The 135,213-nt window shown below is 42.4% G+C and overlaps 1 protein-coding gene across 6 annotated transcripts; it reads left to right on the top strand.

The window, feature by feature from the left end:
- The first annotated feature begins 24,904 nt into the window (after window positions 1-24,904).
- Window positions 24,905-117,282, top strand: LOC110535018 (semaphorin-6A). Of its 6 annotated transcripts, none has more exons than XM_036935458.1 (20): window positions 24,905-25,130; window positions 60,838-60,981; window positions 61,428-61,545; window positions 72,500-72,560; window positions 73,200-73,262; window positions 73,727-73,828; window positions 76,574-76,664; window positions 89,000-89,119; window positions 89,550-89,638; window positions 91,352-91,569; window positions 92,278-92,409; window positions 93,150-93,305; window positions 94,414-94,587; window positions 95,461-95,601; window positions 95,768-95,845; window positions 97,641-97,699; window positions 98,245-98,265; window positions 98,439-98,480; window positions 100,513-100,668; window positions 113,764-117,282. In XM_036935458.1, the coding sequence occupies exons 2-20, from the start codon at window positions 60,882-60,884 to the stop codon at window positions 114,879-114,881; spliced, it is 3,039 nt and encodes a 1,012-aa protein (XP_036791353.1). In that variant the 5' UTR covers window positions 24,905-25,130; window positions 60,838-60,881; the 3' UTR covers window positions 114,882-117,282. The 6 variants fall into 6 exon arrangements, with proteins under 6 accessions (XP_036791353.1, XP_036791352.1, XP_036791356.1 ...); XM_036935457.1 differs by having other exon boundaries at window positions 24,906-25,315; XM_036935459.1 differs by having other exon boundaries at window positions 24,925-25,045.
- Window positions 117,283-135,213: the final 17,931 nt, after the last annotated feature.

Here is a 135,213-nt window from a genome sequence, read left to right on the forward strand (position 1 = left end):
CAGGGGTCAACGTCGGATTTATGTTTATCATCGAAGGATGGGGCATTAGTCAGTCAGTATCTGGCCACACCAGATACTGACGGTTACTTTTGATTTTGGATCCCCCCTCCATTTGTTCAGGGACATATATGTCTGTGGAACTTGTTCAGTTCATGTCCCAGTTGTTGAATCTTGTTATGTTCATACAAATATTTACACATGTTAAGTTTGCTGAAAATAAATGCAGTTGACAGTGAGAGGTCGTTTCTTTTTTTACTGAGTTTGCAAAGAGAAAAATCAAGGCTACACAAATGTGATATATCAACGAACTCGGAGAATAACAGGCAATGAAAGTCTGTTCTATGCACCAGTGACTGTGCAATTATCAGTAGAACTAATAATGGTTCAATGGCCTGTATGTTAAGTTAATTGCTTCGAAAACATCTCTTAACTGAAAGCTCGAAAATGTCCTGTCCTGTAGGACTCGTTGGATGTGGAGGTCAACATTGGGTGGAAACTGCCTATTCAGCACAATGGATCTGACATCGGGATTTTACAATATTCCCATATACGATGAAGATCGTAAATACACAGCCGTTTCCACACCAGTTGGCCTTTTCGAATATAACAGAATGGCTCAGGGCCTCTGCAACAGCCCAGCTATGTTTTCCAGGATGATGATGTCAATCTTTGGGGTTCAGAACTATCTAGATGACTTACTAGTCTTTGGTAAAAGTGAACAAGAAGCACTTGAATGGTTGGAGTTGGTTTTCAGTGGACTCTCAAACAACAACTTGAAGCTTGCCCAAAAGAAGTGCCACTTCCTTAGGTGTTCTGTGAAATTCTTAGGCCATGTGATATCTCAAAAGGGGATCCAGACTGACGAGGGAAAAGTGACGGCCATCAGTGAAATGACATCCACTTATCTCATGGAGATGGATGGGAAAAATCCTGGACTGAAGAGGGTCCAGTCATTTCTTGGAATGATGAACTATTACTCCTATTTTATCAACATGTTTTCAAAAATTGTCAAGCCACTGTGCTGTTTAACAGCGGGACATAAAACCAAACGAAAAGATAAAAATGGCAAGACTGAGTAGGCCGTCCGGTAGGCTGACACCCGAAGACTGGACGAGTGTGTGTCAACTTGTATTTGATGAGTTAAAAGCAGCTGTGATAAATGCTGTAGTTTTAGCTCACCCAGACTTTAGTAAACCCTTCATACTTTCGACTGATGCTTCAATTGATGGCCTAGGCGCTATTCTGAGCCAGATCCCAGAGGGCAAGTGTAAAACTAGACCCATTGCGTTTGCTAGTAAATACCTCAAGCAAGATATCCAGCCCGTTGTCAATAGTTTCTTGCATTGAAATGGGCCGTGCGTTTAAAATGTAGTCACTGGCTAAAAGGTGCCCAGTTTACTTTCCTGACAGATAATAACCCACTCACTCACATACTGACAAAGCCTAAACTTGATGCCTGTGAGGAGAGGTGGGTGGTGAAGCTAGCCCCGTATGACTTTGATCTGAAATACATACAGTGGGGCAAAAAAGTATTTAGTCAGCCACCAATTGTGCAAGTTCTCCCACTTAAAAAGATGAGAGAGGCCTGAAATTTTTCCATTTTCCAAACGTACTATCAAACCAATTAGTCAGATAAGTATCCACCCCAGAGTTTTCTGCCAAACCGTGAGCCAGGGTGGTCAATCCAGCTGAGGCTTTGGTCACTGATTCGTCCGGAGCTGTGTCTTTTGGGATGAAAATACAACACATGGTCTCGGAGATCACGCATACTCCTCCCTTTTCAGCCAATAACATATCTAATGCAATTCTATTATGCCAAGCCATCATGCTGATTGCTTCAGTCTGTTCTGCCAAGCCTTTAATAGCATCTCTGGTATAATTGGTAAAGCGCTGTTGATTATAATAAATATAATCAATCCAGTCCATGTTCTTATTGAGAGTAGACCACCAGGAAATGCTTAACTCTAATCCTGTTACGATCTGATTTCTTGCTTTGAACTCGTCTTGTATCCCCAGTAGAACCCCAATGTTATCAATATATACTCTCTCGTCAAAAGACCCAGATGGAGTACTTCTTTTCTCCCGTTTGGCCAACTTCATGTCTTGGTGTTGAATGAGTGTAAAAGGCATTCCCAAATGTACAAGGGAGCATAATCCTGTCCAATCTGCCGGTAAAACCTCGCCCTGACATCATTCCCCCACACAACCTCCAAATGTCAGCCCTGGCCCACTTTACCTTATTGAAATCCCCAGAGTTCAAACCGCCTATCAAATTAGACATGGTCTCGTCAGTGGTAATATTGCAGGTACTAACTTCCCCTACATATTTCCCAAGAGTACTGTACCGGGCCAAACAGTAATAATCTCCTCCGGTCACTGTAAAGGGAGGAAGTCTTGATTTAAAAGGGGAACCTGTGGATATAAATAGTTACTGTAACTGTCATTATCTGGCATTCCTGCTTTCGTCAACAGCTTTACCATACTGGCCTAACCTCCTCTACCCGGAACCGTACTAGGGTGTCGACCGAAAACTGGTCATATCCAACATACAATAACCCTAGATCCTCTTTCATTACTTTTTAAAGGGTAAGACATATCTTTATGCAATAGATCCCTCTCTCCGGATTACAGTCAAAAACTCTTACCTTCACTATACTCAACCTCCTTCCATACTGGGTGAGTAGATTCATATAGCCCTCTCTCTCCGAATGAGCTATGACCTGTCCCCACGACCAACATGGGGACCTGCACCGTTATATACCATAATGGCTCAGAGTCCTAGACTGCCATGTAGTTAAAGACCCCATTTTGTCTACATAAAACTCCATTGAGAGAGTCTTCCCAACCTCTATTCTAACTTCCTGTCTACCCAGATCTAGGGATCTCTTATGCTTGTTTTGGAACAAAATCCTCATTGTCTAAACCATGGGTCAAATTACCACTCTCCGCATACTCAGGTGCGCTCAATTCGCTATCTCCCACATTTAAACGTACCATGTTCTGTGCTAAATTTATCGTATGTCAGTCAATTCGTAAAAAAATATAACATCCTGGTAGCACAAAACTGTATCGTATCTCTCCGTTATTCCCTACATTTAATCAGGATAAGTTGACTTTCTCTTCTATGATACATTTATTTAAATACAACTCCCATCTCAATACATTATTCTAGCAGATCATTTTGGGAAAAATAGCGTATTACATCGAAAGTGTCTCGCCATTATTTACTTATTTTTTCAATTCAATCTAAACAACATATTAAGCGTTCATTTCACATCTTATACAAACACTAGCGATCATATTTTTTCAGGCAAAACATACAAATAGATGAATTGTAATCTAAAATCAATTTTAGTCTATCAGTTTCAAAGCTGAGATACAAAACTTAGTGTCCCGCTATTGAAATGATGGAGTTTCCCCGCCAATAATTAAATTATTATAATTGTCTGTAGTCGCAAACTCCGGCACCGAGAATTCCCAGAAAATAGTCCTAATTTAAACCCTTCCTGTCTATTTTAGTAATATCAGCTTCTATTCAGGTTCTTTGTCTGAGTCAGATTTTGGACGCCGCCCTTCCATTCTCTTTGTTCTCAGCTCCCTTCCTTGCCTAGGCTAACCATATTTTATAAATCCTTGCCGTGTCTAGTAGCTATGTTATTTATCAGTATCTATGTGTATGGATTTCTATTTGTGTTTTCTCCTTTATGGAAACCTTATCAATAGCTTTGACTGTTGAATCAGATATTAGGTCTTACCTATAAACTATAAGTCCAGGGGTCGTAAATCCCTAGTTAATATCTTATTTTCCGGTTGTCAGAGGGCTTTTAAAGAACACTAATAATCGTTATCTCACGCCACTATTTCTTAGGCTTCCCTCTCGCATGGAACCTCTTGTCTATAGATTTGGCTTTTATCCCATTCCTCTAGATGTTGGTTTCCCTCTCCTCCTCATTTGGATATTTCAGTACTATTTGTTGAATCGGAACGATGGGCAATACTCCCACAATTCAAATGACCATTCAAGTTATCTTGTCCGCATAGAATTCCCTTCCTGTCTCCCCACGCCTAGTTAATATCCTACTTGTACAAGATCACCGTCCTATCCCCCAGCACCTATTTAATATCCTGTCTTAATCTCGGGCGAACATGCCTCTCATGATTAAGTTTATTTTATTTACAGTAGTGCACATTACCACAGGTTATTTTCGAACCTGCCCAGTGTATATCGGTTATACAAAACCCAGTGTATGTTGGTCATACAAAACCCTGTGGGAATAGCAAAGCTCCCATTATTGATCAATTCTAAACATTTTAGAATATCAAATCAAAGAACTTAAATCATTCTCCCCAGAAACGACAATATAGGCTACTGACCTTGCCGCCGACTGGGAAAAGCACTGTTCGTTGGATCTAGTCACCGTCCCTGTCGGTCTGGGGTGTACACCGGCCTGGTCTTTTCACCCTCAATTCAGAGGCCAGGTCTTAAATAACGGGACCCAACCCGCTCGTGTACGATTTTCGGCGTACTACCTTCAGATGGCAGGGACGGATATTTAGATCCGGCATTCGAAGGACCAATTGTTACAGGAATTATATTCCTCTATGTTTTAATACCCAGCTGTCTGAATTGTCAAGCCCTGCCAAACAGTGGCATGACAGGGTCTAATCAAGGTGCAAAGGCTGTTGAGGTCTCTGGTGATGAAGTGAAGTGTTACAGGAATTATATTCTTCTATGTTTTAATACCCAATTAAAAGTCAACCAGCAGCGTTTATTCTCGAGAGTACTGCCCAAGATACATTTTACCACAGGTTATAAACTGAAAATGACGTCATTAGTTTTAGTACTAGCCCGTCTCATCTTCGCTCCAGTACAATGGCTGTATGGTTCTCAAGCTTTCCCACATGTCTCTCCCTATTAAGATAATTTATGAACAGAGCCAAGGTCTGCCTGTGTAGATAAGCATTCTCGCCAGTCTGGCTATAAGTTCATTAATTTCTACCAAGGAACAGACAGTCATTGTTCTAATTCTTGATTGTATTTACACACATATTCAGTACTAGGATTATAAAGAAAATTCATACATATACAGTAATATAATAGTATTCTGATTAGTCGGTCCTGATTGAAATGTATACATAGTTAGCCATTATTGATAAAAATTCCCTTAACATGAAGGCACTCATAGACAACAGCTTGTACCAAAAGGGGGTAATATCCATGTGCACTGTCCCTCTGATGCAGCTATCCCAACATCTGCTGCAGGGAGGTTTCCAGCACTCCCCGCTTTTTCACTAGGAGATCTCAAAGAGATGCAACAAGTAGATGAGACATTGGCTCGTGCTACCTATTATGTGGAGAGGAAACGGAGACCATCACATCGTGAAAGAGAACATGAAACAGTGAACGTGCAGACACGTTTAAAACATTGGGAGAAGTTGGAATACAAGGATGGAATACTGTACCGGAAATCAAAGGACAAAACCGCAAAGATGAGATATCAGTTCATTTTACCTTTGTCCCTGAAGGTGGATGTGTTGAAGGGAACACATGATGATGCTGCACACCAAGGTCAAGCAAGAACCTTACACCTCATCAGAAAGAGGTTATTTTGGGTTGACATGGATGAACAGGCGAAAGACTATGTCATGAGATGTAGACGCTGTGTTGTGAGCAATTCAAGAAGACTTGAGGCAAGTGCTCCTTTTCAATTGATTAAGACAAGTGCGCCACTAGAGTTGGTCTGTTTCGATTTCTGGTTGGCTGAAGGAAAGGATGGAGAGAGTATTGACATGCTAGTAGTAACAGACCATTTTACCAAAGTAGCTCATGCCTTCCCTTGTACAAATCAGACAGCAAAACAAGTTGCCCAGAAACTGTGGAACAACTTTTTCTGTCGTTACGGTTTTCCTCAGTGTCTTTTAAGCGACCAATGGGCCAACTTTGAGAGCAAGCTGATATCAGAGCTAATGGACCTGGCAGGAGTGAAGAAAGTTCACACAACTCCGTGTCACCCAATGTGCAATGGACAAACAGAAAGATTTAATAGTACTTTGGGGAATACGATTCGAGCCTTGCCTCCATTGACAAAAGAGAAATGGCCTCAGATGATACAAACTCTCATGTTTGCATGTAACTGTACCGCACATGAGACGACGGGGTTTGCCCCTTTTTACTTAATATTTGGGAGGACCCCACAGCTTCCGGGTTGACGCCATGTTTGGAAGTGTTCTGAGAGACAAGACCGTTTTGGGTAACAGCGAATTTGTAGACTTTCAAAGAGATCTTCAGGAGGCCGTGCGTGTCACACAGAAGAACACATCAAAGGCACAGAAAAAGCAGGCAAGAGAATATGTCAAGAAGGTGAGAGGATGCACCCTGGAGGTCGGTGACAAAGTTCTCTTAACCAACAAGACAGAACGGGGCAAACGGAAATTGGCAGATGTGTGGGAATCTACAGCCTATGTAATCAGCTGAAGCAACCCAGATCTGCACATCTACAGAGTAATCAACCCTTTCACAGACAAGAGCAAGGTTTTACACCGCAACTTCTTACTTCCTGTGAACTTTCTTCTGATTGGAGAGGCTGAAGAGGAAACAACCGTTCCCTCCATCCTTTCAGAGGAGATGCAGATGCCAGAATGTTAGGAAAATTATGATTAAATGACTGAACAAATCATTTTAAATGGAACTGTAACTAAGTAAACTTATACTCTGTTTTATTATATCTGATTAACAATATGAGTTCATAAGAAGGGATTGCGTGACACGAACAAGGAGTAATTCAAGTTAATGAACACCATTCCAACTAGGCAGAAACGAATGGGCTGTGGATTAAGTAAGCAGATAAGGTAGTTAACCTATGGTTGAACCGACGAAACTGGGGTCTGGGGTGTTTTAGATAAGGCTGTGAGTGCATTCCTAGGTTTTCTGTTAGAACTGTCAGCTAAGTGGTGATTCGATAATGTTGAGGGGTCAAAAGTTAATTCAGTTGTGTGTCCTGTGTATGTGCCAGGGGGGTCAAAATGAACTTTTAAAGTTCCCTTTGTCCCGGTCGAGAGGAAGGGATTCTGTTAAACAATGAAATGACGTCATGTTATTGTATATAAACTGTTGCTTGTGGTAACGTGGCAGCGTGCTCCGAGAATAAATTCTGTTACCTATTATTGAAAAGACTGGTCTCCGTCTATTTTATGCAAACAAGAATATTACAAATTCTCATAAAATAGATTAAGGGAATTCAATTAATGAATACATATTGGTATAATTCAATTACAGTAACACAGAACTATGAAACCAAACCCACTACCGGATGTGGATGGGGGCAGTGATGACCAGAGACCTGCAGTCTGGATCCTCTGCAGTTCAAAAAGTAGTCAATGAGGCTATGGTCATCGTTGATAGGACAAGAGTGTAATGGAGATACCGAGTCAATGGGAGATTCTGAAAGCGAGCAGGAATCTAGAACTAGTGACTCCGGTCACATGGACCATTTGAATTTCAGAGCAATAATGACTGAGACCCAGAAGGAGACCCTTGCCACTCTGAGGATGGTAGCTTCAAACCCTTGGCTGTTGAGATAGAAATGTCCTCCAAAAGCATATAAAGGTCAGTGACTTTGCCCCAAATTATCAAATTCAAACAAGCAAATCACCCACCCGGAATAGTATCAGGGTCAGTGAAGTTGGCCCAAGTGAGCAGGCCTGAAGCAGCAGACTATCACCCCTAAAAGACAGTGTTAAGGACAAGTCTGACAATGGCACAGGAGAAGAAGGCTGACGTATTCAAATCAAATCAAATTTATTTGTCACATACACATGGTTAGCAGATGTTAATGCGTGTAGCGAAATGCTTGTGCTTCTAGTTCCGACAATGCAGTAATAACCAACGAGTAATCTAACCTAACAAGTCCAAAACTACTACTTTATACACACACAAGTGTAAACGGATAAAGAATATGTACATAAAGATATATGAATGAGTGATGTTACAGAACGGCATAGGCAAGATGCAGTAGATGGTATCGAGTACAGTATATACATATGAGATGAGTAATGTAGGGTATGTAAACAAAGTGGCATAGTTTAAAGTGGCTAGTGATACATGTATTACATAAAGATGCAGTAGATGATAGAGTACAGTATATACATAAACATATGAGATGAATAATGTAGGGTATGTAAACATTATATTCAGTAGCATTGTTTAAAGTGGCAAGTGATATATTTTACATCAATTTCCATCAATTCCCATTATTAAAGTGGCTGGAGTTGAGTGAGTGTGTTGGCAGCAGCCACTCAATGTTAGTGGTGGCTGTTTAACAGTCTGATGGCCTTGAGATAGAAGCTGTATTTCAGTCTCTCGGTCCCAGCTTTGATGCACCTGTACTGACCTCGCCTTCTGGATGATAGCGGGGTGAACAGGCAGTGGCTCGGGTGGTTGGTGTCCTTGATGATCTTTATGGCCTTCCTGTAACATCGGGTGGTGTAGGTGTCCTGGAGGGCAGGTAGTTTGCCCCCGGTGATGCGTTGTGCAGACCTCACTACCCTCTGGAGAGCCTTACGGTTGAGGGCGGAGCAGTTGCCGTACCAGCCCCAGGATGCTCTCGATTGTGCATCTGTAGAAGTTTGTGAGTGCTTTTGGTGACAAGCCAAATTTCTTCAGCCTCCTGAGGTTGAAGAGGCGCTGCTGCGCCTTCTTCACAATGCTGTCTGTGTGAGTGGACCAATTCAGTTTGTCTGTGATGTGTATGCCGAGGAACTTAAAACTTGCTACCCTCTCCACTACTGTTCCATCGATGTGGATAGGGAGGTGTTCCCTCTGCTGTTTCCTGAAGTCCACAATCATCTCCTTAGTTTTGTTGAAGTTGAGTGTGAGGTTATTTTCCTAACACCACACTCCGAGGGCCCTCACCTCCTCCCTGTAGGCCGTCTCGTCGTTGTTGGTAATCAAGCCTACCACTGTTGTGTCGTCCGCAAACTTGATGATTGAGTTGGAGGCGTGCGTGGCCACGCAGTCGTGGGTGAACAGGGAGTACAGGAGAGGGCTCAGAACGCACCCTTGTGGGGCCCCAGTGTTGAGGATCAGCGGGGAGGAGATGTTGTTGCCTACCCTCACCACCTGGAAGTCCAGTACCCAGTTGCACAGGGCGGGGTCGAGACCCAGGGTCTCGAGCTTGATGACGAGCTTGGAGGGTACTATGGTGTTGAATGCCGAGCTGTAGTCGATGAACAGCATTCTCACCTCTTGTCTGACAGTGTGTCTGCCTCCATTGTCAAGGATGTCACAGTGGAAGTGCAGAGAGGGTTTTTCAAGCTCAATTAAGTGGTGCAGAGATAAGTGGGACAGACAATCTCCTCATGAATAATTAAAAGGCTGACATGTCATTGACATTAAGATGGTTTATTAAACAAAAGTATATGACAGTTGGTGAAACTATTGACTGTGCTGAAGTAGGTCACAACGTTATTAAAGATGCAGTTCAATCCTCCTACTAAATATTACACATACATACACTCACGTACGCACGGACACACAAGTGAGCATGCACACACGGACACACACACACACACAAACGTTGGTTTTACTATCCAAGTGGGGACCAAAAAATGTATTCTCATTCAAAATCCCATTTTCCTTAAAACTAACCCTTAACCCCTAACCAAAATACTAAATGTAACCATAATTCCTAACCCTACCCTAATTCTAACCCTAACTGTAACCTTAACACTACACCTAACCCCTAAGCCTAAAGTAGCATATTTCCTTTTCGGGGGCCAGCGAAATGTACTTGTCAGAATTATCATTTTTTACTATCTTTGTGAGGACTTTTGGAACCAAAAAGGATAGTAAAGTTAGATCACACACGTAGGTTTCTTCTCCCTCAGAATAAACATGTCACACCATCTGATAATATCTGCTTGTTTTTTACACTTTGAATTAGACTTGGAATAGAAACGCACTGACAAGAGAAATGCTAGAGAACGTTTAAAAAGCTTTGCCCCAGGTGTGATATGTTAGATAATCTGAACTTGTTTTTCAGGATAATATTTAATTATCAGAGGCCTCGATGGTGGCTGACTTTGTTAGTGAGTGCACTGATCAAACTTCTGTTTAAATAGATATTCTACACTGTCAAGGCAATTAATTATATGCATTGGCAATAATTAAAAGAAACTAAGAAAAGATAGCATTTTAAAATACACATTTCTATATTTCATTCTATATTTTTATTTCCCCATCCCTAATAATCAATGGTCCAAGGTGCCCCAGTACTGATGAAAACAGAGATGTGTAATTCAATCACTTACCACAGTGGACATGAAACTGGACCCATACCAATTTGCTTAGAGAAATAGCTGCAGCATCTGATCCTCAAACACATAGATCAGTCACAGACCTATGCCAAACTAGATTTCTCCTTCGCTTTCAACACCTTCCAACCGTACATCCTTCTAGCCAAAATGCAACAGCTGGACAGTGGACATTTAATCCATACCCCATTTACTGGTATCACTCCTTACGTGCTTAGAGCTTCCAACAGTTGTTCGCTAGTAAAAGCGAACAACAATTACAAATCCCTCCTGGTTTGTATCCATCAACTCTGTAGCAAAGCAGGGCTGATTGAGCTCTGTTGTCCTTTTCATTTTACACACCAATAACTAAATGGGTTTGACCACCAATCATGATATCATTTTATTTATTTTTTTTTTATTTCACCTTTATTTAACCAGGTAGGCTAGTTGAGAACAAGTTCTCATTTGCAACTGCGACCTGGCCAAGATAAGGCATAGCAGTGTGAACAGACAACACAGAGTTACACATGGAGTAAACAATTAACAAGTCAATAACACAGTAGAAAAAAGGGGAGTCTATATATACATTGTGTGCAAAAGGCATGAGAAGGTAGGCAAATAATTACAATTATGCAGATTAACACTGGAGTGATAAATGATCAGATGGTTATGTACAGGTAGAGATTGGTGTGCAAAAGAGCAGAAAAATAAAAATAAATAAATAAAAACAGTATGGGGATGAGGTAGGTGAAAATGGGTGGGCTATTTACCAATAGACTATGTACAGCTGCAGCGATCGGTTAGCTGCTCGGATAGCAGATGTTTGAAGTTGGTGAGGGAGATAAAAGTCTCCAACTTCAGCGATTTTTGCAATTCGTTCCAGTCACAGGCAGCAGAGAACTGGAACGAAAGGCGGCCAAATGAGGTGTTGGCTTTAGGGATGAATCATGCATGTAGCTCTCAGACGACACCTAAAAGGTGCTTCATGTTCCTCAGGGCCAACCAGTTTTAAAACCTTGTGCTCAATTATCCAACTTAACAGGCATTAAGGAGAACAGTGGGGGTCTATAGGGATGTACGTCTATAGGAAGTGTTGATGAATCATTCTGTATCATAACACAAGCCGAAACCCAAATGCAGACACAGGAGGCAGATGGTTGGTTGGAGTCTTACAATATTTATTAATCCAGTAGGGGAAGGCAAGAGAATGGTCATGGACAGGCAAAAGGGTCAAAACCAGTTCAGAGTTCAAAATGTACCAAATGCCAGGCAGGATGATCAGGCAGACGGGAAAGAAGTCCAGAGTCAGGCAGGGGTCAAAACCAGGAGGATTATCAAAAAGAGAATCGCAAAAGGAGTACATGGGAAACCACACTGGTTCTCTTGACTAACATACAAGACAAGCTGGCACAGAGAGACAGGAAACACAGGGATAAATACACTGGGGAAAACAAGCGACACCTGGAGGGGGTGGAGACAATAACGAGGACAGGTGAAACTGATCAGGGTGTGACATTATGGCGTGTGCAATGTACAGAGAATTGCAATTACTGAACACTGACTATAAGGTGTGTGCAATATACAGAGATCACGTGTGGGTAATGTGTTAATTAAGAACATACATACAAAAATAACTTAAAGTTATAAGTTAAAGTTATTAGTGCAATAACTGAAAGTGATGGACTGTATTTGTAGGGGAGGAGCAATAATGAGCCAGATGTGTTTCTTGTTGTTCTGGCTCTGTTCAGTTTGTCACAATACACTTTTGTACGCAAAGCAAATTTAAATCACTATAAATATCTAATCTAATGTTATGTAAATTAAGGTTCCAACAGTATAATGTCTGATAAAAGTGTTAAATAAAGAGCATGTTGAACCCATTTTTATTGTGTACATTTGTATGTTAAATATCATACACAAGAGGGCAGTGTTGAAACATTAAAGTACTTCAGTGTCAAGAACTTCCTGGCTTTCCAAAACAGTTGAGCCTCAGCCTCTAAACAAATGTTACGCGTAGTGGAATATTCCCTTTGAAACAGGACAATTCTCTCATGGAAAAAGTTTGTTTATGGAAGTTGTTCAAAGGCCATTGGCCTCAATGTCTGTCGTATCATTGTTTGAGATCTCATTGTATTAGAAGTAAAGCAAATTACAACATAAAGTGTTGTTAATCAATGTGGTTCTCTTTCAGGTTCCATACACTGTTCCCGTTAGCATTAGGAGGTTGAACCATTCATAATGCATAATCCAAGGCTTTTATTTCCTCTCCTCTTTGAAGTGTTTTGTGGCGTTATTATATCCAGGCTTGACTAGTAACAACGTTGATGTCTTTTGCGAGCTATAATTACTGGATCAGAGGTAGGAGGGCAAAGCCAAAATGTGCTTGAAGTACCAGTGTGGCCATCCTTTGATGTTTGAGGAACAGAAATGCAACCCTTCCACAAGAGAATTTCCACAGAAATATCTGAGAAGGCCATATGCATCAAACCTTAATGACACATAATGGCAAATAAAACAGTCATTCTTTATAGAGTGAACCATTAGCATTTGGCTCCAGTAATTGTAAAATGGTCAATTATATCATTTTGGTGAATTAGCGTACTTTAAACACCCCTTTAATGGTGAGCTTTGTTCCTGACATGCATGTGTGAAACTGTCCTCACTCAGCAACTACGCCACGTTCAGAGGACTAGGCCAACCGTACCATGATGATGACATTGCTTTTGTTATCGCCATTTTTGTTAGATTGTGTGAGTTTTGAATTCATCTTCTCTGTGTTATGGTTACAGCAGTGTCTGCCGCATGTGTTAATGTCCTAAGTGAAAGCGTCCTTGGCTGCTTTTGTTGTTGAGTCACCTGGTGGTGTCTGTGTGCACTTCAAGTGCAGCATCCTGAAAAGGTGATTGGGGCTGTGGGAACAGTTACTGTATGAGGAAGAAGGGCTGGCAGCAGCAGGATATCCCATCACATTGACTGCACCCAGTTCCTGAAACGCTTCCCAGCAGCAGCGTCCAGGAAGAGGTCGCCAGGGGTCAAGCAGCCTCCTCCCACTGTCATTATCCTTCCATCACCTGCCTGACATCCTTGTGCTGACAACAACAGAACACTAGATGTAGGATCTTTATTTGATCACCCTGTTGTTGCAGGAAATGCAAACATGTAGTGTATTAAAGGTTTAAAAGGCTTCTAAAGTTTGTAATTTCCTCAGAAAAATGTCAGACTTGATTTGCCCTAACAAAAAAATGTATCAACCCCTACAAAAATTGTAAAATTAAGATCCTACACCTGTACTCTTTCACAGAGGATAGCTCAAGTACCGTCTGCTGCTTACTCTTTTTGTTATTCTGGGTAGTTACTTTGTGGCTGTCTATATCTGAGACTTAAATAAATAACACATCAGATGATTTGATTAATTAATTTTGACACTGAAAAGTTCCATTTTAATTCAAATGAATGTTGGTAATTAACAACAATATGGAGTATAATTAAGTACTATAACATATGCATGTTGTATAAGGTTAGCCATCAAGGTGAAATGTTGTTAAATGATAATTTTCAATTATGCAAATGTATGTAAAAATTAATTATTTCAGTCTGCACAGCACTAACATACAGTAGGAGCTGTTACTCCCGTGGCAGATGTCATTCTTTATCTCTAAACCACATTGGGTTTTGTTTTAGCACCAACTTGGTTTCTAACAGGTTAAAATATTTTAGAAATTCAAATGTTTTATGGCTAAATTTCACAGCACTCTTCGCCTATGGTTACACAGTCTGTATACCTTTTGAGTGGAGCTATGACTTTGTTGATTTCCCAGTTCTTCAAATGCCTTTGTGTCATTCGTTGTCTGGCAGCCTCCCTCTTGTCTCTGAAAATGCAAAGTGAACAAGGCTTAATGAGAAGAGGAGAATATTTTTACATGATTTAAAAATAGGAGATAAGCAGATGCTCTGAGCAATTCTTACTCAGATACTGCACTCTCACCAACGTATCTGAAATCTAGTCGAGAATGAAAGACAGATGTGCAGAGAGTATTTCATTCGTGTCCCTTCTCTAGATACTGTAGATATTGTTTGATTCATACATTTATTCATAAATGTATTGCCTCAGCGATAATATGAGGGAGAGAAAAGGTGATTTTGTAAATTAACTTATTCTGATGAAAAGCAGTAATAGGAACATTAACTGAAACGACTTTCTGATATATCAAACCATTGCCAGGGAATATAAATATCTCAAATATAGTGAAGATGAATTGATTTCCTTTGGCACCAAGCTGTTTGTTGTCTGTTTACTGAATATGGAGCCATCACGGTAAATCATTTGATATCAATAGCCCACTACAGCACAAAACGGTGTATACCATAACAGTAGATGTATCATTTACATCTTAAAATGATCACAAATGTTTCTGTCCTAAAGGTAAGTGACTATATAAAGACCGTTTTGTTTTGCATTATGGACCTTGAATGCACCTCAAAATGGTCTAGTGGTCCATTATCTTTAAGGTTAGTTGGTTATTATCCTTGGTGATTTATGCTGTCCATGTAGACCCTCACCCACAATGACCTACCTTGCTTTCATCTGACACATCAATCATTAATCAGTTCAAAGTCAGGTCTGTCAAAAGCCTAATCGTGATGTTTAATCATGGGTGGATATCAGTTTCTGCAGACCTCTACTCTTGATTCCTTTGGTTAATTTAAAACATTGTTGCAGTTAATATACAGTAGAGGTCTGCAGACACAACATGGTGAATGTGCACTGATTTCAGAGCAGAAACCCATGCTTTCCACACGTAGCACCTTCACCTTAGTTTCAACCATGGGCAAAAAGCACAAAGCTGCAGATCATGGAACAAAAACAACAAGCTCCCTAGACCACTGAGAAAGAATAAATGACTCCATAGACAGTTCCTATGATGATAAAATATGCAGTGGCTCTGTTGAATGGGTGGAACACACTAGCCTTACATGCACATTCACATCCACGTTGAGAGAGTGACAGAAATGAATTGGCTGAAAAATGTATGAGCACAATCGTGTGTTTGCACTGGCAGGATTATTTATTCAGCAAGGACTGAGCACTGTTGTCATTTAATCAGCTGGTTTACCCACAGCTAGCCTCCCATGTGGGGCTGAGACTGGAGATGAGGCTACTGGAGACTCCCTAACCCAGGGAGTCAAAGATGCACATGACACACAGAACCAAGGCAGGGCGGGTCCTGGTCCAGTTACCCAGTAACCTGAAGCATATGCTTATTTTCTGCACAAGGTCCATTTTGAGAGTCATGATGGCAGGCAGGTGCCACTGTAGTCCAAAACACTGGCCTCTTTAACTGTCACTCCTCATTATAGGGAGTCAGAGCAGAAACACTGACTTATTCATGCTTCTGCCAGCCTTGGTGCATGCTCTAGCTCAGGCTCAAGGTGCAAGTTTCTGAGTGAATGTCTACCTCAGCTTTAAATTGTTTCACCATTATAGTTCACCAGCATTTCATTCATTTAATATGCTGAGGTAGATGTCTGCAGCTTTGAGTCCGAACTCAGAGTTCATCTCCGAAAGGGCTGTTTTGCAAACTGCAACATTCGTCTAAAATGATGATAGGACAATATATAGTGACTGGAATAGCTGTACATACAGTAAAACCATCGACAGCAGGCATAATTGGAAAAACTAATCCTGGATCATCATCGGCAAGATCCATTATTGACAGATGTGTAAAGTACTTAAGTAAAAATACTTTCAAATACTACTTAAGTCATTTTTGGGGGGTATCTGTACTTCACTATTTCTATTTTTTACAACTTTTACTATACTCTGCTACATTCCCTATGAACATAATGCACTTTTTACTCCCCACACATCCCTGACACCCAGAAGTACTCGTTACATTTTGACTGCTTAGCAGGACAGGAAAATTGTCCAATACACGCACTTATCAAAAGAACATCCCTGGTCATCCCTACTGCCTCTGATCTGTTGGACTCACTAAACGCAAATACTTAATTTGTAAATTATGTCTGAATGTTGGAGTGTGCCCATAGCTATCAGTAAATTACAAAAACAAGAAAATTGTTCTGCCTGGTTTGCTTAAGATAAGGAATTTGAAATGATCTATACTTTTACTTTTGATACTTAGGTATATTCTAGCATTTACATTTACTGTTGATACTATATTATATATTATATTATATGTATACTGTTGACTGTTGATACTATACTATATTTAAAACTAAATACTTTTAGACTTCTACTCAAGTAGTATTTTACTGGCTTTCACTTTTACTTGAGTCATTTTTACTTTTACTCAAGTATGACAATTGGGTACTTTTTCCCCACTGCATATTGGTAACATACTATTTATCACTTTCAACACATCACTTGCACACACAGCGGGTAGCTGTTATGGCTTAGAGGAGAAAATTATCCTATTGGGATTTAGTAGAATATATAAAGATGGTAAATTCTTATTACCTGTGCAGAATATAAATGGATTGATATCTTGATATCCTGTTACTGAGAGTATGGTGGTCTATGTGTTGATGAGAAAACGTTTTCACTGGAATTTTCTCCGAGACCAATTAAATGTTGTGAAGCTGAGAGGGTGTTAAATAATGCCATCGAATGAATATTTTTCCTGTCACAATGAGATGACTGCTCTGATCATCGTCAAGTGCCATTTATACGTGTCTGTCTGTCTGTCTGTCTGTCTGTCTGTCTGTCTGTCTGTCTGTCTGTCTGTCTGTCTGTCTGTCTGTCTGTCTGTCTGTCTGTCTGTCTGTCTGTCTCTGTCTGTGTCTGTCTGTCTGTCTGTCTGTCTGTCTGTCTGTCTGTCTGTCTGTCTGTTTGTCTGTCTGTCTTTCCAGAAGATCCTCCACCTGTAATTCATAACTTCATTTCAACTTGTCATGCATGGTGTGCTCCAATGTTTGTTATACACATAAACTGGAAGCTGACACATCCCCTTGTGAAGTAACACAAGACTATTATTCTAACTATTCCACAGTAGGCAAAAATAAAATATCTAAAAGTCGTAATTGATTGTTTGTTGAACCAATATGTGCTTACTCAGACAACAGTAAGATAATAATGACTGGCTCTTGGAGCATGGGTGAATGTTTTTCTCTTGTCTCTAATACTGCATCTGACAGGGCCCCATACAGTTCCTACATAAACTCAGCAAAAAAAGAAACGTCCTTGTCTTTCAAACATTATTCGTAAAAATCAAAATAACTTCACAGATCTTCATTGTGAAGGGTATAAACACTGTTTCCCATGCTTGTTCAATGAACCATAAACAATTAATGAACATGCATCTATGAAACAGTCGTTAAGACACTAACAGCTTACAGAAGGTATGCAATTAAGGTCACAGTTATGAAAACTTAGGACACCAAAGAGGCCTTTCTACTGACTCTGAAAAACACCAAAAGATACCCAGGATCCCTGCTCATCTGCGTGAATGTGCCTTAGGCATGCTGCAAGGAGGCATGAAGACTGCAGATGTAGCCAGGGCAATAAATTGCAATGTCCGTACTGTGAGATGCCTAAGACAGTGCTACAGGGAGACAGAATGGACTGCTGAACGTCCTCGCAGTGGCAGACCACGTGTAACAACACCTGCACAGGATCAGTACATACGAACATCACACCTGCGGGATAGGTATAGGATGGCAACAACATCTACCCGAGTTACACCAGGAAAGCACAATCCCTCCATCAGTGTTCAGACTGTCCGCAATAGGCTGAGAGAGGCTGGACTGAGGGCTTGTAGGCCTGTTGTAAGGCAGGTCCTCACCAAACATCACCGGCAACAACGTTGCCTATGGGCACAAATCCACCGTCGCTGGACCAGACAGGACTGGCAAAAAGTGCTCTTCACTGACGAGTCACGGTTTTGTCTCACCAGGGGTGATGGTCGAATTCGCGTTTATCGTCGAATGATGAGCGTTACAACCAAGGCCTGTACTCTGGAGCGGGATCCGGTGGAGGTGGAGGGTCCGTCATGGTCTGGGGCGGTGTGTGACAGCCTTGCAGGCAATCTCAACACTGTGCATTACAGGAAAGACATCCTCCTCCCTCATGTGGTACCCTTCCTGTAGGCTCATCCTAACATGACCCCCTAGAGGAAATGTTCCGTGCAACCTCAGAGAATAACATTGATTTATACGCTGAGTTGGCGAGTGAGTTTAGAAGAAGTGCATTGGAGATGTTGCACCAACTGTGACTATTAAAACCTACCCTAACCAGAAACCATGGATAGATAAAACTGAAAGCACCAACCACCGCATTTAACCATGTAAAGATGACTGGGAACATGGCTGAATATAAACAGTGTAGGTATTCCTACCTCAAGGCAATCAAACAAGCAAAGTGTCGGTATAGATACAAAGTGTAGTCACAATTCAACGGCTCTGACACGAGACGTATGTGGCACGGTCTACAGGCAATTACGGACTACAAAAAGAAAACCAGCCCCGTCACAGACACTGACGTCTTGCTTCGAGACAAACTAAACACCTTCTTTGCCCGCTTTGAGGTTAATACAGTGCCACCGACATGGTCCTCTACCAAGGACTGCTCTTCTTCTCCGGGGCCAACATAAGTAAGATATTTAAACGCGTTAACCCTCGCAAGGCTGCTGGCTCAGACGGCATCCTTAGCCGCATCCTCAGAGCATGCACAGACCAGCTGGCTGGTGTGTTTATGGACATATTCAATCGCTCCTGTGCTTCAAGATGGCCACCATTGTTCCTGTACCCAAGAAGGGAAAGATAACTGAACAAAATGACTATCGCCCGGTAGCACTCACTTCTGTCATCATGAAGTGCTTTGAGAGACTAGTCAAGGATCATATCACCTTAACCTTACCTGCCACCCTAGACCCACTTTAGTTTGCATACCGCCCCAATAGGTCCACAGACGATGCAATCACCACCCCACTGCACACCGGTGCCCTATCCCATATGGACAAGAAGAATACCTATGTAAGAATGCTGTTCATTGACTTAAGCTCAGCATTCAACCCCATAGTACCCTCCAAGCTCATCATTAAGCTTGAGACCCTGGGTCTCAACCCCAGGGGTGTCAGGAAAACAACCTCTCACTCAACGTCAACAAAACAAATCAGATGATCGTGGACTTCGGGAAACAGCAGAGGGTGCCCCTATCAACATCGATGGGACAGCAGTGGAGTAAGGTGGAAAGTTTTGGGTTCCTCGGCGTACACATCACAGACAAACTCAGGAGGCTGAAGAAATTTGGCTTGTCCCCTAAAACCCTCACAAACATTTACAGATGCACAATTGAGAGCATCCTGCCTGGTAGGGCAACTGCACCGCCATCAACCACAAGGCCCTCCAGAGGGTGGTAAGGTCTGCACAACACATCACCGGGGGCAAACTACCTGCTCTCCAGGACACCTACAGCTCCCAATGTCACAAGAAGGACAAAAATATAATCAAGGACAAAAACCACCCGAGCCACTGCCTGTTCACCCCGTAGCATTGGATAGAAAACACTCTGAAGTTTCTAAAACTGAGAAAATAATGTCTGTGTGTATAACAGAACTGATATGGCAGGCGAAAACCCGAGGGAAAAAAGTTTTTGAGGTCACAGGCTATTTCAATGCTAGCCTATGGGAAAAAACAAATAGACAGGAACCATATTGCAGTTCCTATGGCTTCCACTAGATGTCAACAGTCTCTAGAAAGGGTTTCAGGCTTGTTTTTTGAAAAATGAGTAGTAGTAGTAGTAGTTTTTCCAAGGTGTCCCTCATTAGAAAAGGAGTCTTGTTGCGCGTGTGAATGCGGTGTGCGCTCTTTGTTATTTATCTTCCCTGTTGAACATACTATTTTCCGTCTTAAATTGTATTGTTTATTTAGATATTAGAGTACCTGAGGATTAATTTGAAACATCGTTTGACTTGTTTGGACAAACTTTACCTGTAACTTTTTTGATTCATTTGTATGCATGTTGAACGAGTGGATTACTGAAATCAATAATGCCAACTAAACAGACTTTTTGGGATATAAAGAGGGACTTTATCGAACACAAGGACCTTTCATTGTGTAGCTGGGACCCCTAGGATTGCAAACAGAGGAAGATCTTCAAAGGTAAGTGATTTATTTTATCGCTATTTGGGATTTTGTGATGCCTGTGCTGGTTTGAAAAGTATTTTGATGTGGGGCGCTGTGCTCAGATAGTCACATGGTATTCTTTCGCCGTAAAGCCTTTTTGAAATCTGACAACGCGGTTGGATTAACAAGAAGTGAAGCTTTTATACGACGTAAGACACTTATATTTTCATGAATGTTTAATATCACAATGTTTGTATTTTGAATTTCATGCTCTGCAATTTCACCGGATGTGGTTGTAGTGGCACTGTCACGCCCTGGTCTTAGTATTTTGTGTTTTCTTTATTATTTTGGTCAGGCCAGGGTGGTGTTTATTATGTGGTGTGTTTTGTCTTGGGGTTTTTTGTAGGTATTGGGATTGTGGTATAGTGGGGTTGTCTAGAATAGTCTATGGCTGTCTGGAGTGGTTCTCAATCAGAGGCAGGTGTTTATCGTTGTCTCGGATTGGGAACCATATTTAGGCAGCCATATTCTTTGAGTGTTTCGTGGGTGATTGTTCCTGTCTCCGTGTTTGTTTGCACCAGAATAGGCTGTTTAGGTTTTCATGTTACGTTTATTGTTTTGTATTGTTCGTGTATCATCTTCATTAAAGATGTATTGAATTAACCATGCTGCATTTTGGTCCTCCTCTCCTTCGATGGAAGAAAACCGTAACAGAATCACCCGCCACAACAGGACCAAGTGGCGTGGTGACAGGCAGCGGCAGCAGGAGCAGCGAAATACAGATTTCTGGACATGGGAGGAGATATTGGATGGTAAAGGACCCTGGGCTCAGCCTGGAGAATATCGCCGCCCCAAAGAAGAGCTGGAGGCGGCGAAAGCGGAGAGGCGCTGGTATGAGGAGGCAGCACGACGACATGGATGGAAGCCCGAGAGTCAGCCCCAAAAATGTATTGGGGGGTGGCTCACAGGGAGTATGGCGACGCCAGGTAGGAGACCTGCGCCAACTTCCTGTGCTTACCGGGGGGCTAGAGAGACCAGGCAGGCACTGTGTTATGCTGTGGAGCGCATGGTGTCTCCAGTGCGGGTGCATAGCCCGGTGCAGTACATACCAGCTCCTCGTATCTGCCGGGCTAGAGTTGGCATCGAGCCAGGTAAGGTTGGGCAGGCTCGGTGCTCCAGTGCGCCTGCACGGTCCGGTCTATCCAGTACCACCTCCACGCACCAGCCCTCCGGTGCCAGCTCCCCGCACCAGGCTTCCTGTGCGTGTCCTCTGCCCAGTACCACCAGTGCCAGCACCACGCATCAGGCCTACAGTGCGCCTCGCCTGTCCAGCGCTGCCGGAGCCTTCCTCCTCTACAGCGCTGCTGGAGTCTCCCGCCTGTCCAGCGCTGCCAGAGTTGCCAGTCTGCATGGAGCTGCCAGAGCTGCCAGTCTGCATGGAGCAGCCAGAGCTGCCAGTCTGCATGGAGCAGCCAGAGCTGCCAGTCTGCATGGAGCAGCCAGAGCTGCCAGTCAGCATGGAGCAGCCAGAGCTGCATGTCTGCATGGAGCAGCCAGAGCTGCCAGTCTGCATGGAGCAGCCAGAGCTGCCAGTCTGCATGGAGCAGCCAGAGCCGCCAGTCAGCATGGAGCAGCTAGAGCCGCCAGTCAGCATGGAGCAGCTAGAGCCGCCAGTCAGCATGGAGCAGCTAGAGCCGCCAGTCAGCATGGAGCAACTAGAGCCGCCAGTCAGCACGGAGCAGCCAGAGCCGCCAGGCAGCCAGAGCCGCCAGACAGACAGGATCCGCCAGAGCCGCCAGTCAGCCAGGATCCGCCAGAGCCGCCAGTCAGCCAGGATCCGCCAGATCCGCCAGTCTGCCAGGATCCGCCAGTCAGCCAGGATCTTCCAGATCCGCCAGTCAGCCAGGATCTTCCAGATCCGCCAGTCAGCCAGGATCCGCCGGTCAGCCAGGATCCGCCATTCAGACAGGATCCGCCATTCAGCCAGGATCCGCCAGTCAGCCAGGATCTGCCGGAACCGCCAGTCAGCCATGATCTGCCGGAACCGCCAGTCAGCCAGGATCTGCCAGAACCACCAGCCAGCCAGGATCTGCCAGAGCCATCTACCTGCCTGAGCTTCCTCTCAGTCCTGTGCTTCCCCTCAGTCCCGAGCTTCCCCTCAGTCCCGAGCTTCCCCTCAGTCCCGAGCTTCCCCTCAGTCCTGAGCTACCCCTCATTCCGGAGCTGCCCCTCAGTCCAGTGGGGCCCTTGGTTAGGGTTACTAAGCCAAGGTCGGTGGCGAGGGTTGCCAATCTAAGGACGCGATGCATGCGGACTAAGACTTTGTTGGAGTGGGATCCACGTCCCGCGCCGGAGCCGCCACCGTGGACAGACGCCCACCCGGACCCTCCCCTATGGGTTTAGGTGTGCGGCCGGGAGTCCGCACCTTGGGGGGGAGGGGGGGGTTCTGTCACGCCCTGGTCTTAGTATTTTGTGTTTTCTTTATTATTTTGGTCAGGCCAGGGTGTGACATGGGTTTATTATGTGGTGTGTTTTGTCTTGGGGTTTTTGTAGGTATTGGGATTGTGGTATAGTGGGGTTGTCTAGAATAGTCTATGGCTGTCTGGAGTGGTTCTCAATCAGAGGCAGGTGTTTATCGTTGTCTCTGATTGGGAACCATATTTAGGCAGCCGTATTCTTTGAGTGTTTCGTGGGTGATTGTTCCTGTCTCAGTGTTTGTTTGCACCAGAATAGGCTGTTTAGGTTTTCACGTTATGTTTATTGTTTTGTATTGTTCATGTATCGAATTAACCACGCTGCATTTTGGTCCTCCTCTCCTTCGACGGAAGAAAACCTTAACAGGCACGCTAGCGAAACTCCGATCCCAAAGAGGTTATAACCGCTGCACCAACGTATAGGTACTCACACGACCAACGGACATGGGAACAATAACTGACAAAGACAGAGGGAACAGAGGGCACATATGCAACATACTAATTAGGGGAAATGAGAACCAGGTGTGTGTAATCAAACAAGACAGTCCGGGGTTGGTAATAATGAATCCCGTTCAGTGAAGCCTAGAAAGCCAGTGACGTAGACCTCCAGATCTGGTGAACAGAATGAGCAGCAGTACCGGGGGGTTCCGTGACATGTAGTTGTTGGGGAATTGTTAGATTACTTGTTAGATATTACTGCACTGTCGGAACTTGAGACACAAGCATTTCACTACACTCACATTAACATCTGCTAACCATGTGTATGTGACCAATACAATTTCATTTTATTTGATTTAGATTTGATTGGATATCTAAGGGCTTCAAGCTAGTATAAGCATATGTTTTGTTTTGTTTTATTTGTCCTGTTATTTCCATTTAGTGATGTCATCCGTATGGTTATGTCATGTTTGTATACATTGATTCTGTAATGGTGGCAGCCATGGTATAAATAATATTACCACACATAATTACAGGTGTGACATCATTCAGAATCTCGTTAATTTATGTAAAATGCACTTGACCTTTGCAGCATTATACCATTTCATAATTAAAATCATTTTTTATGTTGTCCACACTATCGAATAAATGTAGGCCGGGAACAAATGGCACAACAACTTGAAAGAGACAACAGTCTGTAGGCCTACTCATTTATCTGGGATAATAGTTTATAATCTTTTGGCCATTGACACACACACAATGATCCACCTGCATTGTAATTATGTAATAGTGAGTTACTCAAATTGCAGACTTGAATTTGCCATAATTCAAGAAGATAAAGGTGAAATGCTGTCATAAATCAGTTTACATTACTGGACTGGAACCATGAGGAAGGTGTACATTGTAAATTATATCAGCATGTCTAAATACAATTTGTTGCAGCAAGCATCTGGCCAAGTGGCTATAGTTTATTAAGGGACATAACTAATGCAGCCACCCCCATTGGGCTGTTATTTCATAAAGCAAACACTCCCGATATGAGCATGAGCCATTATGAATCCTTGGCCTTCTAGCGTGTAAGCACCTTGTAACAGATGATAAGCCTGATTTCAGTGTGTCTTGCCTCAATCTAGAGTATGACATGTTTTTGTTTTTCGTGTAGTAGACATAAAAACAAAAGTAGCTGCAACTTCAGAGGGATTTGCTGTTATTCTGATAATTGTTTTTAGGTATTTGTATTTCACCTTTATTACGGAACTCGCAAAGAAATGGGGGTACAATGCGTAACTGTGGGCATCATCATTGTCACAGCAATATTGTTTCTGACAGTTTCCGTGCAAGCCAGATAGGCTTGTGCTTCACGTTTCCATTGCCTATATAAATGTAATAGATCGTTTGTTGTTATTTCTCTTAAACGAAAATCATTCTCTGTACATAATTATTCTATTTGGTCATTTAGGCTATAATGATTCGATTTTTGCATTTATGTCAATGTCTTTTCATGGAATACCAGTGTACATCTAAAAAATACAGTCGTCATAAGAGGCACCCATGAAACAAAAGATCCTATTCCACCAGCACGCTCCAGTCTAGGGTTTATAGCTCCTCCCTGTGTGTAGCGGGTGACAGCTGGGATCGCTGTGCACTAGTAAGAAGGCTTCATCTCCAAATAGGATGACCAGCAGCTTTTGTTAGGGGACTGAGTTCGGTTGCCACGAATGGTTCGGGACGCTCCATTGTTAATTCTTGAACGCCAGGTTGGTCCTGCTCAGCTTTCTCAAATGAGTTTTTAAAACCGCTGGGTTTCAAGTGAATTTCCGATGGATATTCCGATTTGAAGAGGTGCGTAGCCTACAAGAGCGGCATGTAACAAAAAAAGCCCAAGAGGTTTAGAAAAGTAGCGTTCGCATAGTTTTTTTTATCTCTCGAAATGAGCACTGTCTGAACTGCTTTTTGAGCATTCGTTTTAATGGATTAAAGGACGAGCAATACATTTACCCCAAGGCATATCCATTCATGAGCTGAAGGTATTGTATTATGATTTTTAACCTTGGATGTGCATAATAGTAGCCTATTTCCATAGAGCCTATAAACTATAGCCTGTTTTCCAAATCACTATAGGCTATTACAAGTGCAGAACGGATGCATAACGAGGTAGTCTAGGTCACTTCAGTAACTTTATGAAATATCTGTCTGTTGCAGTTAATCAATAACCATTCATTGGGAAAGTGTAGGATTATCTTGTAAAGATAATAGGTATTTTGGCAATTTAAATATAGAATGTTTGTGCGTAAATAAGCATTTACACGAAGCCTATTATCCAAGCTGTCACGGGTCCCATTCAATATAATTTGGAAGAATTTCGACGTGCCTTTAAAGCTTCAGAAATTATAGATTATTATTGACAAGTCTCCGACAATTTTTCCCAGGTGGTGAAATCGTCTATAATTACAACGCCTGTCAATTATGGAGACAAACTCTCACTTGCTTTTACTGTGCTGTGAACTTAGGCTAGCAGGACTCAACATTATAGTCTACTTAAATCATCTGAGCTCTCCTTCGTTGTTGGGCTCTCCATGGCTGCGCAATGAGATACAATTGTCATGTGTGAGAAGACAGACGGGCATTTAGATTGTCAGTGTTGGCTAAACGAATATCACCTGTGTCTTTTCATGTGGAAAATAAGGTATTTTATCGCAGCAGGTTATTTCAATGTATTGGCCTTTATCATTCTTCAACACATCATACATTATTTATTGATGTGGATTTAAATATACAGTGGCTATTTCATAAATGTATTTTCACTTTTATTTTACCACAATTGGGTCCAACTGATTTCTGACTGACATTTCTTTAACTGATGTACTGTAGATGGTTGTAGTTACACCACTTGTCTCTCTTGTCTCTCTCTGTCTCTCTCTGCTTTTCTCTGCCTTTCTCCTCTCTCTCTCTCTCTCTCCCTCACTCCCCCCCCTCTCTCTCTCTCTCTCACTCCCTCTCTCTCTCTCTCTCTCTCTCACTCACACACACACACACACACACACACACACACACACACACACACACACACACACACACACACACACACACACACACACATAGAGAGATTAGGAGTGAAGCGTTGTCCACACAGGGTGTTTTTAGTGACTACAGGATTTATGGGCCATTTCAGGGATGGTCATTGTTGTAATTCCTCCATTCGGCATCAAATATGTGTTACATGTATGTCATGTATTTCCTTTAGAAAGAGATATAACTGGTGTGAACAGCCATATATACTGGATGCTGAGTTTACCCATTCTTTTTTACTAGGTGGGCAGGGAGGCCCCATGCAACATGCTAACACCTCAGCTCTCTCAGCCAGTTTGAATATGTCTGGGGTTGCTGTATTTACAATGGGAATCTAGTCAAGGATAAGGGATGTTTCTCAATATGTTGAAACCTCCCATTTCCTGTGTGTTTATAACAACACAATTAGGAATAGTGCTAAATGACTGTGACATTTTGGGGGAATTATTTGTAAGATGGGATGGTCTTGTAAAAACATTGATAGGAAAAAGAATAGTCTATGATCCATTATTTCATGAAATCACTGGAAAAAATAATTGATGCGTTCCCATTCTCGGCACTTCCGCATGGATATATAGTGTAACAGTAAAGTTGAGATGAGATACTGTAGAGGATATGTACTATGGGTATCTCTGTGAGATATACACTACAGCATTCTTACAGTGATGGGCAATAGTCCTGGAGCCATTTTGAAACACCTGCCATGATACATTGTTTACAAGACATACTCTGAAAGCAGATCATCCTGCCATTGATGTATGTGTACATGTGTGTCTGCCACTGTGTGACTGACTACATTTGGAGAAAGCATTGTTTTTTCTTCAAAGCAGACAAGAGGAGAAACCAAAACACCAGCATGCATTGTGGCGCCCTCTATTTGGAGCAATGCTCTGTGGGACATTTGATCTGCAGCTTCCCAACAATAGCAATGAGGTTGGCATTGTGTGTGACTGATGTGGATTTGTCACACTTGTGTGCTTGGATCCGCTGTGCAGGGGTGTAGGTTGGTATTTACATTTGTCAGTCAAGGATAGATAGACGTGCTTGGTCTTGAATAATTGATCAATGGCATGCCTATGTGTAATGAATTGAACTCAATTACTCAAAGCGAGGCCTTGTTAATCATTGTGTTCTAATTTAGTGACAATGCTATAGGTCCAACAGAGTTGTCTACTTCTGCATCTTTTATGATTGTATGTTTTATTAATGTGCAGCCAGTGTATTTTTTGTTGTTTAAACAATTTGTGTATGAGAGCATCATTAAAATCCTCACACTCGTCAACATGTGATTTATTTATGATTAACCCTTTATTTATGTATTATTTTTATTGCAGTTCTCTTTATACTTTAATCATTTAAAATTAGGCTTTCATCGCATTTTAGACAGGCTACCATAGTAGTCCACAGCATAGCAAAATAGTATACATTTTAATACCATAATCCTTTGGGGAAATTATATCCCATGTAGCCCATATTTAACTAGGCAAGTCAGTTAAGAACAAAATCTTATTTACAATGACGGCCTATCCCGGAAGACACTGGGCAATAGGACAGCGCACAATGACAGCCGGAAGTGATTCAGTCTGGATTCAAACCAGGGACTGTAGTGACACCTCTTGCACTGAGATGCAGTGCCTTAGATCACTGTGCCACTCAGGGGTCCAGTGGCAGGATATAGGCTAAGTTTCAATGTGACATGAACTGTCTTTCACTGTAGCAACTTTCACCTTCTTGCCAAATGGAAAATTATTATTTTTTGTGTGTCTGTGGGGATATTTTCCAATAACTCTATTTCCATGAGCAGCTCTGTGTGTGCCTCCTACTGATAGAAAATGTTAAACACCTTGCATCCTCCATCCACCCCCACAATAGAATGGTGTTAAGCTCAGATGAAATAAATAGCATGCTGGTGTTCAGAAGCTGCATGACATTCAGAGAAAGTTTTTTTTCCCCACACATTATTCCCCATATTGCAAATAACATGACATTGGCATCATATTTAGTGGTAAACCTCCACTCAAAGGTGAAATAGCAAAACCCATCCCATAGTATCAAACACTTGACCATTGCTCTGACAATAATATATTCAGTGAAATCCAACCCCCCCCCTAGCATTAACCCCCCCCCCCCCCCCCCCCCCAGCATTAACCCCCCCCCCCCCCCCCCTAGAATCTCAATGCACTATTTATTTTTCTTGAAGTAATAGGCCTTGTAAAATTCCCTTCCTTGTTAAATTAACATAATGGAGGTCCTTATTAGTGTCAGAATAGCCAAGGATGTACATTATGGAGCTGATTTTTGACAGAACCTCTTAAGCCAATGGCTGAATTGGCAGAGTGCCTTTTGACATGCTCACTGTTGCTCTTAAGCAATACTTTGTTCATAGAAATGAACACAATTAAATTATGATTGGCAATCCTAGGAGGAGAGTTGATGTAGCCGACCTGCCTGTGTTTCATAGAAGTTATCAGAGATGATCCACCTCTCTGGGATATGTGTTTGCAAACACAGTATAAACTGGCTGAGATAGACAAGTGTTGATAAGGCACCTAATCTGATGCCAGACAACACAGTTTATAGTATGTACAGTTGAAGTCGGAAGTTTACATACACCTTAACATTTAAACTCATTTTTTCATAATTCCTGACATTTAATCCTTTTAAATATTCCCTGTCTTTGGTCAGTTAGGATCAACACTTTATTTTAGGAATGTGAAATGTCAGAATAATAGTAGAGAGAAAGATTTATTTCAGCTTGTATTTCTTTCATTACATTCCCAGTGGGTCAGAAGTTTACATACACTCAATTAGTATTTGGTAGCATTGCCTTTAAATTGTTTAACTTGGGTCAAACGTTTCGCGTAGCCTTCTACAATCTTCCCACAATAAGTTGGGTGAAATTTGGCCCATTCCCCTTCACAGAGCTGGTGTAACTGAGGCAGGTTTGTAGGCCTCCTTGCTCACACACGCTTTTTCAGTTCTGCCCACAAATTTTCTATGGGATTGAGGTCAGGGCTTTGTTGTCCTTAAGCCATTTTGCCACAACTTTGGAAGTATGCTTGGGGTCATTGTCCATTTGGAAGACCCATTTGTGACCAAGCTTTAACTTCCTGACTGATGTCTTGAGATGTTGCTTCAATGTATCCACACATACTTTTCCTATATCTTGCTGTTGTTCTGGGATTGATTTGCACTTTTCCTACCAAAGTACGTTCATCTCGAGGAGATAGAAAGCGTCTCCTTCCTGAGCGGTATGATGGCTGCGCGGTCCCATGGTGTTTATACTTGCGTACTATTGTTTGTACAGAATAACGTGGTACCTTCAGACGTTTGGAAATTGCTCCCAAGGATGAACCAGACTTGTGGCTGTCTACAATTTGTTTTCTGGGGTCTTGGCATATTTATTTTGATTTTCCCATGATGTCACGCAAAGAGGCACTGAGTTTGAAGGTAGGCCTACAGATACACCTCCAATTGACTCAAATGATGTCATTTTGCCTATTAGAAGCTTCTAAAGCCATGACATAATTTTTGGGAATTTTCCAAGCTGTTTAAAGGCAGTCAACTTAGTGTATGTAAACTTTTGACCCACTGGAATTGTGATACAGTGCATTATAAGTGAAATAATCTGTCTGTAAACAATTGTTGGAAAAATTACTCTTGTCATGCACAAAGTAGATGTCCTAACTGACTTGCCAAAACTATAGATTGTTAACAAGAAATGTGTGGAGTGGTTGAAAAACGACTTTTAATGACTTCAACCTAAGTGTATGTAAACTTCTGACTTCAACTGTAAATAGTTAAATGTGTACTGTACTTATACAGGTGAGTGACCATGAGTCACAAACAGCACTTGCTGTGAACACTCATTATGAACAACGGTGGCTTCCGGTTGTGTTTAGCTCATTGGGTGCTCATGAGGTGTGCATGACACTGTGTTGACGGGGTGCTTGTTGCGTGCTTTGCAGGCCCTCCTTCCACCTTCTGTGCCTCGGTGTGTGGCAGTGTATCACAGAGAGGAGCGTGCATCTATCCCCCTCCCTAGGCCCATCTCGATTGGCACTGCATTTCTCATCTATTAATCATTGAGGCTGCTCTCTTATTCGGTTGCCATAGTTTCAGGGCCAGATACGGTGTTGGGGTGCCCAGAGAAGGCCAGGAGAGATTTCAGGGCAGCACTCGGATCAGCACTCTCCATGGGTGTCTGCTTGAAAAGGCTAAATGGTTTCCACTTTCATCTCACAGCGGTGCGCTCCCTCTATAGAAGGAGGAAGAAAATGTAAGGAGGCTTTCACAGTAGGCCTTATCCCTGGAATCATGTGTCTTTCACTGGCGACAATATGGGTCTTATTGTCCTCCTGGGTTTGCAATGGGTGATCTCAGAGATAGAATTGGCCTCCATTATTACACAGAATGTGTTTGGAGAGATTAATTTTGTTGTCTGGTATCACTCTCCACCAAGAAAGATATCAGTATGTTGAGGCTACCAGTGTGTTGAGCATTTGTTTTTCATTCCTCTAAGATGGTCTTTCTTGGCCGTGTTGTACCTCCCAAATGAGTCTGTAATCTATGTTTACTCTTGTAATGGTTTAATGTGGCCATATTGTTGCTGTATCATATTAAACTTTGCCTGTGGTATTTTCAGGGGAGCTAGTGGGCAAAGCCCTCTAATCATGGGACTTTCTTCTTGGCCTTTCATGTGGGCCACATTAAGAAGAAAGAACCTTGTCACTGTTAGTGCCATTGGGATGTAATCCAAGCCTGGGTGATTTAGACACTGCAATTCTCTCATCTGGGTGACCTTTCTGGAGGGAATCCTACCATGGGTTTATAATGGAGAATTGGCCTGTTTGCTCAATTTACCCATGCAGACGTTTTATGGCTTTAAAGTGATATGATTGTAAACTCAGTGACATAATTTTTTTAGGTGTAGGTGACTGGCGAGGGGGCAGGGCTTGTGGACTATTGTTAGTCTGTTATTTATGTGGAGAAATGCACTGTGTAAAGTGCTATGTGAGGGATGCTGCTCTGAGGCAAGGTCTATCTCGAAAGCTTTGATCAAAGTACACCCGTGGTTAGTAAGTGTTATTTAATAGAGCAAATGTCATTTGTAATGCCCTCCCAAGTCATGTAACCTTTCAGACGATGACAGATTTTTTGCAATAGTGCTTTATGAGGTACAGTATTTCCAAATTCCTTATTTTACCTATATGAAAGCAATCTCATCAATTGACGGCTTTTACACGTTAGTTTATTTAAAGATAAATCAAATTGACATATATTTTTCATTAGCTCTAAGTAAGGGATGTTACTACAGACATACAAGAAAGAAGGATCAGTCACTGTTGCTGGCTACAAATTTTAAAAAACTAGAGTCTTTTTCCATTTCTGAATCCAATCAGGACAAGAAGTTGAACAATAATACCTCTGTGTGTACATTTATGACATACCTAATGAACAAATTGCAGCCAATGTTGCGTGGTCGTGTGGCTGGTAGGAGACGCACACGACCACAGGGCCCCCAGTGTTTCAGCACTCCTGCCTATCCATCAGCTCAGGTGGACCGGTGGGCTGGGAACACTTATCATCACTCTCATAGAGGCCACACAATGTCCCCCTTGCTCACATTTCACTCAACCCTGATTAAATGTATGGCAACGGATGCTGCATTGTTCCATGCATAGTGATGTGTTCATTATCTAAATTCTCATCTTATTAGGCAAGCAGCACAAGGTTAGTGTGTGCAGGCGGAGGAATACGCTGTTATTATGAGGCATGTTGCTGTGATTGAGCTCTACATTTTATTGAGAAATGCACAAACAGTATTCACAACACTGTTGACGACTACCATACTTTTACTATGCATTTCAGATGAATGTGAATGCTCTGGCTGCACTAGCCATTTGATGTGTTTAAATGGTAGTATTTCGATCAACGTCACTTGTTTACATCCTGTGTACAACCATCAACTTGGCTCTTTATTGATTATGCTGCTAAGGTAATTGAACACTTGATTATTTAATTGCGTTTGGAGACCGTATTAAGATGCATGGCCCTGTTCTCAGGCGCAGCAGTCGCTGAGAATATGGTTTGACTTCACAAATGCAGGTTTTTCATGAATCTTGTTCTGGAGGCAGCTCTGCAGAACGGTCACTAGCTGGCACAGTCACAAAGTCATAAAATCTGATTTAAACCTAACCTCAACCCTAACCTTAACCGCACAGCTAACCCTGATGCCTAACCCTAACTTTAAATTAAGCACATTTTTATTACCATGAATTTTTACAATTTAGCCAATTTTGACATTGCAGTTGGCCTAGGGATAAATCACCCAGTTCTGCCTCCAGGACAAGACTCGTGACAATAAGCATCAGCACGCTTCACAAACAGTCTGAGAATCTGTTAGAGCATCCTCCCATTTGTTTTCTTCCACATGCCATTTTTTTATGCGTTCAAACAGGTTCCTCAACGACTGTCCATTTTAAGTAGGTAGTTAATTATGAAAAATTACTATCAGCAATTCATTAGTCACCCCCTCTTAGGTTTCGGTTGGCTCCCCTGTCAGTCGGTTAGTGCATGTGAGCTAATGCAAGGTAACCAGAGAGGAAGGGAGGAGACAATCTACAGGCAGCGCAGCACAGCTCCTGTTCATCATCTGACCTACATAAGAGAAGGATCCTCTGGTACTGTTGTTTCTGGAACAGTATTTCTTTCTACCTGACTTTGATCTCCACTCCTCTCAGGGTGATGCTGTGTGGATTTATTTCCCTCTGTAGGCCCATTGAGGTGTAGCCTTACTGCCTGCGTCCATACTGGACCTATGTCCCAGTGCCAGCTAGCCAGCTAACTAAATTCCCCTGCATGGTGTATGTAGACACTATCTAAAGCAAACACTATTTAATGTGGCCTCGGTAGATAAGATGGGTCATTGCTGTTAAATGGTGGCGCCGTTGTGTAATCACTCAATTCTCACACTAACAGGTGAATGGCTTAATGTGGCCTTGTGTTATACAGGCTGGCTGCTCCTGACTGTGGTTGAGTCAGGAGTTGTAGAAAAGGTTATGTTGTTGAATCAGGGTTCCAGTTTCAATATATTGTTTGTGCAAAAATGACTATAGAAGTAATTAGCCAATGATTGGTGTAAGAGTCACTTCATCACATTCGATGAAAGCGGAGATCATGTCACGTTCTGACCTTTATTTCCTTTGTTTTGTCATTATTTAGTATGGTCAGGGCGTGAGTTGGGGTGGGCAGTCTATGTTTGTTTTTCTATGATTTGGGTATTTCTATGTAGTGTCATTAGTTGTCTCTGATTGAGAATCATACTTAGGTAGCCTGGGTTTCACTGTGTGTTTGTGGGTGTTTGTTTCCGTGTCTGTGTTTTTCACCACACGGTACTGTTTTGGGTTTCGTTCATTCCACGTTTATTGTTTTTGTATTCAGTTGTTCATGTGTACATTTTCGTATTAAAAGAACCATGGACATTTACCACGCCGCATATTGGTCCTCTGATCCTTTTTGCCTCTCCTCTTCGGAAGAAGAGGAGGAAATCCCTTACAGATCAATTGAGTTAGTGATTTCAACAAATTTTTCAAAAAATCATCTGCTTAACAACTACCTCAAGAACTACCTCAGGAAAATCAGAACTCATGGTAGTGCCAACTACAGTATCTCTTAGGGATGGCTGTAATTGTTCCAGAGTAACAGACAGACAGAATTAAATACCCAAGGACCCCATATTTCTCAGCTCCACCATGAGTGCAGTAATAAGGCGTGATTTTTCTATCCAAAGTGCTCATTGCTTTCCCTTAAGGCAATGTCGACAGTTATTACTGCATCACGGTAATTTCCATGGCAATAATGCTGGACTAATTGATAGAGTAAATACTACAGCTGCATCGCTCTAAAATATGTCCTGAATGGAAGTATGAATGGAGCGTGGCTCTATTCTTTCCCCACTGTACAATTCCCCACACAGTTTTAGTTCCTAATTCTTCACGCCACCATATTGAAATTGAAGAGAGGTTGCGGTTGGAGGAATATTGATTTTAGCCAATCGAATGTTAGCAGAATCTTGGGTGCTTTTTATAGCCATTAGTAATGATTATTTATTCACGTGGACGCATTGTATTACATCTTGGAGGTTATTATGCGGACACAGAGATACTAATCAATGAAAGCATTAATACTCCTGTTTGTCCTGTACTCTCAAACAACTGCCTCCTCCCTCCCCCAGAGTCAAAAGCTTTGACAAACAACTCATGTTGTTCAAATGGGCCAATGTGTTTTGTCATCGTCATGTGGGTTGGTCATAAGAACGGCCTTGCCCTAGTTGCCAATGAGATTGGCAAGAAGAAATCGGCCCAAGAAGAGGTTATTATTCAGAAGGCATGAGTCGAGAAAAAAGGGCCTAACGTAGAATAATTAAGGTGGAGTCACATTTTACTTGAAAACAATCGCAAACTACCCGGGGAATAGATATACTGTACGTGTGTCTTGGTATTGGATAACATGGATATAGAACTGAATCCTCAGTCTCTAGAGTTGGGCCCTGATGTTTGACTAGATACCAGAGAATGCTAGTGATAACATAAGCCTTTTATGGCATTGTGACGGTTGAAACTCAAGATGGCAAACCCAGTTATAAAACAGTTGTTGTTGCTGTTTTTCTTAAGTGCCCTTTGCGTGGGTTATGGCATGGTCTGGGTACGTGAGCCACTCTGGTGTCTAATGGGCAGGGCATGGCGTATAAAGTATCGGTTGGACATGTACTGTGGGTCAGATATCCTAGTGGTCAGATGAGTGGCTGATCATGTGGAAGACAGAGTGATTAGGTTTCCTTCGTGTTGTTGGAGTCCGATGTCTGCTAGAACTCCTCAATCGGTGCCATGTTTGACTATCACATGTATGCGGTATATGAAATGGTGTATCCTACATGTGATATGATGAACAATGGAACTACAACTTGATTAAAGTTCTCCATTTCAGGTTATGTTTCCACCCACCCCATAGGTGAGAATGTAAACTAGAAGTTGATCATAATAACCTATTCACCAACCCCAATAGGCCCATGTTGTGTATAGGGTCAACAACATGATATTTCCTGTGTTCAGGATATGGATGCTGTTGGATGTGGTGGATTATTGTGTCAGAGGATTGATATGATAGAGAATCAGAACAAGGTGGTGGTATTGCATTCACCTTTACATTCTCAAGTGTGGATAAGGAATGGCATCGTTACGTAAAGAGATCTCCATGATTATGCCTGGCCTCTCAGTGCACAGTATGGTAGGTAGTTCTTTGGGTGTGTGTGTGTGTGTGTGTGTGTGTGTGTGTGTGTGTGTGTGTGTGTGTGTGTGTGTGTGTGTGTGTGTGTGTGTGTGTGTGTGTGTGTGTGTGTGTGTGTGTGTGTGTGTGTGTGTGTGTGTGTGTGTGTGTGTGTGTGTGTGTGTGTGTGTGTGTGTGTGTGTGTCTGTGTGTTGTCTGTGTGTGTGTGTGTCTGTGTGCCCCCTGTGAACCAACAGTGCTTGCATCCTGTGCATACAGCAGCAGGGCACACAAGCGCTCATTGTACACTTCAAATAGCAGTGCTTGAGTACAGACAGTTTTGTCCCCGTGGAGATCTGTCAAGGTTATACATTATTCCACAGTTTTCATATGGTAATCATTTCTGGACTTTTCAAATGGAGTTGTTTTAATGAAAGTAGTCGTTCATTGTATGCTCCTTAATGGAATGTGACAGCCTGTACTGTTTAGGTGGCTTAATTGGCCCTCCATAGAGATTGAAGGGTAGAAAGGTGAAAGGAAGAGGAGCCTTCCTTATAACACAGCCAACACGCTTCACTGGCAATTCTAGTTAGTATAAAACCCATTGTTTTATTGGCAAACACAGAACAATAGACGGATGCACTCAACTTCCCTCTTTTAATGAGGACATTGTCAAGAACTATCATCATTATAATGACATTTCTGTTGATTTCCTATTTACTGTATACAGTAGCCATTACAATGACGGGGTTGAGGAATATTTCTGAATTCGTTTTTTTTTTGTTGCCAGTTACAAATGTTTGTCTGTGTGCTTCATCCAGTGAGACATCAGCTGTTTATGTGAGGTTTTCGAATCATTGTTATTAAGTCCTATTTTCCTGGAACCGAGAACACTGATTGACCCCGGTAGGTTTTGTTTATGACACCAAGTCCTAAGTGGATGTGGTTATTGTCGTTGTATGTCTATGCCAGATTAAAGCTATCTTGGCTGCAGAGACCAAGTTAAAAGGCGAGGTGCAAGGCCACAGGAAGCGAGACCTTCCCAGACCTTGCTGAATAGAAAGGTTTTCTTTTATTTGACTTAGTGGCACTAAATCTCTGTAGCTATTTTAAAGTGATGCTCTGGAACTTTTGTTTAATTTCAACCAGTAGTTTTGGAATTGGTCCCCGTTTTTAGTGTACTACATCATTCAATTGTGAACTATGTCATCCATTTCGTATGTTACCTCCTGCAAATGTACATTTTCTGGGCAATTTGATTAATATGTTATGAATCCAATTCGTACAATACTGTATGTTACAAATTTGTTGTGCTTAAGATCTCCCCTAGCCTTATGGACACACCACCTCCCCCTTTTAATGTGGCATAAACACAACCAGTCATGACAATCAAACAATCACTTAAGAAAGGCGCTCCTGTAGGCTACCCGTCCACTCACAAAGTAATTTCACCATCCAAACCACAACAGTGCACTGTGCACCCGCATTTTGATTAAAGGAAAGAGACATCTGTTAACAAACACCAACGTGTATTGTAATTACATTATGTGATAGTCATTAGGCTTACACTTGTAGCCTGAGTTGATGCATGCACTGTTGTCCACTCGCGCCTCGATCTCGGTCTTGTCATCTCTGCCTTGTCTGTGAGCATCTCGGCCACTCATCTCTGCCTTGTCTGTGAGCATCTCGGCCACTCATCTCTGCCTTGACAAAATGTAAGTGTTTTTTCTCAAACCACAATGCAATTTTGAGAGTATACCACTCGGTTTCCAGTCAATTCGCAAATGTTTCATATGGCTGACATACAGAAATATTAAATAATGGTCTAATAGCCTATAGTTTATTGGGCGTGTTGTATTAATTATGATAGGCTCACGTTTTACTGGCGTACCCCCACTATTTATTTTGCCGGGACGCCGTACCGGACCGTACCACCTTACTTTCACCCCTGCCCTTAACTTCACACAGCCCTGTCAACCTTTTCACTCAAGAACTCGCTAATCTCCACATGAGAAGATCATGTTGAATTAGGCACTCTGAATCTGCATAACTCCTCTGGCTTATACTGTTGCAAAATTCAGGTCGGTATTTCTCTGGCGTGTTGACTAAAAGAAGGATACAATTCTCACTGACTGACCAGTGGTGCATTAAATAGCCTGCCTGAGCACGGTTGATTATGAATAACAAAACTGTATGTGTGTCACTTACCACGAAGATAATTATTTTCACCAAGTGTTTTTGCATCTCTGAAATTTAAAAGGGAGAGGAGAATGTTTTTGTAATGACTTTTTCCGATGTTTATTTTCCTCAGAGTGGTGCACACAGGTCTAGAGTGTGGTATAGTTTGGGATGATGTTACTGGTGTGAGTTAGTACCAGCGACAGTTCCACAGTGGGAAGCCAGCTCTGGTGGGGAGACCTCATGTCCAGATTTGGCCTACATTCCAGACACTCAGTGGTCCGTCTGAATTCTATGGCCTGAGGTGAAAGAACCGGGGGAAAGAATCGAGGTTAGTCCTGGGGTCAGTTTGTATGTGGCTGTGGATGTGTGTGCATATGCCTGTGTAGAAGTAATTTATTCAAGATAGATGTACCAAATATTAAAGGATAAGCCTGTGGTGCTGTCGGTATTGCTGTAGTGGATATCCAGGTGTATTGAAGCAATTCTCTGAAGTATGATGGAGAGCAGATTAGCTATTTTGGATGTTGTAGGAGGACTGTTTGGAAAATCTACAAATGAAGTTGCGGCATTGTAATTAAAGGATGTCTAAAATGTACAATACTATTAGGATGGATGTGGCACCACAGCAAATATGGTTGTAGGTTGAATTCAGAGTAATGACTACTAAGACCTTCTCTTTCTCTGAAAAGGTTTGAAGTCAAATGGCCATAAAAGCTGTCAACACATTTGATTCTATGGCTTGTCCATCTTGTTCATCTGCAGGTTACGTCACCAGCATGCTGCCTTGTTTATTTAGATAATGGATGTTAAGCACTGTTGTTGTTAGCGTCACTTGGTGATTGATGGGGAAAAATCCACCTCAACTGACCTGGAAAGCCAGCATGCACTGCTGTTTACCTTGTGAGACATACCGAGACAAACAAGGTATTGAATTTCATAACAACGTGTAACTGTGGGATCCAGACGTAGGGTATACTAATTTCAAAAACTAGAAGCATTACACTGCACTGTTAACAGTTAAGGCTTCATAGGCATAACTGAGGTTATATGCATGGACTGTTTGGAGGTCCCTCTATTCATTGGTCATGTCCCATAGTGGTTGGCTAATTGGTCGTCCCGGCTAGCTACTTTTTGTCCTGGGCTCTCAAAAAGGTGTGTGGATGGAGTTATAGAAGGCACACATGGGGGAAGAGGGAAGCAGAGTTCCTATACAACGCTGTGCTGGGAAGAGCTGAACCGAAGGGGGTCTCACCGGTTTGGGGGAACAGATCCTGCCAGTTGTTGGCCTCCACAAGTTAGCCTTGACCCACATAGCCACCCATGTGTGAGACGTTTCTTTATAGAGCTCCTCTCACTTGAAACATTGAAATATGGGTGTTCCTGAATCTCCCTGCTTGTTTTCTCCACTGGGACCGAGAGGAGGCCCCATGTGGGCTGACATTGTTCCCCCCGACCCAAGGACAATAAGCCAGTTGGCTCTGCCAAGCAGAAGAGTGCTTCATTCTGGGAGAGAGTATTGATTGTTCTATAGGCTGAATGTCTTCAGCTGCGCTAGGATACAGGGAGAGGTCGTTATTGCTCCTGAATCATGGAATCATAGACGTTAGTGGGTCTTTAACATACTCCATGTTGATTACGCTGGTAGAAGAATTATATGTTTTTTGAGGATAATGTATTCTGTGTAATTAGCACCTGGCCTCTAAAAGCACATTCAGAGACATTACAGTGGCTGTGTAAGGGCTGCAAAGCTATGTGATTCAAGAAGGGATATGCTGAATGAGAAAATGGCTAAATTCTCTACTGTTGATTTTATTGTCTCTTAGGCTTTTTACCCATTTAGGAGTCAGTGCTTTATTTGTGTGAAGAAGCCAATGACCTAATCTTGATACTTTATCTTAAAGGCATAAAGACTATGAATCAGTGAATTGTGAGCGATGAGTAGGTCATGGATCATTATAATTTACCCCCTTTCCATTTGGCCATGATTAGTGTTCCTGTACGGTCTGAGAACATATAATTGAAGTAAGTCAAGTGATTGTGATGATAACTTAGGCAACCTATAACCCCTCACCTGTTTTACCACCAACAAACCACACACACACGCACGCACGCACGCACGCACACACACACACACACACACACACACACACACACACACACACACACACACACACACACACACATACAGAGGGTTGGGTAGGTTACTTTCTAAATGTAATCAGTTACAGTTAGTAGTTATCTTTTTGGATTACTCTGATTACTTTCAGTTACTTTGAAATGACTTTCCCCTTAAGATGCATTAGGAGAAGACAAAAAATGTATATTACCAATTGAACAACATCTATTGAAGGATAAATCAATGTTAGAGTTTACATAGCTGGCCATAAATGGATGTTGTATTTGACTTTATGGGTTATGTGGGATTCTTCTGACCCATTGCTTTCTACCTCAATACAGAATATAATAATAATAGTCTATATCTTTACATTAAAAACCAAAGTCTGTCAGATTTCCAGTCATATGGAAATATAAATTAGCCAAATTCTTTTACCTGAGCATAACCCAAAAACTAAGGATTTATTAGCCTACTCTGTTGTTTATGATTTTGTTTTCATGGAGGACTGATTGCTTCGTGTTGAAAAATAAATTCTGCTCTCATGGACTGGCATACTTTGAGCACTATGGGGAACGTGCTATTTAGATGTGAAAAATGAATGCCATTTGCTATAGACCTATCGTTTATGTATTTATTGGTGACACTTTGAAATCTCGACAATTTGCAGCCGTTTAAGTCTATCAAAAGTGTGTGAGTTTGCGCATGTGTCCATTAGGCCTATGGATTTAAAAAAAATAATCATCACAAATTAGAATGAGCAATAAAAGCCCCACTCAGGGGTCTTCTTAAATTAAACTTGTTTTTGACAGTATGGAGCACAATACCACAGAGTTTAGAAGGGAGGAACTGTTGCAAGAGCAAATTTTTTGCTTACTGCCCACCGGTCGCAAAAACAGTGATTGAAAGGCAGCTTTAACTTCCCCAATTATTGGGTTAAAATACACCTATACATTCATGAACAGCCATCCACAACAACCACAAATAGCTAAATGAGAGAGCAGTAGTGTGATTCACATCATTGGGCTATGTAGATCTCAATAATAAGTGATATCCGTATGGCCAGTAGGCCACACCACTGGTGTCATCCTAACCTCCAAGCGTTTATTCAAATTGGATGTATAATCTTTGGATGTCGACAGCAGTCGCACCATTGGAAGACATAGCTTGCTTGGATTGTAGCCTACAAAAGCCTATTCTTGCTCTTTTCCCGTGATCCATCAAAACACATTGTGTGTCATCATAGTAGTCTCTGATTGTGGTCAGAACTGCAGATTCTTGTCAGCTGCCATGTTTTTGGGGTGACTGTGAAGATCCAACCATTTTCAACAGAGAGGAAAGACTGTGGTTGGGTACCACTTTTACAGCATAGAAGCTTAGAAGGACCTTTAAAATCTTTTTACAATGGAGATTAAAGACAGTGGTAGGGTACTACTCTTACAGCAAAGAAACTTAGAAGGCCCTTCAAAAGCTTTTTGCTTTGAAAAATATGTTCCTCACATTGGTTTTCAGTTTTTTTTAAATAGGGGGGGTATAAAAACAGGCTTGCAGCTAATACTTTTTTTTTTATCTAGGATGATGGGGCTCTAGTTTTCTTTTCCCAAAACACACTCATATATAGCACACATATTCAAACACACGCGAGTTTGTACACACGCGAGCTTGCACACACACACGCACACGCGCGCACACACACACACACACACACACACACACACACACACACACACACACACACACACACACACACACACTAGCATGGAATCAAAAGCTTAGAATTAAGCTGTGTGTATGCTGCTTCCCCTTCACTGAAGCCCATTTTGGGGGAGGAAACCACATGAAACAGCCTGAGCCCTCCCACTCCCACTCAGCAGCCATTAAAAGATTAGACAACTTTACTGGATCTTATAATCAGTGATGAAATGCCCAACAAAATGCATTTTGATATCTCAACAAGAAGCCAGAGCCATATGCAGGTCATTACAGACTCTCAAAGCCAGCTGTTGTTTCTAGACCTGACTGAAACTCAAGCATAAATTTAAAGTAATTACCATGTCAGAGATCAAAACTGGTCTGACACCACTTTTTCAATTACTCAGAAAGGTTGTTAAAATGCAAATTCAATAAATGGCTAAACCCCCTGAGAGGGATATAGTTTCTAACATTTCCTTATCTCGTCTTTAAGGGTGAGGGCTGCAGACTAGAGGAATTGACTGCTATTCCTCTTTACCCTGAATGAAAGCTGGCTGAGCTTCAGAATCTTGTAATTACAAGGCTGGTACTGGAAATTTCCTTCCCCACACAATTTAGTGAAGATTCCGGAGTCTGCCCTTTTTGTGGAGAAGGAGCCATCTGAGATGTATTGTATACAATTATATAATGTTATTCTTAAAGATGAATGCTGTATTCTTATAATTTACCTCTTTATGGATAACCAGCACAGCTCTCTCTGTTTATTTAAAAGTTTGTTTTCAATGTTCTAGTATTTGATATATATTGATGATGTCTTGTAATGTCTATGAATTATGCACGTTTCTATATGTCTCTTGGCAAATTGAAATTACGTAATGATGTTATTTTGCCTTGAGCACTTACTCAGACATGCTATACAAGTTAGTCAGTGCTATTTCTCCAGCCTCCACAACAAGATGCCCTCAGATATTGCCACCACAGTGGCACCGCAGTGACAGTGACATCATCACTAGTGGACAGATCCTGGAAAGGTTCACTTGCAGGGCTAATCAGGGCTACTGTATATCCTGGCAGGAGAAAGCCAACTTGGAATCAAGCAGGGAGACGGGGGAGGTGGGAGAGGGAGGAACGCAACGCTGACTGGAGCAGGGAATGCTCTGAGGTCATGCCATAGGGGCCAATCCCGTGGGGCCCACCCTGAATCCAATGGCAGCTATCCTCACCACTCTGGGGGGAATGCCAGATAGCTGGGTCCTGGAGACTCCACAAGCCTTGCACAATGAATGGCTGTATATTAGCTCTTCCCTCTCTCCCTCTGTCTCACCAGTCACCACAGCCTCGAAGGGCATGACGGGGGTAGTATAACTCTCAGGGAGTTCTTGTGTCGTGTGGAAGAGTGTAGAAGGATGTAAGGAATGTGTCCCCTCAATAGGGAGTTTAGAAGGGTTTTATTTACAGTTTAGAAAGTAAAGGTTTGGTTAACACTTTCTATGAGCCTCCTGTGTATAATGCATTATGAATGCGTTTATATTGTCTTCTATCACAGACACTATCCTCCTTTAATCTGAGTGAATGACAGCTTATGCACAACGCTGCATGTCCTTGTGTTAATTGAACTCAGACTTTGCTGGCATTTATTTGCACTTCCAAGCTTCCATGTTTCAGTGTCTCTCCTTTGTGTTAAGTTAAGTAAACATGAGTGTATATCCCATGTGTCCTGTCCCCCTTCTTCTCTCGTTCATTCATGCCATTGGAGCAGTATAATGAGTTGTAATCAGCAGCAGCCCTGCTGGCCATATTTCATTACACTTTTGGCATGGTTGTGCGGGCGTTTTTATTGCAGCGCCGAGCTGCTCTCAATGAGCTTATGGCAGACCTTGATTAGATGGAGAGCTTGCCGAGCAGCGATGGACGTCACCTTTTTTTAAATAGTTAATCTCTTCCTAAAAGGACAATGACTCCTTTAACCCCCCTCCTCACCGCCCCCATCTTCCCCTGGCCTGGAGTAGCTCATGGCTGAGGCACGCCGTGGATTAAACTCTGTTATCCACTCCCCTTCTGCCTCATATCACACATAGGGAATACTGTTGCCATTTCTTTTGATAGAGCCATCTTATAGGGCCAAAAGCAATAACCATATGTTCCAAAGCAGTCCAAGACAGGAGTACTTCTCCCCCATAGTTACTTTCTCTGAGCCACCACACGATGCAATTAGAATGCACAATGTTCCACGGGACGATTTTACAGCGGCATCATTTCAGAAGCCTGTAGGAATTAAATGTTTAAGATCGCTTGCCCTGAATGAATTCGTATATAAAACAGACAAATATCAACTAGAGAGTGTTAGTTCTAAATGGAAAATGTTAATTCATTCAGGCATTATGGAGGTGGCTTAATCTTGTACAGTTGAATAGAGAGGAGCTACTTTGATTTGTAGTGCTGGGGGGAGGGGGCGGGTGGGTCTGTTCCCACCAGATAGAGCCGTATCTTGCAGCCTCTAGAGTAAAGCTTTCACTAATCCCCTCAATGAGCCACTCCAAGGAGGATTCACCTGAAATTCTCGATACTGAAATGTGCCCCTGCATTGTTTAACAATTTTATGCAGTAATATTGATTTCTCCCCCCAATTTCTCAATTTCTCCCTTATTTTTGTTTGTCAGGCCCACTTTCTTTCAACAGTACTTTCTTGAATAGGAAAGTAATCCCTAGATTCTTTGTACTTACTCACAGAAAGAGAAGTGACTTAATGTTGTATACTGTCCTACAGTGAATAAAATGGCCTTAACGCAGTCATAATATTTGCATAGTACAGGAATAATGTGTTTCTTAAGCTGTCACCTTTTAATAAAATAAGTCATGTTGACGTATGTACCACTATGCAAATACCACACTATTATTGCTGTGTATTCAAAGCCCCAGGAAATAATATGTAGCCTGGTAACTTCAGAAGAGTACTCTAAGCCAGCGTGAGTAAAGGACTTGGACAAGGTATTAGGCCTAAGAAATGTCTGGCATGATGGCTGCTTGTCCATTGTTTCCCCCCAAATTCGCATGTCTCCAGTATTAAATGCACAAACAGTTAAATGTTTTAAGGCGGAGGATGAGCAGGCTTATCTTCTTAAGTCTTAGGGCCTGACACTGCCAGTAAAGCAGACACAGATTTCATTGTTACTGCTAGCAGACAGTAATTGCTATCTGCCCTCCTGGATGCAAGGCTTGTCTTTGGATTAAGCATGTTGGTGGTATGGTGGGGGCGGTTGTTGCATAGGCTGGTTATTACCTCATTGGGGGGAAGAAAGAATGCCGTCTCTCCAAGGACAGTATGGCAGGAGATAGCAACGGATAGCAGAGGATAGCAGGGTAGAGCAGCAGAGGCACAGTTGCTGTTGCCATTAGTTGAGTGGATATTTTGAAACTAATCTGTCTCAAAGAGATAGTCGCTGTGTGTCTTCAATTCCATTAAGTTGATTTACATTATTTACCTTAGGCTTAGGCGGTACACTCTTGGAAAATTAGGTGATATCTAGAACCTTAAATAGTACTTCGGCTGACACCATAGAGGAACCCTTTGCAGAACCCTTTTTGTTTGCAGGTAAAACTGTTTTGGGTTCCATGTGGAACCCTTTTCACAGAGGGTTCTACATGGAACCGAAAAGGGTTCTTTCTACCTGTAACCAAAAAGGGTTCGACTTGGAACCAAAAAGTGTTCTCCTATGGGGACAGCCAAAGAACCCTTTCGGAACCCTTTTTTCTAAGAGTTTATATTGTATATTGGGGTATTTTGAAGTACAGACCGTATGATTTCCAATACCGTCCCAACAAATAAAATAAATACATTATACTTTTTTTTTAATTGTAATTTTTTTTTATTGAACCAGTCACAGGGCATGTTTGTTTACGAAGAGCAAATGGCGAAATGATTATCCACTGTTGAGAACCACAAGATTGATGATGAAGTTACACTTCAAATTCACTACTACTGTTTGCCAGCTAAATATTTTATAACTATAAATGAGCTATCTAAGATGTGCCAAATACATTTTCTCCAGCTCAGGGCTCCAGCTACAGTATGCATTTGGTTTGCTAACTTGCTAGCTATAACGTTAGGTGGCTAGTTTGCAATATCAAGCTTCTTGATTACAGCAGAGACAAGTGTGAGTAGCCTTTTGAGATATAACTTAATGCGCTGGGTTGTCTGTTCTTGTCTGCATTTAGTTTATGTTCACTTGCGCTTGTTAGCATTTAGCTAGCGACCGCTATGGGAATTCACTAGTACTCTGTTAGAAAAAAATAAATAGAATAGAGCTCCTTGTGTGCACTGCAGATAATACCGTATACAGCAACGGTATGAAGGTATGAAAATCTGGATACCGCCCAACCCAAATGTTCCCCCTGATTTAAGTTGCCTGTCAACCAGAAACATGCAAAATAAAGGGAGCGAGTGAGAGAGAGAGAGAGCGAGAGACAGACAGACAGACAGACAGACAGATGGAAACTATTCTGTCAGAGTGCCTTAGACAAAATAGCCGTAGTTGGTGCAGTTCACTGAGATTGTGCTCATCCTTGTGGATATTGTGTCTGCATGAACAAACCCAGGCCAGTGTGTTTATCTCAAGGCCCAGACAGGGAAGCCAGCATCCAGCCAGCGATGATGAATCACATTGACAGAGGGAATCAGGATGAAATGCTAATGGAAGTCTACTCGTGAACGTAGCTCCCTATGGAATAAGATGATGATGTATTCCACGGGGAAAACAATTTATGCAGAAATTGGAATTCATATTGTATTTGTTGGCTGTCGGTTCATGGCGGGATTTACATTGGTTCATTATATGCAACAGCAAGCTGTGAAGTGTATTTTGTATATATGTTGTCAAGGAAACAGCTATATGTTAACCCTTACACAAAAATAGGTGATATTTACAGCATTGTTGACATGATACTATACACAGCATTTCCGTTGTCTGGCATCTTTCTTACAAATGAGCTGAATGCTGGTGTGATGACCAACACATGCCTCATCTCATTCATGCACCGTTATGAACTGATACTGTGTTCCTGACATCTATTGAGGCAGTTTAACCTCTGAGCTTTCCCCTATGTAGTGTACCTAAATGATTGATCAAACTCTTGAGAAAAGCGCTCGGCCACAGTGTCTATCTTCTAAATAAATACTTTTTACGTATTCGTCTGGTATACATAAGGGGATACTTTTTAAAGTTTCTCTCCCTCTTTTTCTCTCTCTGAGATATCAAAGTACAGTTTACAGAAGTTGGTTTAAGCTGCTCCATGCCTGGTGTTTATTTGCTGGCAGGCTGGGTTTCTGGCTGAAAGGAGCGGTAATCCTGGCATTAGGCAAACATCAGAGTGAGGCTGACAGGTTCAGTCTCCTCCGCGTCTCCAGACTTAGGCCTGGGAGCTGCAGGTAGAACGCTGACACTGATACTCCCCACATGCAGGAATGGTCTCTTTATCCAAGAAGGATCTCCATCCTTCATCTTCACTCACTTAGACTGGTGTGAACCCACAGCACAGAACCTCTCTCTCTCTCTTTCTCTCTCTCTCTTTCTCGCTTCACTTTTATCTTCAGTCTGGTCAGACAGGAACTCGAAACGGGATGTCTTTAGATCTAACGCGAGAAGGAGGTAATGGAGAAGGTTAAAAGGTCAACATGAAAGCAACAGGAAGTTGTTGAATTCGGAGGTGGAGCTTGTAGGTTTACAAGGAGGATACCAACAGCTAAAATACGTTTTTGGGGGGGGAATAATAGTTTTTTTCAGTGAACGTATCTGTGAATAGTGACGTTGTTCCTGTTAAATGATACCACGATAATTTTTGTTATGGTGTCATGAGGATGTCATTGCCAATTATGCATAGTGATTGTAAACTACAATCAATTGTTTTTCTGTCAGTTTACCGATCTTCCCCCCTGCATATTATTTCTTTACTGTTCCAGTTATGTACATGTTACTGCCTGCCTTGGGTGTTCCTTGAAAGCAAGGCTAAGGCAACACACCCTCCTCAGGCCCTTCAGGGAAATGTATGGCCATGATCTATTGCCCCGGCGACTGAATTAATGAAAGATTTCCATTAGAAAAATTTAATGACACGGCCGATATAAGAAGTTATCAATCAAAAATGTCCTGTGACACAGCAAGGAAAATTACTTATTGAAGAACCGTCAATCGTGCTTAGGTAACACCTGTGGGGGAGATAGAGGGGAGATAAAGTGTATCAGTTCATCCCACCGGGCCATCCGTGTGATTGAGTTGCTGCAAGGGAAGCTTGTATACCCTGCAGTATTCACTGGTTCCAACTAGTAGGGGCCTCTTACTCTGGTGGGTTGCTGCTGTTTATTTTATGTGATAAAACTGTTCACATCACAAGATTCACATTCTGGCCAGGAGCCATGGTCTGAGATGGGTTGCTGTAGTGTAACTTCAGTCAACAGCATGCATTATTAGTGTCACACACGGTTACATTTAGAATTAGCTGGTGTCGTTAGTAGTGGGATAAGCAGCCAAGCATGCAATTAGGCTATGTGCCCGTGGACTTGCACTTGCATTACATCAGTTTGTCTACAATCCTGTAGAATATCTGAAGGATGTTCTTCTTTTTGAAAATGTCACTTTATCTGCTCCTCTCCTTTTCTCCTCTGACTTTTGTAGTGTAACACACAGTACATGTACGTTGGTGAAACTTCACGATCGATTGCTCTTTGTGGACTTTTCACTCATTTAGAGGAAGCATACACCAGCATCAGTAATCTGCTTATTTCCCAAGAAAATACATGCCAAGCTGCTCCCAGTTCCTGTATTTGCCTCAACAACACGATGCAGGGTATATTATCGTATTGGGAATGACTGAAATCATACAGCTTAAACAAGTGTTGACTGTAACAATGAAATGGTCTTAACCAATATGAACCAATAATTTTAGCCCCATATACGTAAGCTTAAATGGTTTCACTGTATTGCTAATGGCTAATGGTACAGTACAATTGCATCTGCAAATGTTGACATTCAGTGAGCTCTGTGCCCTGATTGGCTTGGCTTGGGCCTAATCAGTCAAGGTTTAGTTCAGTAGTAGAGACACTGGTCTCTAAAGCACAATATCCAATTAGGTGGAGCAAGGCTAAGTCACAGAGCAGGTGAGGGGGTTTGTCTCGTCAGTGCTCTCTCCCCTCCCACCTTAGCAGTCTCCTCACGTCCAGACGTACTACTACAATAGGCTAGGCTGCACCATTCCCACGGTACACTCTTAGAAAAAAAGGTGCTATGTAGAACCTAAAAAGGTTATTCGGCTGTCCCCATAGGAAAACCCTTTGAAGAACCCTTATTGGTTCCAGGTAGAACCCTTTTGGGTTCCATGTAGACCCCGTTCTACAGTGCCTTGCGAAAGTATTCGGCCCCCTTGAACTTTGCGACCTTTTGCCACATTTCAGGCTTCAAACATAAAGATATAAAACTGTATTTTTTTGTGAAGAATCAACAACAAGTGGGACACAATCATGAAGTGGAACGACATTTATTGGATATTTCAAACTTTTTTAACAAATCAAAAACTGAAGAATTGGGCGTGCAAAATGATTCAGCCCCCTTAAGTTAATACTTTGTAGCACCACCTTTTGCTGCGATTACAGCTGTAAGTCGCTTGGGGTATGTCTCTATCAGTTTTGCACATCGAGAGACTGACATTTTTTCCCATTCCTCCTTGCAAAACAGCTCGAGCTCAGTGAGGTTGGATGGAGAGCATTTGTGAACAGCAGTTTTCAGTTCTTTCCACAGATTCTCGATTGGATTCAGGTCTGGACTTTGACTTGGCCATTCTAACACCTGGATATGTTTATTTTTGAACCATTCCATTGTAGATTTTGCTTTATGTTTTGGATCATTGTCTTGTTGGAAGACAAATCTCCGTCCCAGTCTCAGGTCTTTTGCAGACTCCATCAGGTTTTCTTCCAGAATGGTCCTGTATTTGGCTCCATCCATCTTCCCATCAATTTTAACCATCTTCCCTGTCCCTGCTGAAGAAAAGCAGGCCCAAACCATGATGCTGCCACCACCATGTTTGACAGTGGGGATGGTGTGTTCAGCTGTGTTGCTTTTACGCCAAACATAACGTTTTGCATTGTTGCCAAAAAGTTCAATTTTGGTTTCATCTGACCAGAGCACCTTCTTCCACATGTTTGGTGTGTCTCCCAGGTGGCTTGTGGCAAACTTTAAACAACACTTTTTATGGATATGTTTAAGAAATGGCTTTCTTCTTGCCACTCTTCCATAAAGGCCAGATTTGTGCAATATACGACTGATTGTTGTCCTATGGACAGAGTCTCCCACCTCAGCTGTAGATCTCTGCAGTTCATCCAGAGTGATCATGGGCCTCTTGGCTGCATCTCTGATCAGTCTTCTCCTTGTATGAGCTGAAAGTTTAGAGGGGCGGCCAGGTCTTGGTAGATTTGCAGTGGTCTGATACTCCTTCCATTTCAATATTATCGCTTGCACAGTGCTCCTTGGGATGTTTAAAGCTTGGGAAATCTTTTTGTATCCAAATCCGGCTTTAAACTTCTTCACAACAGTATCTCGGACCTGCCTGGTGTGTTCCTTGTTCTTCATGATGCTCTCTGCGCTTTTAACGGACCTCTGAGACTATCACAGTGCAGGTGCATTTATACGGAGACTTGATTACACACAGGTGGATTGTATTTATCATCATTAGTCATTTAGGTCAACATTGGATCATTCAGAGATCCTCACTGAACTTCTGGAGAGAGTTTGCTGCACTGAAAGTAAAGGGGCTGAATAATTTTGCACGCCCAATTTTTCAGTTTTTGATATGTTAAAAAAGTTTGAATTATCCAATAAATGTCGTTCCACTTCATGATTGTGTCCCACTTGTTGTTGGTTCTTCACAAAAAAATACAGTTTTATATCTTTATGTTTGAAGCCTGAAATGTGGCAAAAGGTCGCAAAGTTCAAGGGGGCCGAATACTTTCGCAAGGCACTGTACATGGAGCCCAAAAGGGTTCTACCTGAAACAAAAAATAGTTATATCTTGAACCAAAAAGGCTTCTCCTATGGGGACAGCCAAAGAAACCTTTTGTAAACCTTTTTTTTTTCTCAAATTCCATTAGGTTCTGTTGTTTTCATTGCAAAGATTGGATGTCCAGTTGTCCAGAGTGACTTCTAGCTACCCCGCTATCTCATTTCCCCTGGCCTGCCTATTAGCTTGAGGAGATTAGCATCATACTTGTTCAGATCAGATTGCTCTGCTAGAGCAGCCAGCCATTTGCCAAGTCTGTGGGAGTGCTCATGTAGAAAGGGAATAATCCAGGGTTGAGAATCCTAGACAAAAGTCAATATCACACCCATTGTAACCACGAGGGAGTGGGCAAAATGTGTGGTCCACGGTCTTCACACACACAGATGGATGCAACAACTGCTCGTTCGCACATCCCTCTTGAATACTGTGACAACCTGTTTGTTAGCAAGACAAGTGAATGGAACCATATGAAAAACATGGCATTGAGCTTGTGGAAGTGTAGTTGTGCAGATGTGTTTGTAAACATGGATACATGGTTGGGTTAAAGTTGTTTGCTTGAATCACTCTGATGAGGTTTCTCTCCCCTTGCAGGAGTGTTGTAAATGTTGATGGAGCTATTTTCAGGTTGGAAACGTTGCACACCACACCAGTATATTTCCTCTCTAACTCTATTACTTCGTGGTCAAGGGCTGAGGATGGGTGGCATAACATCATACCTTTCCACTCCACAAATCCCTCATGCATTTATACCAGTCAAATTGATAAATGTGATCTCGCAACTGTATTGATGTGAAGACTTTTCTCATTTAGGCTTTTGCCTCTGAGGGGAAAAGGCCTGTGAATATATAATTCCCACTGAAAATGAATGTCATTGTTTTATTGTTTTCTCATTTATCTACTGTGAGAGCTCCCTCCAGAACTGACCCATCCCTCAGACTCTTCTCCGTACTCAAACTCATTTTGGGATTCATACCTCGTAGAGTCAACACTTTCAATGAGACCCACAGCAGTGCTTATTTATTTTGCACTAAACCACACAGCTTGTCTCAGTTACTCGATTGATTCCTTGTGCATGTTTACTTACATGAAGCAGCCGTTCTTGTGCATGTTTACTCGCATAAAGCAAACGTTCATGTGTTGTGGGGTTTTATTAATTACACAAATTCTGTTGCAAAACGTTTTGGAACAGAAACCGTTTACTCCAAACGGAAAATGTTTTGCAACGAAAACAAGAGTTTCTATTGGACATATTCAGGTAGGTCCGTCCCCGTTATTTTTTTTTCTGTTTTCTTCTGAATGATTCTTAAACGGTAAACGATTTATGTTGCATTACGTAATGAATACACCCCTGCTTGATATTGTGAGGTGATGTCGTAGCCCTAGTTTGTTTCCGGCCCCTTTGTATTTTTTGGGGACATAGATTTGAGTGTGATGTGAAAAAATCTACTCTCAGTGCTCAGGTTTAGTCACAGGCACACAACAGTTAGCATCAAATGGTTTTCCAGTAAATTGGAATTATTCAACGTGACAATTCAGAGCCCTATCACATTTACACAGTGTGCTAGGCTGTCAGGGTGTCATCTTTTTAGGTAATTTGACATTTAGCTTTTGTGAATATTTTTGCCATTGTGCCGCGGCTCAGTAAGAGGCTATATTTTCACCCTGCCCTTCTGAGTTGTGCATTTGTTTGGTCAAACAGAATATCAGAGAGGGCTGATGATCTTGGTTGTGCCGCCACATTTAGCTCACTCTCCAGATCCAGTTCCTTAAAAAGGAATGGAATGGAAATACATGGGTTAACAGCATGATTACAAGAATGGCATACATCAGAGAAGAAGACGGAGCTCTATCAGAGGAGGTAGATAATTGGATCAAAAGGGAAAAGTCGTCTGGTACCAAGCCACCTTATCTGTAATCATTTTCCCTTCTGCCCGCCGTCTCTGTATCAACCCGCTCCAGATTGATTAAGTTGTGTGGCCTGTATCATCTTGCGTGATTGGCAGCACTGGGAAAGGTTCTGATATTTAAATGTGTAACCTCATTCTTTTTGGGGCCAATCTTTAAAGCACCAGCCTTCATAAATGATTTTCCAGGCAGAGTGAAGAAGCATCTTGCACCGCGGACCGCTTTTTGCCGCTCCGCATCGGAAGATGAAGAGAGCAGGAGACATGAGAGTGGGTTATATGACACATGGTATTTAATACTGTTTGCTGTGCAGTGCAGTGCTGAAGCTCCCTGGACTGTAGCTGACCCTGTGTTGTCAGTGACCGTCTTGGTTATGTTTACTTTGGCGACGCTCCTGCGGAAAACGCCAAGCCTGCCCTGTTCGGTTCAGTTCAAGACATCCACCTCAGGATGTGTTGAAAGGCCTCAGTGGTACAGTACTGTCAGATCAGGAAAAAAAATCATTGTTTCAGTTTGCTAGAAATTCTCCTCATCTGTAATGTGCAGATCAGTGCTATTGGACTTGAAAGAGAGCCTACAAAGTGTTTACTCAGCCAAGGATCACCTAATTGTTGTTTTCGGTCAACTTTAGAATTAATTTACCCTTGTTGGACAACAGTGAGCAGCAGTGCCAGTCATTATAATGTGTCTTGATCAAGAGGTATACTGTACACTACAAACCAGGCTAATGAGAGGCGGACTGAATTGTGCAAGAGGAAATGGCTGCAGTTTTACGGGCTCCTAACCAATTGTGCTATTTTGTGTGTTTTTTATTGTTGCGTTGTTTGTAACTTATTTTGTACATAATGTTTCTGCCACTGTCTCTTAGCTTCTGGATATCAGAACAGCGATTAATCACCTCAAACTGGATGAAAATTGTTTCCTTAACGAGGCGGACGTGAAGGATTTACTCCAGATACCGGATCAGACCCAAATCCCTGTCATTCACATGAAGAGAAGCTGCCGATACACGGGATGCAGGTCTGTGTGCCTTGTGAGAATTTGTTGACGAGTGTGCAACCCGCCTCTTTCATCAGTCCTATTGGTCAACCTGCAATCATTGGAGAATAAACTGGATGAGCTCCATTCAAGACTATCCTACAAACATGACATTCAAAACTGCAATATCTTATATTTCACGGAGTCGTGGCTGAACGACCACATGGATGATATGCAGTTGGCTGGTTTTTCCGTGCATTGGCAAGGCAGAACAGCTGCCTCCGGTAAGACAAGGGTTGGCGATCTGTGTCTATTTGTCAATAATAGCTGGTGGGCGAAATCAAATATTTAAGGAAGTCTCAAGGTTTTGCTCACCTTAGGTAGAGTAACTCATGATGAGCTGTAGACCACACTATTTTTTCAAACAATTTTTTTATCTATATTTTTCATAGCTGTCTATTTACCAACACAAACCGATGCTGGCACTAATACCGTACTCAACCAGCTGTATAAAGCCATAAACAAACAATTAAATGCTCATCCAGAGGTGGCGCTCCTAGTGGACGGGAACTTTAATGCAGGGAAACTTAAATATGTTTTACCTCATTTCTACCAGCTTGTTTCATGTGCAACAAGTGGAAAAAAACTCTAGACTACCTTTACTCCACACACAGAGATGCGTACAAAGCTCTCCCTCGCCCTCCATTTGGCAAATCTGACCATAATTCTATCCTCCTGATTCCTGGTTACATGCAAAAACTAAAGGAGGAAGTACCAGTGACTCGCTCAATACGGAAGTGGTCAGATGATGCAGATTCTAAGCTACAGGACTGTTTTGCTAGCACAGACAGGAATATGTTCCGGGACTCATTCGATGGCATTGAGGAGTATAACACATCAGTCACCGGCTTCAAGAATGACGAAATTTGGCTTGCCACCTAAAGCACACACAAACTTTTAGAGATGCACAATTGAGAGCATCCTGTCGGGCTGTATCACCGCCTGGTACGGCAACTGCACCACCCACAACCGTAGGGCTCTCCAGAGGGTGGTGCGGTCTGCACAACGTATCACCGGGTGCAAACTATCTGCCCTCCAGGTCACCTACAGCACCCGATGACACAGGAAGGCTAAACAGATCATCCAGTAGTGAACAGCTACTGCCTGTTCACACCGCTACCATCCAGAAGGCGAGGTCAGTACAGGTGCATCAAAGCTGGGACTGAGAGACAAAAAAATTGCTTGTATCTTAAGGCTATCGGACTGTTAAACACCCATCACTAACACAGAGAGACTGCTGCCTTCATACAGACTTGAAATTATGGATCACTAGTCACTTTATTAATGCCACTGTAATAATGATGTTTACATATCTTGCATTACTCATCCCATATGTATATATTGTATTTTATACCATCTATTGCATTTTGCCTATGCCGCTCGGTCATTGCTCATCCATATACTGTATTTATATGTACATATTCTTATTCCATCCCTTTACTTAGATTTGTGTGTATTAGGTAGTTGTTGTGGAATTGTTAGATTACTTATTGATATTGCTCCACTGTCTGAACTACAAGCACAAGCATTTTGCTACACTCGCAATAACATCTGCTAACCATGTGTATGTAACCAACAAAATGTGATTTGTTTTAAGTGCATCGATGACGTTGTATCCCAGTGACCGTACGTACATACCCCAACCAGAAACCATGGATTACAGGCAACATCTGCACTGAGCTAAAGGGTAGAGCTGAATCTTATAAGAAATCCCACTATGCCCTCAGACTAACCATCAAACAGGCAAAACGTAAATACAGGACTAAGATTGAATCCTACTACACCCGCTTCGACACTCGTCGGATGTGGCAGGGCTCAATGCTGTTCATTGACTACAGCTCAGCGTTCAACACCATAGTGCCCTCAAAGCTCATCACTAAGCTAAGGACCCTGGGACCTCTGCAACTGGAGCCTGTACTTCCTGACAAGCAGCCCCAAGGTGGTAAGGGCAGGCAACAATACATCTGCCACGCTTGCGTGGCCAAGCATGACTCCAACACCATCATTAAGTTTTCCGACGGTACAACGGTGGTAGACCTGATCACCAACAACGATGAGACAGCCTATAGGGAGGAGGTGAGAGACCTGGAAGTGTGGTGCCAGGACAACCTTTCTCTCAACGTGCTATTTAATTTTTAACTTTAGTTCATGTAGTAAATATTTGTCTTAACTTAATACCCCATAATGACAAAGCAAAAACTGGTTTGTATAAATCCTGTTATGGATGATGCGAATTTTCGCAGCTTTTTGTTAAAAATCGTGCAACATTTCAAAGTCCTGCTACTCATGCCAGGAATATAGTATATGCATATGATAAGTATGTGTGGATAGAAAACACTCTGAAGTTTCTAAAACTGGTTAAATCGGGTCTGTGGCTATAACAGAACGTGTTTAGGAGTAAAAATCCCTGGTAAAACTGTTTACCAAAAACAAAAACAAAAATATTCGTCCTCCATTCAATGAATTGTTTAAGACGAGAGAAAATATATGCGAACCCCCTGTAAACGCCTACAGTTTCCGCACGATGTCACCATTGCTATCAATATCAGAATCATTTATCCCTGGTTACAACACGAATAGACCCCTCCCTTCTTCTGACGCACCACAGTATGTTGTGAAACTGAAAAAATGGACGATGTATTCCAGACTTGCTGCTATCGAATACAGATCGCCCCGTGATCAATTTGATACATCATTAACGTTTATTAATACCTAAAGTTGGTTTAGAAACGTCGTTTGAAGTGATTTGTAAAAGTTTATAGGCGACTTTTGTAATTTTAAAAAGTGACGTTGCGTCTTGTAAATGGACTTTTTGCAGCATCAGACTGGCCTTCAGCAAATGACATTTTGGGTATACAATGACGGATTTAATCGGGAAAAAGACCCAATTGTGATGTTTATGGGACATATAGGAGTGCCAACAAAGAAGCTCGTCCAAGGTAATGAATGTTTTATATTTTATTTCTGCGTTTTGGGTAGCGCCGGCTACCGCAAAATCTGTTGTTTACGTGTCGTGCTGGTATTTTGGGGGGTGCATGCTATCAGATAATAGCTTCTCATGCTTTCGCCGAAAAGCATTTTACAAATCTGACTTGGTGGCTAGGTTCACAACGAGTGTAGCTTTAATTCAGTACCTTGCATGTGTGTTTTAATGAAAGTTTGAGATTTAACGAGTACTAAGTAAAGTACTATAGGTGGCGCTCTGAAATTTCCGCTGAGCTATCCCTGTGCAGGGACCACCTCCATAAGAAGATAAATACATTTTTGCAAATGTATTACAAATAAAAATGGAAATATCACATTTACATAGTTATTCAGACCCGTTACTCAGTACTTTGAAGCACCTTTGGCAGCGATTATAGCATCGAGTCTTCTTGGGAATGATGCTACAAGCTTGGCACACCTGTACTTGGCAGGTTTCTCCCATTCTTCTCTGCAGATCCTCTCAAGCTCTGTCAAGTTGAATGCCGAGCGCTGCTGCATAGCTATTTTCAGGTGCTGCCACCACCATGTTTCATCGTAGGGATGGTGCCAGGTTTCCTCCAGACGTGATGCTTGTCATTCAGGCCACAGAGTTCAATCTTGGTTTCATTAAACCAGATAATCTTGTTTCTTGAGAGTCTTTTGGTGCCTTTTGACAAACTCCAAGTGTACTGTCATGTGCATTTTACTGAGGATCGGCTTCCGTCTGGCCACTACAAAAAATACCTGATTGGTGGAGTGCTGCAGAGATGGTTGTCCTTCTGGAAGCCTCTCCAATCGCCACAGAGGAACTCTCTGTCAGAGTGACTATTGGGTTCTTGATCACCTCCCTGAAGGCCCTTCTCCCCTGATTGCTCAGTTTGGCCAGGTGGCCAGCTCTAGGAAGAGTCTTGGTGGTTCCAAACTTCTTTCATTTAAGAAAATTGGAGGCCACTGTGTTCTTGGGGACCTTCAAAGCTGCAGAAATGTTGGTACCCTTCCCCAGATCTGTGCCTCGACACAATCCTGTGTCGGAGCTCTACGGACAATTCATTCAAACTCATGGCTCGGTTTTTCCTCTGACGTGCACTGTCAACGGTTGGACCTTATATAGACAGGTTTGTGCCTTTCCAAATCATGTCCAATCAATTGAATTTAGCACAGGTGGACTCCAATCAAGTTGTAGAAACATCTCAAAGATGATCAATGGAGAGAGGATGCACTTGAGCTCAATGCCAATTCTCATAGCATAGAGTCTGAATACTTATTTAAATTAGGTATTTCTGTTGTTGTGTTTTTATACATCTATACATCAACATTTCGAAGAACCTTTTTTCGCTTTGTCATTAATGGGGTATTGTGTGTAGATTGCTGTGGAATTGTTTTTATTAATCCATTTCAGAATAAGGCTGTAACGTAAAAAAATGTGGACGAAGTCAAGGGGTCTGAATACTTTTCAAAGGCACTGTAGGGGTACCGTAGGGTGTATAGTAAGGTGTCAAATTATTATTCTGTTTATTATACTCTACTAATCAAGCATTGATTGACTGAATAAGCAGCAGTTTGTGGAAACTGGCTGATCATTAACTTCCACTGCTTTGGCATCCACCCTGAGGTCTCCCTCCATAGGATATTGGAACACAACACTTTATTTGCCCCATCATCAGATAATAGATGCCATCAGTGGATCCTTCTCACCCTGGGTGGAGCTGTTCAGTCCAGAAGCCTCTCTCTCTCTTCACTACTTTACTCAGTGCTGGGTGTTGTTAGTGTGGTGTGTTCCTGTGTTCACACCGCTGTGTACAGTCCATGTCTGGTCTTGCCAGGCTGATGTCAGGGCTATTCCCACCCTGCGAGAGCTGCAGAGGCTGATGTAAATGACCTAACTGTCAGTCAGTCACCACTGAACTGTTTATCTGTTGGACTCTCATTGGGGCTTCAACCACTACCACTGCTGCACATCTGCAGGTATTTCGTTAAATCCCAGCCTCCTCCTTGCCCATTAGACAACTCGATGGGTAGTGTAGGGTATGCTGAATATGAATGAGTAGGTGTTTAATGGTAGACATGCCACATCTCAGGACTCTGAACAAGATAAACACGCGCAGGAGCTGTATTTTCATGGGGCCCTCTCGTGAACGTTGTAGATGAAATACATGTCTGTTATTGTTCATGGTCGCCGCATGTCCCTTGCTAACATGTTGATGCAACAGCAAAGATAATATTGTTAGGCTGGTAATGTATTTATGGGGGAAGTTAAGGGTGTTTGGGACTATGGGCCTAAACCTGGATTGGGTGTGTTTTACTCACAGTGGAGCGGTAGTAATTCCTAGCTATGGCTAGAGCATGGCAAAATGTCTTCACTCTGAGAGGGTTCTCTTGTTGTTTAGTATCTGCTGCTGGCTCTCTGCCAGTGTTGGTCTTGATTAGCCCGCCATTATGTTCCACAAAAACAAAAGACACTTTATAATTTAAAGTGTGTGTATAGGGTGTAAGCTTTCAGAATGTCCACATGTATTAGTACTTACAGTAAGAAAAATACCGGACACCTCTGTGCTTTGTTTGTGGTCGTTTTCAGCAGGGATTTTGAGGGATTCTAAACTTCAACCCCCCCATTTGGTTCGGAGGCAAAATAATAATTCACTCTGAAAGTTTGCACATGTGTAATCATTCATCTCAGTCAGTAGTCAGAGGCGGAGAGATGTCATCAAAAGAGCATTTGACACCAAGACTGAACAGACTGAAACAATTTAGTTGCCACAGTGACTGCAATTCAGCAAAGACCACATTTCCCTGGGTTTAGTCGTGTGTCGGAAGGTAATGAAAGGGCTTTGAAGAGCACGCTGTAGTTAAATCATTTTGTGCTCAATTTCTTTTCGCTATTATATGATGCCCTGTTGGTTGGTTTTGATGTGACGAAGAGATTGGTTGTGAATTGAGCTCCTCTGTCCTGTGACATGATTTATGACGACTAAGATTAACTATCAAACATTAATTTGTCAGAAAGAACTGTCTGCAGTTAGGAGGCACAACAATGCCACATTGTGCCCTGTAGTGTCTAAATTAGAAATGATAAAGCTGTTCTCTGGAACATCATAATCGATTCAGCTCCCATGTATCATTTCATAGTATATTATTCAGTTAGCAATTCTGTGTTACGTTTCTATGTTTGTTGGCTCTGTCGACTCCATTTGTCATTTACAATAGACAGTTCCATAGGAACACTGGCATGTCTCCTGCCTCATCCTGCTCATCAATCAATTATTGCTCGACTTCCTGGTCAAGGTTCATGAAACAAAACAGCCCCCATAGTGGTATATGTACAGAATCTCATATTGGTTTGAAAAGGGAAAATGCACAGGGCTAACAGAGATTCCAAGGGCTTATACCCAGGCCTTCTGTCTATTGTTGTGCCAGCATGTCTATAAAGTAGGTGAGGTGAGGGAAAAAATAGCCTTAGCGAGAAGGAAATTCAACAACCAAGGTCGTTCCCTTGGTTTTATTTGTATTCTCCTCGCTGTTAAAGTGAATCTCCCAGTGAATAATGTTTTCACTCTCTTTCTCAATGAGATCCACAGGAGCATGGAGAGAACCCCCCCCCCCCCCCCCCCCCATCCCTCCCTCCCTCTATCACCCTCTCTCTCTCTCTCTCTCTTTCCCTCTTTTTCTCCTCCAACGAATACAGAGCCAGTGAACAAATGTGCTGGGGATAAACAACTTTTATCATACAACCCCCCAAAAAACATCTACCGTTTGGCTCAGGATAAAAGGTCTCTGAATGAAATGCTTATACTCGATTAGATTAACGCTGCAGTAATTGTCAGGGTTGATTTATTGAGGTAATTTGTTGCCACAACACACAAGAAACATCAGCATGGTCACGGGCTGATGTAAATACAGTTAGCAATCAGGGGCCAACTCTTAGATGCTGATAATTATGTACAAAAAATGGTGCTGCCCTATTAAGTCTGCCCCGACACCAGGATCCAATCATATAAGCTCTCCTATTAATTCAGCATATTGGCCAGGATGCAGTCCAGTAGAACTACCACTCCTGATGCTGCTCAGTTAATCACAACAGGTCTACTTCAATAAGACCCAGCCTGCCATCGTTCTATGAAGCATATTACCCTGCTAATCCAATTGTTGTTTGATTACTTGCAATGCAGCTCTCTTGATGTGTGTATATATATATATATAGATTGCAGATTGCATCGGCTATGAAAATCAGATGCTTTAATTGTTTCATAATCTTTTTTCTTCTCTGTCTTCTCTTTGCAGGCTAAAGTAAAGAAGTTATCGAGGAAGGAACCAGCAGTGCTACAATGAGGTCTGAGGCCTTGTTGCTGTATTTCACGCTACTGAAGATTGCAAGGGCTGGCTTCCCAGAAGACTCTGAGCCAATCAGTATTTCACATGGCAACTGTGAGTACCCCGAGCTGTTTCCAACTCCCCCCAAACACCCTGCTATCCAACCACTACCACCCTCTACCCCGCCTCCCCTTTCACTCTGAGTGCTTTTGGAAGGTAGAATGTAGTTTGGTGCCCAGGGAATAAAAAAAAAAAAGGAGTTAAAGCAGAATCTGAAACGGAGCCCACCCTACATCAAAGGATAATCCTGTATTTTCCTGTTGGGGCTTTCATGCAGTGTGTGATAGTGTAAATACCATATGAGGCTAAGATAGGTTTATTGAGCTTTCTCTCTGTTTGGGTAGACTCTATATTCCTCCCAGCCATGCATCCTCCAGCAACTTCCAGCAACCTTTCTTTCTATCAGGATTTTTAAAAACATATTGCCTTGTGTGGGAGGGGGGGGGGGGGGGGGGGGGGTTGCTTCTGATATTTATTGTTTTTGTTCCCCCTTCTCACAGATACAAAGCAGTATCCGGCTTTCTTTGGACACAAACCTGGAAGAAACAATACACAACGGCACAAACTGGATATCCAGCTCATCATAATAATGAACCGAACGTTGTATATCGCCGCCAGGTCAGTTCCTGCCCTTTTTCTCGCAGGCCACTAGCTCTCATATCGGTTCGAGTTTTTGATATTCCCCACAAAGTCATATCAGATGAGATTACAATGAATTGGGAATATGTGATGCTATTTTAATCCAATAATGTGAGGCCGTTCCTTGTGTAATGTCAGGTAATTTCATTGTACTCTATGTGAATGTTATTTTGATTTCATCATTGAAATGTATTTGGGGGGGGGGGGGGGGGGGGGGCAGGGTGAAGTAGCATCTTAATAATAATAATAATTTTGTACATCCCATTTCTGTTTAAGTGGATACGCACACAAAGAAATGATATAAAATGTAAACCCAAAACAAGGTATATCAGTTAAATTCAATTAAAATCAACTAGATTCAAATCCACTGAATACAATTCCATTGATTTAATGTAAATCAATAAAATAAAAAAAAAATGTGTGTGTCGAAGAGACTTAAAAAAAGACACTGACTTAGCCAGACTGGTATCTTTCGGCAGACAGAGGTGCACAGCGGATAAACTATATTCTCTTTTAAGTATGATACTGTTTGTGGCTATTTCTCTTTGTATTATTATTGTGTCTTATTATTATAGTCCATCAGTCTTGCTGTAAAAGTTATTCCAAGCACCTTAAAGAACTTTCTTGCAACCTTGTGGCCCCACTGAACACAGGCTATAAATAACGGGTCTAGGGCTGAAACTGAGGTTGTCTGACGGAGATGCCAGAGTCTGCATTAATAGTTTTCTCCATGGGGAAAGGATATTGATTTCATTTAATTGTGTATCATTCTTTTTCTGAAACTCAAATGTACTAATCAAATCAAATTTATTCATATAGCCCTTCGTACATCAGCTGATATCTCAAAGTGCTGTACAGAAACCCAGCCTAAAACCCCAAACAGCAAGCAATGCAGGTGTAGAAGCACTAGCTTGCTTGGACATGGGAAAAAATACAATAATAGACCTTACATGTTACAATGTGAACAAAGCCACAGCATTCTCCACTGCATTGGAGGATACAGATGATACGGATCTGTGTAATTTTTTGTATTGGCCTAATTACATAGTAGATTGATTGGATGCTTTTGAAAGCAACAATGGGTTGCGTTGTTTTCTGAAAACTTCAAAATAAGTGGCCATTGAAGCCTGGTTTCTAAGTAGCAGGACTGTTTAACACATCTGTGGTCATTAAGGAGGTGTTGGGCGCTTTGGAGTCCTAGCCTTTGGTCTGACTGCTGCCTCCCACCTGCTCCATACCAGGCCTGGGAGAAATGAGAAAGGGAGGGTTTTATTAGTGGGGGTGGCTTGAGGACAACAAGGTGTGTCTCTCAGTAGCGTATTTAAAGGAGACAGGAATTCCGACGGACACATGGCGAGGGGGGAATGTGACACAGGGATTGTTGGAATTGCTGTCGTTGAGAAGAGTAGATTGATTATAACTGGGAGAAATGTTTGAATCGATAGAATTATGTCACCGAAGCAAAGTGGACACCGAGATTGCTGAGCACAAACGGATATTAACAACTAGATGACCAACAGTATAAAGCAAATAGTTGGATGGTCATTGCAAGAACAGAATTCAGAGTAAGTCAACAGGCCAACCGTACAAACCATACAATGGAAACTTGACCTAATCAGATCTCAGTTGAGGCCCATAAACTGCCTTTACACAGGCAGACCAATTCTGATTATTTTTCAACTAATTGTGACTCACCACCTTCGGTCTTATGTAGCAAAATTGTTAATGTTTTTTTGTTTTTTTACATTGGACAAAAGTAGAGACTCAGAGCTACACAATGGTATATCATACATAGCATTTTTGAAGAGCAAAGGGAAAGCATTTCTACTTTGAAAGTTGATACACTTGTAAACTCACTTTTGAGAAAAGGGCCTTTGAATGTTATGGTACCTACTAGAGAGCTCTCCTTTGTCTACACCCATTCAGCATTGTCTACACCCATTCAGCATTGTTCACGCGCTCTTAAGCCAGCCCCACCCATCTCTTTAAGGATTCACATGAGGTCATGTGCTAAACAGTGAGTAGTGTGGTAAAGATCAAGACTAAAAGTGGCATTAGGCTCCAAAAATGAAAAATGAAAGAAAAAATATTAGATGACGCTTACCCAGACACACTTGGTAAAAATGCTTTAACCACCAGCCGCATCCAGTGGTGAAAAATTACTAAATTGTCATACTTGAGTAAAAGTATAACATTTCATATTCCTTATATTAAATCAGACGGCACAATTGTATTTTTATTTTATTTATTATTGACGGAAAGCCAGGGGCACAATGTTCTTCAGTATCAAAAGTAAAAATATAAACCATTTCAAATTGCTTACATTCAGCAAACCAGACGGCACAACTTTATTATTTTTAGTTGATGAGCCAGGGGCACGCAATTGGGTTTTGTGAGTCTGCCAGGCAGTAGGGATGATCAGGGATGTTCTCTTGATACGTGTGAATTGGACAATTTTCCTGTCAAAATGTTACAAATACTTTTGGGCGTCAAGTGTATGGAGTAAAAAGTGCAGAATTTTCTTTATGAATGTAGTGAAGTAAAAGTTGCCAAAATTATTAATAGTAAAGGAATGTACTAATTCAACAAAAAAATACTTAAGTAGTACTTTAAAGTATTTACTTAAGTGCCTTTATACCAGTACATTAGCATACTTTATATACTGTTACACATGCACTTATCACATAGTATTCCATACATAAGTTAAGGCCATGCAAACTGAATTGAGACCTGAGTGAGGTGCACATGTACAGTACATAAACATGGGCATGCGCCACACATTTATGTGCTGGACACTTGATACGATCACATGATATTGTTGTGGTATGTCACAAAATCATGTTATGACCACACATATCAATATTCATTTTATATATCAATATTTTGCTGTCTGGCTATGTGGATTGTCTCTACAGAAGGTGTAAACGGTACAGCCAAATGGTTACTTGCATAGTAGCAATATCAGAAATAGATAGTGTCAACACAAATACAATAGACAGTATGTACAAGAACAATATCAATAACGATATCAGTGATAGACGAGGTAGTTATATGCATACAATCAGGGATAAAGTGGCTGAGAAGCAGGATAAACAAAAAAAAATAGTAGCAGCAGTGTATGGTGTGTGTGGTAGGAGAGTGTCATGTGAATAGAGGCACTGCAGATAGTGCCGATGACTGGTCCGTCCAAACCACACATGAAGGGAATCTATATTCGGAGAGCCTGTCCTTGACTTTGGTGCAGGGCATGTGATGTCCATAGCCTCTTCGTTGCAAAACTCCCTGATCTTCTCAAAATGATAGTTTGTCTAGCTGTGTCCAGTCCAGGTGGTGATTTTACAGGCAGACCATCTATGAGAGGAAGGATGTCAGCATTGCACAGCAGCTGAAACCTGGTCCAGACAGTCCAAACGCTCCTTGGGGATAACACCAGGCTCCAGAGTGTTGAATCTGTAAAACAGGGAATAACAAAAAAAATCTGACGATAGCTGTGGGATGTTGACCCCTGCCACAGTGCCGTCCTTCACAACACCAGCAATCTCAGACAAAGTGTTCACACTGGTCTTTCTGAAGCGCTGCTTGATGAGGCCGAAGCATCAGTCGGGGGCAAACCACTGCCGTTATCACAATTCAGGTCCACACGTGTTTTCCCAACTCTGTAGTTGGTGAAGAAATGGTGCATGTAATTGATGACTGCGCTGGTGCTTTTGGTTGTGCCAGCTCTCTTATTGTGGACTGTATGACTGGTGGATTCGAGTCAGGCGTGTTCTACTGATTGATGCTGAAAGACAAATTCCAGATACAAATATATTAGCATTATTATACACTGCTCAAAAAAATAAAGGGAACACTAAAATAACACATCCTAAATCTGAATGAATGAAATATTCTTATTAAATACTTTTTTCTTTACAGAGTTGAATGTGCTGACAACAAAATCACACAAAAATGATCAATGGAAATCAAATTTATCAACCCATGGAGGGTCTGGATTTGGAGTCACACTCAAAATTAAAGTGGAAAACCACACTACAGGCTGATCCAACTTTGATGTAATGTCCTTAAAACAAGTCAAAATGAGGCTCAGTAGTGTGTGTGGCCTCCACGTGCCTGTATGACCTCCCTACAATGCCTGGGCATGCACCTGATGAGGTGGTGTGTGGTCTCCCGCATCCGCCAACTCCTGGACAGTCTGTGGTGCAACGTGGCGTTGGTGGATGGAGTGAGACATGATGTCCCAGATGTGCTCAATTGGATTCAGGTCTGGGGAACGGGCGGGCCAGTCCATAGCATCAATGCCTTCCTCTTGCAGGAACTGCTGACACACTCCAGCCACATGAGGTCTAGCATTGTCTTGCATTAGGAGGAACCCAGGGCCAACCGCACCAGCATATGGTCTCACAAGGGGTCTGAGGATCTCATCTCGGTACCTAATGGCAGTCAGGCTACCTCTGGCGAGCACATGGAGGGCTGTGCGGCCCCCCAAAGAAATGCCACCCCACACCATGTTGTAGACTCCGTCTCATGCTACCATTAGAGTGAAAGCACCGCCAGCATTAAAAAGTGACCAAAACATCAGCCAGGAAGCATAGGAACTGAGAAGTGGTCTGTGGTCCCCACCTGCAGAACCACTCCTTTATTGGGGGTGTCTTGCTAATTGCCTATAATTTCCACCTGTTGTCTATTCCATTTGCACAACAGCATGTGAAATTTATTGTCAATCAGTGTTGCTTCCTAAGTGGACAGTTTGATTTCACAGAAGTGTGATTGACTTGGAGTTACATTGTGTTGTTTAAGTGTTCCCTTCATTTTTTTGAGCAGGGTACAATAGATGCGAAATGGCGTTCTGAGATATCACTACACACAGTTCACACAGGTAATGTTAGTTACTGTAGCTAGCCAGACATCTAACGTCAGCTAGCTCACTAACAGCAAGCTTTAACTAGTAATACAAACAGATTGTCATAGCTAGCTAAAGTTAACCAATAGGTTCAATGTTAGCTAGCAAACATTAGGCTAAATCTAGCGATGCAAAATGGCATTCTGAGAAAACATCACTAACGTTACATACGACTCATACACATAAGTTAATGTTAGCTAGCAAGCCAGCCACCTAACCTCAGCTAACGTTAGCTAGCTAACAGCAAGTTTTAACTTGGGATCTGTCGTTTAAACATGTTATGTTAACGTTAGCTAGCTAAAAAATTAACTATAATCCCAATCCATAGAGTAACGTTACTAGCAATACAAACCGATTGTCATAGCAAGCTAAAGTTAAACAAATATCGTTAGGTTTAATGTTAGTTAGCAAGCCAGCCATCGAACTCCAGCTGGCTAGCTAACAGCAAGCTTTAGCTTGCAATTAAAATAACTTTCTGACAAAATTAGAAACGTATAACGTTAATATCTGAATCCTTAACTAGATTCTTACTGGTATACATGGATGAAAGCTTCACTGCAGACTGCAACCCCTTTTATAAGACATCCTGTATTGTTTCCATTTAGTTTGCACAGCTTGTTTGGCCCTTTGTGTTGCACTGATTTCGAGTCAGCATTCGTCGTCCAGAAAGTAGTCCATCACAACTTTTTCCCACTGACCTTTGTCGATAGTGCCTGATAAATTCAGGGCAGCAATGCTATTGAGAGCAGAAGAAGCATATTTGCAGGTCTCCATGGCTAACATTATATCTTTCAAAAACACTTTTACGAGCAGCTCATTTTACAGACACAAGATGCAACACCACAGACCAATCCAAACTCATCTTTCGGCATGTCCAGCCCACTCATTATTTCAGCCAATCATGGCTAGCGGGAAGGTTGCTGACTTTCTCTGTGGCTAAACCAACTAGGCTCTTAATTTAAAAATTGTATTCGTATTTACAGATGACATACAAGTTTGATATTAAGGCACATGAAAGTTCACATGTTCGAGAAGGCATTTTTGCCAAAAAAAACGAACACATTTTTTTACATTTCTTAAAAATACGTTCAAAAGGCTCTCATGTGAAGTCGTGACTTGAGACGTACGCCTAGTTTCCTGAATCGGGTCACAATTGGTCTTTTGACCAATCAGATCAGCTCTTTTGCCAGAATTGGGCTGCCGGTGTATAGTCATAACCCAGTGAAATGTGTCTGTTGTGGGCCAGTGTTGAGGGCCCAGTTTTGTGGGGACAGTGTTGAGGGCCCAATGCTGTGGGTCCAGTGTTATGGCCATTATGCCATGCCTGAAGACCAGAAATCTCAGTGTGCAGCCTGCAGATGGTCAGTGGAAACCGTGTCCAAAACCAAACTCTGTTTCAGGCCATTTTGTGAATGGTATAAATCCTTTTGGTTCTTGTTTTACGCTAGCAATAACACCACAAGCTCTTTTAGCAGCAGGACATGCAAACATATCCACTGCCAAAATTGTAAATCGACGAAAGTGTCTTAATCTGGAGAAAAAACGTAATCTTTGGCAATGCTGGAGCTCCAACATATGCTGTAATTGACATTATTTGGTCTTTTTGGGAGTAGTTTTAAATAGTTATCTTGATTAGGTCATTCTCTTTAGTCATTTGTGGCTTGTAATATGTTAATTCTTCCATAGTTATGCATTCAGTTCATGTCTGTTGTGGATTGGTTTAATATTCTGTATAATTTTCTAAATTCCTTTTTATTAAAGACATAATCCACATGCCAGGATATTACACATTTATCTCCTTTGAATCAGTCATGTTCTTTGACTAGCTGTTAGTCTAATATCTTAATGGGAAGAAAACCAAGTTTTATTTTGATTTATGTAACCTTTATTTAACTAGGCAAGTCAGTTAAGAACAATTTGTGTCATAGGCCTATCTAGTAATTCTCATGGTGATGAGCAATGACATTATGAGATAGCTGTAATATTTGTCTGCTTTAATTTACCATATTTCTAAGCTAAAGTATGCATACATCAATGTTGTCATGAATTCTAATAAAACTGGGAATTAATGTCACCACCCAGTGAGCACAAGATGTTGAAAATACATATTTCCACGTCTTTTCAACCAAAATTATTTATGTTCAACGTCTTGTGTTCATAGGGCAGTCTGGCTCCTTCTGTGCACTGCCCATACTCAGCCTGGCATCGGTTGTCAGAGGCTGTATGTTGAGTGTGTTCTTGTGGTGCTGCTGTGTGGGTGTGTGTTTGCTAGCCCTGTCCAGGGCCGACTCTGTGATCAGATGAAGAGCAGACACTGAGGCTTAGCCCAGACTTAAGCTCTGTCCTGGTGTCTGCCCGCAGAGACGATCAACCGGCCACTGCTAGCCTGCCAATAACAGCCAGCAGGTACCCCAAGACCCAGGTCATGCCGCATGCTGGGCATAGTCACCATTCCCTGCCCTCAACTCCCGCTAACCATGGCAACGGCACCCACCCTCTGTTTACGCCCCTCAATAAGGGTGGGAATGGTAAAGTCTGCCTGCGTGCATGTGAAAGCATGTCCCCGGTCCTCATGAAAACCCTGGGTATCTTTGGGCTGCCCCACTGGAGGCGCATGGGTCTCAATTATTCTAGTCGCCATCAAATCCTGTTAAAGCCTGTTAATGATGCGGATTACACTTCCTCTGCCTCTCAGAACCAGGCCGTAATTTTTTCCACTGCAGTGTTCTGCCTGTACAAAATGTAAATAAGACTCGGCCAAAAGGACAGCCAGAAAATACTCAATGAGGCTCCTCTTTAAGCCACTCCTGAGTGTAATCGTGCCCATTTTTCTCTCTACCCTCCCATACACTTGTGTTGGGATGTGAGCGAAACAATGTACAATGCCCCCCTACCACACATAATCTAGTTATGAAGAGGGTGGAATATGGGGAGGGGAGTGTTCCATTTGGAGGCGATAGGTGTGGGATGCATACTAATCAGGGCCCCCTTTCTGCCGTCCGAGCGCGAGATTGTTTCACAAAGGGTCACCAGATGGACTGCACTGGCCTGCAGTTCCCCCCAGAAGAAATGGGGTGTTATGAAAACGACATTCCCTAGCACAAAGCCCCTCTGTTCTCATGGTTGGATGTCCAAGTCTTCCTCTTTCCCCCTAGACACACCAAAGCGTTACTTTCAACTTTCAATGTTTAGAGCCGTGCAGATATTTACATACCTTCCATCCAACTCACATTCTTACGCCCCTATTTTCAGGAAGTACAGAGCCCACTCCGCAGTGATTAATATCACATAAAAAACAGGTTGGGCGAGCCCTGAATGCTGATTGGCTGAAAGCCGTGGTACTGTATATCACACCGTATACCATGGGTATGACAAACAATGGCTATATATCAATAAGGCACCTTGGGTGTTTGTGATATATGGCCAATATACCACAGCTAATAAACTGTACCATGGAAATTTAGAAGATGTATTTTAGAAGTTACACTACCACATAGAGCGCAGTGGAGATGAGAGGCGATCTGGCCTGCTGTATATTTAAGAGCTCGACCATATAGTTAGTGGAGGAAATGAACGGGGACTTGATCTGACATGAGCCCAGGTGCAGACAGTGTTTGACTGCTGGTGTTGACACAGAGACAGCTCCAGCATTGTCCTGCCAGGATGTTTGCATGACACTTGGCTTGGCTCTGTCTTATCTCTGCTGGAGCTCTGCTCTGATTCGACTGCTAGAGTCACTAGGCTCTGAAACACTGGCCACATCACCAGGAGGGAGCAAATTATTGTAAATATGGACTTTTTGGAACAACGTCTCCAATTTGGATCAATTAGGCAAAGCATGTGGTGGAGAGAGAATCCAGAGAATCTTAATGAAGAACATTTTGAGGAGGATGTCTGTGGCCTGAGCTTGAATCAGATTTTTTCGCAGCTGTGAAATTTCTGCCCTGCTAGAGCAGCCCCGGTCAACTGTAAGTTGTCTAGGAGCAACAATGGCTCAGCCGCGGTGGTAAGCTATACAAGCTCACAGAACGGGATTGCCGAGTGCAGAGAGAGAGAGAGAGAGAGAGGGTGGAGCTTCTCCAAATGCTACGCTCTCAAGATTAACGATTTAATTTACGACGTAGCTCTGATAACATAACTTAGTCAGGTTTTATCCTCTTGGACAGGTATTCCCAAACCAGGGATACGTGCAATGCCGTCGGGGGTACGCCAAATAAAAATGTGATTCCCATTTTTTTAAAATATATATTTAAAATATATATATTTTTGTTAAAAACAATTGCTTCACATTTTCAATACATTTGGGTGAGTTTTTTTTCTTGACTGAGAAGCCTCGTTTCACTGCAAAATTAAAATTAAACCATAGTGTTCAGCGAATTTACAACACAATGTCAAATATAGATAGCCTAGTCAAATAATTAACATCCAATCACATTAACCTAGTTTCTCACACGACTGACCTATCTGGGTGATGTTTTTCTCGCCTGGATGATCTGAGTTTACGATTACAGGGACTCTCCTCAACTATATTCAATGTGCGGGACAAAATTGAGCCTATGATTAAGAAGTTGGAGCTCCACTCTGTCTGCATTGTCAAGGACAACACACAGGTCTTTCCATCATTGTATGATTTTTTTGTGTGCAAATTAACTCAAGCTTACAGACAATGTCAAATGTGATAAACCGAAGCACCTGAGTGAGTTGGGTGCGCAATTACACAGGTACTTTCCCAAAACAGATGACACAAACAACTGGATTCGTTATCCCTTTCATGCCCTGTCTCCAGTCTCCAGTCCACACACCGATATCTGAACAAAGCTGAGCAAATCTCGCTGTTAAGACACTGATGCCCTTTGCAACCACATACCTACGTATGTGAGAGTGGATTCTTGGCCCTCACTAGCATGAAAACTAGATACAGGCACAGACTGTGTGGAAAAGTATTTAAGACTGAGATTCTCTCCAATACAACCCAACATTGTGGGTTGTGTGCATCCTTTCAAGCACACCCTTCTCATTAACCTGTGGTGAGTTATTCACAATTTTCAATAAACAAATAAGGTTTTATATGTAAGATGGTTAAATGAAGAGCAAATTATTGATTATTATTATATTATTATTTGTGCCCTGGTCCTATAAGAGCTCTTTGTCACTTCCCACGAGCTGGGTTGTGACAAAAACTCACACTCAATCTTATGTTTAATAAATGTATCGTATAGTGTGTGTGTGGCAGGCTTACAATGATGGCAAAAAACGACATTTGAGAGTGCGCTGACCCTGGTGCTAGAGGTGGTACGTGGCTGGAGGTTGAACATTTGAAGTGGTACGGGGCTATAAAAAATTTGGGAACCACTGCTCTCTAGGAGATGCTCATTGAAGTGGATTCATTTCAGAATTGCTGGTCCTCCAGACTCCAGCAAACTTCTGTGCAGGTTGAGAGTCATAATCAAAGCCCAAGTCAGACAGCGTCTGTTACAGACTTTGATTAAAACTACATTCACACAGTCGTCTCAAAAAAATGAATCTCAAAAGTGGTTGCAGCGTTGAGCACAGTCACCTTTCCCTCCGCAAACAAGCCTGTCAATCACTCTCAGAGCCTTTCTTCACGGTCAGTAAACACAGTCTGGCAGAAAGGTAGTTAACTCCTGAGTTTATGTGTTCCATATGCGGGTAGGAAAGTCTGGATTACCAGTGAAACGCATAGGTCTTGTCTGCGCTTTAATGAGTGTTAGTATAGATTTCCTATGGCTGAACATAATGCTTAATTGACCTGAACAGCATCGAGTGACTTGGCAAACCCCCCCACCTCCCACAAACCTTTCCCATGAACAAAGAGGCTTTTGTCTGGGCGGCAGCAGCACTGTAAACTTTTGTTGACTGCTTCTGTCTGACAGAGTAAATAGCCCCTTTGTATATTGTTATTTTTTGCCAGTTTGAACAAAGTTTAGACAAATATGAACCGTTTAAGATTTACTGGTGTAGAAATGGTTGAATTGTTGTTGTTGAGTGCCTCTCTTATTTCCTCTCTTTCAGGGATCACATATACACGCTGGATACAGACACCGCCAACTCCGAGGAGATCTTTTTCAACAAGGTGAGTTTTTGGGGGGGAGAAGACGTGTTGTTCTGCGCCGTCCTCCGGGTGACCATACCGAACACTCGCCTAATTACCTGGCGGACCGTCCTGTCCAGTCCCTCTCCAGCGGCTTGTCTGGCGTGAGACACGGCAACGCCGTGACCCCACTAAGCACGTTATCCTATCAGGCACCAACCCACATGCGTCATTGCTGGTCAGCAGGACGGGGCCAATGAGAGAAACCTGAGATGTATGGACATATGTAACAACCTCCAACCTCAGTGTCTCCTCAGTGTCTGTGTGATCCACCTAGTTGGGGCAAATAATAAGAGCAAGCCGGAATCTCTCTGTCTCAAAGAGACTGAGACAGAGAGATTGATCACTGAGAGCCTGTTTAGCAGTAGTCTTTAATCAGTGGCCAGACTCCAAACACTAACACTGCACTGTAGCTGTAGTAGAGGCTACTCTGCTGTGGAATGGCAGCTCGCTGGCTTCAGAGCAGCCTTGAGAGGACCCACAGGGCATAAGCAGAGTGCAGCCAATTGTGCGAGGTGACTGCCTGGTGCTCCGGGCTGGGCTCTGGCTCTCTTGAGGAATGATGACCACGGTAACTAAGCAGAGATCTCAATTGATTCCCCATCAATTTACTCTCCACAGAAACTGACATGGAAGTCCAGACAGGCAGATGTGGACACCTGCCGAATGAAGGGGAAGCACAAGGTACAGACTACTGATCTACTTATTCTCCCTCTCCTCAATGTACTGAAGGTTACAGAATACATCATAATAACTAGGGCCAGGAGGTTTTCTTGCCCATGGGACCCTACCAGGAAAATGCATGTGCATATTCATTTAAACCTACTTATGCCACCTCAGAATGCCTTGCTGTCTCAAATGCTTCTATATGAATACTCTATTGTGAAATGAATATTTACCTGTTGTTTTTTTATTATGGCATGGACAAATCCACCCATTTCCTTTATTGTGTAATTCATGTTATGTTTTCCGTGCATTTGACATTCTCATCAAACGATATACTGTACAGTTAATAGCATTCCAGGAACGTAAACTAGTCAGTCGCCATCATTCATTATTCATAGCTGTCAATGTCGTTTCGCTCTCGTTTCTATTCAGCACAAGAATGAGACAAGACAATTAAAAAATGTTTCCCCTTTCTCCCCAAGGATGAATGTCACAATTTCATCAAGGTCCTCCTGCAGCAAAACGATGACACCTTGTTCGTGTGCGGAACAAATGCTTTCAACCCCTCCTGTCGAACTTACAAGGTACAGCTCGCATTGCTCCCTACTACCCATGCTCTGACTTCACCTGTTAAGAATATGCCACCAACACAGTGCTGTATTTCACCAATATGGGTACGACGTAAAGGAGAAGATGTGTGGAGAGATGGACATTGATGGATTACTTTCAAAAGCCCATGGTCAGATCTGTCCCTTTTTCTACGTGTAGTTTGTCATGTTTGATTTAAAAGCAGGTAAACCTACATGTAGGCATAGCAGTTATATTGAAATAAGATGCTCTAATCAAGACAGGCGGCCACCTCAGTTGTCAAGGCATTTTTGGAATAGTTTCAAGATTTGGCTTTGGCTTTAGCAGAATTATTAAGCCTGTCTTCTTTAGAGAGGATTACCATCGGAATTAAGGCAGCCCCCCGCAACTCTCTGAATCAGAGGTGTTGGGTTAAATGCGGAAGACACATTCAGTTGAATGCATTCAGTTGACTAGGTATCCTCCTTTCCCCTTATATGTCATCCTTAGGAAAGATATCTCTAGAAGGCAGTTGTTGTTGGCATGTTGGGAAATAAATTGGTGCCACAGTAGACTTGATTTGAAGGTGTTGTTGAGAGACATCAGGGATTTGTTGTTTACCGCTGAACAAGACTCTTTTGCTTCATTGGGTTTTTGGTTTCAACGAAGCACAGAAAAGGCTTGTGTTCTCACTTGAGCATTCTTTAGAGAATGCAGAATGTATGCCCAAATTTTATAGGCATGGTTAGTTTTACAGTTCCTCTGCTCCCATTTCAGACCCTTTTAATTGTTATTACTGGTATATTGTCTGCGAAAAGCTGACATCCTCACTGACATACCGTAACACTTAACGAGTGGCGCTGTAAAATGTGTAAACGTTATGAGGAAGAGGTGAAATGAACAGGCTGTGCCTGTCGGCTGTGGGCCGTTGGCAGGCTCTCCCAGCTGACCGATTCCAGGCTTTTGAGGTGCATCCACTCCTCAATGATCAGCCTGGTTTTGATTTAGTGGGAGAGAGTATGTGTGCGCATGCATCCACCTTGGCTACAGTTTGCCTCACCATCTCGATGACCTGACAGGCCTGAAAAGAGCTTCTGTTTCGGGGCCAACCTCATCCCACATTAATCAGAGCCACGGGGAGGGGGGAGGGCTATACAAATGTTCCTGTCGACGGCAGCTACATCCCATGCCCCCCCCCACCCACCCCCCACACACACTCCTGAGGGCCGCTCAGACAGACACCTTGGCAGCCATAGGCCGCTCCCCTGAGCTAAGGCCCAGCTCGCTTTGTGCAATAAAGCCTCCCTCCCTAGCTGCCTGATATTCTATGGGTGTCCATTACGTCACATGTTGCCGGGCGGAGCAGGGGAACAGTCCTGAGAGGGCCCAGGTGATATGGATCAGCCATGGTGTAAAGCCTCAGCCCTAGCCCGACAGGCAGCAGAGAAATGGAGTGTGACTGTCTCAGTGGGAGAGTCATTGCACTGAAATTGTGCACACTATGATTTCCCATAGCAGTGATAAACCATATAGGATAGCAACATAGACATTCAAGGCCCCTTTCCACTGTGGAAGCAACCACCCGAAGGCCATGCTAGAGATATCCTTATTTTCTATTTGTATTAATAATTTTCATATCGGGCCTTAATGATTGAGTTAATTAATCAATTAAAATCCTCAAGGTTAGGTATAGCTTTCCATGTTTCTAATTGTTTATGGAAAAATAAAATAATGTCTTCAGGAGCAAGAACATAATTGTTTATCCCTTTTCTCCTTGCTGTTTGATAGTGGATTGACCTCATATGTCTCCCAATTGCCTTGGAGTCTCTTCCTCCTATTCAAATGGCAGGAATATATCACTGACAGAGAGCCAAGCCCACAGTAGACAGAGGTCATTGCCACTGTGAAATTAAACAGGCAGAAGGGGGGCCTCCCTCCCTCCACCAATGCTGCAGCAGAACCCAGTCCAAGTAACAGATAGTCCAAGAGACTCAGGCATAGTGCCTCAACACCCACAGTGACAGCATAGTGCATCAACACCCACAGTGATACAGTTGAAATGAGTGCCCTCAGACTAGCTACGCCATATCTTTAATAGAAAATAAATGTAATTGGAATTTCCTGTCTCAAAAAATGTGTATCCTTTAAAGGGTCTCTGTTTATACAATTATTCATATCTTGATAGCCGAGAGAAAAATCCACTGCTGGTGTTAGTTGTCTCAATAAAAGGTCATGAGTAATTTTCACTGCCAAAACAGCTTCATCTATTTCTCTGGCAGGGTTTTCTGCACTTAGTGAGAGTGTGTGTGACCTTTTTAGTGGCCAGATGATAGCTGTTTCCACCGAGACAGGAATAGAAAATAAAATGACCTGTTTAGAGACCAAAAAGGGCAGCGTAAGCACTTCACCTTTCTTGGCAAGCTGCAGTCTTTGTGAAGAGTATGCTAACTTTGTTAGCTTTGTTAGCATACAGCGATCTTGACCTCAGCCTATGCCCCATATGAAAGACTCATGCCTACTGGGGATGACACGGGTACCCATGGGGGAGGTAACTGACCTTTCACCCGGATATGATACTCAGCCACTGCCACTACTGCTGCAATGTTGTGTGAAATATGGTGCCATATTTAACACAATAACATCATTTTCCAATGAGGATAGGGTTGGGTTGGGGTTTGGATGGGTTGGGTTGGGTTGGGATGGGGTGACTGGAAGCTTTTGGGTGGATTTTCCTCTGACCTTCTTCCCTTCCCCCACTGTAGATGGACACCATGGAACATCTAGGGGAGGAGATCAGTGGGATGGCACGGTGCCCATACGATGCCAAACACTCTAACATCGCCCTGTTTGCAGGTGAGAGACCATAACTAATTTGTTACTGGAATGTGGATGTGGCCTGGGAAAATATAGGGTACACTTTAGCCTAATGACGTAGCCTTTTAAAGCTTGTATTACCACATCAATATGAGTGCAGTATATATATTATGTTGAGTGTGTAATGTACTGTGTTTATTTTGTATACAGCAGTACCATTGGCGATCAGTGCCGTTTAATATGAGGGAGAACGATTGTTTTTTCATGAGCATAGCCTTATTTCTATTACAGCATATCGGATGACTTTCGTTCATATTCCATTCACCCAGTTCAATGTAACAGCGATAGGTTTAGGCTACTACATGATACTCAAATTTTCTCTATACCCATTATGAGGTTTCTACAACCTAGCCTATGAATGAAAGTTTACAACGTAGATGCACACAGGTCGAGAGACAAATTTGAGTTCACAGACAGTGACACATGGACAGACATTGACTTTCAATACCACCTTGCACACTCTTGCCTGCATCTAGCTGATATAGAGTGTAATCATTAGTCCAAGAGTTGCACACAAGAGTTTCTATTGGACAAATTCAGGTATGTTTATCCCCATTTTGTTCCATTTGCATCCATTTAAGAAACGTTTTTCAACAGAATCGGTGGAATGAATACACCTCTGATCACGCGTTAACACAGTTCACTTTGATAGCAGCCACTTTGTATTCCTTGCCTCATCTATGCGCTATACTCCGCTCACCTCTTCCCTTGCCATGCTTGTGTGACAAGGCGAAAAAACCTTTCCAAGCCAAATCGCTACACACAGCCTACATCGTTGTCACCATATTATCTAAAGTAACGTCATAGTCAGCATAGCTAATAGAACTCATGCGTTAGTAAACCCACGACAATCATGCAGTACCTTTACAATGTACAGTAAGTAAGCAGTTACACTGGCGGGCCCGGTGGCAATAAATTAGTAAAACCAAAAGCTTACCTTGACTTGGAACAGTTCCAGTGTTGTGTTGGAAAGTCATAGCCAGCTAGCTAACATAGTATCACTCTGTTTGAGCAGGGTGTTTCAGTAGGCTAAACTAACTAGCTGCATTTGCTAAGTAAGTGAAAATGAAAACATGACAATATCTCTATTTCTCTCTTGCTTCACCTTCATTTTGGAAGATATGAATTTGTTAAAAACTGTTCAACTATTGTCTTTCTCTCTTTGAGTCAACTACTCACCACATTTTATACACTGCAGTGCTAGCTAGCTGTAGCTTATGCTTTCAGTACTAGATTAATTATCTGATCCTTTGATTGGGTGGACAACATGTCAGTTCATACTGAAATAGCTCTGGTAGGTTGGAGGACGTCCTCTGGAAGTTGTCATAATTACTGTGTAAATCTATGGAAGGGAGTGAGAACCATGAGCCTCTTAGGTTTTGTATTGAAGTCAATGTACCCAGAAGAGGATGGAAGCCAGCTGTCCTCCGGCTACACAAGACTTTGCAAATAAATTATTTGGTGACGTGACAGGTCGAGAGAGGTTTAGTATAGGTTTAGCTAAAAATGAGAACTTTTTAGCCATTTAAACATTTTATGAAATTCACTGAGGAGGATGGTCCTCCCCTTCCTCCTCTGAGGAGCCTCCACTGAGCAGTTCTGTGTGTCTAAGACAACTTTCCTCTCGGGGACATTAAAGTTCTTCATATTATATCCAATACTAAGAGAAATTAAACCACTTGTATGAATGCTATGTCAAGAATGTGTATTTATTTACAATGTATCAATATGGCTCACAGTAATTACTTAAATGTATTATGCAAATGTTCCTTTCGTCTTAGTCGTTAAACATTAGCTAGATAGGAGAATCTTTCTCTATTTTAATGCAAGGTTGCATTAGGTATACTACCGTATATTTAATACTTTGTGGCCCATTTTGATATCAATATACTAACAGTACAGTATGTCAGGAATAAGTGGCAGTCTGTTACATGCTGTTGAACTCTGTGAAGACTCTTTTTCTTGGCAGATGTAGATTGTGGGCAGCTTGTAAACACAATAAGTGGTTTTGCACCCCCAAAAAATGGACTCTTCTCCTGAATGTGGGGATTAAAAATGAATCAAAAAGACGAAACCCCAAATGAGTCAGATTTCCGTTGGTGGGTTTCATCTCCTCCAACCGAGGAGCTGTTAGTGATTCATTCCCATTGATATTCACTGTGAACCGATTTATGAGGTTTTTGTTCAATTCAACCTGGTCACAGGGCATTTCATATTATTCTGTATGTAAATCCAAGACCCTCCATTTAGTATAATATGTTATGTTTTGTATGGTATGTATTAATTTGTGGATGTCCATCACTCATTTTGATATGTTACGAATTACAAGTCGTATGAAACATTGTATATAAACTCAGCAAAAAAAGAAACGTCCTCTCACTGTTAACTGCGTTTATTTTCAGCAAACCTAACATGTGTAAATATTTGTAGGAACATAACAAGATTCAACAGCTGAGACATAAACTGAACAAGTTCCACAGACATGTGACTAACAGAAATGAAATCATGTGTCCCTGAACAAAGGGGGGAGGGGGGGTATCTGCCACCAGCTGCATTAAGTACTGCAGTGCATCTCCTCCTCATGGACTACACCAGATTTGCCAGTGCTTGCTGTGAGTTGTTACCCCACTCTTGGCATTGTCCCTAGCCCTCACCCTCCGATCCAACAGGTCCCAGACGTGCTCAATGGGATTGAGATCCGGGCTCTTCGCTGGCCATGTCAGAACACTGACATTCCTGTATTGCAGGAAATCACTCACAGAACGAGAAGTATGGCTGGTGGCATTGTCATGCTGGAGGGTCAAGTCAGGATTGGCCTGCAGGAAGGGTACCACATGAGGGAGGAGGATGTCTTCCCTGTAACACACAGAGTTGAGATTGCCTGCAATGACATTCGACGATAAACGCGAATCCGACCATCACCCCTGGTGAGACAAAACCGCGACTCGTCAGTGAAGAGCACTTTTTGCCAGTACTGTCTGGTCCAGCGACAGTGGGTTTGTGTCCATAAGTGACATTGTTGCCGGTGATGTCTAGTGAGAACCTGCCTTACAACAGGCCTACAAGCCCTCAGTCCAGCCTCTCTCAGTCTATTGCGGACAGTCTGAGCACTGATGGAGGGACTGTGCAATCCTGGTGTAACTCGGGCAGTTGTTGTTGCCATCCTGTACGAATCCTGTGCAGGTGTTGTTACACGTGGTCTGCCACTATGAGGATGATCAGCTGTCCATCCTGTGTCCCTGTAGCGCTGTCTTAGGCATCTCACAGTACGGACATCGCAATTTTCTGTCCTGGCCACATCTGCAGTCCTCATGCCTCCTTGCATCATGCCTAAGGCACGTTGACGCAGATGAACAGGGACCCTGGGCATCTTTCTTTTGGTGTTTTTCAGAGTCAGTAGAAAGGCCTCTTTAGTGTCTACCGTCTGTAAGCTGTTAGTGTCTTAACGACCGTTCCACAGGTGCATGTTCATTAATTGTTTATGATTCATTGAACAAGCATGGGAAACCATGTTTAAACACTATGCAATGAAGCTCTGTAAAGTTATTTAAATTTTTACAAATATTGTTTGAAAAACAGGGTCCTGAAAAAGGGACATGAGTTTACAAAAGTATGTGGAAACCCCTTGAAATTTGTGGATTTGGCTATTTCAGCCACACTCGTTGCTGACAGGTGTATAAAATCGAGCACTCAGCCATGCACTCTCCATAGACAAACATTGGCAGAAGAATGGCCTCACGGAAGAGTGATGGCACCGTCATATGCTGCCACCTTTCCAACAAGTCAGTTCGTCAAATGTATGCCCTGCTAGAGCTGCCCCGGTCAACTGTAAGTGCTGCTATTGTGAGGTGGAAAAGTCAAGGAGCCGCTAAGTGGTAAGCCACACAAAGTCACAGAATGTATCGCCTGTCCTCGGCTGCACTCATTACAGAGTTCCAAACTGCCTCTGGAAGCAACGTCAGCACAATAACTTTTCGTTGGGAGCTTCATGAAATGGGTTTCCACACACAAGCCTAAGATCACCATGCGCAATGACAAGCGTCGTCTGGAGTGGTGTAAAGCTCGCCGCCATTGGACTCTAGAGCAGTGGAAACGTGCTCTCTGGAGCGATGAATTTCGCTTCACCATCTGTTAGTCCGACGGACAAATCTGGGTTTGGCAGATGCCAGGATAATGCTACCTTCCTCAATGCATATTGCCAACTTTAAAGTTTGGTTGAGGAGGAATAATGGTCTGGGGCTGTGTTTCATGGTTCGGGCTAGGCCACTTAGTTCCAGTGAAGGGAATCTTAACACTACAGCATACAGTGACATTCTAGACAATTGTGTGCTTCCTACTTTGGGGCAACAGTTTGGGGAAGGCCCTTTCCTGTTTCAACATGACAATGCCCCCGTGCACAAAGCGAGGTCCATACAGAAATGGTTTGGAAGAACTTGACTGGCCTACACAGAGCCCTGACCTTACCCCATTGAACACCTTTGGGACGAATTGGAATGGCAACTGCGAGCCAGGCCTAATCACCCAAGATCAGTGCCCGACCTCACTAATGCCCTTGTGGCTGAATGGATCCCGGTGCCCGCAGCAATGTTCCAACATCTAGTGGAAACCATTCCCAGAAGAGTGGAGGTTGTTATAGTAGCAACGGCGGATCAACTCCATAGTAATGGCCATTATTTTTCCTCTGACACTGACTGGTATAGAGGTCCTGGATGGCAGGAAGCTTGGCCCCAGTGATGTACTGGGCCGTTTGCACTACCCTCTGTAGTGCCTTGCAGTCGGAGGCTGAGCAGCTGCCCTAACAGGCAGTGATGCAACCAGCATGTAATCCATGCTCTCGATGGTGCAGCTGTAGAACCTTTTGAGGATCTGAGGACCCATGCCAAATCTTTTCAGTCTCCTGAGGGGGAATAGGTTTTGTCGTGCCCTCTTCACGACTGTCTTGGTGTGCTTGGACCATGTTAGTTTGTTGGTGATGTGGACACCAAGGAACTTGAAGCTCTCGTCCTGCTCCATTACAGCCCCATCGATGAGAATGGGGGCGTGCTCGGTCCTCTGTTTCCTGTAGTCCACAATCATCTCTTTTGTTTTGATCACTTTGAGGGAGAGGTTGTTGTCCTGGCACCACACGGCCAGGTCTCTGACCTTCTCCCTGTAGGCGGTTTCATCGTTGTCGGTGATCAGGCCGACCACTTTTGTGTCATTGGCAAACTTTATAATGGTGTTGGAGTTGTGCCTGGCCGTGCAGTGATGAGTGACCAGGGAGTACAGGAGGGGACTGAGCACGAACCCCTGAGGGGCCCCTGCGTTGAGGATCAGTGTGCCGGATGTGTTGTTACCCCTTCCCACCTGAGGGCGGCCCGTCAGGAAGTCCAGGATACAGTTGCAGAGGGAGGTGTTTAGTCTCAGGGTCTGTAGCTTATTGATGAGCTTTGACGGCACTATGGTATTGAACGCTGAGATGTAGTCATTGAATAGCATTTTCACATAGGTGTTCCTTTTGTCCAGGTGGGAAAGGGCAGTGTGGAGTGCAATTGAGATGGCATCATCTGTGGATCTATTGGGGGGACATGCAAATTGGAGTGGGTCTAGGGTTTCAAATCAAATCAAATTCAATTACATTTGTCACATACACATGGTTAGCAGATATTAATGCGAGTGTAGCGAAATGCTTGTGCTTCTAGTTCCGACAATGCAATAATAACCAACATGTATCTAACAATTTCACAACAACTACCTTATACACACAAGTGTAAAGAGATGAAGAATATGTACATAAAGATATATGAATGAGTGATGGTAAAGAACGGCATAGGCAAGATGCAGTAGATGGTATCGAGGACTTTATATACATATGAGATGAGTAATGTAGGGTATGTAAAACATAAAAGTGGCATTTGTTTAAAGTGACTTCATGTATTACATGTATACATGTATTACATAAAGATGGCAAGATGCAGTAGATGGCATAGAGTACAGTATACACATATGAGATGAGTAATGTAGGGTATGTAAACATTATATTAAGTGGCATTGTTTAGAGTGGCTAGTGATACATGTTTCTGGTATAATGGTATTGATGTGAGCTATGACTAGCCTTTCAAGGAACTTCATGGCTACAGACGTGAGTGCTACGGGTTGGTAGTCATTTAGACTGGTTACCTTAGTGTTCTTGGGCACAGGGACTATGGTGGTCTGCTTAAACATGTTGGTATTACAGACTCAGATAGGGAGAGGTTGAAAATGTCAGTGAAGACACTTTCCAGTTGGTCAGCGCATGCTCACAGTACACGCCTTGGTAATCAGTCTGGGCCTTGTGAATGTTGACATGTTTAAAGGTCTTACTTACATTGGCTGCGCAGAGCGTGATCACACAGTCTTCCGGAACAGCTGGTGCTCTCATGCATGTTTCAGTGTTATTTGCTTCGACGCGAGCATAGAAGTAGTTTAGCTCATCTGGCAGCTCTCGGCTGTGCTTCCATTTGTAGCCTGTAATGGTTTGCAAACCTAATCAAATCTAATCAAATTGTATTTGTCACATACACATGGTTAGCAGATGTTAATGCGAGTGTAGCGAAATGCTTGTGCTTCTAGTTCCGACAATGCAGTAATAACCAACAAGTAATCTAACTAACAATTCCAAAACTACTGTCTTATACACAGTGTAAGGGGATAAAGAATATGTACATAAAGATATATGGATGAGTGATGGTACAGAGCGGCATAGGCAAGATACAGTAGATGGTATTGAGTGCAGTATATACATATGAGATGAGTATGTAAACAAAGTGGCATAGTTAAAGTGGCTAGTGATACATGTATTACATAAAGATGCAGTAGATGATATAGAGTACAGTATATACGTATACATATGAGATGAATAATGTAGGGTATGTAAACATTATATTAGGTAGCATTGTTTAAAGTGGCTAGTGATATATTTTACATCATTTCCCATCAATTCCCATTATTAAAGTGGCTGGAGTTGAGTCAGTGTGTTGGCAGCAGCCACTCAATGTTAGTGGTGGCTGTTTAACAGTCTGATGGCCTTGAGATAGAAGCTGTTTTTCAGTCTCTCGGTCCCAGCTTTGATGCACCTGTACTGACCTCGCCTTCCCGATGATAGCGGGGTGAACAGGCAGTGGCTCGGGTGGTTGTTGTCCTTGATGATCTTTATGGCCTTCCTGTAACATCGGGTGGTGTAGGTGTCCTGGAGGGCAGGTAGTTTGCCCCCGGTGATGCGTTGTGCAGACCTCACTACCCTCTGGAGAGCCTTACGGTTGTGGGCGGAGCAGTTGCCGTACCAGGCGGTGATACAGCCCGCCAGGATGCTCTCGATTGTGCATCTGTAGAAGTTTGTGAGTGCTTTTGGTGACAAGCCAAATTTCTTCAGCCTCCTTCACCTCCTCCCTGTAGGCCGTCTCGTCGTTGTTGGTAATCAAGCCTACCACTGTTGTGTCGTCCGCAAACTTGATGATTGAGTTGGAGGCGTGCGTGGCCACGCAGTTGTGGGTGAACAGGGAGTACAAGAGAGGGCTCAGAACGCACCCTTGTGGGGCCCCAGTGTTGAGGATCAGCGGGGTGGAGATGTTGTTGCCTACTCTCACCACCTGGGGGCGGCCCGTCAGGAAGTCCAGTACCCAGTTGCACAGGGCGGGGTCGAGACCCAGGGTCTCGAGCTTGATGACGAGCTTGGAGGGTACTATGGCGTTGAATGCCGAGCTGTAGTCGATGAACAGCATTCTCACATAGGTATTCCTCTTGTCCAGATGGGTTAGGGCAGTGTGCAGTGTGTTTGAGATTGCATTGTCTGTGGACCTATTTGAGCGGTAAGCAAATTGGAGTGGGTCTAGGGTGTCAGGTAGGGTGGAGGTGATATGGTCCTTGACTAGTCTCTCAAAGCACTTCATGATGACGGAAGTGAGTGCTACGGGGCGGTAGTCGTTTAGTTCAGTTACCTTAGCTTTCTTGGGAACAGGAACAATGGTGGCCCTCTTGAAGCATGTGGGAACAGCAGACTGGTATAGGGATTGATTGAATATGTCCGTAAACACACCGGCCAGCTGGTCTGCGCATGCTCTGAGGGCGCGGCTGGGGATGCCGTCTGGGCCTGCAGCCTTGCGAGGGTTAACACGTTTAAATGTTTTACTCACCTCGGCTGCAGTGAAGGAGAGTCCGCATGTTTTCGTTGCAGGCCGTGTCAGTGGCACTGTATTGTCCTCAAAGCGGGCAAAAAAGTTATTTAGTCTGCCTGGGAGCAAGACATCCTGGTCCGTGACTGGGCTGGTTTTCTTCTTGTAGTCCGTGATTGACTGTAGACCCTGCCACATACCTCTTGTGTCTGAGCTGTTGAATTGAGATTCTACTTTGTCTCTATACTGACGCTTAGCTTGTTTGATAGCCTTGCGGAGGGAATAGCTGCACTATTTGTATTCAGTCATGTTACCAGTCACCTTGCCCTGATTAAAAGCAGTGGTTCGCGCTTTCAGTTTCACGCGAATTCTGCCATCAATCCACGGTTTCTGGTTAGGGAATGTTTTAATCATTGCTATGGGAACGACATCTTCAACGCACGTTCTAATGAACTCGCACACCGAATCAGCGTATTCGTAAATGTTGTTATCTGACGCAATACGAAACATATCCCAGTCCACGTGATGGAAGCAGTCTTGGAGTGTGGAATCAGCTTGGTCGGACCAGCGTTGGACAGACCTCAGCGTGGGAGCTTCTTGTTTTAGTTTCTGTCTGTAGGCAGGGATCAGCAAAATGGAGTCGTGGTCAGCTTTTCCGAAAGGAGGGCGGGGCAGGGCCTTATATGCGTCGCAGAAGTTAGAATAACAATGATCCAAGGTTTTTCCAGCCCTGGTTGCGCAATCGATATGTTGATACAATTTAGGGAGTCTTGTTTTCAGATTAGCTTTGTTAAAATCCCCAGCTACAATGAATGCGGCCTCAGGATGTATGGATTCCAGTTTGCAAAGAGTCAAATAAAGTTCGTTCAGAGCCATCGATGTGTCTGCTTGGGGGGGAATATATACGGCTGTGATTATAATCGAAGAGAATTCTCTTGGTAGATAATGCGGTTGACATTTGATTGTGAGGAATTCTAAATCAGGTGAACAGAAGGATTTGAGTTCCTGTATGTTTCTGTGATCACACCACGTCTCGTTAGCCATAAGGCATACGCCCCCGCCCCTCTTCTTACCAGAAAGATGTTTGTTTCTGTCGGCGCGATGCGTGGAGAAACCCGCTGGCTGCACCGCCTCCGATAGCGTCTCTCCAGTGAGCCATGTTTCCGTGAAGCAAAGAACGTTACAGTCTCTGATGTCCCTCTGGAATGCTACCCTTGCTCGGATTTCATCAACCTTGTTGTCAAGAGACTGGACAAACCCTGCCCCATCCGACGAGCGTTAGACCCGTTGTAGCATGATTCGATCTTAGTCCTGTATTGACGCTTTGCCTGTTTGATGGTTCGTAGGAGAGCATAGCGGGATTTCTTATAAGTGTTAGAGTCCCGCTCCTTGAAAGCGGCAGCTGTAGCCGTTAGCTCAGTGAGATGTTGCCTGTTAATCCATGGCATCTGGTTGGGGTATGTACATCATGGGGACAACATCATCGATACACTTATTGATGAAGCCAATGACAGATGTGGTGTACTCCTCAATGCCATTGGAGGAATCCCGGAACATATTCCAGTCTGTTCTTGCAAAACAGTCCTGTAGCTTAGCAGCTCCTTCATCTGACCACTTTTTTATTGTCACTGGTGCTTCCTGCTTTAATGTTTGCTTGTAAGCAGGAATCAGGAGGATAGAATTATGGTCAGATTTGCCAAATGGAGGGCGAGGGAGAGCTTTGTATGCATCTCTGTTTGTGGAGTAAAGGTGGTCCAGAGTTTTTTCCCCCTCTGGTTGCACATTTAACATGCTGATAGAAATTTGGTAAAACGGATTTAAGTGTCCCTGCATTAAAGTCCCCTGCTACTAGGAGCACCACCTCTGGGTGAGCATGTTCTTGTTTGCTTATGGCGGAATACAACTCATTCAATGTGGTCTTAGTGCCAGCCTTAGTCTGTGGTGGTATGTAAACAGCTATGAACAGCAATAGCTCAAGACTTCCTTAGATATCATGCACCAGCTGTTATTTACAAAAATGCATAGTTCGTTGCCCCTTAGCTTAACCAGACGCCCCTGTTCTATCCTGCTGGTACAGCGTATAACCAGTATGTTGATAGTGTTTACAGTTTTGAATGTCCCGTTGGTAGTTTAATCTTCCGCGTAGGTCATCTATTTTATTTTCCAAAAATTGCACGTTTACTAGCAGAATGGAAGGAAGTCTGGGTTTATTCGATCGCCTACAAATTCTCAGAAGGCTTCACGCAAATCACGGGGATCTGGGACTGTTCCCGGGAGAGCAGTATATCATTCTCATCAGGCTCGTCAGACTCGTCAAAGGAAAAAAAGGTTTCTGCCAGTTTGTGGTGAGTAATCGCAGTCCTGAAGTCCAGAAGTTATTTTCGGTCATAAGAGACGGTAGCGGCAACATTATGTACAAAATAAGTAAAAAAATAAGTATTAACAATGCAAAGAAACAAACAAAAAACAATTGGTTGGGGACACGTAAAACGTCACCCTTCTTCTCCGGCGCCATCATAATATGCCTTCTAAACACAAATGCATCTTTTGTAAATCATGTCTGAGTGTTGGAGTGTGCCCCTGACTATCCATACATTTTTAAAACAAGAAAATGATGCCCCCTGCTTTGCATAATAGAAGGAATTTGAAATGATTTATACCTTTATGTTTGATACTTAAGTATATTTTAGCAATTACATTTACTTTTGATACTTAAGTATATTTAGAACCCAATACTTTGAGTAATATTTTACTGGGTGACTTTTACTTTTACTTGAGTAACTTTCTATTAACCTCTAGCGACGAGCAATCCTGTATCCGGGAGCGTAATCATAGCCTCAAGCTCATTACCATAACGCAACGTTTCCTATTCATGAAAATCGCAAATTAAATAAATATATTGAAACACAAGCTTAGCCTTTTGTTAACAACACTGTCATCTCAGATTTTCAAAATATGCTTTTCAACCAAAGCTACACAAGCATTTGTGTAAGAGTATTGATAGCCTAGCATAGCATTAAGCCTAGCATTCAGCAGGCAACATTTTCACAAAAACAAGAAAAGCATTCAAATAAAATCATTTACCTTTGAAGAACTTCGGATGTTTTCAATGACGAGACTCTTAGTTAGATAGCAAATGTTCATTTTTTCCAAAAATATTATTTGTGTAGACGAAATAGCTCCGTTTTGTTCATCACGTTTGGCTAAGAAAAATACCGGAAAATGCAGTCACTTACAACGCCAAACTTTTTTCCAAATTAGCTCCATAATATCGACAGAAACATGGCAAATGTTGTTTAGAATCAATCCTCAAGGTTTCTTTCACATATTTATTCGATAATCTATCAGTGGTGGCAGCTGGCTTCTCATCAGAAACAAACTGAAAAATACTGCAGCTGGAGATTACGCAATAATTGCAACGGAGGACACCAAGCGACCATCTGGTAGATGTAGTCTCTTATGGTCAATCTTCCAATGATATGCTTACAAATACGTCACAATGCTGTAGACACCTTGGGGAAAACGTGGAAAACGTAAGCTGACTCCTAGCTCCTTCACAGCCATATAAGGAGTCATTGCCATGAGGCGGTTTCAAAAAATGCAGCACTTCCTGATTGGATTTTTATCTGGGTTTCACCTGTAACATCAGTTCTGTGGCACTCACAGACAATATCTTTACAGTTTTGGAAACGTCAGAGTGTTTTCTTTCCAAAGATGTCAATTATATGCATAGTCGAGCATCTTTTCGTGACAAAATATCTTGTTTAAAACGGGAACGTTTTTCATCCAAAAATTGAAAGAGCGCCCCCTATATCGAAGAAGTTAAGGTATCTCTACTTTTACTTAGTATGGCAATTTGGTACTTTTTCCACCACTGCTCTGAGACCATGTTGTTCAATTATGTAGTTAAAGTTTCCAATGCAGCCATCCATTTGAACCTGAGGAGCTGATTTCATCCTTGCTGCGGATACTGTTCGCATCGAGGAGCATGTGTGTGTATTTGTTTGTTTTCTGTCAATGAGCCTGAGGTTTCTGTGTGTATCCATTTCTCTCGTCTTGGTTTCTCTACATGTTTGTGCATCCAGTGATCAACATCAGCATCTTTGAGTGTTTGTTTGTGTGTTTGGCCCATGACTGGTATGGCGGTTGACTTCTTATCCCTCTCCCTCTCTCTTCTCCCTCCAGATGGAAAGCTCTACTCCGCAACAGTAACAGATTTCCTAGCGATTGATGCTGTCATTTATCGTAGCCTTGGAGATAGCCCAACTTTGCGCACTGTCAAACATGACTCCAAGTGTCTCAAAGGTGAGGAGAGCCATCGGATATATAGACCTGAGGGTTGAAAGAGGTGATAACATGGACAATGAATGACGGGTTGGAAAACAAATCAGAGTTAGAGTGAAAGGGGGGTGATTTGAGGGATGATTTGCTATTGCAACACACTTTATTTGAGGCTGTCACTCTCACAACCAGTCCCATAGCAGTTATGTACTCAGGAAATTGGCTGCCCCTTGGGAACGAAAAGAACATGACCAGGTTGTCAAAACTGAATGGGGAGAACCCTCATTCCCCCCAACATGTAAATAGCCCCCTAATAGAGTTTATGGATTGAGCTACTCCCTGTGCTGTACTTGGGCTGTGCCTCACTGCACACTGTGATTGATACTTTAGGTATTGGGTGTAAAATGGGGTGTCTGATCTCTTTTGTGATGATATGCCTTCTTTTTTTTTCCAGAGCCGTATTTTGTACAGGCAGTTAACTACGGTGACTTCATCTACTTCTTCTATCGAGAAATTGCCATGGAGTACAACACAATGGGAAAGGTAAGCTGATTGGGGTTGTCTGTCCCTTTTCTTCTGCTCGAATCGGGGCTACTTCTTGCTGGACAGGAGAGAAAGGAAGCGCTTTGGGAAGTAAACAGGAAGTGGGTGTATCAAGTATCTGGAAGGGCGTTCAGCAAGACCAAAATGGTCAACCTTTTTCGATACAGAAAAACATTTGCAGGATGTGGGCCTAAAAATAGTTGAAAAACAAAACCGTCTGGAAAGTCATTTTGAAGTCTAAATATATTCTCTGACTTGCATGTCCGTGCTACTGTTTGACCTGTTGCTCACTCGTGCTGTTTCCTCAAAGCGTTTCGAAGTTTTTCTCCGAAATGAGACAGACAGGAAAAGAGAGGAAAGGAAAATTACTTTATTCTTCATTCAAGGTTTTAAACCAGAGGGATATGAAAGATGTTTGGATTATTTCTTTCATTTCAGTTTGCATGGAGAAGGTTTAATTGGGTACCTACAAGGAAATTATATAATTATATAAACATTATGTATTTTTGATTAAATGGGGGCGGGGGGGTGTATTCACCCAATTTCTGGTTATTTTGAAAGGGATATCAATATAACGAAGCATGTGGAGTAGAGCGCAAAGTGGTTTGGTTGATAATTTGTGGTAGAGGAATAATACTTTTTGATTGATGAACTGGAGTTTCTTTTGACAATCTGAAATGTAAGAAGTTCCACAGTCATTAATAATGTGTGCTATTGCATATTTATGCATGATTCATATTTACAAGACCATGGCTCTGGTCTAAGAGATTTGCCTAGTTATGGAGACCGAATAGTAATAAGCTGTACCTTCTGTGAGTGAGCTGGTTGGGGAATAAGGAGAACAGCCAGACAACAGGTGTGTGGTGTAAATGTTAGCAAAACATAGGAGTTGATTATTGACTTCAGGAACCAGAGGAAGGAACATGTCCCGATCCACATCAACGGGACTGCAGTGGAGTGAGTCAGCAGTTTTAAGGTCCTCGGTGTCCACATCACCCAGGACCTGTCATGGACCACTTTGGTCAAGAGGGCGCAACAGCGTCTCTACTTCCTAAGGCGGCTGAAGAAATTGAGCATGCTACCCCGCGTCCTCTCTAAATACTACTGCTGCACCATCAACAGCGTCCTGACCAGTTGCATCACGGCCTGGTACGTGACCACAAGGCCCTTCCTGGAACCGTGCTTCCACCTATCCAAACGGTGCCTGAGGAAGGCCCGCAGGATCATCAAGGACCCCACACACCCCAGCCATGAGCTGTTCACTCCCTTGCCATCCCTTACCATGAGGTCTGATACCAACAGGCTCAGAGACAGTTTCTATCTACAAGCCATCAGACCTCTGAAGACTTGAACTGGACTGACCACCTGCTCTGATTTTCCATTCCATAGCACACGTGCACTCACTGCACAATTTAAAACTTGCCCCCAATCCCCCTTCCCCAAAACACGTGTAAATGTTGGACTATAAATTGTCCCTTCCTGTATTATGCTTATGCTAAAATGTTTATTCTATTCTACTGAGCCATTTACTTTATTTTCATTTTCTTACCTTTTATTATTTCTTGATGATGTCTCATTGTTGACAGGAAACTGCAAGTAAGCATTTTGTTGGACGGTGTATGCCATGTGTATCCCGTGCCTAAGACTACTAAAACTTAAAACTTGAAACTGGGTGTGTCTGAAATATCCACTGAGTGTGTGTGCGTTGTGCAGGTGGTGTTCCCCCGTGTGGCCAGGGTGTGTAAGAACGACCGGGGCGGCTCCCAGAGAGTTCTGGAGAAACAGTGGACGTCCTTCCTCAAGACCCGTCTCAACTGCTCCATCCCAGGAGACTCCCACTTCTACTTCAACATTCTGCAGGCCGTCACCGACGTCATCCACATCAACGGACGCAACGTTGTCATGGCAACCTTCTCCACACCTTACAACAGGTACGAGGGCCGGCAGACACACAGACGGAAATCAATTTCCCAGGCCAACCCAGCGCGTAATTCACTGTCACAATAGTTGTGTGCCCTTTGGTCAGGTGCGTAATGTCATTCCTGCGTTATTCATATTGAGAACGTAGAATCATTTAAGTGTGGGTTTTTATCTAAATTGAAATTACAAATGAGCAGTAGAGCTGCTACATATTGTAATTCCCATTTTATGGTGGTTTTTAGGCAATAAGACAATTGCTTGTGACAATGCAATTGAGCATGGTTTAATGGGCATTAAAAGTCAATGAAGCGGCTTGGAATTTCTATAAGCGAATTTGATCCGGGCATGAATCGCAGTTAGCGAGCGAAATGAGAGGGAACAGATTTTGACTAGAGGTAGCATTCAGGATTTATTAGCCATTCATTTAACCAAGTTCCTTGGCAGCATGGCTTGCCTCTCGCTCTGTACATAGCCAACGCTGGCTGATTACTAAGATGTACAGCCTTGGCCACGAGGTTAACAGAATAACAGCTCTGTAACCGTCACAATCCTGTCCTTGTACATGCTGTCTCTTAATGCCAAGGCAGCTGAAATGCCCATAAGAAATGACTGGGAAATAGTGATTCAGAGCTATGCTATGCACAGTTTGCACAGAGTGGTCCTAACAATCGGACTGAGGATTTTTTTTGTTTGTTGGGGGGGGTGGGATGTTTATACAGCATTCCTGGGTCGGCCGTCTGCGCCTATGACATGGCTGAGGTGGCTAATGCGTTCATGGGACGTTTCAAAGAGCAGAAGTCCCCTGATTCCACCTGGACACCTGTTTCTGAGGATAAAGTTCCAAAACCAAGGTATGCCCCCCCCATCTCCCACACACAAACAAAGCCACACCCGCAGCATGAAAGACGCTCGATATCAGCAAACAAAGCATGAGATCATATTCCAGATGGCTGCCTACTTCTACAAATGCACCAGCTTGATAAATCTCCATCTCTGCGTTCCTAATTACCCGGCAAAGAGCAGCTCTTTTCCTCTAAAAACCGAGATCTGTGGAGGGGGATCGTAAGTGGTGTAAATCCCCATATGGCTGATGATGTGGAGAGCAACAGGATACCACCCCTGGTGATTAGCATAAAATGATGTGTTTGTGTAAAACAAGGTCAGGTGTTAATGAGATCGGAAATCCACGTCTCGTTTATTCAATTTCATTTCTGTCAACATTATCAGCAGACAAACAGAAGGGAGTTTTCACAATGTTGCCCAGTTTTTTTTCAACTGTCTCTTCTGCAGCAGCAGACATGCCATGTGTCATCGTCTCCCTGACTGATCTGCCTCTGGTGCTCTCTTTATGTACTGTAGACCTTATTGCATTCTGCAGTGTCTACCATGGAAAAGAGATTGAATTCAGTGTGGATAACCTGGTGGAATCTTTGGCCTGGGTGTCCCGTAGTACAGTAAAAACCTTTTTTATCAAAGGCAGCTTCACTTTTACAGGGCCCCTCTCCTCTGCTCCTCTGCCCTTATAAAGAGATCAAATGGCCGCTCTCGGACTCTCACCTGTTTGATTCCCTGCTGCTTTCATCCACTTCAGGCCCGGGTGCTGTGCTGGCACGCCGTCCTTAGAGAAGTACAAGGTGTCCAACGAATTCCCTGACGACACCCTGAACTTCATCAAGCAGCACCCTCTCATGGATGAAGCTGTGCCCTCTATCGCTAACAGGCCCTGGTTTCTCAAGACCATGGTGCGGTGAGTATAGCATCACTAGCTAGGATGGTACGCCAGCTAGCTTGCTAGGTAGGTCTGGGTTGTGGGTGGAGTTCATCAACGTCATGCGTGCATTATGCATTACTATTTGTAATAACCGGTGGAATCTTTACATAAATACATCGCCGTAACATTTGTGATTTAAACGGCAGGGCACATAGCGAAGTGTTATGTTACATGCAATGTCAGCAGTTGAAAGCATTATACAAGTCTAAAGCAGTCACTTTTATGAGGGCATATGGTGGAGAGGCGGTTTTAGTATCTATGTCACAGCCTCTGTGTGTAGTATGACTCTGACACAGGAAGTCAACTGCAAACTGACTCTATAATAGGACTTTATCTCATCTATTCCCCAAAGGGACATCTATGAATTCAAGCTTTTGTTACAAATTGGAGTGGACTATCAAATCCTATCAACTATGAAAACCTATTCCGTTCCCTGATGTACAGTAGGTTCCAGCACCTAGCCAGTCACAATCTGTAGATTGTCCCTCTTAAGATTTCTCATTATGGGACAAAATCATGGGCATAGTTCTTGAGGTTGTTGTTATTCTTAATAGGACAGAACCATATAATACTTGATGTTATTGTTTATGGTACAAAAGCATGGGCATAGTGAACACAGACATTCAATGTCATTTCAAACCAAACAGTCTGAGTGGGAGAGAAGGCCTCTTCTCATTAATTTGATTGTGATGTGCGCATTTACTCCGGTAAATGTAAAATCATCTTGTGCTCTCATTCCAGCGTTCAGGCATTGTTTTCTATCTTCCAGCGTTCAGGCATCTGTTTTATATCTTGTGACCCTGTGTAAAGAAGAGATGTCTTTAAACAGCCAGATGGAGAGGATGTGGAGTCCTTAAGTTACTGAATAATGTCTTTAATCATTTCCATCTCACTGAATGAATAGCTATGAAAATGCATTTGCACATGGATCTGCAAATTATACATCCTTGTGATAACACTAGGAGCTCCATGGTCAAAATGTAATTGGATATTTTTCTAGATAACACTCAGTGGAGTTCAGCCCCAAAAATTAAATCAGGAAATCCATAAATGTGTTATTCACGGTACTTCATATCCCTTCCAGATACCGGCTCACCCGGATCTCCGTGGACAACGCTGCGGGACCCTATCGGAATCACACTGTCGTTTTCCTGGGCTCGGAGAAGGGGATCATTCTGAAATTCCTGGCCAAGATGAACAGCGGTTTGCTGAATGACAGTCTCTTTCTGGAGGAGCTCAACGTGTATAACCCGGAGAAGTGTGTATTCCATTAGCCAGCCATGCTAACTAAACCAGCAGCACTACCCTAGCCCACCACATGGCTACTCTATCATTTAAAGCATTTCATCAGGTTACACTGCACTGACCACAGCTCTTAAATTAAAGAGCCGGCCCTGGAGCTTCAGTAACGGGGGCTCAGACCGCAAGGCTTTACTCTTACAAATGCAGGATGATTAAAGAAAACAGAGAGGGACTGGGTTAGTCTTTAAAGCCAGACTGAGATCTCTCCTTAATATATTATGAAGGGGCTTTTGAAATATTTGGAATGGAAGTAAATGAGAGAAAAATCTGCCTGGGCCTTGCCAATGCAAATATTTACTTGACAGGCCTGATGATGGGGTAGAGTTAGTGAGCGGGATGAGAGGCAGGGCTTTCAAGGTGACGGGCGTTTGTTATCCAACATCATAGCGTCACGTGACATGGGTGGGTCTGGAATAAAGTACTAGCCCCCTCTTTCCTTCTACCACTGTCTTCGTAGCATGGGCAGAGCAATCTCTGGCCCGCAACCATCTGGTCTGAGTGAATAGCGCTGACTTGCTGGGTTGGATCAGGATCTGGGTTTGCCCACCGCTCATTACATAGTGTAGATGGACTATAAGCTCTAATTGAGGGCTCTAATGCAGGGCTGGAGGTAAATCCCTCCTCTGGGGTAGATGGATGCTCTGCACAGGGGGATTAGCGTGGGGCTCTCTTATACCCCGCAGACAAAGATGCTTGGGTGGGGCTTTGAGCTCCTATCAACAAAGACTGGAGCTGTTTTAAGTGCTCTGTTAGTGTTGACAACTCATGCCATTCATCTGTCTGTCTGTCTCTCTCTCTGCCTTGTCGCTAACTCTAACTCCTCATCCAGGTGCAGCATCGATGGTGTGGACGACAAACGTATCGTCAGCATGCAGATCGACAACCAGGGCCACTCTCTGTTTGTGGCCTTCACCTCCTGTGTGGTCAAGGTGCCGCTCTCTCGCTGTGAGAGGCATGGCAAATGCAAGAAGTAGGTTCAGAAATAAAACCCTGCATCCATCCATCCTCTTAGATTCAGGGCTTTTGTAATGCATTTGTAATGTCATAACTAATCAGTCATCAGGAAAGTAAAAGAAAGGCTGTTAAGATACACACTGTGATGACAGCTGTGTGTGTCTGTGGTGTGTTTCCTCCAGATCATGTATTGCCTCCAGGGATCCCTACTGCGGCTGGGTGTCCGAAGGAGCATGCAGACAGGTGGTGCTCGACCCAAAGTATGTTCCTGCTCATTCCACTATCATATACAGTAGTCATAATACGATCTGTGCCATGTGTTGACTGGTGACCTCAATGACTTCACTCTATACAGTTGCAGTTTCTATGATTAGTCACATTTTTTGTGGTGCTCTATATTTTCTTCTAGCTGAAATGGCCATTGGAAAGGCTGATGGAAGGAAAGGGATATTTGCTCTGGCGCTGAGGCTGGGACTGGGACTGGATCATGGGTTTGCGAGGAGGGGGTTGATGGTCACCATAATTTATAGCTATGTTTATGACACAGAACGAGATGCATTTTGAACAAACAGCATGTGAGGTTTCTGTGGGTGGAAACCAATTTTACAGTTGAAGTCATAATAAAGGAACAGCTTTTGATGTTAAATGAATTTAATCCCAGCCAAATGATTGGTCTCGCATGCTACATTACGATATCCTAGTATAATTTCTAAAGCCAGGGCCTCTCGACTGTTCTGATTGAGTTTCCACTTTGGAAATTGAGTAGACAGAGGCATTAGGAGGTTAGATGACCTCACTTTTTACTGTACAATATTTCGAAGTGAGTGAGTGGGGATTCGAGAGCTATTATCTGTTGGTTTTGTGGCGAGCTATGGATAGCATTTGGACGGACACGTCCCAGTGTTTAACAAAAGGCCTTAATACAAACAGGCCCTGGAGAGACTCAGTTTCTCTCTCTCTCTCTCTCTCTCTCTCTCTCTCTCTCTCTCTCTCTCTCTCTCTCTCTCTCTCTCTCTCTCTCTCTCTCTCTCTCTCGCTCTCTCTCTCTCTCTCTCTCTCTCTCTCTCTCTCTCTCTCTCTCTCTCTCTCTCTCTCTCTCTCTCTCTCTCTCTCTCTCTCTCTCTCTCTCTCTCTCTCTCTTACCCCCCCTCACACCCCCTGTCACGCGCTTACTCTCTCTCTCCCCCTCTCTCTCTCTCTATCTTTCTCCCTCTCCACAACCATCTGGACTTGGGGGATGATTTTCCAGCTCTTTCATGTCAAGATGCCTCTTTTAATGTCTGAAAACAGATTGGCCCCTTGTCACCTGCATATTCCCCCTGACCAGCTTGCATATGATGTGGTTCTGCTGTTGACTATTCCTCCCCATGCTAACACCTGTACTATAGTATAATAACAGGTTCCCACTTGCACCTCCCTCTTGCGTATTCCCTGAGAAAGCCAATGCTAGATAAATCGAGATCAGATTAAAAACTATGCAGAATGTGTGTGGAAAGATTTTAAGGTTTTGTTCATGCAACTGTGCGTCTGGTTCGAGACTGTGAGTCTATGATAGGCAAATCAGATTAGCAGATTAGGAGATACCAAGAGATGGATTTTGTTGTGCATTTCAAAATTATTTGATTAAGATCCTTCTTCTGGTTTGAAGCCTTGTAGACTGGCATGATCCACGTTCTGATTGTGAGCAGTGATTTACGGAGTGTGGGCTGTCATCCGTGACTGTAATCTCTCTGACAGTTGGCTGCTCTGTTTCACTGCATGGTTGGTGGTCCTTCAGGAAAGTCGGCTCTGAGCTGAGCATGGCTGGGAGAAAATGGCATCTCTTTCACTAGAGCTTCCGCTGCCCTAGTGTTCACCTTCCTTCCTCCTCATTGGCCTGGCCGCTGGTCCCGATGTGTGTGATTAGATGATTGGACCGTAGACCTATATCGATAGTGATGGTATACAGTACGGTTGTCCTCCTGGCTGATTGTGCCTGTGCTCATCCTGTGTGAGTCCAGATCTGTCCAGGCCTGTGCTCAGTATTTCACCATGATGTCTCTGTTAATTATGCAGATCGGCCTTCGAGCAGGACGTGGAGCATGGCAACACAGATGGACTGGGAGACTGCCAAAGTAAGCAGGCCTCTTCCCTCTGTTGATCTGGGCTCAATGTGCCTCTGTCCTACAGGATAGGGACAGGTCTTTCACACACACACACACACACACACACACACACACACACACACACACACACACACACACACACACACACACACACACACACACACACACACACACACACACACACACACACACACACACACACACAGCTCCATGCCTAGTTAAATAAAGGTTAAATAAAATAAAAATACATCACTAAAGAGGCTTACACAACAATTGTTTGTATAGACTAGAGTAGAGCACATAGCTCTGTGTTAGTTTCTGGTTAATAGCAATTAATTACAAGAAAACAAGAAAACAAGCACTTCACAATCCTTTAACCAGAGAAGCACTATAGATCACAATGGATAATAATGCCTATCTTCAGTTACGATCTTCAATTACTTTGAAGAGACGAATGAAAAGCTATTGAATGATCATGCCAATGTATCATTCATCTTGCAGGTTTAGCTTTTGCTCTTTGAAAACATTGACACATTTTTCCTTTGACTTTTTAGATACGTTTGTGGCCCTCAACGGTAAGTAACAACACTAAATTAACAAGATGATACCTACCCTCAACCTTATTTATTTTCAGCTCTTCACTTCTATCAATTCTTTGCTCTCACCCCGAAATGATGCCCTGCCCACTATTTCACAGGTGACTAAACGAACTGAGCTTTAATTTAATTCATTCCTTTTCTTTCTGTAGATGTTCAGTCCAGTCCTCATGGTCATGAAAGGGCTCGCCATGGTCAGTTTACTTTTGTTTTCCCCCAGTCTGTTTTAACGTGTAGTACTGTAGCTTCTAGCGCCCTCCCTAAATCCACTCCCTAGTGTTCAGAGTCCAGACCTTCTCTCCCCTCCACCCTCCTCCTGCCCTGGCCTGCTCTACTGTGAAAGATCCCTAGACTGCAATGCAATAGTATTGATTTGTCCTGACCTTTTTTTCCCTAATTGGATGGATCTTGTTGTTAATAGAAAAGGCCTCTGAGGTTCACTGTGGTTGACTAGACTCATCAGGGCACATGGAAAAGATGGAGGGTTGTTGACAAAGGCTAACATAAGAAGCGGCAACATTTTTCATACAAACCCACAGCTGCACAATACCACTAGTTTAGGCTACAGCATGAATACACACGCAGACAGACTGCACAATTAAATTCCACACTTACACGATCGAGTGTGTTTATGCTTGATTCTTGGTGCTGGTTGATTGAAACCATTTACCCCCCAGGCTTATGAAGAAAAATGATAAACAGTCTTGGTTAGCCTGCAGTGATGTCACAGTCTTCCATTGCACCTCACACATCACACTTGAGCTGTACAAGATTCACACTCCCATAAGGAATGACAAGAATAGCAATTATTTTGAAGTCATTCCAGAAATACCTCTCCACACTCCTTTTCAGACCCCATGTGTTTCTCCCCCATTTCCCCCATTTCTTCCTGTCAGATTTCGGGTCAAATACAAATTGTTTGCTCTTTCAATGCAGCTCAACAGTAGTGTGTTTATTCACCCCAAGGTCTGACTGTGTTTTTGAGGGAGTCAAACCCAAGCATTTCAGGTTCCGACACAGACTGTTGATATAATATTTAAATGTAACTGCAAATGCCCCCCCAGACAAGCCACTGCCTGTAATTAATTTATAAAAAAGGTATCAGCACAAGTCGGCAGTTTAGGAATTTATTTTCCAAGGAGCTGATCCTCCGACTCCGTATGTGTGTCATCTGCCTGAATTGCACTTCCCCTGGCCGTGGAAAATGAATTATAAAATAGTCCTGTCACGCTAATCTCTCAGCCCACGGTGCATTGTTAAATAAATCATTTTAATGATTGCCACGCGGAGGCTGCGGGGCTGTTGTGCATGGAAGACCAACAGCAACAATCCCGGCCCCCTACCACTGCTCCCCCTCCCCCACCAGCCTCTATCCGCAACCACCACTCGTGAGAAAGCGTGTTAAAATGGTTTACTGTGAGCTGGCCTGATTAACATACGAGCTGTTGATTACAGTATGGCCGCTCACCGCCTGGGAGTAGCCTCAAATTATTGCTCTAAACAGGAGCGACGTGGGGATGGTAATGTGATAATGTGATTTATATGGTTTTATTGTCAGAGGCGCCACCAAAATATACAGACTGGAACTTAAGGCGGAGGTGGAACGAATATTGATGTTGATACAACATAGAAAAATAACGGAGTATGGTAGGGTCTAATTTTAGTCCTGTTTAAACTGTGGCCAGCGATAGGCCAGCAGTGCAGGGTTTCATTAAGGAGTGTAATCCGAAGGGTAATTTAGGTTAGAGGACATTAATATCTTACCCCTCGTGATTAATTTGGTCTTGAAGTTGGGCTTTTTACAAAGCGCTCTACTAAATATAGCTGATAGATTGACATTGAAACGTAACGGGTAGAGGAGAGCCTGGGACGTGAAGAGAAGGGAGGATTGTTAGGGAGGGATAGGGCTTTTTCTTATGCTTCCCTGAGGTGATTGTGTGAGAGGTGGTTCAGTTCTTGCCAGCGGCAGCATGACATGTGAGTGAAGGAAAGGAATGGTTCTCCTCTCCTCAGAGACTCTCTATCTCTCCCTTCCTGCAAGGCCACAGCTCCCTGGAGATACAGAGTCCAGTAATCAGTTGTCCAGGGTCGCCTCACTAGGCAGGCACACTGTCTTGTAGCTTCGCACAGCCCATCTGCTCCTCGAGTGTGTGTGGGTGTATGTGCGTATGCACATCTGTGTGAGAGAGAGTGTGAGGAGAGTTTAACATGTGTTGTGCCCGGCAGACCATCCCACCCTCCCATTCCCCACCACGGCCCATCCCCCTGCAGGAGGACCACTGGGTCGGGGCGGCATGGTGGAGCAGGCGGACACCCCCATGCCCTCAGATAACAGGGACCCCTATATGGCAGTACCCTCTCAGACCCAGCAGGATGCCAATGGTAAGCCTTGGAATAGAAAAGTCCATTTCTCCTGTGGCAGGGATGAGATTTACTGTGTCTGCTTCCAGCTGACTAGCCCAGAACTGAAACAGTGTCAGGAGAGAACAAATTGCCACACCCCGGAGAGAGAGATTTATTAAACAAAGACTCTAATGTCCCTGAGAGATGTAATATACAGACCATTACGCTTCAGGAAAAAAATGAAGATTTCACTGTATTTATTTCCACAAGAAGATGGCCCCAGTTTTATCTTGTGCAGGGACATGACATTGAATGCCCTTTTTTTGCTGTCTTAACATCCCAGCTGGCTCAAGGTCACTTTAAACTCAGACACATAAAGATGCCTGGAGAAAACACAGCCATGATTACACTGGCATGATCAATGTCATGTACCGTAATAGAGCAGGAAAACCATTAGAAGTTCCATTACCTGAGTCATCTTATTAGATGAGTGGTTACCATGAGTAGATATTGATAATCAATAAGGATGATTAGAGGTGACCGGTGGCCTCATAGATATCCACAAAACACACACACACAATGAGGAGTACAGCTAGAGGACTGTGTGTGTTAGGGCGAGGTCATCAGGGAGGAGGAGTCTATCTTTCTCTCTCTTTGGTACGTGGCAGTGTGTGAGGTCTCTGGGGTTGTACTGTAAGGATGGGTCACAATTCTCCAACCTTCTCCTGAAGTGAGCACTTCCCATCACAAATTTGAACGCATTGGTGAAAATATTGACTGGAGGGAGTTTCCTCCATTATCATTGTCACCATCCATGATGGAAATTGTGAGAAAAGACTGGAAGGGTGGAGAATGGTGATGCAGTCTAGATGAAGCTCAGTGAGCTAGCTGTCTCTCTCCTGTCGCTTTCCTCTCTGGAAGCTGGAAGCAGACACCTGTATAGGCAGACCAGACAGACACAATGGTGGCAGAGAATACGGCATGCTTAAACAGCATCACCGTGGTGTTGCTACCCTCGTTGCTGTTACCTGGGTCCTGGCTGGCCCCGTCCATCATGGCAACCGAGTTAACAGCAACAAGGGCTCACATTCAAACTCAAGCTTCTCACAGTATTTTTCTCTATTTTCTTTTCAACGTCACTTTTGCAGCTTGTCTCTCTGTATTATGAGTTCAGTTTCAGCTCTAGCTGCTTTTTTTTGCTATGAAAGTGAGCTCTGATGATATTGTCTGTTTTGGTTCTGTGACTGTTTTCATGGCTTGGTTTTTAAACTCTGGCTTGACTATTTATGTTCTTGCTAGGATTACTTTGATGTATTAAGCTCCATTTTGCCTTCATGCAGCTTAAACCATCGCTGCATGGCAATTGAGCACCCCTTTCAACAGTACTCATCTCCTTATGTCCTTATCCCTCTTTCCCATGTGCAGGTGCACTTCTCTTCTCATTCCTAGCTCCAGGTGCCAAATGTACTGTGAAAACATAGTGCTGAGTGCCAGTCTAACACATTAAGGTTATAGGGTATGACAGCCACTGTCTCAAAGCATAACCATAGAGTCATCAAACCTCCATCTTAGCCAAATGAACATGAATACTGTACATACAGTACAGGGAAATCTGAATTCTTCATCACCAGATGTTTTGATCAAATGTAGTTGCATTAACATTAATTAAACAAATTAAACTATAAATATTGCAGATGTATAACTCCCCAAATTCTGAGCCCCCAGATTAATCCTTGCTTGCAATTAAAATGATATAAAATTCCAACTTTCTATTTTGAAGCTCACTCATTTGTGGGATCTGTTAATGAATATTACAGTACCAAAATGAATTAGGGCAACACATTGGAATGATTAGAATGGTAAAATAATGAGTATCCGCACTGTGGATATTTAATAGTTCACCCTCTGCCAGAAAAGAGCACCAATGTTGCTTGGTTTGCTGTCCCAGTACATTTGAGCACCGTTGTGTCTGGGCTCATCTATCCGTGTGATATCCCACCTCTCTCTCCTGCGACCCTCCCTCCCCCTCTACCTCCCCCCTGCACCACCATCTGCTACCATTGTGAACAGTCTCCCTTCCACAGGACCTTTCATCTGTCGAGATGGAATGTTCCAAGGCTGTACCTTATGTAGTGCAAATGTATTACTAACCATATTTATAGAGCATCCTACCCTCTACCAACTGAAGTCATATCGATATATCTATCTATCTATCTATCTATCTATCTATCTATCTATCTATCTATCTATCCCCTGCCCTGCCCTGCCCTGCCCTGCCCTGCCCTGCCCTGCCCTGCCCTGCCCTGCCCTGCCCTGCCCTGCCCTGTCTGAGGCAATGAGTCCCGTCCACCCCCTCTCTCCCTCTGCCCCGCCGACCTGTGGCCATTTCTGTGTGTCTCTCCAATTTATGGGTTCATTACAAAAGCTATCCAGACAGGGCGAGTGGGAAGGGGAGGGAGGGAGGGAGGGAGGGAGGGAGGGAGGGAGGGAGGGAGGGAGGGAGGGAGGGAGGGAGGGAGGGGGAATTCTCTCCCGTCGCTCTGTGGCCTTGGTCGTCTGTTGCACAGTCACTGTTCTAATCCCTCCATGGATACATATTTTGCGTTGCATTGTTTAACCCCATGAAGTTACACAGGAACATCATTGGATATGTTTAGACAGGCAGCCCAATTCTGATGTTTTTTCACTACCTTCAGTGTTGGCAATTTACACTTGGAATAGACAGACAGTTAGCAAGTTGCATCTAGATCGGTTATTTTCAGCTTCAGTTGACTGGCACCTGTGTACCAAGAAGAGTGGCATGATAGGGGCACAACCTTGGATTGGTGCAGATTACTGTGCCAAAATGTAATTTCAGTTTGAACACTCACCATTATCAGGCTGGAAAGTCTACTAGGAAATTCTGAATAAAGGGAATAATAGAAATTAGGTCCTCACTGCTCAGCGATCTAATTTACTGTATTGTAATGTCTAAATAACAGAATTACTCAGGAAGCCTCTGATTGTATATACTGCAATGTAATATTTAGGTGAACTGGGAGAAACAATGGTATGCCGTCTCCTTTTGAGTCTATATACAGTACGAGTCAAAGTTTGGACACACCTACTTATTCAAGGGTTTTACTATTTTCTACATGTTAGAATAATAGTGAAGATATCAAAACTATGAAATAACACATACTGAATCATGTAGTAACCAAAGAAGCGTTAAATAAATCAAATAATATTTTATATTTGAGATTTTTCAAAGTAGCCACCCTTTGCCTTGATGACAGCTTTGCAAATTCTTGTCATTCTCTCAACCAGCTTAATCAGGTAGTCACCTGGAATGCATTTCAATTAGCAGGTGTGCCCTGTTAAAAGTTCATTTGTGGGCCTCCCGGGTGGCGCAGTGGTCTAGGGCACTGCATCGCAGCACAGGCTCTGTCACAGTCGGCCGCGACTGGGAGGTCCGTGGGACGACGCACAATTGGCCTAGCGTCATCTGGGTTAGGGAGGGTTGGAGGAGGAGGTGTGATGGTGTGGGGGTGCTTTTCTGGTGATGCAGTCTGTGATTTATTTAGAATTCAAGGCACACTTAACCAGCATGGCTACCACAGCATTCAGCAGTGATACACCATCCCATCTGGTTTGCGCTTAGTGGGACTCTCATTTGTTTTTCATCAGGACAATGACCCAACACACCACCAGGCTGTGTAAGGGCTATTTGATCAATAAGGAGAGTGATGGAGTGCTGCATCAGATGACCTGGCCTCCACAATCACATGACAACCCAATTGAGATGGTTTGGGATGAGTTTGACTGCAGAGTGAAGGAAAGCAGCCAACAAGTGCTCAGCATAAGTGGGAACTCCTTCAAGACTGTTGGAAATGCATTCCAGGTGAAGCTGTTTGAGAGGAGAGTGTGCAAATATTTCATCAAGGCAAAGGGTGTCTACTTTGAAGAATCTAAAATCTAAAATATATTTAGATTTGTTTACCACATTTTTGGTTACTACATGATTCCATATGTGTTATTTCATAGTTTTTGATGTTTTCACTATTATTCAACAATGTAGAAAATAATAAAATCAAGAAAATCCCTTGAATGTGTCATGATAGTCGTAATGATGAGACCAAGGTGCAGCGTGAATAGAGTTCCACATATTTTGAATGAACTGAAACTCACCAAAACAAAACAAACAAGCGACCGACCGACCGACCGACCGAAACGTGACGCTACTAGTGTGCACACAGGCACCTAACTGGAGACAAGATCCCACACCAGAAAGTGGGAAAAAGGGCTGCCTAAATATGATCCCCAATCAGAGACAATGATTGGGAACTATATCAGGCCAACATAGACATACAAAAACCGTAGACATACAAAAACCCAGATTACCCACCCTAGTCACACCCTGACCTAACCAAAATATATAGAGAACAGAGATATGGTCAGGGCGTGACAGAATGAGTTGGTGTGTCCAAACTTTTGACTGGTACTATATGTTTCATTTCTTTAGTCTTCTCAGAAATATTGTCTGCAGAAGTCTGAAAAAATAATCTGACCTGTTACTTTTACATTTGCGCACTTCCGCCTTTTATGTCAAGCTTCAAGCCACGGGTTTCCTTTCTCCCAATTAGCTTGCATTATGTTGCCCCGCTAGGTTGTCCTTTTCCTTTGTGTCAGAGACCACAAACAGTACAGTGCCTTGCAGCCTCTTTGTCTTTTTCTAAGGTGGTCTTACATTTAAACACAAGTCTCTCTCTTTAAATTATTCACTGTAAATTGCACTGCAATTAAATTAATGAATAATTTCCACAGCATAAGTTTGATCTGAATAGATCTTCACATGCTTAGCTTGAGCACAATGTTCTTGATCATAAATCGGTGGTCTTTCAGTTGTAATTGTTTGACAAATTTAGTCGTTATAGGTGCATATGTGCATGTAGCCATGACTCCAAGGCTGATGTGAAAAGATCTGATGTGATTGGTCAAAAGACCAATTATTTGGAAAAAAAAATAATTAATTGGGCTGCCTGTGTAAACGCAGCCAACAGAGAAGGATATATGCCCATTCAACTAGAGCACATGTGTCAAACTCAAGGCCCATTCAATGCGGCCCGCTAGGGGATAAAAAAATTATAATTGGGACAAAAAACAAATGGAAACTGAAGAAATTTGATTGGACTTACATCTCTTCACTCTTTCCAGGTTGCTAAGAATCCCGAAACAAAAGCTGGATAGTCAGGGAGCATCGATTATAAAAAAATTTTTTATAGATTACTATTGTTTTGCTCATTTTGACAGCAAAGAAATGTAAAGAATTTTCAGTGCGGCCCTCCGGACCTCTGTGAAGACCGAATACTGCTCACAGGCTAAATGAGTTTGACACCCCTGAACTAGAGAGATAGCCTTTCCGAGGCTCCGACTAAAGAGTTACATATACATAAATAATGTGGCTTTGAAGAGAGAATATATAAATACAGTCATATTTGACTGTATATAGGTGTACAGTAATTGTGTATGAATTCAGTGAAGTATCCAATATGCCCATAACAACTCCTATCATGAATCGGTTTATGGTCAAGTGTTCCCTCTTACATTGGCTCTTGGTGGATAAAGCATGTCTTCAGGGTATGCTTGGATGTCGAAAGGGTTGGTATACCAGAAGGCCAGCATCCTGGAGTCGCCTCTTCACTGTTGACGTTGAGACTGCTGTTTTGCTATGACTATTTAATGAAGCTGCCAGTTGAGGACTTGTGAGGTGTCTGTTTCTCAAACTAGTACTTGTCCTCTTGCTCAGTTGTGCACCGGGGCCTTCCACTCCTCTTTCTATTCTGGTTAGGGCCAGTTTGTGCTGTTCTGTGAAGGGAGTAGTACACAACGTTGTACAAGATCTTCAGTTTCTTAGCAATTTCTCACATGGAATAGCCTTCATTTCTCTGAACAAGAATAGACTTATACGAGTTTCAGAAGAAAGTTCTTTGTTTATGGCCATTTTGAGAGTGTAATCGAACCCACAAATGCTGATGCTCCAGATACTCAACGAGTCTAAAGAAGGCCAGTTTTATTGCTTCTTTAATCAGAACAACAGTATTCAGCTGTGCTAACATAATTGCAAAAAGGGTTTTTAATGATCAATTTAGCCTTTTAAAATGATAAACTAGGATTAGCTAACACAACGTGCCATTGGAACACAGGAGTGATGGTTGTTGATAATGGGCCTTTGTACGCCTATGTAGATATTCCATTAAAAATCAGTCGTTTCCAGCTACAATAATTATTTACAACATTAACAATGACCACACTGCGTTTCTGATCAATTTGATGTTATTTTAATGGACCAAAAATTAGCTTCTCTTTCAAAAACAAGGACATTTCTAAGTGAACCCAAACTTTTGAATGGTAGTGTATCTGCATAGAGGAAAAGGTCACATGTACAGGCAGATTTCATGTTGTCAAGGCCAATTCCTTTGGAATGGTCAAGTTCTTTCAGCTTCTTTAGCACAGTTGACTCAGACAATTTTTCGATTAAAACTCGAAACTGCTAGAATTGACTCTCCCCATCCAGGCTGTACCACATCCTGCCATGATTGGGAGTCCCATAGGGCGGCGCACAGTTGGCCCAGCGGCGCCCGTGTTTGGCCGGGGTAGGCCATCATTGTAAATAAGAATTTGTTCTTAGTTAAATAAAGGTTAAATATATATTTTAAATAACAACCTGATTGACAAGGTAACTTAGCTATAGTTGTTAGGTGCAACCATGGTCTTGTCTGATGTAACCTTTCCTCCAACGTCCAGGCTAAGATTTCGAGCTTTGTTCTTTAATCTGTTAGTGTAACCTAACAGCTTCAGACACATCCATATTTTACTCAGATTGTTCCTGTTCTCACCTATTTTGTCATTAAAACAATATTTCTTGGCCTTCTCTATCATCCTGTTAGCCTCATTTCATAATTTCTTATAGTCTATAAAAACTTAATCTGCCTTGGATTTCCTGAACTCCAGAAAGAGTTCATTTCTTAGCTTAATTGCCTTTAAAATATTATTGCTTAGCCATGGTTCTGTTCTTTGCTTAATTAAAAAAATGTTTATCTGGAACCAGCTTGTCAACATCATCTAAAACAATTATTTAAAATTTCCCCAGGCATTTTCCACCTCATTGCATTTTCAATACAGTAAACCAGTCCAATTTGCTCAAACAATTAACAAAAGCATCTGCACTATAGTTCTTCATAGACCACATTTTTATTGAGTTGTGACACTTAAAAAACTGTTTTCTGAACCTTCCTACTACAAAAAAGGATGGAATGATCACTGAGCCCATATTTTACATCCCCACTGTATGACATCCTTGATCTATCCGACACCAACACAAGTTCAATGATGGTTTGGGTAGAAGGGCAGATTCAAACCATTCTTAAAAGCTTTAAAAATAAAATTGTCCTTTTTACGCATGTCTGTATTAAAATCACCAGTAACAATAACCTCTGATTTACCAAAATCTGTACAGTTAGAGCAAGTCTCCTCCAACAATTCATAAACTGGTCTTGTAGTCTGTAACAGGTTCTGACTATAATGGGTTTGCATTTTGGTAATAGAATGTCCAGCAACACAGCTTCAGTCTCATCATGGCTTAAATCTAAATCTGTAGTTGAACCCAATCTCTGATCTTACATAAGTACAAACTCCCCTGCCTTTGCGATTGCAGTCTATTCTAATTACTATATAATTTTTTATCTTCAATCTCAGTGTTTTTTATCGAACCATCTAGCCATGTTTGAGTAAAGCAAAGCACTTTCACCTTACAGTTACTGGAGAGTAGGCGAATTTCCTTGATCTTGGGAGGTTAATACATTGGTAGTGCCTGAGTTGGGTGGTGAGATAATAGCATTAACTTGTTTTTGCTGATTCATCCATATAATACTAGCAGATGCGGAATAGATCCAAATGGTGTGAACATAGTTAGCTAGATGTGATGGTCTGCCTCTTCCTCCAAGTTGAAAAGACAACCATGACCACAACCGTAATCTTTGAACACAGAAATGGGTTCTCTCCAAGGCATGGTAGATGTACTGTAACCTCAAAGCATTTCCTTTCATCCTCCCTTCCAGTCAACGGGGTATGTACTGTGTTTTGTGTTTGCACCGTTTAGTCTTTCAGCGAGTGGCAGTTACACATCAATGAACACATTTCAGTGAGATTGAGATTTTATCATTTTCAGACAATGCCTGTGTATGTAGAGGTTACAGCTCTGGACAACGATGCTATGAAGTACAAGTGGCTTTGAAGTATGCCCAGACAAAGCAGGCAGTATAAGCAACAACTGGGTTCCACTAGCTACACAGATTAAAAGACTGTCTATGAGAATGTTCACACATCTCTGTCAGACTAGATGACAATGTTTCTCATTTTACAAGGAAGTGCTGGGTTGTTTTGACACGTAGGAATGCGTATTAAATATCTGTGTTAAGGCTTTTGGAGGTATGAAATTCAAATTAGATTGTTGGACAGGAAATGTATTCTCCTGGTGGCTATTCACACTGCAATCTGACAATGAGAGTCAAAACTAGATGATATTAGATGATATAAGAACACATTTTTAGGCAATGAATAATTACAATTGCTTTACAGAGCCTTCAGAAAGTTTTCACACCCCTTGACTTTTTCCACATTTTGTTGTGTCACAGCCTGGATTTAAAGTGTATTAAATTGATATTTTATGTCACTGGCCTACACACAATACCCCATAATGTCAAAGTGGATTATATATTTTTTTATATTTACAAATGAATGAAAACTGAAAAGCTAAATAAGTTTTAAACCCCTGTGTTATGGCAAGCCTAAATACATTCAGGAGTAAAAATGGGCTTAACAAGTTACATAATAAGTTGCATGGATATAAAGGAAACCACTCAGGGATTTCACCATGAGGCCAACGGTGATTTTAAAATGGTTACAGAGTTTAATGGCTATGATAGAAGAAAATTGAGGATGGATTAACAACGTTGTAGTTACTCCGTTTCTAACCTAAATGACAGTGTGGGAAGAAGGAAGCCTGTACAGAATACAAATATTTCAAAACATGCATCCTGTTAGCAAAAATATACTGAAGTAAAAGTGCAAAGAATGTGGCAAAGAAATTAACTTTATGTCCTGAATACGAAGTGTTATGTTTGGGGCAAACACAACACATCACCGAGTACCACTCATCATATTTCCAAGCATGGTGATGGCTGCATCATGATATGGGTATGCTTGTCATCTGCAAGGACTAGGGAGTTTTTTAGGATAAAAATAAACAGAATAGAGCTAAGCACAGGCAAAATTCTAGAGGAAACCCTGGTTCACAATGCTTTCCAAAAGACACTGGGAGACAAATTCACTTTTCAGCAGGTCAATAACCTAAAACAGAAGGCCAAATGTACACTGGAGTTGTACATTTTAATGTTCCTGAGTGTTGCTGAGTGGTGTGGTTAAAGTTTTGACTTAAATTTGCTTGAAAATCTATGGCTAGACTTGAAAAGGACTAGCAATGATCAACAACCAACTTGACAGAACTTGAAGAATTTTTAAAACAACAATGTGAAAATGTTGTACAATCCAGGTGTGCTGTAATCACTGCCAAAGGTGACTCAGCTGTTTTTATGTTCAATTTTTTTCTCCCACTTTGACATTAAATAGTATTTTGTGTAGATTGTTGTCAAAAAAAAGACAATTAAATCCCTTTTAATCCCACTTTGTAACACACCAAAATGTGGAAAAAGTCAAGGGTTTTGAAGTTACTGTAAATGTCAAGCCTCAACACTGTCCTTGATACTCTGGGGCTCAAGGTCATCCAAGACCATTCTAGTAGTAAAAAGTTGATTGTCAGTTTCCTTGATGAATGAGCCCTTCAAATGAATAAAGCCACCTTGATTTAAAAGACTGCCATCTTCTGATTTGTCTGAGGCCTAGTGTCCTTTATGGTTGTGCCCTCTTTGTAGTTAAGATGAGAAACAATTGACTTCATACATGAAAGATATACATCTTCAAAGGTCTCAGGAGGCCTTGGGGTTGTTTTTAAATCCCCCCTAGTTGCTCTAGGCAGGGGAGCTATGTTTGATGGAGACCAAGTCACTGCTGGTTGAGAAATGCCTTAACCCTCCTCCTACACTGTGAGAAGACGAACTGCCAGCTCCATAGCACTCCTCTCTCAACAATGGATGCTTAGGTCTGACATTCTCAGCCCTCTGACTGTGTTGTTCTCAAGTCAAATCCAACTCTTTGAACTGCACAATTGTGGACGATTAATATGCTTCAATTCAATGTAACTAAAGTTTTCTAACAAAGTTTTCCATGCCCTTCCAAAAGTAAGCAAGTGAGCCAGAGACATATGTATTTATGTTTTAGAAGGATTATAATGGAATGAGCCAGTACTGCCAGAAAACGGCACACACATTTTTTTGGACAAAATATTTATCTACAAGTCAAACGTTTCAGTCCAACACTTCTCAAATATAACAACATCTCCAGATGTAATTTCAGTCACAAGACAATAACTTAGAGACCACAGGCCTAAATTGGAGTGGGATGATGTTTTTAGAATATTTTACAAATTAATCAAAAATGAAAAACTGAAATGTCTTGAGTCAATAAGTATTCAGCCCCTTTGTTATGGCAAGCCTAAATAAGTTCAGGAGTAAAAATGTGCTTAACAAGTCTCATAAGTTGCATGGACTCACTCAATGTGCAATAATAGTGTTTGAAATGATTTTTTTAATGACTATCTCATCTCCGTACCCCACACATACAATTATCTGTAAGGTCCCTCAGTCGAGCGGTGAATTTCAAATACAGTTTCAACCACAAAGATCAGGGAGGTTATCTAATGCCTCGCAAAGAAGGGCTCCCATTGGTAGAAAGGTACAAATAAAAATAAATATAATAAAAAGCAGACAAAAAGCAGACAAAAAGATAAGCAGACATAAAAATAATAAAAAGCAGACATTGAATATCTCTTTGAGCATGGTTATTAATTACACTTTGGATGGTGTATCAATACACCCAGTCACTACAAAGATACAGATGTCTTTCTTAACTCAGTTGCCGGAGAGGAAGGAAACCGCTCAGTAATTTCACCATGATGCCAATGGTGACTTTAAACAGTTACAGAGTTTGATGGCTGTGATAGGAGAAAACTGAGAATGACTCAACAACAACATTGTAGTTACTCCACAATACTAACCTAATTGACAGAGTGAAAAGAAGGAATCCTGTACAGAATTAAAACGTGGCAAAGCAATTCACTTTTTGTCTTGAATACAAATTGTTATGTTTGAGGCAAATCCAATACAACACATTACTGAGTACTACTCTCCATATTTTAAAACATTGTGGTTACTGCATCATGTTATGGGTATGCTTGTAATCGTTAAGGACTGAGGAGTTTTTTTAAATTTTATTTCATTTATTATTATAATATTTTTTTTAGGTAAGCACAGGCAAAATCCTAGAGGAAAACCTGGTTCAGTCTTCTTTCCACCAGACACTGGGAGATGAATTCACCTTTCAGCAGGACAATAACCTAAAACACAAGGCCAAATCTACACTGGAGCTAAGCACAGGCAAAATCCTAGAAGAAAACCTAGTTCAGTCTGCCTTCCACCAGACACTGGGAGAACAATTCACATTTCACTAGGACAATAACCTAAAACACAAGGACAAATCTACAGTGGAGTTGCTTACCAAGAAGACAGTGAAAGTTCTTGAGTTGCTGAGTTACAGTTTTGGCGTAAATCTACTTGAAAACATTTGGCAAGTCCTGAAAATGGTTGTCTACCAATGATCAACAAACAATTTGACAGATCTTGAAGCATTTTTTTTATGAATAATGGGAAAATGTTGCACAATCCAGGTGTGGAAAGCTTACCCAGAAAGACTCTCAGCTGTAATCATGCCAAAAGTGCTTGTACAAAGTATTGACTCGGGGGTGTGAATACTTATGTAAATTAGATATTTTTGTATTTCATTTTCAATAAATCTGTTTTCACTTTGTCATTATGGGTATTGTGTGTAGATGGGTGAAAAAATCAATCCAAAAATGTATTTTGAATTCAGGCTGTAACACAACAAAATGTGGAATGAGTCAAGTCAAATCAAATTTTATTGGTCACATACACATTGTTAGGAGATGTTAATGCGAATGTAGCGAAACGCTTGTGCTTCTAGTTCCAGTGCAGTCATATCTAACAAGTAGTCTAACAATTTCCCAACAACTACCTTATACACACAGATCTAAAGGGGTGAATGAGAATATGTGCATATAAATATATGGATGATTGATGGCCGAGCGGCATAGGCAAGGTGTAATAGGTATAAAATACAGTATATACATATGATGTGAGTAATTCTGGTAGTGGTAGTTCTGAAGGCTCTGTAACTCTAGGAGCGTGGATGGGCATTGGGTAACACTTTCATCAAGGAGTTGGAGGTTATCATTTCGCTCTCCATGTTTATAGTGAAGAGGACTTCTAATGGAGCTGGCCCATTTTTATTAAAAACAACCCACTGCCGTTTCACTTGATGCAGTATCTTCTCCATCCCTTTCTTTGCCAAGATGCTTGTCATCTCTTCTGCTGCACTTTTATTGAATCATCACTTTAGTAGCCCATAACCGCCTGTCTTTTTTTCTCTCTTCTTTTTTTAAAAATTGATTGTCCTGGAAAGTGACCTCTAAGAAATTTATGACACAGGTCCTTTGATTTGGAGGTCTAATCATAAATGCAATATATTCTCTGATATATGAGATTGTATCACAGCCATATAAAACGAGTTCCATTTGCATCAAAGAAAATAAGATTTCCCTTTGAACGTTCATTTATCTAATATATTTTTTTTCATTTCAGCTGCCGATGTTTAATCTTTTAATTCTTTGTAGAAGCCATAACATCATTTTTGCCAAGTGTAAGACTGGATTTAAGCGGATAATATTTTCTCAAAAACAAGAGTCTACAGTCCTGCTGCAAATAGGACAAATTAGATAGGACAAATGCTTCGTTATTATTTGTGCTTTATTCGTCAATTAATTGAACCATTTGATTTTCACCTATATCATTGATCACTAATTCATTTGCTGATATATTTGAAATAATTTCATCCTTGTCTTTGCAGGAGTTATCCGTGAGAGTTACCAGAAGGGGCGTGACCAGCTGGTCCCTGTCACACTGCTGGCCATCGCTGTCATCATGGCCTTCGCCATGGGTGCCATCTTCTCTGGTATCCTCGTCTACTGTGTGTGTGACCACCGGCGACGAGACATTGAGCTGTCTGGGCGTAAGGACAAAGACCACGACAGGAGGGGCTCCATGAACAGCGTGACCAAGTTGACCGGCCTGTTTGAGACCGGGGCCAAGGACAGTCGCCCTGAGGCCATCCTCACCCCGCTCATGCACAACGGCCGCCTCACCAATGGTAAGATTCTGATCAAAGCCGACCAGCACCACCTGGACCTGGCTGGCATGCCCACCCCAGAGTCCACCCCCATGCAGCCCCGACGCAAGCCCAGCCGGGGAAGCCGCGAGTGGGAGAGGAACCAGAATCTGATCAATGCCTGCACCAAGGACCTGCAAACCATGGGCTCCCCAGTCATCCCCACTGACCTGCCCCTGAGGGCCTCTCCAGGCCACATCCCCAGTGTGGTAGTGCTTCCCCTGCCACAGCACCAGCATCAGCAGCCCTACCAGCATGAGTATGTAGAGCAGCCCCACCGCAGCGACCTCAGCCAGATGAGCCTGGGTGACCAGGGTGCCACACTGGAGTACAAGTCCCTAAAGAGCCCCTGCCACAGCCTCAACCTGGTGGAGAGCGACGGACTGCCGCCCAGAGTGCCCCAAAGGGAGGCCTCCCTCACCATCCCCCCTGCCGTGCCCCAGATGGGCAAGCGGCTCGAGGTGCACTCCTCCGTCTATGGCCATGAGTACAAGCGGGGCTACCCGATGAGTGCCCAGAAAGGCTCTGCCCTCAAAAAGCACAACACCAACTCGTCCAACTCCTCTCACCTGTCCAGACACCAAAGTTTTAACCACGTGGAGTCGCCGCCCCCCGCCCCACAGAGGGTGGACTCCATGCACATGAATTCCCAGGGGATGTCCCACTCCCGACAGCCCAGCATGAGCTCTTATGGTTCATTGCCCCGGACCGGGGTCAAACACCTCAAGCCTGACGTACCGCCCAAACCCTCTTTAGTGTCCCTCTCAACGAAAGTCAATTCCAATGACTCCTGCACATAATCAGCACGCTAGGAATACAGAACAGGAAACACAATTGCATCTCCTTTTGTCCTTGTACAGCAAGGACAAAAGTGTACAGCAAACACAACACTGCAAACACAACACACTTTTTAAAAGTTTTTTGTTTCTTTTATATATGTGTAAATATTCCACAAATGGTTGATGTTGAGCTCAGGCTGTTGACTCCCAGTTCCTCAGAAACACGGAACACTTGCTACTGAGAAGAAAATTACTTTCATGAATATTTAATTGACAAGCAACATGTCACCCCTGTAGCATTCAAGACGGTGGCTGTGTTGGACTTTTGAACACTATGACTTGACTGATGTTTTGTTTTCTTAACTGACTGCTAAACGCACATAGACAGTGAGAGTAAAGGGGAGCAATTATATAGTGAGGACTGGGGTGTTCTCCCAGCAAGCACTTGGGCACAGCGAGCTCTGACTGGAATGACAGCTTCAGTTTACGTGGAAAACTGTGAAATGCCTCTCAGTGTTACAGCTACTGGACACAGCAATCAAGTTCTGCGTTGGTTGAAAAAAGCCTTGGTCTGAGAATCTTCTACTGCATTGGTTACTGAATAACACATGACTGTTAATAGTAATAGCTTGTTGTATTTATTTTTAATAAGTGCTTTTGAAGAAAATACTGACATTTTAGGCTCATAGAGAAGAGTTATTTAAATATGAATTAATCAAGAATGAAATTATTTAAAGTCAATCAACTGGAGCCAGTACAACTTTCTTGACACAAAAGGTCCACCAGGTCTTCTAGCGCCTTGGGTTTTTGAAGCTTGGGATATATGTGACCTCTGTATGGAGGATATATTTATTTAACTGTGCCAGATGGGACCTACATGATGGAGCAGAACCTCCCATGTTAAAGAAGTCAGAAAAATACAAAAAACAGAACTCCTGAAACTCACTCACTCCTCCATGGGCATCTACATACGTTTGGCACTGTGGTTTTGCAGTCAGTCTCTCTCTCCCGGTTGGCTTCTGGCTCACTGTGTATTAACAAGGTTCACTCTTGCATATAAAAGTGCAAAGGGAATAAAACGTGGAATTCCACACATGAAAAAGAGAAGCGTGAGGATGTTGGGCGCTCTGCCAGGTGTGGAGAGCGGCCATTTTGGCAGGTACTGAAATGTCTTGTTTTCTCTTGGCACGTCACGCAGTCCTCTGATTGAATTATATCTGTTGATAGCCTGTTTCTCTTCCACATGTAAAGTTGTGCCTTACACCCTGAGTAGTGACATTTTCTTTAGCTGGTAACTATGTCTCCTCTTTGTATTTTCTTATGTCGTCTTTCACTGGTTTGATAAAGGCAAATAAAGAATGTGATCTTGTTGTAATTCTGTTCCCTAGAAATATACAGACATATTCTTCTTTGTAGTTCATTTCAGATAGTGCCAATGATGCGCTTAAAGCAACCCTTTTTGTTGTGCTGGCAGTGTCGATGATGTTGTTGTGTGTTGAATTTTTTACTTTGCTGTTTGATTGGAGGGATTAATGTTTGTTCTTGAAATGGCCTCTTAGGGTCTTGCTGGTGCACAGCAATAATCAAACACTAACATATGAAAAACACACCAGTATACTGTACAGACATGGCACCAGGTTCCTAGTGTACATGACAACACTTCAGTTTCTAGGCAGTGAAAAGCAGGCTGGTTCCTGTGATAGAAAAGAGTAAAAAAAAATATTAGGAGATGTTTTTTAAAAACACATGTTCCAGGACGATTAGAGTAATTTAATTTGTACTAACTCTCTTTATCAAGGTCTTATGAATGACAGTTCATTGACCAATCTGATCACATTTTTATTGATCACATCTCCCCAAATCAACAGAGCACTCCTTTAGTATTGTGTGTAGATAGGTGAGTTTCTTGATCTCAAGCAGATTTCCATTTACAATGGAGGAAAGCCAACTATTTCTCATCCACAGCCAATGCAAGAAGAACGAGTAGGATATTTCCACTTTTGAGGCATATACAGTATGTGTTAATTGAACTAACGTGTAAATAGATGCTTATAGGGTTCGATTGCAGCGACTGCGACATACATCATGATCAGATTAGGTTTAGTAAAGGGAAGGGAAGGTCATTTGAACTTTCCACCCCAATAGTGCAGATTGCATCTCTAGCCACGGTCTACATGGCTACTGTGGACAGTGTGTCTCTTTGGTGTGTGTGCCTTTGTCTTTCACCCTTGCTATACACTGCTAGATGCAACTGAGACAGACTCAACTCGTTTTGAACTTTGTAAGCTTGTAAGATATTGTGATGTCACAAGGTTTTTTGCCCTACTCCATTTAACATCTGATTCACAGCTTAATGTATGTTGTAAAAAACATTCTCTTTAATAAATGCAAAATGGAATAAAAAAATATATATTGTCATGAAGATGGTTGTATTTCCATGATTTGAGAGCAAAACATGCTATAAAAAAGATGCTTGCTCTGATAGTACAACAGAACAGATAAAATGCTTTTAACTTATGGGAAAATACAGCTAACTTCCGTGATATGGTTCTTATTTATGCTTAGAGTACAAGAGGTAGCACTTTAAAACCTACGTTATGTTGATCCAAGATATTTTGGAGAATTGTTGGCAGTATTTCAGTGTGAATAAACAGGCTGATAAGAATCAGTCTGGAGCCATTAACTGGTTTACAGGTTGGAGTCATTCATTCAACAACACCTTTATGATATGAAGGTGAGTCACTATGCGTAGAGATTAGGTTACAAGGATGTGACGCTAACAATAAGGGTCCTTGTTCTCTCACAATCTTGTATTGTTCATTCACCTTTTTATTACCTTTGAGTCACATTTTCATCACTAATGTAGCAATACAGTCAGTGGTAGAGAGCACAATAAGTACACAAACAGCTCTTTTAAAAAAGTTTTTAAAAAAGGACACTGGAACAGCTCCATATCATCACAAATTCAAAGCAAACATTATGTTATGTATCTACCATATGTCTTTGTGTTTGTTAAACCAGTTAAACAGATAGGTTCAGGAACAACAAAGCTTTTGGAAAAAATACATAGAGAGAGATCAGGGGCCTGCTAATAAACAGACAAAGTGCTCACAGGCCATTGCTGGAAACAAAATGACAATGTATCCAAACGTAATGTAAGATCATGTATATGTACACTACATGTCCAAAATTATGTGGACACCTGCTCGTTGAACATCTCATTCCAAAATCATGGGCATTAATATGGAGTTGGTCCCCACTTTGCTGCTAATGTTAGAACATTGCTGCAGGGACTTGCTTCCATTCAGCCACAAGAACATTAGTGAGATCAGGCACTGATGTTGGGCAATTAGACTTGGCTCGCAGTCGACATTCCAATTCATCCCAAAGGTGTTCGATGGGGTTGAGGTCAGGTATCTGTGCAGGCCAGTCAAGTTCTTCCACACCAATCTAGACAAACAATTTCTGTATGGACTTCGCTTTGTGCACGGGGGCATTGTCATGCTGAAACAGGAAAGGGGCTTCCCCAAACTGTTCCCGCAAAGTTGGAAACACAGAATCGTCTAGAATGTCATTGTATGCTGTAGCATTAAGATTTCCCTTCCCTAGAACTAAGGGGCCCTAGCCCGAACCATGAAAAACAGCCCCAGAACATTATTCCTCCTCCACCAAACATTTGGCACTATGTATTCGGGCAGGTAGCGAAACCCAGATCCATTCATCGGACTGCCAGATGGTGAAGCGAGATTCATCACTCCAGCGAACAGGTTTCCACAGTCCAATGACGACGAGCTTTACGTCACTCCAGCCGACGCTTGGCATTGTGCATGGTGATCTTAGGCTAGTGTGCGGCTGTTTGGCTATGAAAACCCATTTCATGAAGCTCCTGACGAACAGTTATTGTGCTGACGTTGCTTCCAGAGGTAGTATGGAACTCGGTAGTGAGTGTTGCAACCGAGGACAGACGATTTTTACTCCCTACGAGATCCAGCACTCAACGGTCCCATTCTGTGAGCTAGTGTGGCCTACCACTTCGCGGCTCAGCCGTTGTTGCTCCTAGACATTTCCACTTCACAATAACAGCACTTACAGTTGACCGGGGCAGCTCTAGCAGGTCAAAAATTTGACAAACTGACTTGTTGGACAAGTTGAAGGTCATTGAGCTCTTCAGTAAGGCCATTCTTCTGCCAATGTTTGTCTATGGAGATTGCAGGGGTGTGTGGTCATTTGTATGTTATGCCTGTCAGCAAAGTGGATAAATTTGAAGGGGTGTCCACATTCTTTTGTATATATAGTGCATCTGATAATGGACAAAGAAAAATAGGCATGTAATAACATTTGCTACATGTTATAAATACTCTCCTGGAAGAAAAAAAATCTATGGGAATTCTGTTTGGATCGTGATCTACTGTGACACAACGGTGGGACTACTCTACTAGCTTCAGTGTTTGCCAGTAAATGCACAAGCGCAGACATAACACCCCACCTTCCACCACCACGTCTCCAATTCCTGCTGGCAAGGCTCTGTGCTCATTTTGAGTGCTGCTGCCCCACAATCTGTGGTCACAACAAGCTTAGTGGAGTAATCCTTGACCTCTCATCCAGCTATCAGTTCCCCCTTCTGATACATCTCTTAATGCCCTACATCCTCTTATTATGTGTGACATTCCCTGCCACTGGTCCACTGTTTCAGCCAAAAGAGTAACCATCACAGAGACTATACAGTACAACAATGTCCCTCTTAATGTCCCTTTGAATTAATACAGTTCAACAAGTCATTAACCACCAATGACCCCTTTAATGATAATTATCACTGGTTTGTTGTGGTTTATTTCTCATAATGGTATTGTGTGTCTATTTTACAGTGTATGATTGTGAAGCACGGTCTCTAAGTCCTCTACCCTATTCTACCTCCTGCTAGCCCAAACCACAGGAGGAAAACCTAACACAAAGCAAACCTGAGAATGGAATGTAAAACAAGAATCTATGATGTTGGTGGCTGGCACATAATGATTGTTTATATGAATTCCTATGTCATGCGTATTCAAGACACAACGTCCCTGAGAAATCTCTATCAGAATCACACAAAAGAAGAAGAGCATGCCCCTTGACAATTAGGTACTACTACTGTGGCATTGAGATTTTAGAACACAAATATTAAGAGGGAAGGTTGATGTGACATGTGCAGGACAGGGCTGTTCCATGGTTTAATTTGAGGGCTTCATGGTGGTGGTGGGAAGAGTGGAATGAACTATGGGAATGAGGAGAGAAGAGGCATTCAGTGCAAATCTTGAGCACACATGTGGCTTAGCATAATGGTTGGCAGGGGGATCAAAACAATGCCCACGGGTGACGTGAGGGAGTAGAGCAGAGCAGAGCAGGGGGACTTGGACATGGTCCTCCCACTCACTCAGAAGCCACTGCCTAGGACTGGGAGTGACTGACTGGCTCTATCTAACAGGAGCAGGGGGTAATCCTCGGAATAGGTTTATACGCTGAAAGATGACTAGGAGCAGCACAATGTCCTCATAACACTGTCATGATTAAATTAAGACCCTATTCTATTGAATATAAAAGGGGCCCAGAGTTCTTCCTGGTAAGGTTGCATGGTCAGGAAGAACTCAGACCTCAAATCATGACAGTGTTTTCTGGGTATTCTGATGGCCACTAGCATGATCAGGAACAAGCAAGTTTGAGAAGTGTGAAATAATAGATCTTAATGATTGTTTCATGCCTCATGATTATGGGTAATAGTCAGATATCTGGTTTGACTGGGATTATTGTCGGTCATCCCAATGGCAGTTTGCATTATGATGACCACTCTGATAAATTGTGACTGAATGTTGTTAAGGGTATGTATAGCTGGAAAGCGCAGACTGACCACTGTTCCCCTTCCTGTTGTAATTAAGAGTGGTAGAGTGGGAGGTCAAAGGAGCGATGTGGAGAAACTTTCACCTCACTCAACTGACACAAAACTAAAAGAAACATAGAAATGTGAAAGTTATCACGTAACTGAAAATTGGTTGTGAAAATTACATTTCCTACACTGGTTTTATCACATTGTTTCCTTTTCTCTGATTTCAAGATGTATGTTGTTCTATGGCTTTGTCATTCCATGATTTATTTATTTTATATAAAGGATAATTTCATATTTATTTGGTATAATTTTTTGCCCTACACTTTTCAGAGAACTGCGTCAGCTAGAGCAATAAAGTACACTGACAAACAGTCACGGAAATTATTAATGAGCATGTCACCAGCACGGTGGCTGTGCGTGCCTTCAAGGCTATGGTGAAATGGATGGCAATGACAAAGGACTATGAACACATTATCTGGCATGGCATATTAAAGTCAAGAAGAACTGGCACCAGAATCATTCATCCACCTGTCTTGTCCGAAAGTCTACCAACATCACACATAATAAGAGGATGTAGTTCATCGAAGGATACCAAATACCATTTGAGATACAGACACATAGTTGGAGCTGGTATGATTGTTAGGACACAAACACATGCAGGGAAACATCTCACCTAACTTCAGATAGGGCCACAAAAAAATACTCACGACTGCCTAGGGCAAAACATTTGTCTGCAAACAAAATTGACACAAAGAACTCCACAATGGTCAGACACATGTGGTTTGCACTTCCATGCCATTATCTAAAACTGACAAAACAAACAAAATTATACACAACCAGACACTTGAACAACCAATTACAGAGTCCTGAATGAACAGAGCTAATCCACCAACATTCCACTAATAGGAATCACTTACTGCACACATATTTTTTTTAACCTTTATTTAACTAGGCAAGTCAGTTAAGATCAAATTCTTATTTTCATTGATAGCCTTGGAACAGTGGGTTAACTGCCTTGTTCAGGGGTAGAACAACAGATTTTTACCTTGTCAGCTGAGGAATTTGATCTTGCAACCATTCGGTTACTAGTCCAACGCTCTAACCACTAGGCTACCTGCCGCCACAGTGACATCCCCTCTGCTATCAGGCCTTGTCTGATGTCGCTGTACCCAGACTTGCTGTGTGTGTGTGTGAGTGTGAGTGTGAGTGTGAGTGTGAGTGTGAGTGTGAGTGTGAGTGTGGGTGTGTGTGTGTGTGTGTGTGTGTTTATCTCCCAGGTGTATAGTGGAAAGATATCATTGACCTTGAATTCAATCACCTTGTGTTGATTTCTCTTCAATTCTCAGACTAAGAAAGTGAGATGAAACGTGTGGTGTGAAGAGGTCTAACAACACCAAATTGCAAAAACCCTAGCTACTTGTCAAGATGTATTGTTCTTCAATGTTGTGAAATGATTTTCAACTTGGCATCTGTTCCAAAGCTGAGATTACCCTCGCTAGCTACACCATGTACCTACCTGCCTTACCTTGCCCCGTGCCACTGCCTGCCGTGCTGCTATGATGCTCTGCTATATTTACTACAAATTACAACTCATTGTTAATAATCAATCCAAGGATTACCTGGACGTAGTCACATGATGTGTGACGAGCAAAAACTAAACTATCTGGCCAGGCCTGCACCCTGTTGGAATACAGCCCCACTGGACACGCAGACAGACATGGTGAATAATGGCCCCTCGTGCATCACCCCTCCCCCTTCCTTCTCTGACTGCCACCACCCCTGTCACCTGATCCTGGCGGTATGGGGAACGGCTGTCATGTCTGTCCCCTCCCCGCACACACCCATCCACACAGATACAGACAGACTCTCTCTCTCTCTATGTCTCTATGTCTCTGCTATAATCAGGGGGGTACAGCTGTTGCCAGGGTCATCCAGGGCTGAGGAGATCACTCGTGGAGGATGGCTGAGGAGCTGGAGGTCACCAGTGTCGTAATTATACGCCAGAGGTGGCCCGCCATGGAGCACTCCCATTGATTTTTATGTCACACAGGATGGAAATTCATGGATGAGATTTATTTCCGGAACCGATGAAAGATTTCGAAGTTGCCTGGTACAAGGTTAGGTATCATTGTTATGATTTTGGCACGGCTATGTTTTTATGTGTGGAAATTAATTAATTCAGAGATTTTTATAGACTGTCAAGTGTGTTTGGGAGGATTTTGATTCCCAAATATGGAGACATGACTGAAGTTCAAGTCATCACAGCCCCAAATTCAAGAGCTTACAATCAAAATCACTGAATATGAAATAATTTACTGTAGCACATGCATGACTAAAGGATTTAATGAATAAATCAACTCTTTAGTCTCATTTGTGATTATCTGACCACAAACCAATTGTCTTATAATAAAGAGCTTATACCACACTAAGTCCTTATTGTAATTTCTGTGTCAAACCTATTTCATGTCATTACAAGGGAGTTCAAAGGGCCAGACAGATTCTAGGTAGATCATCAGTCACTTTTGACATTTAATATTGAGCCCTATGTGCATGGGTCAAAAATAGTGCTTTACATAGGGAATAGTGTAGTATTTGGGACACAACCCTGGTCTGAGGCACATTAGGGAGCGCAGACTGATTGCCTGAGACAACTCATCCTCATGACAATATGATCGGAACCAAACCCATTGGAGACGTTTATCCCAACACTTATTGCTATTTTTTCTTGTAATTATTATGGAGATTACTGTTAAGGGTTATTCATTGTTTGCTCACAACCATTAAAGTGACAGATCATTAATAGATACAGGGGAGAATGATTTATTACCGCAATTCCATTGATTTAATACACAATGTATTGTTGAAAATGTTTCTATGCAATCATGCTATATAATAATATGACAAGTTCCTATCTAACTCTGAAATATCAATGTGAGCAAAAATGAACAGAAATTAGCTCATATTTCTTACACATTGATTTTGCATATCTACATTAATTCTGCACAATTCTTTCCAGAATTGATTTACTATTTTTTCAAAATATGTCACACACCTCCCTCTCCATGCACTAATGCAGGTCCATGTGAATCATAATGCGTGAGTTCTCAGATGTGTTGCTGTGCTGATGATGTGTGATGTGTGAGATAGTAGGGCTGAATACCATGACCAGGGCATGCTTGGTTCCCAGCTGTGAGCTAGCTAGGGTTCTGTCTTGTCCTCCGTCCCCATCTCTTCTTCATCCATAATAGATGAGGGGGTTAAACCTCCCAGGGGTCTGTCCTCTCCCTCCCCATCTCCCCAGCTGTTCTCAGCCAGGGCCCCATTTGCATGCATGCTTGTCCACTTGCATTCATTTTGCTGACAATGCAGCTGATCCACTACGGCAAAGCACACATCACAGCCGCTCTCACCAGGCTTCTATGGTACATGTAGGCTAGTAGCACAAGGCCTGAACTGACTCCCTTCAGGAAGTGAAGTAGTGTACCTTTAGACAGCTTTGCACAGTACCGCGAAGATCACCTTCTAATGGGCCATCTCTTCACGCCTGCTATCCGCACACATCATGATAAGGCCGGGCAGGCTGGCTGTACATCTCCTACTACACCCAGATAATGTTATGTATTTCCTCCGCCCTGACTAGATGGAACAGTCAGAGAGGTGCTTTTTTTTATTTTAAATTTTTTAGACCCTTTTTCTTCCCAATTTCATAGTATCCAATTATTAGTAGTTACTATCTTGTCTCATCGCTACAACTCCCGTACGGGCTCGGGAGAGACAAAGATCGATAGTCATGCGGCCTCTGAAACGTAACCCAACCAAGCCACACAGCGCGCATACAACACGGAAGCCAGCCGCACCAATGTGTCGTAGGAAACACTGTGCACTGCGCCCAGCCCGCCAACAGGGGTCACTGGTGCGCGATGAGACAAGGATATCCCTACCGGCCAAACCCTCCCTAACCCGGACCTCCTAGTAACGGCAGCTGCGACAGAGCCTGGGCGCGAACCCAGAGTCTCGGGTGGCACAGCTAGCGCTGCGATGCAGTGCCCTAGACCACTGCGCCACCTGGGAGGCCCAGAGGGATGCTTTTTAATGGGGCTGGCTAGTGAGGTTTACAGCCATGCATAATGAAGTAACAAATACAGCTAGGATTATAGTGCATCCAGGGATACCGTTGTCTCGGCTGGTGGACTGGAGATAGAGACCCTTGTGTCATCATCTAGGCTGATCTAGAGTGGTGTCGTGGAAGATTCAGTTTTGTTGGTAACATTTGTAAGATGTTTTATATTCATCAAATGTGTGTAAGTTACTTCTCATCAGAATGGTATTTTTGTATAATTCTGTGGCGGGGTTGCAGTTTTCTGTTCTATGTCGAGACTAAGTTGCATGGGCTGCAGAGAGGGGAGAGGTCAAAGTGTCATCATGTGTAAACATATCTTTTACTCCCTACCTTTCCCAGTGGGGAAAGGAGGGTGGCAGTGTCTGGAATCATTCTATGCTCCCTCTAATGTTGTTTCTATCTTAACCTATAGCCTCATTCTCCTCTCCGTGAGTTTGTCCAGGATTGTTTGTATTTATAGGGTTGGTTGTATCTAAATGACAATTTGATATATGCCTGTTGATATGGAGGATTGGTTTATGGTTCCGGGGTTTGAGAAAGGAGACAAAGCTGAACGATGAATTATGTCTATGCTGTCTGACTATGTGTGTTCTTTGCTATTAAAGGATCTCAGTTGCATTGTAAGGGGGCTCTCAGAAAATTCATTGAGAGACACTGCATTTATCTGAGTCACAGAAAATGCTATAGAGCTTATATAATTAAAGATGGACTTTGATAACTAACTCTGACTTGTGTTTGTGGTTTGCTCCCATGATTTGGTAAATAGAGGAAATTTCCACGACAGTGGCCATGGATGATGTCTGGTGGGGGGCCTCGGAGGCAGCCCTTCAGCCCAGACTGAGTCAATGTTCCCTGGGGTCAATCTGCCCTCCTCCCCCCTGCAGATGGTAGAGTCCTGGAGCTTTTCCCTGAAAACAACTAAATAAATGAAAACTTCACTAAATAGTCTGAATTAATAAAAAATGTGACTCTTGGTTGACTCCATGTTAAAATGTGCATCAGAAAACATGTTTCCATTCATAAAGTTAACCTCTCTAAGCAGTCTGAGAATATCTATGGTATTTCTGTAGTGCCTCCTCCTTTTTTTATATATATATATATAATGCTTGTCTATTAATATATTTTTTCTCAGTACAGTGAATTACTGGTGTCATAAACTTCTTGTCATAATCAATACATGTTTTGCCCTCAGAACAGCCTCAATTCGTAAGGGAATGGACTCTACAAGGTGTCGAAAGCGTTCCACAGGGACGCTGGCCCGTGTTGACTCCAAAGCTTCCTACAGTTGTGTCAAGTTGGCTGGATGTCCATTGGGTGGTGAACCATTCTTGACACACATGGGAAACTGTTGAGCATGAAAAACCCAGCAGCGTTGCAGTTCTTGACAAACTCAAACCAGTGCGCCTGGCACCTACTACCTACCATACACAATACATGTCTCGATTGTCTCGTCTTCATCTTTTTATTTAACCTTTATTTAACTGGGCAAGTCAGTTAAGAACAAATTCTTTGTACGCTCAGTGTATATTGCAATCTAGTTCTCTGTATCTCTATTTCTATACTTCAAACTGCTTCTCTGGATCTCTATTTCAATTATACATTTCAGAATACAAATCTGTACTAGGCAGATGAAATCCTCCCAGTGGTTTTTTCACACGATTGGAAAAAACATGTGGTCTTTAACACGAGGGGCACGCTGAAGAATGTACCCTTGCTAGGGATGGGGGAAAAGTATGACACCAATCAGGCCCCCGAGGACTGGAATTGCCCAGGCCAGTTCTAGACGATTCTGTGCTTCCAACTTTGCGGCAACCGTTTTGGGGAAGGCCCCTTTACCTGTTTCAGCATAGCAATGCCTCCGGGCACAAAGTCGAGGTTCATACACTTTGACATGTTGAGTTGATATTTTTGTTCGGTGTAGATTCACAGTTGCCATCAAAGTCATTGTAAAGGGTAGGTTTACCAGAGAAAATTAAAGTTAACCATACTCTATAAGCCATATATCCTAATGATACTATTTAGTCCTACATAGCATTTGCAAATGTTAATACGATATCCGAATGAGAGTGAATAACAAAATCAACGAGGGCCCCCAGGAAGTCTGGGCCCCTGGGCACGTGCCCCGCATGCCCGGTCGGTAATTCGGCACTGATTACTACAAGTTTATATAGCTGGCTAGACTAACTACACTAATTTGCCAATCTTAAAACTGCCGTGGGCTCATTAAGTGACTGTCAGTGAGTGACATATAAGAGGTAAACTGCTGATGCACAACCAAGTTTTGAAATTGCACCTTACGTATTCTAATATTCTAACTCTCAAAGGTAAGTTTAGACCCCGACTGAGTCCCTACATTTTATTTTTATTGTTGTTATTTGGTGTCCTCATACTCTATGTAGCTAGGGCCCTGCTTGCACTACGTACCTTTGATGTAATCTCAACTGCATTCCAGGTCATTTGGTTGTTACTAGATGAAGCACAGTGAGAACACTAAGTTATTGTGCAGATACAACATATCTGACATTGTATTCCCATTTGAACTTTGTTGCACAGTGATAACACATTTAGATGTCAACTAAACCAAAATCAGACATAGTTTTTTCCACTGGAATTTTTGATGATTCTAGATGGTTGAAAGTATAGTGATAACACATTGGGGAATTCAACAAACTTCTGGGCGTCGCAACCAAATATTACCCACACTTCCATGTCGAAATTAAGTGGTGTTCCCAGTGGAATGGTAATTCACATTGGCTGAATGGGTAGTAATCATGCTCGCTGGAAAGCGTTCTCCATCATGCACGTTAAGTTACTCACACCTCACGCAGCTGCCGACCCTGCAGTGCCTCAGCCAAGCACATTATGGCATTATGTAGAGTAGACTGTAAGCACTGCAGAGTTTATGTGTTGTCAGACTTACTCGTTTAGCAGAGAACTGTGGCTCTTGTCTCGCACACATGCTTCAAACCTGTTAATATTGTGACATGTCCATGAGGCGATCATAGCACAGTAGCATCACAGAAATAGGAATTAACTCTTCTGCAGTAAATGGATGATCCTTTTACTGGTGCACAGTAATATTTAACCATAATCGCCACTGCAGCATTGAGAGCACGCTAAGCTATAACTTGCTTTAGCTTGACAGCAACAAAGCTCTTTTATCCACTGCGTCAACATGTTACCGGAAAATGTTCATCAGACAATATAGCCTACTTTAGTAGCTATTTATTTACCATAATTCAGTATTTTATTAGTAGTGTAGACAAAACGTGCAATTTGCATGATCTTATTGTGATGACCCTCCCACTCTGTCTGCCGTATTCTTTCTCGCTGCTCTTGTTTTCCTTATTAGGATGTCAGTGGGCGGAGCTGGAAGGGTTGTCAGCGAAATGGGTGTGTCCCGGGGATAAATATACCTTTCCCCCATACATCGAGGAGACTCTCCACACAGACACACATTTTTGTGGTGGCATTTTAGGGCTTCTTTGTGTTCATTTGTTTTGGCACCTCGTAACACCCCTCATTATCATCATCATCTATGCACTCATCCACTCACTTACACTACTGACACCATTGTCACTTGTATATAGCTTATATATATTGCTTAATAAATATATTTTTGTTATTTCTTCATCTCCGCTTTGTCTCACTCATTATTACGGGCTACGAGCTGGTTCGTATGCATTATGCAACTTATTAACTCAAAGTCGATGAGTTGTGTCGCATCTATAACATCAGTGAAATACTGTAACAGACCATGACCGTAACAGTTAAAGATCATGACCATTAGAGACCATGCCAAAAACAGTCATCAAATTCTAGGACTACTAATTTGAAGACTAATATTTTCTTTGCATGGTCTAACATTCAAGTCTACAGAAGTGTAATGAGATGAATACAGTTCTAATTGCCTGTTTCTGAGAAGTCCCAGTAAAATAAGGTTATAAGGGGGATGAGAGTAGGGGTTAGTGAGGGGGAGGGCTTGGCTGAGCTGGGCTGAGGGAGGTAGTGTGTCATGTGTGTGAGCACAGCAAGCGGCATGGCTCCTAACCAGCATTGTCAATCTCATTAGCACACTCATGCACATGCACACTTCCCTGCCTAGAAGCAATGACACACCTCCTTAATCTGCTCTTCATCCCACAATATCCTCCCACATACGCACAAACATACACGCAAACACAAACAAGGAAGCATGCAATCGCATGAGAGCTACAGTACAGGCAAGCAAATACGCAAGCACAAACAGGGACACAGGCAGAAAGAATGACTGGCACACACGGGCACAATTACAGGCACACACGCACGCACGTACGCACACTACTTAATAAATTGCGTTTGGCACAGCAGTCCTGTAACAGCTGTCCTTCAACTTTGGGTGAAGACGGCATCATCTGGCTATTGAAAGATTTGTTAATTTCCAAATTAGGAGACACACTCATATTACACAGGACAGAATAAAGACCCATAAATACTTAATTCCTGCATAAATAAATGAACAGAATAATAAATAAACAAGCAAGTTAGTTACAGCAAACAGCCAAACACACAGACTCAAGCAAAGACTATGTATGTGGGTGTGCAAGGCAGGCACTGAACAGCAGGCCAAAATAACAAGTAGTAAAGTTGGACAACATTTTCATTTAACCTTCATTTAACTAGGCAAGTCAGTTAAGAACAAATTCTTATTTACAATGACAGCCTACCGCTGTCGACGGGACTCCCAATCACAGCCGGTTGTGATACAGTCTGGGATTAAACCAGGGTCTGTAGTGATGCCTCTAGCACTGAGATGCAGTACCTTAGACCGCAGCGCCACTCGGGAGACCATGGTATGGGGTAGATTTCAGTATTAGGAAGCTGCAGAAAGACAAAGATTCTGGAGTGAAGGATTCTTTTATGGTAAACAGGTGGAAAAAATGTGAGGATTTGGCAATAGGATTTTCTCTCTGGAACCATAGGTACTTGGATTTGTGAAACAGGATTAGTTGGTGTGTAATAATATGGATGCTGTGGGGGTAGACTAAACTCTGGTGTGTGTGAGTGAGAGAGTGAGAGAGAGAGAGAGAGAGAGAGAGCGAGAGAGAGAGAGTTGAGGATGTTGTTTCAACGTAACGTGGCGACAATGTGATCTGGAATCTTGGTGGAAAATACATTGGATTTGGAGAAAAAATTATCTACATAAACTGTTGTTTTGAGGGTGAAATTTCTACCACAGGATTATGTCATCATGGTAACTAGCACGTCGAACTGGCCTCACAACCACAGACCACAGAGTGCCCTATGGTGACGGTGGGGTTATGGTATGGACAGGCGTAAGCTACGGGCAACAAACTATTTGAATATACAGAGATACCGCGGCAAGGAGATATAAGAAAGCTCTGGAAATATTGTAGTTTTTTGGACACATATTTAACCCCTTTTTTTGTTTGAACAAAACTACCTCCATACTTCCATTATTTTATTTTTTTTACCTGTACCGGGTTACCTTTAGACGAGTCCCGTGACACTATTTTGTTCATGAGAGACTAACCTTTCCATATAGTCTTCACATTAGTTAGCATAGGCTTTTCGGATGCTACAGCCGTTTTCATGAGAAGAACCATTTTTGGGATGTCTCCTGGTCTGACAAACAGCAGTGTAGCTCTGCCACTTCCACCACTGATGCGAAATACTGAAATAGGCAGTTGTGGTGGATTGAGATGCAGCCCATGCAAAAAAACAAATATCTCTAGCTTAAATTGATGGATTTTGATGTGGATTTTTTTATTACCTTAATTCAATTGACGCAGGGGTGGGTAAATAACCTCTTACAGGAAAAATCCACCCAAAACCATAATTCCTTTAATTTACAGTGTTAAATAACAATAACATGTGTGAACAATATTCTTTGTGAACACATTTTTATTTTGTTCGTATAATAAAGTTGGATAGCAACATGGAAAATCATTGTGGACATTTTTGCAACTCAAGTTGACTACAACATCCACAGTGCAATGCTCTCTCTAATGGCTGGCTGGTTTGCTAGGTAGCAAATGTAGCTACACACAATAATACAAAAGACAATATCAGCATGTAACGTAGCTGTAAAAACAAAATGTACTATCAATTTAGGAGTCTACAATCTCACCATGTTCAACCTGCAGATCACATAGTGAAGTCTAACATTCGTATTGGCAGATCTACTTTTGAGGAGATGGGAAACATTGCCCTTGCTATATCAAGCTCTGAGAGCTCTCCTTCAAGGAGTGAATGGGAGTCTATTGGGCACTAGCTCAAAAACACAACATTAGAACAAATTTCGTCAACAAGAAGTACAACATTGCACATATTTTCAAAGATATGAGATAATTAACTTATCTGTAGTATCGTATAGCATTGGAATCGTGACATTACATACTTTGACTTTGAGAAGGGTTTGCTGTGACGATAAGCTTAGCAACCGTGTGTCACAGCATGACAACATGAACGCCATTGGTCACCAGTCTGCTGGGTGGGGCGTTACACGTTCCTTCATTAATTGTATTCCTATTTCCTTTCTATAATATCTGTGGCAACTGCAATGTTCAATGCACCCTGGAGTAAAGGAAAAATGTGCTAGACCCTCCATTAAATTACACATTTCTCGAGGAAGGAAAATCTCCAAAATATTATCAATGGCTCATTCGAAGGAATACATCCTGACATCGGCAAGTATTGAAATCTTACATGTATGATAGACATTTTCACTATCTAAAAATCGTATTCTTATTAACTTCCAGTGTAGTGAGAGCGACTTCATCACAGCGCTACGTAATACCGGCGGGATTTCTGCCTGCTTGAACGCCAATAACTCAGATACACATGAAAACATGGAATGACCCAGGGAACCGATAGAACATCACTCAGAAATGAATAAAATCAATATAGCATTCAAAATGGGTGAACTGTCTTTAAAGTGTTTTGCATGTTTGTCCAGTGTGGCTCAGTTGGTAGAGCATGGCACTTGCAATGCCAGGGTTGTGGATTCAATTCCAACAGGTGACCAATACTAAAAAGTAAAAAAAATGTAATATATTTTTTCTTTATTATTCCCCGCAAACCCTACCACCGCTCCCCTAATTGGAGTAAACTATTAAACAACAACACTTAGGCTTCTACTTTCAGCTTATACATACTATATACAGTTGAAGTCTGAAGTTAACATACACCTTACCAAATACATTTATACTCAGTTTTTCAACATTCCTGACATTTAATCATAGTAAAAAATACCCTGTCTTAGGTCAGTTAGGATCACCACTTTATTTTAAGAATGTGAAATGTCAGAATAATATAGCAGAGAGAATTATTTATTTCAGCTTTAATTTTGTTCATCACATTCCCAGTGGGTCAGAAGCTTACATACACTCAATTAGTATTTAGTAGCATTGCCTTTAAATTGTTTAACCTGGGTCAAACGTTTCGGGTAGCCTTCCACAAGCTTTCCACAATAAGTAGGGTGAATTTTGGTCCATTCCTCCTGACAGAGCTGGTGTAACTGAGTCAGGTTTGTAGGCCTCCTTGCTCTCACACGCTTTTCCAGTTCTGCCCACAAATGTCTATAGGATTGAGGTCAGGGGTTTGTGATGGCCACTCCAATACCTTGACTGTGTTGTCCTTAAGCCATTTTACTACAACTTTGGAAGTATGCTTGGGGTCATTGTCCATTTGGAAGACCCATTCGCGACCAAGCTTTAACTTCCTGACTTATGTCTTGAGATGTTGCTTCAATATATCCACAGAATTTTCCTGCCTCATGGAGCCATCTACAGTGCCTTGCGAAAGTATTCGGCCCCCTTGAACTTTGCGACCTTTTGCCACATTTCAGGCTTCAAACATAAAGATATAAAACTGTATTTTTTTGTGAAGAATCAACAACAAGTGGGACACAATCATGAAGTGGAACGACATTTATTGGATATTTCAAACTTTTTTAACAAATCAAAAACTGAAAAATTGGGCGTGCAAAATTATTCAGCCCCTTTACTTTCAGTGCAGCAAACTCTCTCCAGAAGTTCAGTGAGGATCTCTGAATGATCCAATGTTGACCTAAATGACTAATGATGATAAATACAATCCACCTGTGTGTAATCAAGTCTCCGTATAAATGCACCTGCACTGTGATAGTCTCAGAGGTCCGTCAAAAGCGCAGAGAGCATCATGAAGAACAAGGAACACACCAGGCAGGTCCAAGATACTGTTGTGAAGAAGTTTAAAGCCGGATTTGGATACAAAAAGATTTCCCAAGCTTTAAACATCCCAAGGAGCACTGTGCAAGCGATAATATTGAAATGGAAGGAGTATCAGACCACTGCAAATCTACCAAGACCTGGCCGTCCCTCTAAACTTTCAGCTCATACAAGAAGAAGACTGATCAGAGATGCAGCCAAGAGGCCCATGATCACTCTGGATGAACTGCAGAGATCTACAGCTGAGGTGGGATGAGGTGAGGTTTGATGAGGTGAGGATTGTTGTCCCAGCTGAGGTGGGACAACAATCAGTCGTATATTGCACAAATCTGGCCTTTATGGAAGAGTGGCAAGAAGAAAGCCATTTCTTAAAGATATCCATAAAAAGTGTCGTTTAAAATTTGCCACAAGCCACCTGGGAGACACACCAAACATGTGGAAGAAGGTGCTCTGGTCAGATGAAACCAACATTTCTCTGTGTCTTTTCAAGGTCCTTTGCTGTTGTTCTGGGATTGATTTGCACTTTTCACACCAAAGTACGTTGATCTCTAAGAGACAGAACGCGTCTCCTTCCTGAGCGGTATGACGGCTGCGTGGTCCCATGGTGTTTATACTTGCGTACTATTGTTTGTACAGATGAACGTGGTACCTTCAGGCTTTTGGAAATTGCTCCCAAGGATGAACCAGACTTGTGGCTATCTACAACTTTTTTCTGAAGTCTTGGCTGATTTCTTTGATTTTCCTATGATGTCAAGCAAAGACGCACTGCGTTTGAAGGTAGGCCTTGAAATACATCCACAGGTACACCTCCAATTGACTGAAGCTGTTTAAAGGCACAGTCAACTTAGTGCATGTAAACCTCTGACCCACTGGAATTGTGATACAGTGAATTATAAGTGAAAAAATCTGTCTGTAAACAATTGTTGGAAAAATGACTTGTGTCATGCACAAAGTAGATGTCCTAACCGACTTGCCAAAACTATAGTTTGTTAACAAGAAATTTGTGGAGTGGTTGAAAAACGAGTTTTAATGACTCCAACCTAAGTGTATGTAAACATTCGACTTCAACTGTACATTTTACGGACACAATATATTTTTTAATAGTTATATTTTGTTTGTTTTTAGTCCTGGCCTTCTTCTATGTTTGATTTCTATTTGCCATGTATTTGTAACTGTGCTATTTCACAAAATTTCTGAACCAAAATACATTTTACAGACCCCGGATGTTATACATTTGTTATCTTGTGGATTTTGTTCCTACCCTTCAGCTCCATTCAACCCCTTCCATCTATCTCTTAACACCATCCATATTGGATCTCTATTTGCCACATATTTTTCAACTGTGCTGTGATGCTTCACAAAAGTTCTGAACCTTTCTATTGTCATAGTTTCTGCAGATTGTAAATTAAAGATAATAAAATTAAAGATAATTAAAAAATAATTATTACATTATTTATCTTTTGCCTATGACTTTTCAAATCACCCAGTATTGCTATCTGCAGCGTTAGTTCAAGGTAAATGTTGCAGTTCTTCAGCCATCGCTGGACCTGTGACCAAAAATGAGCTACATATGGACAGTACCAAAATAAATGATCTAATGATTCTGCCTCCTCGTAGCAAAATCTGCAGAGCTGGGAAGGTTGTATCCCCCATAACATTACATTGGTTGCAAAGAATTTTGTATAATTTCAATTGAAAAATTAGAAGTTTTGAATCCGGCGTCATTTTGCATGTCAATTCATAAACCATGTGCCATGGAATCAGTACATTGAACATCTCTTCCCATCTATTTAGCAAATTATATGTCACATCTGTCAATTTTTTGTCCTTAAAAACGGGTATATTTTTTTATTCATCACAATTTTCTTTAACCAATTTTGGTCTTTAATACAGGACCGGCAGATAAGTTCCTTACCTTTTCCCCCTTCCACTTGCCTCTTCCATTTTTGCGGTAATGCCGCAATTAGTTGGTTGTAATTTTGGGTAGAGCAGACATTTCCATATATCTGTGTTAGCTGTGTGTGTGACATAACTCCACCAATCCTATTTATGATATAATTTACAAAGATTATACCTTTTTATAATCAAATAAAACATTTTTTATCCATTAGTATATTTGAGTTTAACCACAATATTTGTTGTATTATTTGTTCGGTCTTTTCAGGT

The sequence above is a fragment of the Oncorhynchus mykiss genome, chromosome 11 (assembly GCF_013265735.2).
Source record: "Oncorhynchus mykiss isolate Arlee chromosome 11, USDA_OmykA_1.1, whole genome shotgun sequence".
Classification (NCBI taxonomy): domain Eukaryota; kingdom Metazoa; phylum Chordata; class Actinopteri; order Salmoniformes; family Salmonidae; genus Oncorhynchus; species Oncorhynchus mykiss.

What these genes read in the sequence shown, in the direction of transcription:
- LOC110535018 (XM_036935458.1), top strand. Translation starts at nt 60,882, where the DNA reads ATGAGGTCTGAGGCCTTGTTGCTGTATTTCACGCTACTGAAGATTGCA. An exon ending in TGACTCCAAGTGTCTCAAAG is followed by an intron (nt 89,120 to 89,549) that starts GTGAGGAGAGCC and finishes TTTTTTTTCCAG; the next exon opens with AGCCGTATTTTGTACAGGCA. An exon ending in TACGTTTGTGGCCCTCAACG is followed by an intron (nt 98,266 to 98,438) that starts GTAAGTAACAAC and finishes TTCTTTCTGTAG; the next exon opens with ATGTTCAGTCCAGTCCTCAT.